This window comes from Marmota monax, unplaced genomic scaffold (assembly GCF_021218885.2).
Source record: "Marmota monax isolate L192 unplaced genomic scaffold, Marmota_monax_Labrador192_F-V1.1 WCK01_AAM20220418_F8-fsc00132, whole genome shotgun sequence".
In the NCBI taxonomy this organism is placed as follows: domain Eukaryota; kingdom Metazoa; phylum Chordata; class Mammalia; order Rodentia; family Sciuridae; genus Marmota; species Marmota monax.
The window spans coordinates 4,454,339-4,562,720 of NW_026695199.1; the positions used below are offsets into that span (position 1 = coordinate 4,454,339).

The 108,382-nt window shown below is 35.2% G+C and overlaps 1 protein-coding gene and 3 pseudogenes across 1 annotated transcript; 1 reads left to right on the forward strand and 3 right to left on the reverse strand.

The window, feature by feature from the left end:
* Positions 1-6,073: 6,073 nt before the first annotated feature.
* Positions 6,074-6,164, forward strand: LOC124082316 (small nucleolar RNA U3; annotated as a pseudogene).
* Positions 6,165-19,789: 13,625 nt separating this feature from the next.
* On the reverse strand, positions 19,790-20,886 carry LOC124082309 (SIN3-HDAC complex-associated factor-like; annotated as a pseudogene).
* A 15,182-nt stretch (positions 20,887-36,068) lies between these two features.
* LOC124082249 (small ribosomal subunit protein eS25-like) lies at positions 36,069-38,130 on the reverse strand (annotated as a pseudogene).
* LOC124082250 (transmembrane protease serine 11E) lies at positions 36,069-84,862 on the reverse strand. The gene is made up of 10 exons (XM_058574047.1): positions 84,765-84,862; positions 69,743-69,867; positions 58,600-58,721; positions 55,824-55,891; positions 52,970-53,133; positions 49,178-49,216; positions 47,407-47,584; positions 46,253-46,512; positions 45,563-45,705; positions 36,069-39,820 (listed from the first exon to the last, which is right to left on the reverse strand). Exons 1-10 carry the CDS (start codon positions 84,770-84,772, stop codon positions 39,659-39,661), a joined length of 1,269 nt encoding a protein of 422 aa, XP_058430030.1. The 5' UTR covers positions 84,773-84,862; the 3' UTR covers positions 36,069-39,658.
* Between the last annotated feature and the right edge of the window lie 23,520 nt (positions 84,863-108,382).

Genomic DNA, 108,382 nt, shown 5'->3' on the forward strand with positions numbered 1-108,382 from the left:
TTTTTTAAAGCTAAGGTCTTCTTTTAGTCCTCTCACATTACAGTCCTTTGTTTCCCTCCATCGTGCAGTGATAGAATGCAGGTGGGAAGGCCAAAAGCTGGGAGGTAGGTGGACCAATGGGGCAGGGAGGAGTAATCTGGGCAGGAAGGGCCTGGGGTGGTTTGATTAGCACCTCCCTGTTTGCTGGGAGCTACTTCATTAACAGTTCTTTAGGATGGGTTCCTGGCCTTAGGGACATTAACATTTCAATTTCCCCAGGTGTTGTTCTGGTTTCCTGGACTCCATTCTCGATAATGGTCTCCATTTTCTTTATCTTACTCAATATTAGACCCAATTTACCTAATGACACTAACTTCCTATCTTTAAATCTGGCATGGTTATGACTTCCTGGTATTTAACATCTCATATTTTCTACAATGCTTTCATGAATATATTATCTTGAATGTTGCAGAACCACTACTACATACATGTTCTCTGTAGAACCAAGAAAATTAATCCATATATATTTACTTGTTCAATGTCCATGAACAAGAATGATATAAAAGTGAACTTTGCATGCTAACAGGAAAGACAGACAAGAACTAACAAAATAGTGAACGTACTGTCAAATGTGAGGTACTTCCACATACTATGAAGAAAATAAAGTAGGATGATTGGGCAGAAAGTGGTTGGGTATGGTGAGGTGGCTTTCTATAGGGTGGTCAGGAAAGGCTTTTTTGAGGAGAAGGCTTTGAGCAGAAAACCTGAATGATTATAGTAATTAGTGTGATTCATCTTCTTAAAATACATTTTCATGACATTTCTCTACTTAAAAAAATCTTTAAAATCCTCACCTGCTTTCCAAATAAAATATAACTTTCTTAGTTTCTATTCTATGTCTTTAGAATGTCATTTCTCTTTATCTACATTGTTCCCTAGCAGTACTGTGTAACAGAAAGAGCATGACCTGCATTTCAATGCCAGGTCTATTGGAAACCATCTGTTTGACATCTTCATTTTCTCATAGGCAAAAATGTGAGATAACAGGACCACACTTGTAAGGCTGTTGTTTGAACTGAGAGTATATAAATCAAGTGCCTGGCTCAATGCCAAGGACATTGTGCTGCCTTGGCAATGACTTTACCTAAAGCTTGACTGAACTTGAACCATTTCTCCCAGTCCTTCATCTTGAATAGCAAGTGCTTTCTTACCTTCAAAATTTAATTTGTGCTCTCTAAGGCTTTCAAGGTCGCCATTTTTACCCATCCAATATTTATTCATGTGTCATGGTCCAACCTGGTTGCCACTTCTGCCATCAAACCCAGAATTTTCTCCTCTTTGAACTCTTTCTTTCCTCTCTCTCTAATCATTTACTCTCATCATTATTCACTTTGGGTTTAATCATCTGCTGTGTTGTTGATTTTAACTTAAATTTGTCCTGTGGATATTACCCCAGGAACAAGTTGTTTGAACTTGAGGGCAAGAAATGTATCATATTTTTGTGTTTTTCATTGTTCATCAAAGCACCCTGGAAGATCCTCAGTGTATTTAAGATATTAAAAGTATATGTATACTTCCTAAAATATTTTATTCACTTTTAGTGAATATTTTATATTTACTAAGTAAATATAGGGGTTTTATTAGGGTATTCATAGGAGAAATACAGACGACCAAGTAACATGAAAAGTGCTTAATCTCTTTATAATTAGTAATTATATAAATATAAAACAAACTAATGATCTCACTACTAAAATTAAAAATAAAAATATTTACTATTTCAAAATTTGGTAAGAATGTGGAAAAATGGACTCTCACACATTGACAGTAATACTTAAAATTAAGGTAACAATTTTAGAGGGTAACTTGGCAGCATCTGTTGAATTTTAAAATTACCCTATAACTATGTGGCTTCGATTCTAAGTATCAATTCTAGCACATGTAGTCAAACAGAAACATATGATGATTTTTTATTACAAAATTTGTAATAGCAAAAAAAGGAGAAACATTATTAACTGACACAGGAATGGTTACATAAACTATATCAATCTATGTAATGTTATACAGGTGTTATAAAATGAGGTTATAGTGTTATGCTCGAATTCAGGACCCCCAAAAGACCACCAGAGACCAAGATTGATGTAAGCAGCAAAGAGGTATTTATTGCAAGCTAGCTCAGTCCTCCGTGTGCACACAACAACTGGTGATGCTGAGAGGCCCCGAGCCCAGGGTTTGCAGCAGTTTTATACACTCTTTGGGGAATGCAGGGACTTCACATATATCATAGCATCTCTTTGCAAATCATCACACACCGTGGGAAAATCATAAGACAACTCTAAAACTTGATTAGCACATTCACTGGCAGGAACAAGTTGGGTAGGGGTGATTGGTTACTACAAGAGGGGGATTTGTTTGAACTGATTGGTTTAAACCATGAGGGGTGTACGTGCTGAACTACATGGTTTCCCAACACGTTATCAACCATCATAAACTACTGGGAGGGTCATCTGGCATCCCAGGTATTTCCCTGTCTCATGCTGATTGGTGGCTGCTAGGGGGTTGCTATGGGTCCTCACCTAGCCTGACTGAGTCAGGGACACCTGGTGCAGCAGATCTCTCCAGTTATTTATAGATAAACAACTCAGCAGGGTGGGTATGTGCCTAGGAGTGCTCTGTGGGTCTTTCCAAAGACAAAGGTCATGTCCCCTTCCTTGGACAGGCTTTGCTCTGAGGTAGAGGCTGGTTTTTCAATAGCAGATATTGTGGATTAATATACTAATCCTCCATGCTGAGGTCACTTTCTATGCAGCAGAAATTGGAAAGCTAAAATCTAGGTCTCCTAGAGTCTGGTAGGGTTAGGATTCTGGATACAGATTAAATTCCACTGTTTAGATGAAACTTGAAATAAAAAAGCAAGTCAAGAGCCTTTCAAGGCAGCAGCGGTGCTCTTAGATTTACTGGAAAAATGTCATTGAGATGTTATATTTTTTACAGCATCATCTGCCTTCTGTTCTCCAAACTCTGGAACTGAGAAACAATTTAGAGTAGAGAGAAATCAGTCCAGCCTACAGATGTCCGGAAGGTGTTAGTATCACTGGTGCTGGATCTTAGCTGTTGAGCTTAGTTCAGTAGATTCTCCTAGACATCAGTTCTCTTTATGAATTATCCTTGAGCTCAGCTTGAAGCCTACACCTTCAGCCCTTACAGCAATTTCCTAAGAATATTTTCAAATTTCTATCTGCTTAACATGTCTTTCCTGCTCTTAACCAGAATGTCAGTTATAGACCTATCTAAATATAGAAAGATTTTAAGAAAAATTGAGTTAAAATAGGAGATGCAGAATGATCATCCAACATTAAACCACTAACACTTAAAAAACAGTAAATAATAGTGAGCTTCTTAAGTGCACTGTATGCAAATATATGTATTGAATTTATATATTTCTATATAAAAATAAATTTATAAAAAGGCCTGAAAGGATTCACAGAACAAAGTCTACTCTAGAGGAGAAGTATATAGACAAGAACTGGAAATGAAAATTAAAGAAACTAGTTTGATTTATAATGGGTTCATTATTTTTTAAGAATAATGTGTTCATAAACTTCTTATGTAATTTTAAAAAATTGTACTTGTTGAGTTGAAATGAAAGCTTATCTTCTATAAGGATTTAAGTAGAGAAAAAAAAGGAGAATTGTCAGTAAAATATATATTCTTGAACAGTCAGGGCCAAATTAATATTAGCTAAAAATAGATTGTATTTGTTAGCTATGTAGAACTTTCTATGATGAGATGGTGGCTTGGTGACAATAGGCACAAAGTTCACGTGAACACAGTGGATTAAAAAAACTCACAAAAAATGTGAATTGATTTTTAAAGCATAGTAGAAGATTATCAGGAAAAAAAAAGTTAGAAAAGGGCATCAAAGATGAGGAGCACAATAACTTGGAAAGATCCAGAATAACATGTTTCAGAAATCTTAGTTGGAATTCAGGTTATAGGCAAGTGCATAACAGGAGATAAAATAGACATGTGTAGCAGCCAGATCTTGACAGTACATTTCCGTTTTATTCAGTTGGATACAACAATTACCTAATTATGCCAACCACAAGTCTAGGAACACAAAGATGCTTGATAATTCAGGGTATAAGAGGAGACACAGATGCATAAACAGTTCATTTTTACATCAGTGTGAAGCTGGGACAGGAGTATTCTCTAGACAAGCTGTAGCACCTCCCTGGGAATGTCAAGAAAGGATTCCTTGTGAAGGTGGCATCTGAACTGAGGTTTTTTTTTTTTTTTTTCCTTAATGCCTTTATTTTATTTTTTTAATTTTATGTGGTGCTGAGGATCAAACCCCATGCCTCACACATGCTAGGCAAGTGCTCTACCACTGAGCTACAATCCCAGACCTGAGCTAAGTTTTAATAATGAGTAGAAAGAGGGAGTCAAGCTCTCTAGGCATACTCAGAGTTTAAATTTTCTTCTCCAAGAATGTTGAGATGGGAGGCAAAGAGGTAGAACAGGATTCTAAGCAGGAAAGAGAGGTGCTCCCAAAGTATGTGATTACTAAGGTGTCTATTCTCTGAACAATGCCATTAGAGTACATTAGGGATAGTAGGAGGACCAACAATTTAGCTGACAATGCCACATTTTCTTTAAAGGGAAGGCAGGTTTATGTAGAATACCTCTCTGGCCCTCAAGTTTTCTGCTCTGATTATGGCTTGGTTTGATCCCCTGTAATACCTTCTCTTCCCCAAATGGCTAAGAAGAATGATGTGAGGACAATCTCTTATTACTTGGTAGCCATTTTTGTTTCATTGATTTTCTTTGATAATATAGGCATAAAAACTTGAGATGTTATTTAGTAGAATTCTTGTATAATATGTATTCCTTTGTTTAGTAAAAATAAAGTTTCGTTTACTCAACCATGAGTGCCTACTGTGACAAATTTTAGATGAAGATTATTTGTAAAGCAATAGTATAACAAAATATGTCATAATCATTATGTTGTCCTAATTAAGCATAATAGTTATGCAGAACAACATATTATCATAACATGATTTTTGGCAATACTTTAATCATATAAGTAGCAAATCTGAAATGTCCTTGAGGTGTTTTAGAAAAATAGAATCTTCCAAAGTTCCTCTTGAGTTAGAATTATTAAAAATTAAAATCAGAAACAAATTGACACTAGAGCACAGAACTTCAGGCACTTAACAGCATATCTGGCACAATGGCCAAAGTGATGTTCTCTATTTGCACCATCTAGTAAAGGTCTCTCTTCTCAAAGCATAAATGAGAACTAGTTACATTCATTGGTGTGCTAGTAAATATTTACAACTAGTTCTTGGAGTCAGTGGGTGAGAGCTAATGTGGAGCATTTATCAATTTCTATAGTATAAATACACCACATCTAATCTCAAGCTCCCCACATGCACATCACTAAAGGTGGATTTTCCAAGTCATGAGCAATAGTGCTCCAGTATAGAATGTCTTCATCATACAGATACTATGGATGTAAATAACCTTAAGATGGTAACTACTGATAGAATATAATAAAAATAAAGATGTGATGAGTTTTGAGTATTTATTACTAACAACTATGATTGTGTTTCACAACTAGTTCATATAATTCCTGAAGTTTTAACATTTAACTCTTGTACATTGATGCAAGCCACCCTCAGCACACCATAGCTGTGCCAACTATCAAGATGTGTAAAGATTTCACAAGTGTGAATATTTGAAAGAACTCCTAAGATTCCACAGGGAAAACTCACATAAAACTTTCATTTAAAAGTAACGGATACTGTGCGGCAAGAGAGCACGCCAGCAAGCACTGGGCTGCCAGAAGAAAGAGAGCAAGCTTTCCATGGTTTATTCACATGCATGTACATGACTCTAGGTTAAACCACAAATACTGGTGTGATAAATATCAATTTTAGGAGAGCCAAAGGCAAAAGTTTGCAGCAAGATCTTAAATTAGTAAACAAACTGACCCAAAGGTTAATAGGAAGGTTTCAGACTGAAACCTCACATAAATCATATAGGCCTTATTTTGGCCATGAGTCAAAGCTGAGTATGCACTAAAGAAAATGCAAAGACTATACTTTCAGGGATCATTTCTATAGTTAGTTACTAGGAAATTCAGTACACAATGGAGTATTATTCATCAATGGGAAAACAATGGGATCCTTTTGTTTTTAGAAAAATGGATGGAACTAGAGAACATTATATTAGGTTAAAAAAGCCGGATATAAAAAGGCAAATATTACATGTTTTCTCTCAAATGAAGAGCTAAAAATGATGACCATAAATAGAAGAGTGATTACTGGAGATTAAGAAGGGTATGTGAGCACTGAGGGAAGGTGGAAAAAAAGCAGGTTGGATTGGATCAAGGCACATTCATACGTGTGTGGAAATATCATACTGAATTAATATGTATGATTAGTATGTATTAACAAAAAATGTTCTAAAGGTAATCATCAAGCACTCCCAGAGATAAGGCTAGTTCAGTTATAAATTAACTCTATCTTATACAAAATCAAATAATGAAAATAATGATGGATCTTTCAAATATCTGTTATCCACAAGGATTATACTTTCACTCTTTTTTAAAATGGGAAAGACTTATGAAAGTAAAAAAAATCTTTTTGACATACTAAAAAAAATTCTCTATTATATTTTTAAAAGGAAACTTTAAATATGTGCAACTAGAAGTCTAGGGAGAGATAAAATCTTTGATTTCTAAAGCTAAAATAATACTACTTGGAAGTTGTCAGCACAGAGCTGGGTTTGGAAGTTGTTTGTGCAGCACTGGACTGCATAAGATCATATAGGGTGTGGGTGTGAGTAGAGAGGAGGAGATATGTGAGCTTGGACCTGGGGTACTCCAGCACTTAGAGTTTGGGAAGATGAAGAAGATCCAGCCAGAGACTGAGAAAGAATTACTAATGACAAAGAAAGCTTTTTAAAAGGTGTTCTTTTTCCTAAATCCAAATGAAGAAAGTGTTTCAGTAGGAAATGAGTAACTGCTAAATATCACATCAAATGAAGAGGTTAAGTAAGAGGAAGATTGAGAATTTATCTTTCCTTTGGCAACATAAAATTCATTAGCCACCTTGAGAGATGTGGCTTTGGAGAAGTGTCTGGGTCAATATGCTGTTAGAAATGAGTTTAGAAAGAGAAGAACAAGAAAAGAAGTGGAGACAACAATGTAAACTAGTTCTGCAAAGAAATATGGCAGAAAGGAGATATTAGTTCTTACTTGGGAGATACTGTGGAAGATTACTGTGTTAATGAAAATGATCCAGTATAGAGTAGTAAAAGTGATGAGATAAAAGGGATAGATGACAGTCATAGAAACAAATTCCTTCAAAGGTGTTTTAGTAAGCTTTGCATTGCTGTGACAAAAACAAACAAACAAACAAACAAACAAAAAAACAACAACAACAACAACAACAAAAAAAAAACCTGACCAGAACAACTTACAGAAGGAAGATTTTATTTGGGGACCCTATTTTTAGAGGTTCAATCCATGGCGGCCCAAGTCCATTTCTCTGAGCCCAAGAAGAGGTCACGTATTATAACTGAAGGGCCCAGTGGAATGGGGAAAGTTTCTGAACTCTTGACTAGGTCAGGAAACAGAGAGAGAAGGAGCTAGAAGGGCAGCTGGAAGGATATACCCTTTAAGAGCATGGCCCCCTGTGACCCACCTCTTCTAGCCATGTCCCACCTGGCTACAGTTACCACCTCCTCAGTCTATCCAAACTAGGATGGACTGATTAGGTTATGGTCTAACAATCCAATCTCTTCACCTCCAAGCATTCCTGTATTAGCACAGGAGCTTTGGGGAGATACCTCATAACCAAACAAAAACAGAGGGTAAGTACAAATAAGGTCTTACAATATCTGGAGAGTTTAGCCTTAGATTGCTGTACAGTTGATTCATTGTAACAAAAGGGAAAATAGATGACAACAATAACTAATACCTATCTTGCGTCATTTGCTATGTATTCTAAGTGCATTATGTTGAACTCCTTAAATACTCCACAACAACACCTGGAAGTAGACATTATTCCTGTTTCATATGGCATCAAGGAACACGAGACATAGTGACGTCAAGTAATTTGCTCAAGTCACACATCTAGGAAGTGGCAAAACCAGGACTTATACTCAGGCTATTCAACTCCATAGTACACTTACCTATGCTGCCCTCTGGGATGCAAGTAGAGTATTACATTCTTAAAATAAGTACCAGGAGAAACCATAATATCATTCATTCCTGTTTCATTTTTTGTTTTTGTTCTTGTTTGGTGAAATAATGAGCGTGGTCGTCAGATGAGTGTATGGAAATGAAAAAGAAAGTATTGGAGTTAAGGAAGGGGAGGAATGAATGAGATTTATCTAGGAGCACAGGGGGTTCTGGCTGTATAAGTATAAAAGGAAACATTAAGTACTTATTTGAGGCTTGTGATCATGATTTTAAAGTACGACAAGTGTTGTTGTGTGTGTTTTTCCACCAGCTGTGGTCAGTCAGCAACTAGCACCCACCCAGCAAAAAGTAGAAAAGTTGGATTTAACCACATTTGTGGTTTTTCCAGGCTGGATAGTGAATGTAAGTCAGGGACTCCCATGAAAAGCAGTTTTCCTTAAGATTAAGAGAGGAAAAATCCTGAGGAGAAATGAAACAGTCTCCAACCCCAAAGAAAGGGCAAATGAATTCCAGGGATCTTAACTTGGAGATTGTTGGCTGTTAAGAGCACCATCTGTGCCTTTTCCTACCTTCTCACTCACTCTTTGTTTCATCAGCCTCAGAAATCAGATGGATCATAGAAGCCAGATTACCCTGACCACAACTTCCCAAGGACAAACCATATGAAGGATAAAAGTGTTGAGGAGTCACAGAAACAGCAAATTCCCAGAACCTTTAACTTGTCATTTGCATGATTTGTGTTTTCTGTTCCACAAACACCACCATCTGTGTGTTCTCTTAACAGCTGCGGTGACTCATCCTTATCACAAGGCAAGATCATGTAGGAAAAGATGTAACCTTGGACTCCAGATTAACCCCGCCTTTAACAAGGTTGAAGTGCTTGCACAGGACCTACAAAGAGAGCACCTTAGAAAATGTGCCCCGAATCAGCTAAAATTCCTAAACTCTAGCCCACCCTTGCAATCTTTACACAGAAATAAATACTGGCTTCCTTCTTCATTCAGGGATCCAGATTAACACTCTCTGGGTCAGAGCTCTGTCTCTTCTGCTCTAGCAATTAGTCCCCCAAAACAGTCCTGTTTCCATCACAGTTGTGCCTCATCTGATTCTTCTGATGGAGGACACAATAACCTACTGAGTCAGTAACAAAGAGAGAAGGGGGCATGAATGAAAGATTCATAAATATCTGACTTCTGAATTAACTATAAGACAAGGAAAATACACAGCCTGAAATCTCTCTTATACCATTTTGTAATGACATCTTTCTTTCTCTTTTCATTTGCGTTCTATAAAGATCCCTGTCAGCTCACAAAGATATGTTCCCAACCCAAGGAAAAAGATGAAGATACATTCATGTCTTACTAGTGAAGTCAGGAAGAAGAGATAAGCCTGGGAAGATAGGAAAACGGGCCCCTGGGTAACTACCTGGGCAACAGAGCACAATCAGCAGCTGCATATTTTTGCTGAGGAACTTGAAAAAATGACTATTTTAAAATCAGGACCTACGTGACCTGACGTCCACAGCCTTCCCAAAGAGGGAAAAATACTCGATCATTATCTTGATTGGACTAAAGGCTGCATGAATACTGAGTGCCTTATGAGGTTTGGGCAGGGGCTGACTTCTTCAACCTGTAGATCCATATAAACCCCTAGATAATCACCATAGGGGAAGGTATCCCTCTCTCGGGACCCCTCCCTCTTCAGGAGCTCTGCTTTCTTTTTTTCTTTCATTCTATTACTCTAATAAATTCTGTTACTTTGCTCTCACCTTTGTGTCCATGGATTCTATTATTCGAATTTATGAGAGAAAGAACCACCTGACATCCACATTCTGTGTTACACAGGGACAGCCTAAACCGGTCTCCCTACTTCTCATAGTGTGCCTCTCAATCTCTACTCCAGCCCACAGTCTTCATCAATGCTAACATAATCTTTGCAAGGTACCTATCAGATCAGTTCACTCTCTTCTCAGCTTAGTAAACTCCAGGTCCTCCACTGAAGTTACAATTAAAATCCAACGTCTTGATTATCACTTACGAAGTCCTGTTTGACTGAATCTCAGCTACCTCTTCCATATTCTCTCATTTGGCCACCAGTCTTTAGTCACACTGGCCCTCTCTCTGCCACAGACATCCACCTCCCTTATGTCCATCTAAAAGCCTCATACTTGTTGCCTTTGAATCTCTCTTAGATATTTTGTATGTGTTGCTTTTTTGTCATGTAGGTCCAGCTTAATTGCTACTCCATCATGGAGGTTATTTAGCCTGCCCAACATAAAGGATCACTCATTTGACCATGATTTTATATCATATTACTTCATATTTCTTTTATAATATTTATCACAATCCAAAATTATCTTATGTATGAGTTTACCGCCTATTTTTATTCACTAAAAGTAGCATCCTTGAATAAATATACTGTGTGTATATCCCTGACAGTACCTGGCTGTACTATACTCAATAAATATTCTTGACAGCCAGAATAAGGAGTGGGGAAAGAAAGACACCATCTTGTCATGTCTAGTTCTGAGCTGGCTTGTGTTCTTATGCGCGCCATTGGTGTCATACTTCAGAATAAAAGAAGCATAAAAGAGTAACACTACAAACAACTGAAAGAAGCATTATTTTTATTTTATGTTATTTAAAGTTTGGAGCCACTTCTTTTAATTTAGGAAATGACATAAGGTAAATTATTTGTGGAGATTACAAAGTCAGCCCTTCATACAGATGCACTTGGACTTGAGGAGAGATGCTATAATAGGTGTTTTGCAGCGCCCTGCCCTTGAGGACTTCACATTGTTTTTGCTGTAAAAGAAGACAAACAAGTGACAAAAGAAGAATTAAAAGAAAAACTATACACAGATTTGCAACTTAAAAAATTATTTTTTAATTCTTGACAAATTTTGTGTCGAAACTTGATGAGGGAAAATTCATCAGTTTATCAGATAATAAATAATGACTTAAATAGTTTCTCTTCTCCAGTGTTCAATTTCTTGATTTATAAATTGAGAGACTTGGTCTCCATGAAATTCTGATATTATTCCATTTCTTCTCCAAGATCAGATGATTTTATGAAGTACACAAACTATCTCATATATAAATAAAAAAATGAATGTATATTATTTGGGCAAAATGCAGACCTAGAATAGTACCTGCTCCAAAATGCAACTGTAATTTATAGAATAAAATGATTTATTTGATAGATCCAGTATATATGTTCTCATATTTACAAAATGTCTGTTTTCTTTTAATTATGAAAAACATATTAAGTTCAATTCTGAACATAATGGTAAAATAAATCAAAACTTAATTACTAATAAAAATAATAGTTTGGCCTTCTTCACTTTCTTTTCTTCCTGTGTTCTATGTTAATTAAGTAAGTTAATATATAAAAAGAGTGTTTTAGAGATAATAAAATATTGACAAAGACATTTGTATTTTGTTATATAAGAAAATGACCAATTTACCATCAATTAAAAGAAAAACGTCTTGAAGCAATAAAGAAGAAGATCCAAAAGTCCCATTTCATACCTTTCTTTCAGAATCCAGTCTTGGAAGCTATCCACCCATGATAAGAAGTTGCTTGAGTATAGACACCTGGCTTATTCTTTTTACCTCATCCATCATTCCAACTTACTATTCCAAAAAGATGCCAGATATTTCTGGAATTAGAGTAAGCCAGTGGTCCATCAGAATCATTCTAAAAGAAGAAGAGAGAAAATGTTGCTTGTCCTGTTAAAGAACTTTCTTGTATCTCTCATTTGAAGTTATCAATAGTCCTTGGGAACTGAAAACAATTCTTCCTCTTTGGGTGTAGACTTAAGGAAACCTTGGGTTTATTCAAAATGTAAGACAACTACAAGCCATGTTATTTTGCCTACACATATCAAATGTTGGATTAGACATATCAGAATTTGAATTTAGAGTCCAGAATTGAATAGAGAGAAGGAAACTTAGCTACAGTGGACATTTTACTGAATTTAAGTATCCATGATGAAGCCTCAACAGAATGGTGGGTGACATGAGCTCAACTTCATGTTCAACATCATGCTCAACTTCCTACCACATCTCTGGAGAAGGAGGCATTATTGTAGGTCTACAGTTTGCCCAGAAAACAGAACTAATTTTACATTACAGATTTCTAAGTATTTTTTTGAGTATACTTTTACACTGAGAACTCCATGAAGGTAGGAATTGTGTTCACCACTTCATCCCCAGCAGTTAGGTTGGTATCTGACACATATAAATAAATAAAATAAAGGTCCATCAACAACTAAAAAAAAAAATTAATCTTCTTTATTTCAAACTGCTTTTTCTCCCTTCTACAGAATACAACTTGTGTTCTTCTACCCCCACTCACTTTGAAGAAAGCTGTTTTCTTTAAACCAGAAATGCATATTATTCTCATCCACCTACGTTATCAAACATTATATCTTTAGGGTTCAGTTAAATCTTATATCTTCATGCTACTGCCAAATATATTCTCTTTCTTCAAATTTACTTGGCACTATTGATTATACATGTGGTATATATCACACTATGTATGCTGCCTTGTACTTTTAATGTGTGACATTTATATTTTTTTCAACTAGTTTGCAAATCCCTAGATGGAAAAACAAACAACGACCTAGTAACTAGAATCAGACATACCTGGATTTGGATTCAATTTCTATTATTTAAGAGCCATATAATTTTGGCCAAGTTAAGTCAACTACCTTTTCTGAGTTTAGTTTCCTCCTTTAAATATGTTCAATTATACCTTCTTTACAAATTATTGTTATGATTAAATAAGATGATGTTAGTAAATCACTTAAGACCAGGCCAAAGGAGCTATTTAGAAAATATTAATTAATTCTGTTCAATTTCCCATTCTTTCCTGAATTTAGATACTTTCTCTGTCCTTCAATTATATAGGTAATAACAAATTTTATGTGTGATTATAAATTTTGTAAATCTTGGTGATCCTTCACACATTAGGTTAACCCCTATAGGCTACCCAAAATACCCTGTACCCCCATAGGCTAACCAAAACAGCAGCCTACATTTATTCAAACTTTTAAACTTATTTAACAAAGCAGTAAACTGCAGATAATAACCATCTGCAGCTGATCAGAGAGCATAGTTGTGTTTCCATCACATGCTGGCCTACCATGGCCATTCCCCTTTCAGAGAAATCGTCCCATTCACAATTTGATTGCCAGCTGTGACACTGTTGGCTAGTTGTCTCCCATAACCTGGAGAAAGGATTTATTTACACAAGAGAAGGTATTTTCAATTATGTTTTATAAGAACTACTACATTAAAACACTCCTTGATGCTCGTCAGTGGTTGTGTAGCATCTCCTGATTGATTTGGGGGTTTTCCTATAATGTGCCATCATTATGGTTCTCTACTCTATCTTAGGTTGGAAGACTCTGACTCATCCTCTTTTCCCATCTCAAACACCTTTCCTTCCACTCTCTTGTTGAAACTCTTCTCTTCCTAAGTAGACTTGAAGGTAGAGTATTTGCTTCATTAATGGCCACATCTTTCATAGCATTGGTAGTGCTGTCTGTAAGGCACCAGATAGAAAGCAGTGCTCTACAAATATCCGTGAGTTCATGAAGGCATCCATGTATCCTGTGGGCAATGAGATACGCTGAAGATAATTTTTTTTTAATTGCAGAACTGGCTTTATTTTGTAAAAAATGTATTTGACACTTTCTAGTTTGTATTTTCTTTTCCTAAACTGTCCCTTTTTCCCTTCAATCTTATTTATTTTAATTATTCACATAAGATCCTTCACTCATTATTGCACTCTTTGGAATCAGATCTTATTTCACTCTTTTGTACAAATGTTAAAATTTATAAACCAGTGTTTTTCAAAAGGAATGTCCTATCTGCTACATTGTCATTTTGAAAGTGCACTATAAATTCCACATGGTGTTTTTCAAGATTTTTTTTTAGGAAAAAAAATGCAGAAATACTTGTGAATGTATTGAATTAATAATAAAGTTTCTTAACTTACAGTTGTAGGTGAGGATTCAAGAAAAGGCTTGCTGATTTCTGGAAATAAAGAAGAAAAAACCCAAACCTATAAAATTGATAAATGCCAAAGAATTAACTGCAACCTAATAACACAAATACAACCTTTTTAGCCCAATTATGCCCCCAATAGGATATTTGGTCTAGTTCACTTGTTATTTCTTTCTCTGTCTTTATTTATTTATTTATTTTGAAGATAGGGAGGTGGGAGGGAGATACCTCCTTCTTTAGCCTTCCAAGCTGCTGGGATTACGAGTGTGCACCACCACCCACTGTCGATGTCGCATGTTATTAACCTCCATAAATTTCATTACATTTTGACTTCTTGCCTCATCTCCACCATGTGCTATCAGGAAAGGGAAACAAGGAACAAAGCTTTCAGGTTTATGATAGTTGTAGTAAATTGGGCTGGAGATATAGCTCAGTTGGTAGAGTACTCGCCTCGCATGCATAAGGCCCTTATTAAATAAGTTTGAAAGTTTGAATATATATATATATATATATATATATGTGTGTGTGTGTGTGTGTGTGTGTGTGTGTGACAGTGGACTGCATTATATTCTTACTTTGCATATAGAGCAAAACTTTTCATATTGCTGATTGCATACAAAGTATATTCACACCAATTAGTGTCTTCATACCTGTACTTTGGATAATAATGATCATCACATTCAACCATCATTTATAACCCCATGCCCCCTCCCTTCCCTTCCAACCCCTCTTCCTATCTAGAGTTCATCTGTTCCTCCCATGCTCCCTCTCCCTATCCCACTATGAATCAGCCTCCTTATATCAAATAAAACATTTGGCATTTGGTTTGAGGAGATTGGATAACTTCACTTAGCATTGTCTTCTCCAACTCCACCCATTTACCTGCAAATGCCATGATTTTATTCTCTCTTATTGCTGAGTAAATTTCCATTGTGTATATATGCCACACCTTTTTTATCCATTCATCTATTGAAGGGCATCTAGGTTGGTTCCACAGTTTAACTATTGTGAACTGTGCTGCTACAAACACTGATGTGGCTGTGTCCCTGTGGTATGCTGTTTTTAAGTCCTTTGGATATAGACCAAGGAGAGGGATAGCTGGCTCAAATGGTGGTTCCATTCCCAATTTTTAAAGGAATCTCCATACTGCTTTCCATATTGGCTGCACCAATTTGCAGTCCCACCAGCAGTGTATGAGTGTACCTTTTTTCCCACATCCTCACCAGCAATTATTGTTGTTTGTCTGTATAATAGCTGCCAATCTGACTGGAGTAAGATGAAATCTTAGAGTGGTTTTGATTTGCATTTGTCCATATGCAACAAAATGAAATTAAACCTCTATCTCTCACCATGCACAAAACTCAACTCAAAATGGATCAAGGACATAGGAATAAACCAGAGACCCTGTGTCTAATAGAAGAAAATGTAGGCCCTAATATCCATTATGTGGGCTTAGGCCCCAACTTCCTTAATAAGACTCCTGTGGCGCAAGAATTAAAATCAAGAATCAATAAATGGGATGAACTCAAACTAAAAAGTTTCTTCTGAGCAAAAGAAACAATCTGTGAGGTAAATAGAGAGCCTACATCTTGGGAGCAAATCTTTACCCCTCACACATCAAATAGAGCACTAATCTGTAGGGTATATAAAGAACTCAAACAGCTAAGCACCAAAAAACAAATAACCCAATCAATAAATAGGCCTAGGAACTGAACAGACACTTCTCAGAAGATGATATACAATCAATAACAAATATATGAAAAAATGTTTATCATCAGTAGCAATTAGACAAATCCTTGTATTTTTTTTTCATGATGATTATCTTTATTCTGAAATACAGAAGGTTGTGTATATTTTAAAGGAAAAGAATCACAAATTTCTAAAACTCTTTATTCCTTTTTTTTTCTAAAAGTTTTTGTTAAATAGTCCAGAAACCTAAGGAACAGAAAGGAAAAAAAGTAGAAATAAGTAAAATACTGGTAAGTTCAATGGACAAGGAACTGAATTCCAGGATGCCATGTTGTCTGCCAGTATCTGCTATAAAACAGCTTTGATTTCAGTCCTCATGCTTTTTGTGGGAGGAAACTTGACCAGCCCAAATTTATCTTATAATTTTATGCAGAGATACAGCTCAGAGGAATAAAAATCATCACAAGGTGTAACGCTATATTTATAATGCTAAGGTCTGGGTTTGGGCTCAGCTATATCATTTAAAATCTTGTACATCAAGCAAGTGCCTTGACTTTTATGAACCTCAGTTCACTGCATGTGAAAATAGGAATAGTAGAAAAACTGGTCCTGACTAGTTCAAAGGATTATTGTGAATGTCAAAGGATTATTGTGAATGGATGTCAAAATTCTGTAAACACATAAAGTTATGTGCTTATTTAAGGGCTTATTTTTCTGAAAGGCAAAAATTAATTGGAAAAATCAACTTTTGGGTGTGTGCTGTTAATAAACGGGTTGAAAATAAGACAATGTATATAGACAATCATGCTTGAATATCTACTATTAAAAGAGTCATTTATGGATTATACATTGCTTACCACCCATCAAATCTTAATAACCAATAGCAAACTTCAGCCAAGAAGAAAAAGAATATATACAGTCAGAAATATATTGACTAAAGAATGTAACAACTCAACAAAAAAACCTACTGTATAAGCTACTTTATTGACAAGGAATATTGACATCAAGTTTTGAGCATTTCAGTCTTGCCAAACCACCATAACTGGTGACATTACTATAAGTAGACATTTGATTTTTAAAAATTATCAAATTTTGTGTCAAAGAAAAATAATTATGATGTTGAAATAAAATATAAGTAAATGAATAAAAATTCCTAGAAGAAATTTAATATTCATGTTTATTGTCAATTTTTTAAACTGAAAAGGATTTAATAGTATAAGTTAAAATTGAAAATGGTCAATATTGACCAACTGCCAGAAAATGAACTAGGAGACTGAAGTTACTCCCAAGGTTGCTATCACTCCAAGAAAAATAAGGATCATCATCCATAGAGGCCAAGTTCATTTCTGGGAAGACATATTGGGTCTATGAAAGAGGAAACAATGTTTCAAGTGAGGTGATAGACATTCCAGATCTACCTGGCTTTTTTTGTCAATTTATATAACACAATTTATAATTTATGCATTAGTTCCTTATGTTAATTTAAATCACAGAAGATTCAAATGTGTCAATAAGGGTAGACCCAAGTACGCATTCGATTAACAAATTATGCTTGAGCATGTCAGTGAGCAAAGCAGACATGGTACCTTGACCTCATATTGCTGTGGAGAAATTGACTTCCCTTTTTTAAAAATATAAAGCAGGTTACAAAACAGATGTGGTGTTAGTATATTTTGTAAACTATAGCCATAGCATGTCAATGAACAAGTAAAGATTTTTTTTACAACTTTTAAAATATTTTTATTGTTCCATTATGGGTATGCATAGTTGTGAGATTCACTGCAACATATTCATACATAATTAGTTTCATTTTGTTTATTTATTTATCTGTTTATTTATTTATTTATTACAATTCACAAAAGCTTAAATGTGGAGCCAATCTAGATGCCCTTCAGTAGATGAATGGATTTAAAAAATGTGGCATATATATACAATGAAATTTTACTCAGCAATAAAAGAGAATAAAATCATGGTGTTTGCAGGTAAATGGATGGAGTTGGAGAAGATAATGCTAAGTGAAGTTAGCCAATACCCCCCCAAAAATGCCCAATGTTTTCTCTGATATAAGGAGGCTGACTCATAGTTGGGTAGGGAAGGGGAGAATGGGAGGAATAGATGAATTCTAGATAGGAAAGAGGGGTGGGAGGGAATAGGAGGGGGTAGGGGATTAGCAGGGATGGTGGAATGTGATGGACATCAGTATCTAAAGTACATGTATGAGGACACGAATTGGGTGTCAACATACTTCATATACAAACAGAGATATAAAAAATTGTGCTCTATATGTGTAATAAGAATTGTAATGCATTCTGCTGTCATGTATTTTAAAAAATAAAATCAATTAAATAAAAAAATGGACAAATAAAGATTTAAAGACCAATTGAATACATATTATAGATTTATAGATTGACAAACAGCCAGGTAGACCATTTATAGATTTAATTATTGTGGAAGAAAACAATGAAGTCAACTTTAGTAATGCCTTTGTTACAAAATTAGGGATAAAATTTTTCTCGACTAGATTTTCTAATTTTTCTACAACACCTGTGGGTTATTTGTGTGACATAAATTGACAGATAAGTTAATTGTTTTATTACCAAACCCAATCAATTAGATGAAAAAGAATCAGAGAATGTAGTGGCTTGGCATCATACAGATAGAGCAGATTAGATTTTGTGGCCACACTAATCTGTGAAGTCTGGATGTGAGTTATTCTTCAGATCTTGAAAGACATGATGTCATGTAATTATATGATGTCATGTAATTATATGATGTCATGTAATTGCTCATTTGGAGGAAGGGCTGAAACACAAATCATGATTTCAAATTTCAAAACAGCCTTAACTGTTTCCTCAATCTTTGTACTCTTCATTACTCTAAATAAACCTGCAAAACAGAAGACATATTTGGCAGATTACATATTCCTTATGAATATGTCAAGGTTGTGTGTGTGCGTGTGTGTGTGTATTTCTCATTCCTTCTAGGAACAATTGACTTTTAGGTAGATATAGTTTTGCTTTGTTTCAGTTTTGTTTTGTTTTGTTTTTTAATGTTATATTACACCACAACTGTGGATCTCCACCTAGTTTTATTTCCTCTTCACTGTTTTCTCTGCTTAATCCTACCTCTTCCTCTTTGTCCATTTTGATGACTTGTTAGTGTTTCCCAGAACCAACATTATTTGTCAAAGTTCTTCAAAGATAGGCACATCCCATGTATGCTTTCATACAGGCATTCTGTTTAATCTCATCCTTGGATAAAAAAGGCTATTCAGTATGTTTCTTCAATAATATTAATAATTTGATTAGTGTTTGATAACATGTTTTTTTTTTCTAATGACTATAATAAGTGCACTGTGAGAGTCTGGTCTCAAATTTCTTTGACCCAGTTTCCTGAGTCTAGTAACCTACTGTTTCTGAGATGTGTGTATTAGTCTGAGGGACTCAAATATGTAGGCTAAAAAGTGATTCTAAAGCAGTGAAATAGTTTCTACACAATAGTCACTACTTGAAAGTCACATTTGAATCTTCTGAAAAATAATAAAGAACACATATTGTTTACTAATGTATAATGGCATTCAGATATTTAAATTACTTCTAAGAAACATTTTAATATTATACATTTTTATTTCAGTTACATTTTTAGAGAACAAAAATAGTGCTGTGCTTTGGGTGGGTTATAAAAGAAATGTTCTGCCTCATTTCCTCAATGTTTCAAGTGAATTATATATTACTATTCCTTCCCAGTAAGCAAAATATTGCTAAATTCTGTTTTTTTAAAAAATAGAGGTCATTCAAATGACTTTTTGTAAAGTATTAATTTTAATATGACTTATTAACAACATTCTGATGCAAATGAAATTCCATTTAATTATGTTCAATATTTGTTTTTTTCCCCTGAAATTCCCCTAATTTAATTCATTAGAAGGGGATTATTAAAAAAAAAAAAAAAAGACTTAAAGAGCACTTTACAGCAGCATTCAGCTTTCCTATGAAATACTCAGCATCTTAAATATTATGTACACTTCTTTTTTCTTTTAGTAAGCTAGACACTGGCTTCAAAGTTTATGGGACTGGAGGAAAAAATAACCCATTCAAAACTATTCTAGAAAATTGTCTTTTGGCAGAACAGCAGGTATCCAAGTTAAAAATAGTAAGGTCAGTTTGTTGCTTTGTGGTCTTTTCAAAATTTAAATCATTTGTTCCCCTTCTACATAAACCTCAGTCACCACTCCTGAGTGGAGATGGGCAGAGGTTCGGGCCCCTGCTCCTCTGGCTTCTCTGCAGCTGTCTTCTTATTGCTGCAGCAAGGCTTGAATAGATGTGTGTCAATGAGGACTTCTCCAAAACGGCCTTTATAGATAATTCCACAACAAATTTTCTGTCTTTTCCAGTAAGTAAGATCTAAAAAGGAAAAAACTAGTGTTCTATTAGAGCCAGAAGCCATTTCTGTATCTGAGCCATCATCTGACTGGTTACTATAACAAGGAGATTGAGCTGGGGAGGCACTTGAGGTGGTACTGTGAGCATCAGAATTGTGACATTTAAATTCCTTCTGCAGTTTACTGATCTGGTTGCTTTTTATCCTGTTTCCAGATAGAGTTTTTACTTTCTTTGGTTTCAAAGTAGTCTTTAGACTAGGTCCTGCCCTTTCGTCTACCACATGATTCCAGTTTTTTTTGTTTTTTTTTTTTTTTTAACCTGCTGGTAACTTCTTCCATCTTTTCACAAGCAGAACACAGGCATTACAGATGTCTCCTGAATGAGTCTCATGCAACCCAAAACAGCTCTGGGAGTCCTTTTCATAACGTTTACTATCAGTGAATCGAGAACTGGAGGACTTAGCTCTGAAAATACAGCAACCTTCTATACTTCGGTACATCTTTGGCTTGTGAAAACCAAACATCTTTTCTTCTGGGAAAAAGCCTTCCCAAAACTGCCGATCCACGCACAATAGCGTCCCCGAGGTGCGGAGTGCACACCAGGCCAACCCCCTCCAAGCGCTTCCTCCTCAACTGCCTTCAATATTTGTATTTTTTTAAATTACCAGAGAGAATAATCATCCTTTCATATACTTGGGAGAACTTTGGATTTCTACTTTGAAGAATCCTATTTCATAAAATCTGTTCTTTATTTCTATTAGGGTATTAGTCTTTTTTCCTTAAGATATATACATGAATGCCATATATAAATTTGTATATATATATACATATTTATATGAAATAGTAATCAATTATGGTTCATTGTTTTGTTAATTTATCTTCTACCTGTGTACAGCTTGACATTTCATTGTTTTAAAAGATCTTTTCATCCACTAGGGACTTTTTTATTCTTAATAGTAAAAGTGTATATATAAATATCAATCATAAAATGTTAAGAAATCTTTCTTACTTTGATTTCTTCAAAGTATTTTTCTGTATTTTCATCTAAATTTTAAGTCTTTTAATGTTCAGATATTTTAAAACTTTAAGAATTATTGTGCTGATATAAAATGATATTGTAATTTTATGATTTTAATTTTTAAATTATTTTTCTAATAGTTGATTTTTCTAGACATTTTATGAGAGATAATACTTTCTCCACTAATATCATGTCTCATGTCATAAACAAAGCAGCCTCCATGTTTCTTATCTCTTTATTCTGTTCTGTTGGTCTATTTGTCTCTTTTTCTATTGATGCTAAATACTTTTAACTGCTGTAGATTAAGAGTTAGCAAATGTTTTCTGTAAAGAGATAAACAATAAAGTCTGAGGCTTAGCCTAGTCTTTTTTGAGGTAATTTCAGAATTTAAGGAAAAAAATAGACACCCCCCAGCCCATATACACACAAAGAGTTAGTCTACATTGTAATTTGTCTATTGCAGCACAAAGACATCCACAAAGAATAAGTAAAAGGTATATAAACGCAACTGTTTTCAAGTAAATATTTATTTATTTTATATAAGCCAGATAGGGCCCATGGTTTTCTGACTCCTGCTTTATATCACAATGTCATGATTTCATGATTTCATATCTTTATCTCGTTAATTGTTTATAAGCATGATTCATCAGTCCATTTATTCCTGTCTTCTATTAAATATTTAAACTTTTGTCCTTTTAATCATAGATCAATATACAACACACATTTTTTCATTTGTTATTGTTAAAGAGTTTTACAGTCGTTAATAATATTTGTTTCTATTTAGTTTTCTATATGATTATTGCTAGTGTGTAGGAATATTATTGAACATAGATGGCAAACTTGTTGAAGCTTTTATTTATGTTAGTATTTATCTTTAGATTCTTTTAAATTTTTTATATAGACTTGTATTTTGTCTGTCAAAATTAGAGTATCATATCTTCTTTTTCAAATATTACATCTCTTTTTTCCTCTTCTTATTACTGCCTGACTAAACCTTGCAGAATGGAATTGAATATTGGTGACATTAGTGGGAATGTCTATCTTGTTCCTAACCTCACTGGAAATGTTTCTAAAATTTACAATAAAATGTATTTTCTTTCAAGGTAGCTTTCATATGGTAACAAAATAATATAATCTTCATTTTTTTTGGTTAAAATATATAAAACATGTAAGCCTCTCTTTTAATAAGAAAATCACTTTAATTACAATAAAAAGATGAAGGAAATCCAGTTAGAATAAAGTATTTTGTTACTATATTCAGTTCTGTTATAAACTAAACTATGCGTCTTTGTGCCTAGAGAAGTAAAAACTACAGAATATTCATTTAACACAAATAGAGAACCTGCCTCTCAAATGACCAAGTTGAGATGAATTATTAACGTATTAACAAACTTATATTGTTTTGATCACTCTTTTAAATGTAAAAAAAATGGTTTTGATATTGAAATTGTCATTAGGAATTTGAATTCATCATTTTTAATTTCTACATGTGTATTAAGGCAAAAACCTAGTCTTTTTTTGAGGTAATTTCAGAGTTTAAGAAAAAAAATAGATCCCCCCCCCCCCACACAGCCCATATACACACAAAGAGTTAGTTAAGAAATACTAGTTCACATTATATCTGTCATTTTTCATATAAAAATATGATCAAGCCAGGCACAATGGTGCCCTCTTGTAATTCAAGTGGTTCAGGAGACTGAGGCAGGAAGATCACAAGTAGGAGGCCAGTCTCAGCAACTGAGCAAGTCCCTAACACAAGTAGGAGGGCAGTCTCAGCAATTGAGCAAGTCCCTAAGCAACTTAGCAAGACGCTGTCTCAAAATGAAAAATAAACAAGGCTGGGAATGTGGTCCAGTGGTTAAGCACCCCTGGGTTAAATCTAAAGTACAAAACAACAACAACAACAAAAAAAAAACAAAAACCCACAATTATTTCTTTTTATTTTGTATTGAAAAATCTATAAAAATCCAGAATTCCTTTTATTTTTGAAAGAACATTTTAATATAATAATAAATATTCATTAAAAGAACATTTTAATATAATAATAAAGATTCATTTTATTTTTGCAAAATTTAAATAAAGTTAAGGGAATTTTTGATAACTTCTAATTCTCTGAATATTTCCAGCATATTATCATACCCCACTATAGTAGAGTATTTGGGATGCAAGAAGTTGTGTATTTTTATCATATCCTACCTTTTCTACAAGTTTTTAAATGTTTTATTACATTTTATGTTCACCTACTTTCATATTTCTTTGTTGTTGTTATTTTACATAAAGTAACATGAGGAATAATTTAACAATCAGTATCTTGACTTTCCTTTGTATATTACTTTTTTATGACTACTCCTAGGTACTTCTACTGTAAGTGAATATTATACCATTTCATGACTGCTCCCCCCACCTCACTTTTCAGCCTTGCTATAGTCCCGAACTTCGTCCTCTAATTCCTAATGCCAATATGACTGTGGCTTTCTGTTTGAATTCTAGCTGCCAATGTCACTGGCCTGGTCAGTACCCTCTGGCAAAAGGCCATGTGTACATGAATTTCATCCAGTGCAGTTTCTTCCTTTCATGGATTCACTTTCCTTCAGGTTCTGCTTGGTTTTGGTCACTCTCCACTGCCTTCAGGTAGTTGGTTTTTATATCTAGGGATGCATATCCTAAATTGAGCATGCTTGGAATTTGCTGCCCCTTAAATGCCTGCCTATATGAATATGTGTAGGCTCCCCACACAAAATCCCCATGCTTCATCCTTTGAGGCAGTATTGCCTTTCAGACAACTCCAGTGCTCTCCATACTCAATGTTGGTCATGCTTAGTAGCTTCTGGTCATGCTTAGTAGCTTCACATTCACCAAGAAGAGAATCCATTGCATTTGGTTAGGATACTGTCTTAAAGACTACTTTCTCAGGGAGACCTTCCCTGCTATTTAAAATGAGATTACATTTCCCACTTAGAGACTCTCTTTGCTCAATACTCTTCAATTATGACTTCAATCATAATTTTATTTCTATGTTGTACTTTTTGCTATGGCTCAAATATATCACCACAAATTCACATTTTGGAAACCTAATTCCCAAATTTATATGTTAATAATAATTGGAGGTGGGTTCTTTGAAAGGTAATTGGGGTCAGATAAGGTCATGAGGTGGGGCCCCATGATGGCACTAATTGGTTTATAAGAAGAGGAAGTAGGCCTGAGCCAACACACTTGCTGTGTCTTGTCGTGAGATACCTTCCACCAGGTTATGATGTTGCAGGAAGCCCACTACCAGATGCTAATACCATTCTCTTGAATTTCTCAGACTCCAGATCCATGAATGAAATAAACCTCTACTCTTTAGAAATTGCCTGTTCTCTTGTATTCAGTTATAGCAATAGGTAATGGGATAAGACACTCAATTACTTGAATATCTCCCCTGCTAAATTGCAAGCAGGGGAGAGAGATATCCATCTTATTGTTCTTTTCTTTAAAGCCAGTAGGTTAGAGCCATGCTCCTAATATCTGTGTGATCAGTATATATTGAATAAATGATGAGATTTCACTTTCTTTTAATCATTAAAGTTTTTCAGTATTTTTAAATTAGATTTTTCTTTCTACTTTCTAATAATCACTCTAACATTATGAGTGATAGGTACTTCCTATCTACTCCCTCCAAATTCACACTTTATAAGCTGTATAACTTAAGAGATTAATAGGCCAATTTATTATTATTTAACTTATTTTTAAGTCTATATTGATGGAATATTTGAATTACTAAATTGTGATCATCTTTTCATGTATCCACAGAGGTGATAGAATATAAAATCTTTGGTTACTCTTCTGTGTGATTATTTTTTACTGCATATACTTTATAGAGAAGATATGAGGGATGGCAGTTCTAGTTATGGCAATAATTTTTGATAAAATCTCCTCAAGTTTATCTTTTAAAAAATATTTTTAGTTGTAGATGAACACAATACCTTTCTTTCTTTCTTTCTTTCTTTCTTTCTTTCTTTCTTTCTTTCTTTCTTTCTTTCTTTTTCTTTCTTCCTTGAGGAATATGAAGTATTTTTCACATTTGCCCACCCCAAATATATTCATTTACAATAAAGTATTAGAGAAAAATTATCATAAGAGATGTCTTACCCATTCTCTTATTTCATTATGGAAGAAAAAAACAATGACCAGAGATAACATCAATTTTAAAACAACTTTTAGAATAGGATGCATTTCTCTACTAATTACCTTTTAAAAAGCAGATTTGACTATCTGCCTATCAATTTCTCTATATATTAGGTAGTCCAGAAGTGTTTGAAATATCAAAACTTTTTTGAGAAAGGATGCTTTTTAATTCTCTAGTCAGAAGAGAAGGTGGCCTATAATATTTTATTCTGGGGAATTATAATTTTTTCAATGACCTACATCTATCTGATCATGTTTTAAATTTTAATTATGACTTTAATCAATAATTTCTAGCTGGATTATATTTTTTAAACACACAATCTTTTTTAATCTGGGGATTAAACAGAGGGGTATTTTGCCGCTGAGCTACATACCCAACCATATATATATATATATATATATATATATATATATATATATATATATATATATTTTTTTTTTTTTTTTTTTTTTGAGACAGGGTCACACAATCTGAGAATTGAGAATATAGTCAGTGCTATGATGTGCTGCTCAGATCTTCAGAATCAAAGCGGCCATTCCCCTAGCTACCAAGAGTTTTGCCTGATGCTGGCTCATAGGAATTGTGCTCAATCAAAAGAAGCAGCCTTCACTTTCTTAATTTCTTTGCTGTGCAGAAGCTTTCTAATTTGATTACATGCCACTTACTGATTCTTGTTTTATTTCTTGAGCTTTAGGTGTCTTGTTGAGGAAGTCAGTACCTATACCAATATGGAGTGTTGACTCTGTGTTTTCTTCTAGCAGTTGCAAGGTTTGTAGTCTGTTTCCTAAGTCTTTGTACCATTTTGATTTGACTTTTGAAAGATAGGGATCTAATTTTTATCTTCTACATATAGTTAACCAATTTTCCCAGCACTATTTGTTTAAAAGCCTGTCTTTTCTCCAACATGTATTTTTGGCATTTTTGTCAAGTATCAGGTGGCTCTACATATGTGGGTTTGTTTCTGTGCATTCTATTCTATTCCATTGGTCTTCATGTCTTCATTGATGCCAATACCATGCTGTTTTTGTTACAATAGTGCCAAAGTATAATTTGAGATCAGGTTTTGTGATGCTTCCTGCTTTGCTTTTCTTACTCAGAATTGTTTTGGGTTTTTTGTCTTATTTTTAATTTTTATTTATTCATTTTTTTAGTTCTGTGAAGAATGTCATTGGTATTTTATGGAGACTGCATTAAGTTTGTATCTTGTTTTTGGCAGGATGGCCATTTTGACAATATTAATTCAGTCTATCCAAGAACATGGGAGGTCTTTCCAACCTCTGAAGTCTTTTAAAAACTTCTTTCTTAAGTGTTCTATAGTTTTCATTGTAGAGTTCTTTTACTTCCTTGGTTAAATTAATTCCTAGGGTTTTTTAAAAAAAGACATTGTAAAGGGAATGGTTTTCCTGATTTCTTTCTCAGCTGAATTGCTGTGGGAGTTCATGAAAGCTATTGATTTATGAGTATTGACCTTATATCCTGCTACTTTTGTGGAATACAGAAGCAGGATATTCGGAGATACAGGGAAAGGTAATGGAAAATAAGGAAATGTAAAGTAATTGGTGGCCTACACTTGGGTAATGAAACTTGTTGGCTCTTCCTAGGACACATATCCAGAAATGGTGATATTAACATGATCTGAGGGTGAAGTTTTTGGCCTTTGATGCCAAAATGTCACCTAACACACACCTACAGAGGCCCAGGAGAAGGGTTTATTTCAACCTGTCTGAAACAAACAAAAGCAGCCTTCAAGTTCCTGAAAAACAACTTGGGCCACTATTAATTAGCATCTTCACTCCTATATTAGAGGTGTCTTCACAGGTGTTACCCATAGCAAAGCTAATGGGAATTTCCTGCTTTAGCTGTGTGACTTCTGAAATTGGTGATGAAAGCAATTAAGTAAAGGTAATTGAAGCCACAGGGTCTAATCAGGTTTTTCTTTGGTTTTACAGCTTCAGTCAGTTTAAATCTAATTATTCTGATAATGAATACTAGTTTGCTGGTGATGCAGGCCTTTTTGCTTACTTTTAATATCTTCGTCATTACCCCTCATTTCCACTAGATGGTGTGCAGAGACTGAGGAAATAAATGAAAAGCAAAGGATTTACTTTTTTGTTGTTGTGTGAGTAAAAATCTGAGAATTTTATTTGGATTTCATTCCTTTTAACACTAATTAATCTAAAGCAACTGAAGAGACCTATAATAAAAAAATATTTATATTTTTTGACCTTGTTTCTAATCAAAACCTCTCCTTTACGGCATTGTCCTATTAATATTCCTTTTCAATTTTGAGTCTTTGAAACATAAATCTCTTTTCTGTCAAAAGGCAAACAGAGAATTAAAATAGACAAGAGAAGGCAGAAGGAAGCCACACTAGAAATGACTGAAATCACCCTCGTGGGCAGAGAGGGAAGAAAATATAGCTGTGTTTTTTGTTTAGCAGCAGCTTCTACAGAGGAATGTCACCCTTGGAGACACACTCAGTTACTCCTGGGACATGGCTCCTTGATGGCAGAGTCTGCCTTAAGTGACATAAGAAATATAAGGGGCAGCTGTGACTGAATAAAAGCCAAAGTGGCTACAGAATGGGAGCAGGGGGAGGAACAATCCTTTCCTGAGCCTTAGAGATGTACTGACATGTGGAAGATTGACAAACAGACATTGCTCAGGGAACTGAATCTGCCAGAGGGAACAATTTTCCATAATGTAACAATGCCTTCCAAAATTTGAGAAATACTGGAATGACCAGTTCTTCCTTTTGACTAGCACATTCCCCAGGCTTGTAAGCTTCACAACCACCTATGTTGTCATTAGTCTCCGACCTCTGGACTTATTTAGAGCCCCAAGCCCACTTTCAGCTGAATGCTAGTTTGGACAAACTGAGCCTGTGTTTCCCAATTTGCAAATCTATCTCCACCCAATATCTTCATTTGATTTTAGCTTCATTTATGACATATTAGTATACAGATCCCAGTCACTTTAACCTCCAAAACTACCAGGATTCAGCTTCCATTAAACAGAGGTAGAATCAATATTGCTGATATTTGCCTTCATGAGAAGTTCTCCCCATTAAAAAAAAAAAGAGATGAATTTTATATAAGGAAAGGTGTGCCTTAAAACATTAAAATGCAATTCAAACTTAAAGATATTAGTTAAAGTAAAATCTATAAAAGGAAAAAAAAGCAAGGTTTCTTGAGAAAATTACAGCATTTACTTGCCACAGCACTTGCTTCTGACAATTGGGTAAAATTAGTAGTGAACTGGTAAATGCTGAACAACCCAACTTTCCCCAGGGGCAGGGTGTGGATTGGAGGCACAGAGGAAGACCTGATTTCTGTTTGCCAATTTCCATTATGTAAATATCCTGACATGCATCATTTCAAGCTACCAACATGAAACTGATGAACTTGGCTTTAGGAGGTGATATGCACAGAGCTGGTTACTAGCACAACATTGGTAATGAATTATCATGGACTCTTCATTATTCCTAGGAACACTGCCTTCTCATTTTTATACATGTTAAGTGTTTGCACATATTTCCTCAGTTATCTTATTTGGTAACCAAAGAAAACAGTTTTTCTAACATCTTAAAAGTGTCAGGACTTTATTATTTTTTTAAACCTAAGGTCAAATACAAAAGCAATGAGCATTTATTACTATATAAGTGTTTAACAAGTACTACTCTCACCACACAACAGCCTTCTAAAGCACATCTTTTCACTCTTCCTCAGTGAAGGCAGGTGTGTGTGCTTGGAATTTTTACTTGGCAAATACCAATTGATCATAAATGGCTCTTGGATTGAATGCTCTAATCCTTTCCTGACAAGTTTTCAGATGTATGACTTTCTACCTTCACCTCAGAGCTGATCCTAAGAGCATTTGGAGTGGGGTTCTCTTCCCTGTCCTATGATTCTGCATTGCCAATGGGATTGATTTCCTGCTCTGAAGACATTTTTAAAGGTTTTGTGGTAATAGGGTTTTTGCATATGGATATCCAGTTAACCAGTTGAAAGATGGTTAATGAAAATCAACTCTTTCAAAACCCATCCAATGTACCAACTGGTTTATGCCAAATCTGCTCTAAGATTATGTTTATCAAAGAAGGTTCTCCAGCAAATGATCATTTAAAGTACAGATTCCTAGACTCCTCCAGACTGACTGTATTGAAATGTAAGAATAGGGTTCAAGAGATTGTATTTTTGGCAGATACTCCTGGTAAATGTGATACATCACAGCTTGAAAACCATTCCTCTCATTGTACTCAGATGAGTTTTAATAATAATAAACTAGAATATCTAAAATATGTCTACTTTTCCTTTAAAAATTTAAAAGATCTTAAACATCAAAGGATGAGATCATGGTTTTGGCATGTATTGAAAATTATGAAAGAAATTATTAGTATTTCCTAAATCACTCATGTGCCGTATTTTTTAAGGAATAAAAATTTCTAATTTTTATTAGAAATTAGGCTAAAATTACTTAATTTCTAATTTTTTCTAAGGTTGATTTTCTTCTCTCAATAACTACTCTATGGTTATGCAAACGTTTGCATTAAAGGAAGAAGTGTGAGGGATGTAAAGAAATTCCTTTTACGATTTTTGCAACTGTGCTGTAAATCTAAAATTAATTCAAAATGAAAGCTGTTTAATGCTACTTACATCTTTTAAAATATGGAAGTAGACTTTATCACAGATATAACAAAATAGCTTAGAATTTTGGGTTACTTGGCTTGTGTTCTAGTTTTAACTATATTACACATCAGCCTTTTTTCTTGTGGCTTAAAACATTGAATTAAACTAGATCTGTTATGAAATTACATCCATCTCTACCATTATGAATCTTACCATTCCAATTTATATATTCTGATTATGATTTCTTTGTTCACAATATTTATTGTACATAAATTTTACCACAGTGAGAAACTATTTTTCATTCTCTTAATGGTATCCTCATGGACAGAAGTTCTTAATTTTGATGATATCCTATTGTCAAATTTTCCTTTATGGTGAGTGCCTTTTTGTGTCCTGTTTAGAAAATATTAACCTAACACAGATTATGAAGACATTTTCTCTTGTTTTTCATCTCATGCTTTATTATTTTGACTTTTACATTGTGATCTTGCCTGAATTACCTTGGAATTACTTATAGTATGTGGTATCAGAAAGGAGTCCTCCCTCCCTCCCTCTCTTCCTTTCTTCCTTCCTTTCTCCTTCCTTCCTTCCTTCTTTCCTTCCCTCCTTCCTTCTTTTTTATTTTTGCATATGGATATCTAGTTAACCCAAAACTACTTCAGGACTGATTTCATTATTAAAGGCGGTGCGGGGGAGGTTGGCACACATTTATGTCATCTCTCTCCTTTTTTTTTTCTTCTTCTCTTGCCCTCTGCCTTCTACCATGGATTGACACAGCAAGAAAATCTTTAGCAAATATTGATCCCCTCGACCATAAACTTTTCAGCCTCCAGAACTGTAAAGCCAATAAATTTCTGCTTATTATACATTATTCAATCTCAGGTATTCTATTATAACAACACAAAATAGGCATAAACATAAGGAAACACAGAATAATCATCTCCTCCAACAAGCTCTGCCCTACACAATTAATCTTAGCTCCATACTCTTCTTCAGACTGCCCAAAGTACCCCACTACATGCCTCTCTGTTACTGTCCCTTCCACTGGAGTGTTGAGAGCCACATTCACCTTGTATTTCATTTACTTTCTATTCCCTTACTAAAATTTACTATTTTATTTATTAAGTGAATGGACTGGGAAATAAAAGTCAAATTGAGTCACAATGTTTGATTGACCTACAAGTACAAGCTTGGGATAGGCACCCTCTAACATAGCCCTCTATGATTCCAACCTCCTGAAATTTACAAGCTTGTGTACTTCAGTTCCCCAAGTTTAGACTGGGTTTAATGATGGTCATGATGATTCTTCTTCAAATTTATAATTTTAGGTGAATGTCAAGTACGTGAAAATTACCTTCATGACAAGTCCTCCTCATGGAAAAAAAAATAGAAGAATTTTATATCAGGAAATATGTACTTCAAAACATTAAAATACAATTAAAACATAAAGATATTAGTAAAAGTAAAATCTATACAAGGAAAAACAAGGCAAAGTTTTCTTCAGAAAATTACAGCATTTACTTGCTTACCAGAGCACATACTTCTCAAATAGAATGTAGCTAAGATGATGGGATGTTGTTCCCAAGATCAGGTTAGTGTCACTTCTAAGGTTACAAAAAGAGCATAACTTCTGTCTTGGACCTTTTACTGGGTTACATAGTGTCCCCAAAACATTCATGTCCAACTGGAGCATCAGAAAGTAATTTTGATTAGAGACAATATCTTTGTAGATATATTTAGTTTAGGTGAGTTTTACTGGATTAAGGTGGATTTTAAGCCAATGACTGGTATTCTCCTAAGAGGCAATACACACAAACACTTAGGTGATACCACCATGTGACAACAGAGGCAGAGATTGAAGTAATGAGGTCATAAACAGAGTGCATGTATGGTGTAGTATCAGAAATGATTACTAAAAAGGAAAATGAGTCACAGCGGCTACTGTGCAAGATAAAATGATCAAACTAAGACTCTCTGAGGAGTTGACAACTGGACAGAGCCTTGAGTGAAAAGAAAGGAAGGGGGAAAGAAATCACATGATATTTATAGAACCAGCTTTCCAGGAAGATAACACAGTCAAAGTAAAAAATGTGGGAGTGGAGGAAGTCATGAGATGCTTGAGGGATAATGAAGTTGCCAAAGTAGTCAGAGTACAGAGAGGCAGAGAAAGAGAGGAAAGAAAATATGTTATTGAAGAAATGAGCAAAGAAAATTTGTTTTTATTGGACCTTGTAGAGTGCAACAAGGACTTTCAGTTTTATTCTAAGTCGGGTAAAAAGCCATTGTAGATTTTTTATGTGGTTGAACTCATGTTTCAAAAGGTATTCTATGACCTTTCTGAGAAGAGAGAAATGGGTGGCAAGCTAAGTAGGAGCAGAAGTCAGGGAATTAAGAGAATGTTGCAGTTATAGAGGTGAGAAAAAAAAAAAGATGGTTATTCAGACTATGAAAATAGTTAGAGAGGTTGAAGTCTTGTATGTTTTGAAGGTAGACCTGGCAGGGATGAATTGAATATGGTGGGGACATTTGGAGCCTGAGAAACTGGATGCATGATGATGTCATGAGTGGGGACACTTAGGGAAAGCAGGGAGTGGAACCTGGGAGATTTCATTTTATAGACATGTTCCAGGTGAAAGGCCTTCTGATATTTATGAGGGGGATCATAACATCCTTGGTAACAGGTGGGCAGGCAGAGTGTGCAGTTACAGCTCTGGTAAGTATGTAGAGATGGTCCAGAGGGTCTGTTCAAAGTTTCTTATGTCCCCTTCAATTTTCAGTGAAGGAGGTAAGAAATAAAATCATCACCAGTTCCCAGAGAATGGGAGAAAATCTTTACCACCTGTACCTCAGATATGGCATTAATTTCCAGGATATACAAAGAACTCAAAAACTCAACACCAAAAAACCCCAAAAAACCTCATCAACAAATGGGCAAAGGAACTGAACAAACACTTAACAAAATAAGAAATATGAATGGTCAAGAAATGTATGAAAAATATTCCATATCTCTAGTAAAAGAAAAGTGGTTCATGACTGACACCGGGGATAAGAAGTATGTTTATTGTCATGTGCCTGACAAGGCTGCTCTGCGTAGAGAGAGGGAGAGCAGCAGCAACTCTCTCTTGAATGTTACCTTTTATAGGCTAGAATCATGGCCGCAGGGTAGGGACGGGTTTAGTCTTGACTGGTATAATAAGCATTCCCTGTTCTTGTGGAAGGCAAGTGTGTTTCTTGGGAACAAAGACAGGCAGTTTTCCTATCTCTCAGAAAAGGGAACAGGGAAACGAGCATGTCTCTTATCTTCTCAAGGAGAGAACAGGGAAACCAGTAAGTCCCCGTCTCAGGGCCCCATAAGTTCTCTTCTATCTCTCAATTAGAGAACAGGGAGACTGGCACATCTCCAGACTGGTAGGGTTTATCTAAGGCTAGTTCTATTTCTTGGGAATAAAAACAGTATTCATAAAGCGGGGGTGAGGGAAAGGAAAATGGCTGCAATTATGCCAACATCTAGCAATTAGAGAAATGCAAATTAAAACTACACTGAGATTCCATCTCACTCCAGTCAGAATGGCAATTATCAAGACTATGAGTAACAATAAATGTTGGCAAGGATGTGGGGAGAAAGGTACTTTCATACATTGTTGGTAGGACTGAAAATTGGTGCAACTACTCTGAAAAGCAGTATGGAGATTCCTTAGAAAAATTGGGATGGAAACAACCATTTGACCCAGTTATGCCACTCCTTAGTCTATACTTAGTGGACTTAAAAATAGCATACTATGATAATGCAGCCACCTCAGCATTTATAGCAGCTCAACTCACAGTAGCTAAGCTATAGAAACAACCTCAAGTGTCCTTCAACGAATGAATGGATAAAGAAAATATGGTTTATATACACAATAGAATATTAGTCTTAAAGAATAATGAAATAATGGCATTTGCCAGTAAATGAGAATATCATGCTAAGTGAAATAAGCTAATCCCAAAAAACCAAAGGTTGAATATTCTCTCTGATTTGTGAATGCTAACCAAAAACAAGGGTGGTTGGGGAGGGGAATAATAGAAATCCATTGAATTAGACAAAGGGAAAGGAAGGAAAGGGAGGAGGGAGAGTATTAGGGAAGACAGTAGAATTAATCAGACATAACTTTCCTAGCTTCATATTTGAATACATGACCAGGGTAACACTGCATCGTGTACAACCACAAGAGTGGGATCCTAAATAGAATGAGTTACACTCTATGTATGTATAATTTGAAAAAATCCATTCTACTGTCTTGTATAATTAAAAAGAACAAATTTTAAAAAATGAAAACGAAACAAAACAAAATCATCACTGGAGAATGAGGATGGGAGGAAGGTGTTCGAGGAGCTGAGAAAAGGAAAATGAGCTGGACAGTGATTGAAGGAGAGAGCCAAAATGCAATCGGGGGAGCACTGCGTGTGCTGGAGGTGTGACCGTGGACCTGAAGCTAGAACAGTCAGGAGGGTTGGGAGTTCTTCTCCAAATATGTTTGAGAACAAGGTGTAGGGAAAGAGTAGGGAGAGCAGGATTTTAACAGGGTGTGGTAAAAAATGAGTGTCACAGAGTGACAAAGCAAGAGAGAAGCAAAGGAATAAAAGTACATGGAAAGCAGTGAGCATAGAGATTGACTATGAAGTTTAAGAGAGAAAGCTATGCCAAAGTGGAGACTATTGATGAATCTGTGTTAACTAAAGGAGATCTTCTGCTTGCATTTCTCAGGGTGTTTTTCACTCCACCTTGAGAGTTGTATAAGAAAAAATTATGTTAATACAAATGACAGGGTTGTGGCTATAACAATTAATACCAAAATATTTATTGAATATAAACCTACATTGAAATTTCTTCTACGGTGCAGAAGATGATACACGTGTCAGAAAACCAGGAGATGTGTGTGTTGCTGGGGATCAAACCCAGGGCCTTGTGCACACTAGATAAGTCCTTTACTGCTGAGCTACACACACAGCCCTTAATAAATCTTTATTGCACACCAGTCATAAATAATGTATTTTTGTACTATTAAGAACATAAAAATGAATCACACATGGTCCCTATCCATATGGAGCTTATAGTCCAGTCATTACAGTCACTTCTGTCCACACATGTACAGAGTGTAAGTACTGAGAGATAAAAAGTGATAAGGAACTATCTGAAAAATATATGACAGTTTCTTGCAAAAACTAAGCATATACTTAATAATATAACTTAGCAATTGAACTCTAGGCCATTAATCCCAGAGGAGTGAAATTTATGCTCATACAAAAACTTATACATGAATGTTCTAAGAAATTTTATTCGTAATGGCACCAAAACTGAAAACAACTGAAATGTCCTTCGATGGGTAAATGGTTAAACAAACTCTCAAATATTCATAGCATGAAATACTTCTCAGCAATAAAAAAGAATAAGCTATTTATACACAAAAACTTGCATAGATCTCAAAGGAATTGTGCTGAATGAAAAAGCCAACCTGAAAAGGTTATATACTATATCGTTCTATTTATGTATACTTGATATGGTAAAATTATACAGATGGAAATCAGATGATTGCTTGCCAAAGACTTGGTCAGGGGATAGGGTCAGGGACGGATCCAGGTAGCAGTAGATAGGTAGAATCTTGTGGTCAAGCATCTTGACTATAGGGATGATCACACAAATCTATATAGGTGATACAATTACATAGAACTAAGCACATTCTCATGCAAACACACATTGTTATATTTTTAAAACTGGTGAAATCTGAATAACATTGATAGTTGGTCTTCATGTCAACTTTCTGGTTATGATATTGTACAATAGTTAAGAAAGCTGCTACCATTGCCAGAAACCGAGTAAAAGAATTTTTCTGTATTGTATCTTATAATTGAATGCAAATCTATTCAATAATCACCTAAAATAGTAAAGAATTTCATAAAGGAGGAAGTTACATATTTGGGGAATCAATCGTGGAGGAGGCAATATTGGAAGTATGCTGTAGATTTTATTATAATCTGGGAAATGCATCATTAGGCTGTTTTGTAAGTGAACAAACATCAAAGCATATACTTACACAAACTTAGATGGTACACATCAGTCATTTGACCCAAAGTGGATAAGGTGACCACTGGCAAAACATGTCATAACGTTTTACAATATTTTTTACAGGGAAAAGGACTATACTCTAAAATAGCAATTAAAAGTACAGTTTAGTAAATATATTAACCATTAATTTAGTTGCTTATTATCATTATTTACTGATGTAGTTGCATGTGCTATACTTCTATATAACTGGCAGTGGAGTAGGTTTTTTTTTTTTTTTTTTTTACCAGCATCACCACAAATGCATTGCACTTCAACATTGTGAATGGTGCAATAAAACAAGATGATAGGAATTTTTAAATTCTATTATAATCTTATGAATGCATCGTCTTAGATTGTAATCTGTCATTGACTGAAATGTTATTATGTGGCACATGACTATAATAAAGCATGATGCAAAAATAAAATATCCATTCAACAACATTAATTGAAAGATTATCATACAGAGAAAACTTTAGTGTGTACTATGGGAAGAGATAAAAGATACTGAAGAGAAACCTCCTGGATTCTCTTTATAAATTTTTGTATTTGCTCATTTTAGATATACATGACAGTAGAATGTATTTGGACATATTATACACACATGGAGTAGAACTTTCCATTCTTGTAGTTGTACGTTATATGGAGTTACACTGGTCATGTATTCATATATGAACATAGGAAAGTTATGCCCAATTCATTCTACTGTTCTCCTAAACTCTTGTACAATTAATAAACATTAAAATCACAACTTCTTAACCTCTAAAGCCATGGTTAATACATAGTCAAGAATACCAAAACTCACTATCAGTTACTTTCGGAAAAAAAAGCTACTGTTTGATTTATTGATTTAATAAAGTTTTATTTATACAAATGTGCAATTGGTTGGACCTGTTCATTGCATTTTCACCAGCAGCTGGGGCATCTCCATCCTTGGTATTTCTGGTATAAATTTCTTGAGCTCTGTGCTTTGAGACCAGTTTGAGAAGTCCTTTACTGAGGAGCTCCTGAAGGGCTTCAGTCTCTCAGAGACAACAGCTGGAATTTGGGACCTTCCTTACAGAGTTTGACAGAAGTAGCTTTGTCTAAAAGACTGGTTGATGAGCTTGTTCCGACTTTGCCTTTGAACCACTTTTTTTTGGCTTAGCCCCAGATTTGGTCACTGGGTCTGTCTTTTGGGGCCAATTTTCCCTCATCTTTTTTTTTCCTTGTCCTTAGGAAGCATTGTGAAGTACAGAGAGCAGTGGCTGCTACTGGAGCCTCACCACAATGTTACACAAAAAGGCAAATCTACTATTCTAAAAATATGGTACTGCATTATCTATTTCTCTATGCACATGAAGTTTGAACTATTGCTCATATTTTCACTGAGATCCAAAACCCTATTTCTCAAATCTCTTGCAAAAGGAAATACCAAAAATATTTTTCTAAGGAATTTAATTCACTTATAAAATTAAACTTCTAAACTTTCTCTTTAATTTAAACCCCTTCAAGTTTGTTTGCAGAGGGAGTTTTTCAAATCATGTATCATATATTTTACTTTAGTTTGGAATCTAACCCCTAGAAATATAGAAAATACTAATAATGATGTCAATTTAAATGAGATATTCATAAATTCACTTGCAAAGATGAGTTCTATTATTTGTTTTTGCAAGGCCCTTATATGGAATATTGACTACGGTTTTCATTATTACTTGAAAGTACAGACATCCTTAAATCCAGATATCCTTTTACACTAATATTCTCATAGCTTGAGTGTGCCACTTAGTGGCCCAACTTCAGAATATACTTGGAGAATCAATTTTTAAGGGACCACTGTAGGTAATTTAGTTTGAAATATATTTATATCTTTGTATGATAGTCATCATTTCCCTCAAATTTCCCCCCAAATATTATATGAACAAGATAGTTTATGCAAAATATTTAACACTTATGTCAGCTTTCATACCTTATTTCATATCTCATTTTAGACAAGTTCCCAAATTTTATCATTTTATATGACAATGTTATTTGGGTTGATAAAAATCAAATTTTTTCTGCTGCTATTCTTTTTCAAAGTGGCTATTGTATAATACAGAACATGCATGTTCTGTATACATAGAGGAAAGGGTAACCAAAGACTCAGCACAATCTCATCATTAACAAATCACATGTCCTAATTTCAATATGGTCTAGATCATTTGAATGTTGTGTCTTTAAAGACTCAGTAAACAATTACCAAAATTATTACTGTGAAGGTGGCCAACATTAGGCTTTTACTCTTCAGTCTTATATCTAGGCAACTAGAATTCAGTGCTGCATTAGATGTAGGAGGAAGGCAACTTCAGAACGTATTCCCTATCATATCCTCCCATCTCAGTGCAGATGAGTTTAGCAGGGCCACTAGTCAAACCAAGACTGGAAACAACAGCAGAGAAAGCATATTTGCAATCATCTCAAAGTGGAGGCCTGAGCCCCAGCTTCAGGTGCATGACTACAGCTACACAGTAATGCCCAAGCCTTATTCCCTTCAAGGTTTTGCAGTTTGAGAAAGCTTTAGATGCACAAGCAGGCACTTATTGATCCCATTCAGTCAAGGCCATTTCAGTCAATAGTTTAGACAGATTCTTTCTCCATTACCTCCTGTTCAACCACATAATTATTTTAGTACATAAGGTATGCCAGTTGTTCTCAAATAAATTTTCATTCTAGTCTCAAATTTTTAAAGAATTTTCAGTGAGTTTACTAATAATATGTTCCCCATCTTCCATTTCTTCATGGATTATTATATTATACTGTCAAGCAAATAGGTGATTCACTTATTTCACTATTATCGTCTTGAAACCTTCAACAGTGCAATATTAAATAACTATGATTCACTTTAACTTGTCCAGAACATTAGAGAAAGTTTGTGTAATTACTGTAGTCACAAAAAAAAGATCATTTTCATTTTTATCTTTGAGGTTGTTTAAAAATAAAAATAAAGCTCTTTTGGTTTCTCTCTGTATTTCTAACTTAGTTTCCTTTCTTTCTCCATCTTTAAATGTTGGATAGTCTGCTGTTTCTGTTAGATTGATCTTCCTTAATGAATATGAACATTTACCACATTCCACAAAAAAAAAAAAACTTTTTTTGCATACATAATTTTTTTCTTTTTTATATTTTCTTCCATTCCTTGTCATATACAATGAAAGTGGGAATTTCTTGCAATGAGAGAAGTTGAGGAAATGAACAGGATTATTTCAAATTGTGTATATGCACAAGGGATTTATAGTAATAAATCAAATTTTTTATGACAGAAACCTAGAAAACAAATGAATGCAGGTTGAGCAGAGTCCATCTGGTAGAATTCAAGATGCTCAGGTGTAGAGCAGAGGTAGGAAGGAAATATATGCATCAAACAGTTCAGTGAGACAGATCAGATCCTGGGAATTTGTAAGGCTTCCATAATTCTATTTCTGTAAGAATGGTCTATACACCAAAACTATATTTCATTCCACTGGACTTTTCTCTGTTAGATACCAGTTTTGGAAGCAATCCAGTCCCGGAAGGCAGTAACTCTAGTATAAACACCAGGTTTATTGGGTTGTCCACATTCGTCTCCCCAGCTTACTATTCCAGCCAGGTACCAGATATCTCTAGCATCTGAACTTACCAATGGTCCTCCAGAGTCACCCTAAAGGAAAAGAGAGAGATTAGCATTTCATAACCCAGTTCATTAGAGAGGAATTTATTATCTTTCTAAGTTTAGAATGTACAAAAGTGACGATTTGCAAAGGTCTTCAGTGTGCTCTAATAGAGGTGACACCCTATGTCAGGTATTCACACAGAGGAAGAATCCCAATACCTGGGAAATTGACTTAACCTGGAGATGCAGTACATTGAGACTGAGATTTTCCATCTTTCAAGAATAGTACTTTTAACATCTGACAAAATAACTCCCTCTACAAGTTGGCTATGTATTCATAATGGCTTAACTCCCCACAAAAGGGAGAAGAGAGTTAATTACTGATTAGGAGAGCAGATATTAGTCAGATACTTGAATTCCAATTGCAAATTTGGGCTTTCCAAGCTGGCTTAGACCTCTGATTTACTTATTATTTATTATTTATTTATTAAAATATTATTTATGCTACATTGTTATTATTTATTATTTATGAAAATTAAGTAAGGCAGTGAATGTAAAATATTTAGCCCCAGCACAAAGAAGAACTTAGGAAACACGTATATAAAACCACAAATACCAATTGATTCTATCTTACAAACCCAGGAAGTCTGTTTCTTTACATAGGTCATAAAAACAAGGTATTGGCTGATTATTTTTCAAGATCCTGGGCCTCCAGGTATTGCCCACTCATAAAGTTAGGACTGTATGAAACTCTTAAATAATTAATCATTATTTCATCACTTTGTGTAATACTTGCAACAAAGCATAGAGTTACTTTCCATTTTCTTCAGTTAAGCAATAAAGAAAATGAAGCACAGAAAAATTTAGTATTTGCTGAGATCAAAGGTAAAAAGTGTAAATTTCTCAACTTGAACTGGAGCACAGTGATCTAACTCATCTAACATGCTTCCCCACTACGTTATACTAACTTCCTTGTGACTTTCCTTTTATCCTTTAAAAATTCTAGCATTAATAATAGCTAAAATAATAAAAATATTTGAATTAGTGTGTTTGTAATTTTAAATCAATTTTTAAATCAATTAGCCAATAAGTATTTTCTGATACCCTCATATGCGGTAAGAAATATAAAGAGTATAAACACATGGTCTTTGCCTTCAAGGATCCTGGAATATGCTTCTGGAAATTAAGATTACCACATCAAGCTACTTAAAATACATAATTTTAGCAAGGCACAGTGGCACATGCCTGTAATTCTAGTGGCTCAGGAGGATCTTGAGCTCAAAATCAACCTCAGCAATTTAACAAGGCCCTAAACAATTTGGGGAGATCCTTTCTCAAAATAAAAAATTTTAAAAAGGGTTGTGGATGTGGCTCAGTGGTTAAGCCTCCCTGGGTTCAGTCCCTGGTTTCAATAAACACATAAATAATTTTAATAATTGAAACTAAAACCTATATACAGGCAGAAAAGATTGGGAGGAAGAAATACAATACGCCAGAGACAAAATCAGTTTAAGAAATAGAAATAAGCCGGGTGTGGTGGCACATGACTGTAATCCCTGTGGCTCAGGAGGCTGAGGCAGGAAGATCATGATTTTAAAACCAGTCTCAGCAAAAGTGAGGTGCTAAGCAACTTGGTGAGACCCTGTCTCTAAATAAATTACAAAATAGGGCTGGGGATGTGGGTCAGTGGTCAAGTGCCCCTGAGTTCAATCCCTGGTACCAAAAATAAATAAATAAATAAAATAAAGGAATAAAGGGGTCTGAAAATGGAGTAATTTTAAAGAAAGGAGCTATGTATTTAAAAATATTACAAGCTGATGAATAAGGTAAATTCTGCTTGTATCACAGAAAGAGAGAGTCTGTTCTATTAACACTAGTTAGCTGACATGTGACTAGGGAATAGAGGAGTTATATTCAGATAAGATGAAAGTTGTGATTGTTTATGTTTTCTCCTTAGACAGAGGAGCTAGAATAATCAAAGTAATAGTAAAATGTTCAGAAGAAAAGGAAAAAGTTCTCAGATTGGCTAAGACACAGACATAAGCCTTAGGAGCTCTCTTTTAAGAAAATATAGAGTACGTGTACCCAGTGTACCTTACCCAAAGAGATACACTCCAGATTAGTGTGGTTCTTGTGTCCTAGTAGCCTGCTGTGCTTAGGACTACAGTTCCATATTCAGTGCCTCAGGACCAGTAAGCCAGTATTTCCACTGAATTGTTTCTGTATATTTTTAACATCTCTGCTCAACCATCAGCCCCTAGTCATTCTGTCAACAATGTCCAAGTTACTTTTCAAGGTATCAATTATTAGTTTTTTTTAATTCTCCAGTTACAAAAATGCAAAGTCTTTGAAGGATCTATCTCTAGTCCTTTTTTTTCTCACAAACTTTATCTGTCCTATAAATTCTGTCATTTTTTAGTAAAAAGTTAAGTAAGAAACAGAATAGGGAGTATATTAAGGAAGGTACATATTATAACAAAAACTTATAAAGAAGTCAACCACTGTCAGGGTCAGTGTTGTACTGAAGAACTTTTGAGAATGTTGTGAATACTCTATATCTCACTTGTAAAGTTGGTTACATAAGTATACATTTATCAAAACTGATCTGATTGTACACTTAAAATAGGTACTTTTATTGTAAGAACATCATAATTCCATTAACATTGATTTTAAAGATAGCCAGATACAGTCTTATCCTGCAATAAAACTATTACAATACTTTTTTTTAAAAAAAAAAGTTAAACTAGGAGGTAATTGTAGTATTGAGATGAGATGTGAAATAATGAAGAAATAGAATAGATTGTTAATAGAAGGAAAAGAGATGAAAGAAATAAACTATATTATAAAGTGGAAAAATATTCTAGAACTTAAGCATAAAAGAGCAAAAGAAGACTCTAAGACTAGTGACCCATAATGAAAAAGTGAGAAACTTAAAAATGAAAAATTGGTTATATGATGCCTCTTGAATTTGAGCTGGCACACATACAAATTTTCACCTAATACTAACAACTTAAAACATGTAAATGGAAATGGCTTTGGACTAGGTGGAAATGTGAGACTAAATTTGGACAACAGTTAAATGCTGACAATGTGGATTTGGAAATCACTAAAGGGGCCACTGAGTTCAAAGAAAAGATGACTTCTTTGGGTGCAAATAAAAAAAAAGATTTAAAAATATATTTTAATCTGAGACCTGAATCTTGAAGGATAGTTAGGCTTACAGAGAGGGAATAAAGATGGACCAAAAGATGGAACCAAAGACGACATATGCTGATTTCTTTCCTCTCCTATAACTATAGGAGAGGAAAGAAATCAGCATATTTCAGGATCATGAGCCTAAAGGATCATGCCTTAATAAAGAAGGGTAGCCAAACACCACTAAGATGAGGAAGAGCAGACTCAAGTAAAGATATTGATGATTTTTGAGTTATATAAATATTCAGAACAGGCAAGTGGGAAAAATTGTGAATACTAGACATAAAAATGAAAGAAAAAAATAGAATGTTGTTTTCTTCAGCCATAGGAAAATAGGATATTATAATCACAAGGCTAACTTTGGTTCTTCTTTTTTACTTAGCAAAATTTTGGAAAGGACATTCAATTTTAACACCATTATCAAAATGACATTTTAGACTAGAAGACATTTTAGATGTAATTGTGTGATATATGTGATTTACTTCAAAATAGATTTAGAATTTTTGGGAGGTGAGAGGATTGTTTTAGAGTAGGTATGGATGAAATAATTTGACCATGAGTGATGGGTACATAGGGTTCATTAACCTGTTATTTTGATTTTTGTGTACATTTAAAATTTTCATAATAAAAATTATAGAAAACTGAAAAGACACGCATATATTCTAAAATTTTTTGGAAGTTACTATAAATGGAGACTGAGAAAATTGAATGATGATCATAAATGTGAATTACAAGATATTTTCAGTAGTAGTTCTAATAAAATTGGAAGCAAATAGGATAAAGATCATTAAGAGAAAAGCAGGTGTAGAATAATATCTGAACAATATTCTATGGCAGATAAAAAAGACAATAAAATACAGGTAATTCTCATTATTCATAGTAGTTGTATTCTATCAAGTCATCACAGCCTATGAATTATTGACTATTGATCATTGCTAATAGAGGAAATCTAGTTAGTTTTCCAGGAACTTATAGTCACATGTTTGTCCACTGATCAATATATAACCATGTTTTGTATGCATTTTGTTTAAAGATACCTTATTTGTATATAATGCTGATTCATTAACACTGAATGCATAGTCAATAGTACTGTAAGTCATGCCTACACAGAGCTTACCTAAAATCTGTATTTTCTCTACATGGCACATTAGAATCTTCATATACTACATTTTAGTACTAAACTTCAAGGCTACTTTAAACAGAAAAATCACCAGAAAAAAAGTGCAAATATAAAAAATGTGGCACTGAACAGACCATGAAAAGGACACCTCTTTACAGAATGAAAGATGAAACAAAAAGGCACAGTTTCACCTTTGTTGACTTTGGTGGAAGCACACGTATTGGGTATTCAAATATTTACTACTCTATTCATACTCATGAATGATCATAAAAGTGCCTTAAGTATTGAGTTTGGGTTAAAACATTTTAATGAGTAGGTGCATTTGCAAATATGGAATCCACAAATAATTAAGACTGAGTGCATTTTCAAATGACTCTTTCATTATTTGATCCCAAATTCTGTATCTGGAAAAATTGTGCTTAAGAAATGAAGGGGAAATGAAGACTTGCAAAGAAAGAAAATCTAAGAGAATTGGTCATAGCAGACCTATAATAAAATAATAGCTAAAGGGGGCTTTTAACAGAGTGATTAAAAAGAAAATAAGGGCGACTCAGAGGCTGAAAAACAGGAGGATTGCAAGTTTGGGGTCAGCCTTGGCAATTCAGTGAGACCCTTTCTCAAAAATTGAAAGAGTCTGGGATGTAGCTCAGTGATAAGGAGCTCTTTTGTTTGACCCCCAGTACCAAAAACAAACAAACAAACAAACAAAAAACAAAATTAAAAAGCCAGGACTCTTAGCAAGTCAGGGAAGAGGAAAAAACAAAAACTATGAGTAGACATTCCTTCTCCTCTTGAGTTTTTCATATTTTAGTAATTGAAGCAAAATGTTCTCTGATGTGTTTCTCAATACAGAGAGGAAATTTTAATGTTTATACATAATAATATTTAATGTTATAATTAGAGAAAGGTAAAGAGACTTAAGGGGAAAATATGTTTTCTATTCTATACTCCACTAAACTAATTAGATGTCAATAGTAGTACATTGTGATAAGCTACACATGTAAACACATAATTTAGAAGAACTACTAAAAATTTTCCAGATAGTCAAAATTATTAAGAGACAAATCAAAATGAAAATCCAGAAAAAGTAACCGTATGATTTTATTTACATAACATTCTTGGAAATTACAAATTTATAGAGATACAGGATAAATTAAAAATTGCCAGATGTTAGGGGAGGCAGAGTTATTCTTAAGGTGGATCTTTATGCTGATAAAATAGATCCTGTCTTAACTGTTAGACAAATCTCTACATGTGCCACGATGCCACAGACATAGACACACCCTTTGTTCTAGTTTGATTTCCTTAGTTTTATGCTGTACTCTAGTTAGGTGAAATGTAACCATTGGGGAAAGCTGGGTGAAGGAGGCATGTGACTCCTCTGCAATATCTTTGCAACTTCCTGAAAATCCATGGCAATTTCAAAAAAGGTGAACAAATAATTATGCAGCATACTAATAGGTAAAATCACTTACCTGACATGCATCTCTTTTTCCTTTTAAGGAGCCAGCACATAACATTGTAGAAGTTATGACACCATTGTAAACCTGAGGTTTATTGCAGATTTTTGAGTCTATGAGATTGACCTGTACTTGCCGAAGATGATTTTGAGTGTATCCTAAAGGGAAAAACATATTTGTAGATATACAATGATTTGATAAACCTAAAGAAAGTTTTTCATAATTATTAGATAAGATGGTAATATGGAATCTTAGGATATATATGTTTTAGATGCACTAATATTTGGGAACAGAATTTTTTCCAAACTAGTTTAAATGAAAATTTAGGTACCACTCCATTGTTATGATTAGAAAAAAATTTCATTTGGGGAATATAGTGTCTTTATGATTCTCTGATCTTCACAATTGGGTATATTTATGATCTTAAATCTCTTAAGTGGTTAATTCTCTAGTAAAACACTTAGGGGCTAGGAGATATACTTGATCTTTCAGACACCTTACTGGCATCATTACTGTAGCAGTAGTGAGGCAATTAATAGTAACCTAAGGCAGAAAGGATTTATGCATCTTGGAAATGCCAGAGTCTGGCTCAGTCCAGGTTTGTATGAGTGATGAACCTACTTTTGGCATAAAAACGCTGCTCTTTAAATGCCTTTGAAAGCCAAATTAGGTTAATCATAATTAAGCTTCAGTTCAGATGCCCACCATCAGTTTGCAGTACTCCAAATCCTGTCACAAACATCTCATCCCCTGGGTGGAACTCATGGGTTGCATCAGGGAGACAAATTCTATGTACTGCATTTGTGTAGGGAACAGGACTAGAAAGCTCTGCCAGTGAAATATCATATTCATGTGACGGGTATTTGTATTTTTCATGGACAATTATTCTCCGGAGGCCTTTTTTCATTTTTGGAGGTTGTATTGTTACTCCAAATGAAGCAGTCCATCTGGATGGGTCTTTATACCTAGGGAGAAAAGAAAGAAATGAGAGACTCCAGTTTACTATACTACCTATCTAATAATTTAACCAGCAAGTTTCAATATGAGTCTTGTTTTTTAAAATAATAGCTTCTGTCTACAGATATAAACTTTTTCCAATCTGAGAATAAGACTGAGGGGTCAGATAATGTGGAGACCAACATGGCACATTTCCTAGGTTATATAACAAGTCACCCACTTCAGATCCTTGGGCCTCTTGATGTTTCGGGGCATTTATGACTCCAAAGAACATCTGAAGAGAAATCTTGTACAGAATAGGAGAACTAAATGTATTCCTATGCCTCCTGTCCCCTGCCCACAAACATACAGGTTTCTTTGAAAACCATGAAGGCCACACTATAATTTAATGAAACATTACTATTTTATATACTGTAAACATTTTGACACTGGATTGAAAAGTCTTCCATTCCTTGTAATATAACTACTCAATGTGTTCAATTGTCTAGTTTACTACTTTCAAATTGAACAATCCTAATTATCTTTCTTTCTCCATGGAATTTTTCCACTGAGGTTAAATCTACAATCTTCTCAGCTCCATCTCTAACCAAGTTACTCAGTGAGTATTCAGCTTTTATACTTTAACTTCAAGTTCAAAGAACATAGATGATTTTAAAGTTCTTGCTTTCTTTGACCAACTATCATATATTTATTGATGGATAATTTACCTACAATAATTTATAGACCATAAAACCTTTAACTAAATTTTGTGATATTCTTACAGCATTTTGTGATGAACATGTTTTCTTTTAATTTATACTAAACTCATCTCTCTCAAAATTCATGAGCTATTTCACAAATAAAAAGTGCAAAACCCAATGCCCTTTGTTCACCCCCAATCATTTTCAGTGTTCAGGACTTACATTCGAAAGCAGTGAGCAGCACTCACAAGCCATGTACTATTGATTAAAGTTGCTCCACAGCGATGGGTCCCATCCCACTGTAGGCTGGCTTGCCACGGCCATTCTCCCTCCTCTACCTCTGTCCCACCAACAATCCTGAGACTTTCTGTTGAAGATTTATTCCTTCGTGTCCCACAGCCTGCCAAAAGGAGATAATGAACTAATTAGAGTTGTTCTAAGCATCAAATTGTATTACTACATCCCAAATTGTTGTACTTAGCGTTCTGATGGTATCAAATATTTTCTGATGTTCTTATCTTTCTGTAAACTCTAATAAACTCCTATTCATCTTGTAAGATTTAAATTAGCCATAATCTCTCCTAAGATAATTATTAATTTCCATGCCTCCAAACTGGACTAGTTATAACTTCTTTGATGCTTCCTTAATTAAAAATAACAAAAACAACAATGACACACTATGTGTGTGCTTATCATGTATTTATATGTGTGTATGCATGTACTTATGTTTTTATATATTTTATTCCTCAACATTGTTTATTACAGAGTTTCTCAACCATTGACATTTTGAACCATATAATTCTTTGTTGTGGGTATTTGTCCTGTGCATCACAGAATGTTTAGTAGGATCCCTGGCCTATACATCATAGATGTCAGCAGCACTCTGCATATTTGGGGGTAGGGGACAGCAGTGACTCCAAGGAACATATGTAAAGATGAACTTGTATAGAATGCGTCAGCATTTTCAAAATATGGGTAAAAATGTCACAATGAGGCATGATATCTAGAGCAACAAAATTGTTGAATACTGTTATTTTAGAATCATGTACTCATGCATCAGGCTCAGGCATCTATCTACACCCATTAGAGTGTGAGCTGCTTTAGGCAGAGGTTTTATCTTATCCATTTTGTATCCCTATGTTTAACAGTACCAGCACATAGTAGGCTACTAAAAAATATTGATGGCAAGAATATATATTCCACTTAGATGAGAAAATTATATTTTGGCTCCATGTTTAATTAACTTTAGAAATTAAGCAACATTCTGAGCTAGTGAGTAGCACATTTCCTTTCATTTTTTGAAGAAAAACATAGTACATGCTAATTTTGTAACTAGTAAATATCTTCTCTGAATTATGGTGGGGTTCTCTTCTATAGGGAAGGACTAGAAGTAGAGTAGGCATTTTAAAAATATGGGTAAAGATATTGTCTGGGTTATCTGTAATTTAATCAAAATAAACCTCAACCCTGTAAATTGCCTGCAATTTCCATATTATAAAATTAATAATATCAAGGAAATTTTATTCAGGGTATAGTGGTGATCAGTCTCTGCCTCTAGCTGAAAAATATACAGATCACTTTTATATAATCTTTAGAAAATTTTTGTGAGAGGAAATTATAGATATCTGCAAATAGAACATTGATAAGCAAACATTTTTTGCCTCTTCCTTAATAGTTGCAGAACTCACTTCCACTATACATGGCCACAGGCCACAGGCACCTATAAATCCTCTCCAGAGTGATCCCAATTTTGCTATTCTTTTGTGCCCCTGAGAGGTAAGATAAAGCAGTCTGAGCTGTGCTCAAATCAGTCAAACTTTATTCTGTCCCTACAATAGCAACACAAAGTGAGAGTAAAGGTTAAAGAATGTTAATTTTTGACATTAAGTGATGTGATCAAACATTCTGAACTAGTTGCATAGCTATATGTATTTATATTATTTATATATTAAATAATTTAAATTTATATATACTATTTATATATTAAACTTACAATTGTTCAGATAGTGGTCTGTTTCTGTCTTGTTGATTTCTGAAATACACAAAAATGGTGAATAAAAGAAGGTTAGCACATCAGAACTGCACTGTGCCTCTGAGCATTTCAAATACTAAAAGGCTGATAAATTTCATTATAGATAGTGTCTCTGGGTGATAATAAAAGCAGCATAGTTAGTGTTTTATTTGTTTGTTTGTTTGTTTTTTGCTTTGGATATTAGAAGCAAGACAAGCAGTGTGTTTTAAACTTTATTTTGGATAACAATCACATAGGGAGCATATTTATAACATAGATTCCTGTTTTTCTTCCCAGTAATTCTGTTTTAGTAGTTTTGTGGTGAAGTCTTAAAACATGAATTTTTGTGTCAGAAGATAAGATCCAGGTAGTTCACAGCCCCTGTTTGGAAAATACAAATCTAAACCATAGTACTGAGTCCCTGAATGAAATAACAGTTTTACTAACCATTATTTCAAATTATTTTACTAAACTCAAAAGCATAGTCCACTTATATAATACATCAAGTGGCATCTTCATGAATTACCCATAATCACATTTAAGAATGTTATCCTTTTCTAAGTCTCTTTCTTCAGAAGTTTTAGAAAGATAGTCTGCCCTCAAATTGTCATTCAATTCAAGCCAATGACTTCATACCTTGTTGACCTCTCAGCGGTCAGGACCTAACCCTACGCAAATGCTAACCCAACCAACTGAAGCAGGCCAGAGTCCCCCACCCAGAAGAACCCTGCCATAACTAAGCTTCTCCAAAGACCCTCAAAAAATTCTGTTTAGCATAATTGTTCTTAGACTATCAGCAAGAATTTCTACAACAGAGTTTTCAGTTGGAGGGTATGTTTGTAGAGCCAGAGTGTGATAAGGGACTCAAGGCCTGCAGCCTGGGTCTGGAGCCTTTACAGAGGCTTTTGTCTCTCAAAGGACTATGATCAGGTCCTGCAGAGACAGCTGGTGGGAAGAGAGGGGAGGAGGACTCTCCCTTTCCCAGACACTGATTTTCACAGAGAGTGCCTTTGGCCTGAATTGGATGCCCAGAACAGTGAAAAAGCTGCTTTTATGTATACTTGTACAGATTGTGAGCCTCTGAGTCCCTCCCCTTAAACACTGGGTATAAAGTTCTAAAACTTTCTAAACTTGGGGTTCAGAGGAATAATTTGATGAAGGCAGAAAGCTCCCCTTTTGAGCCTGACTTCAGCCAATGAACCTGCTTCCTTCTATCCCTTGGTGTCCTGCCTCATCTGTCCTACATCACAACAAATACATAATACTCTAAATTTCACATTTCCTGACTTAGTAAATTTCCAATAACCAAAACTATTCTCTGTGAACATGGCAGGATGGGATATTCTAAATGCAAATATATTAACCTATTCATTTTTCTTTTAGTCTTGGTTATTATTGTTTTTTTGGAAATTTGTATTCTAGAAAGCCTTCTCTCTGACTTTCTCCATTTAGTTATATGTAGAGAAAATGATGAATATAAGAAAAAATTGACCATTTAGCCTCAGTTATTATTAAGGGAGCCATCTCTGATCTCTCATTCAGATAACCTGTTCTTCTCCATCCCAAGCTCCTCTGAGGGAAATCTCTGTCTGGCTTTGTATATTGCTACTGCTGACGAGGCAGGTCTCAGAGATGGGTGACTTGTGCTGCTGCACTGTATCCCGCCCTCAGCTTGGTTCTTGGTTTAATGCTTTGCTGTTGCTGACCTGAAATTCTTACTAATTTTTCCTGCAACTGTGATTTGAAAATGAAGTCAAACAGGATAACGGAGCATATTGTGGGAAGAGGAGATACACACAATTTGTGTGTCCATGGATTCTTGCCACTCCACTTGCGTATATTATTCACAATGCCCTATGAAATCAGAACTCTGGTGGGGCCATGATGGGTGGGAGTTCAGCAAGACTCAAAGCAGTTATATACAAGATAAGTGTATCATGAATATCACTAAGAACTGGGACACTGACAGTCTTGGGAAACTGCCTTCAGCTTGCTAATGGATGAGGAAGGACTAAAGAGAAGAGGAACTCCAGATTTTCTTTTCTTTTCCTTTCTATTCACATCATTATTTTCACAAAAGCCATTGACTCACACACAAAAGTAACAGGAGCCTAAAAGGATATTCCAAGCATTTCCAAACCTAATGAGGTTGTTTAAATCTATGGATATGAATCCTGTAGATGTGGAGGGCTGAATATACTTGCATGAATGAATCATGAAATGTAGTTCCTTCTATATCTATAAGGAATTAGTTCTAAGTCACCCCTGCAGGTATCAAAATTCACTGATGCTCAAGTTTCTTATATAAAATACACACACACCCTCTTATATACTTAAATCTTCTCTAGGGTATTTACAATACCTAATATAAAAACTACATGAATAATTGTTATACTGTGCTGTTCAGGGAATAATAACAAAACAGTCAGTAAGTGTTCGGTACAGACACAAGTTTTTCCAAATATTATGTTTATAAATACATTGTGGTTTTTGACTCTACAGATATGAAATAAAGCTTCATAATTCTGATGATTCTACATACATGCTAAAATATGAAGTCTAAATTAAAATGTGATTATGAGTATAAATGTGCTTACAATTACATTTAAAATCAACATTGCACAGGGCTCGGTGGTGCACACCTGTAACTCCAGCCTCTCTAGAGGCTGAAAAAGCAAATTCAAAGCCAGCGGTGGCAACTTACTGAGAACCTCAGCAACTTAGCAAGACTTTGCCTCAAAATAAAAATTTAAAAGGACTTGGGATGTAGGTCAGTAATGAAGTTACCCCTGGGTTCAATCCCCTCTACCAAAAAATAAAATTGGCATTACATTATATAAAGATGAAGGGTAAAATTCATACTTGCAATTTAAAAATTTATTTTTTTCATTTAGAATAATATTAATTATTAGTAAGTAAAAAATACTATAAAAAATAAAGAGAGAGGCCATAGCTATAAGAAAAGTCTTATATTTTATTATATTAACAGCACTTTTGTTGCTTTTTGAAAAAAGGCCTGGCATTTTTATTTTGCACTGGAACACACAAATTATGTAGCTCATCCTACTACAGCTGTGCCTCCTTTCTAAGCTACTAGGGTGACTTAAATCTATCAGCTTTTATGTTAGCACTCTGTATTCATTCTCTCTACTTGTTCCCTATTCTCTAGTCTCAAGTGCTACCATGTTCATTACTATATCCACAAACCACATGTGACCAGTGAGTTCCTGAAATATGAAGTCTAAATTAAAATGTTTGATCAACATAAAATGCACAGTAGGTTTCAAAGTCTTAATTGTAAGATATAGCAAAATTAAGCATGGAGTTATAATTTTTCATTGTTAGTGTCTAAGGAAAGAAGCTATAAGATGGTATATTAATAACGTTTGAAAGAAAATATATAAATGGCATGAACCTTTCCAAACACTACTCCAGAACATAAAATGGATAAAAGAGGAAAAAAGAAAAGGGATATACAAAGCCACTATTTATAATCAGACTCTATAACCAAAGTATAAGGCCCAATATAGAAGAAACTGCCTAAGATTTAAGGACCAGCTTTCATGGAAACCATACATTTAGCATGCTTTTAAAATATTAAAATATGTTATTAGGACTAATATAGTTTAAAAGCAATATCCTGTTGGTAGCAAGACCCTACCATGTTTTTTTAGGACATCTAAAAAAAAAAAAAACAACCTAAAAATGAGTGCTCAAGTCTAACATGGAATTGTTATATGTAACAAATAAACAAAATAATAGAAATCAACTTACTTTTAATTTCAACTGATTCAGGGTCGACATTAGGGGGTCCTGCAACATTTTGCAGCTTTTCGTGTAGAACATTTTCAATAATATTATTTATGGTTTCAGGATCCTCAGTAGAGGGAAATCTAAAAATCAGCAGCATATGGGCCAAAACTCCATCTGACTCTTGACTGTGGACCAAAAATATAAAGAAAGGAAGAAAATAACAGAAGGAAGAGAGGGACGGACGGAGGGAGGGAGGGAAAGAGAGAGTGATTGATTTATGATACTATCACAACCAGCTTTCCTCATCATTCAGTTGAAACACATACACACACATACACATACACACACACACATACACACACACACATACACACACACATACACATACACAAATGCAGTCCATAAATATTTCTTTCTATATTTCTGTTGTTTATTTTGTATAGAACCCATTTCAGCCACCCTGATGGTAAGGTAGTATGCTCATGGTATCCCTTACGACCAAAGGGTCTAGTTAAATACACATCTATTAACATAAAAAGACATGTATCTCATCAACCATTCAAAATTACCAAATGGAATGTGTGGTAAATATGAAATCAGCTGTATTGTTGGCTTTCAGATTTAATTCCTGTGACTTAAATCCGTCCATCTTTCCTAAGCAAACTCAGGCTCTCCTACACAACTCTGAATCCTAAGTCTTTTGGAAAGCTTCACCATGCTGTATGGCTTCATGTGACCGTATTTTCAAGAGTGTATTAACTAATTCACCTTGACACTGCTTATACAAGTGACCACCTCTTGATAATTCTGCCAGCCACCTGACCTGTCCTTTTCACAGTTTCCAAAGAATCTTACTCCTCTCTACACACTGCATCGACTCTTAATTTCATAAACTGCAAATGGGAATATAAGTATAAATGAGAATCCTATTCTAGAAGTCATTTTTGTTTAATATATTTTTGAATATGTTAAAATGACAGCATTTGCCTCTTTTGGAAGTTAAATATTCAAATATACTATTCATGTGCAAGACTATGAGTATAAATGTATTCATTATAATCTTGTTTTTAAAACAAAAATAAGTAACAAATGTCCATAAATAGGGCATTGGCTAAATTAACACTGTCCTACACTTGAGTGAAATATTATATGGTCAGTTAAAGAATAAAAAGATTTATATACAGTCATTGGAATGATGTTGGCAATAAATTGCTGAACATGTGTTATTTCTGGGAGTGGACTTGTTGGACAAGAGGCTGTCATTTTCTATTAAAATACTGTGCTGTTTGGATTTTATATAATTTCATATTACTTTTGTAGTCTGAAAGAATATAGGATTCATAAGCCCTTTCTGCCTCACCAACCCTATTCTTTCTTTTTCTTAAACTAATACTGTTCTGGCTGGGTGATAAGAAAAACAAACAAACAAACAAAATCCTTCCTGCCTGTTATTCAGTTTATCTCTCACCTGTTTTATCACAGCACACTTTTAAAAGTCTGCTTCTTGCCCTCATTTCCACTGAACTGTTTTTCTATTGGAACACTAATGTCTTCCTAATAGACACCTCCAGCAGATTCTTTTCAACATGTATATTTTTTTGTCTCGGGAGTATTTGTTGAAGTCCACCATTCTCCTCTTGAAGCTTTTTATCTTTAGTACCAGTGGAACCTCTTTCAGAATTTTTCTTTTTTCCTGGTTCTTCCCATTTTTCTTCCATTCCCATAAATATCGTATCTTTCAAGTTTTCTTCATCATTCCTGTTTTTCCTAACAAATTTACACACAGGATTTCCAATATTTTGAATTTATAATAAGCAAATTTATATCTTTGGCTTAGATTCCTTTCCTTCCCCAGGTCAGACTATTTTTCAGGCTCATATGTTGCTTTTGAATCTTAACTCCACATCTCTAAAACTGAATGTGCATGCACAGGCAGTAGTTAAGTGAGAAAGTGGTTCTGAATGGAGATAGAAACTTGGATTCCAACAGTATATGCAGCCATGTGGGTGAATGAGGTTTCTTTGAGTCCGTAAAAATTTAAGGATCAGAGAAGTAGAGGCAGATCCAACAACAGATACTATCTGAACACCAGAAAGTAGAGGATTTTCAAGAAGAAGTGGTCAGAGTAGTACCTGAGAGATGTGAGCTAGGAAGTAACTCTTAGAGTTTTGTTGCTGGCATAATACTACAAATAGTTCTCTTTTTTAATATTTATTTTTTAGTTGTAGTTGAACACAATACCTTTATCTTATTTATTTTCATGTAGTGTTGAGGATTGAACCCAGGTCCTTGCACGTGCTAGGCAAGTGTTTTACCACTGAGCCACAACCCCAGCCCTGCAAATAGTTCTTATTCTATTTTTTGAAAATTACAAATAATTTGTATTGAGAGAATACATTATTTAAAGTCCTCATATAGCAATACATTGTTTAAAATGTTATGTTCTGAACTTTATTGATAGTAGATTAGCTAACTACTTGAAGCATACAGAGGTAGAATACAAGAAAATAAATAAAATTGATAAGGAAGAGAATCAAGAGCTGAAGACAAATCTTATTTACCACACTGTTCACATAGAACACTACTGTTAAACCAAAGCATGTGTGTTAGGTTCCCAATTGTGCTAGTTTCCAAGAAAACAAGTTTGGAGCAGAGGCATGGATGACAACTCTGTCCCTTTGTAAGCATTTTGCAAATGCTAGCTTTTAGATACAGAGAATGAGTAAGGGGCATTATAAACCATGACTCACACAGAATAGGTGCCAAAAAGTGTTTGCTAAATGCAATTACATCATACCATTAATACTTTAAAACATATTTATTGCAGACCCGGCTAACAGTTTCAGCTTTAAATTAAATTCAGAAGTCAGCATACCTGAACTTGATAATGTGAGACTTGATAAGTTCTCCCCTTAATGGAGATTGATAAAATGCATTTTTGACCTGTTCAAAAAATATTTAAAATGTGTTAGCAAGTATAATTTTTTTAAAATTCCACAACTTAATTCAAAGCTCTAGGGAACATTTAAAAAAAAAATGTAAAATGAAAGACAGTGACTGACATTTTGCAATGAGCTGAACTTGAGGAACCTTTCTTGGTATTCATCCCAGAGATTTCAACTGAACTCTGCTTTGAGAATGATAGGAGGTGGGGAACCAGTGAGGTCACAAGTGACATCTGCTGTAGTATTCAGAAAGACATCATAAAAAATGGACATTTTTTTTCATGAAAAGTGAAAGTATGTATACTCTGATATAAGAACTGCTGTAGGTCTACAAAGGAAATGAAATAATTCTGTCAACTTTTTCAACCTAGTGAAAAAGTTGCTAAGTATCCTGGCATAATGTGAGACCAGCTCAAGCATTTAAAATGCTCTGGAAAAGGCCCATTGAACTAGAATGTATAACACACACACACATCTGTGATCTGAGAAGCTTATTTTAATAAGATGAAAGAATTTATTGTGGCGATGTTTGTTACTAACTACAAACAAATAAGAATTCTAGAGACTTTTTTTTTTTAATCGCAGTACTGGAGGTTGAACCCAGGGCCTTGCACATGCTAAGCAGGTGCTCTACCACTGAGCTAAATACCTAGCCCTTTTTACATTTCCAAAAAATATTTATTTTGAGTCAGGGTCTTGCTTACTTGCTAAGGTGTCCTTGAATTTGTGATGTTCCTGTTTCAATCTTCCAAGGCACTGGAGATTACAGGCTCATGTCACCACACTTAACTTTAATTTTTTTAATTTGGACTATATGCAGGTAAGTAATTCAAATGTTTCTTGTTTCCATTGTGTGTATATTTACTAGATACAGATGCTCCAAGCTGGTGATTAATTGACAGAACAATGAGCCTTTTTATTCTTTCTTATATTTCATAGAATCCTAAATAGGACAGTTTCTACAGTTATGAGACAAATCAGTACAAATAAGTTCTGTGAATATTTTATTTACTTATATTTATCAAATAATTTCAAAGCTATTATTAGTTTTGAAGATATTAGAGTCCTGCCTATATTCCTTTAGATTTATATATCAATTTGGATCTGGATTTTGGCAAATGACACAGAGAACAGGGAAATAGTTACTTCTTTTCTTGACTTCTTAAGTTCCATTTACTTTTATATCTGTAATTGGCCTTAGAGAAGAACTTTATACATTCCTCTAATTGACTGTTTGCGAATGTAACCAGGATTGACCCCCTTCTCAGCAAGGTGTCCAAATGCTCTGGCTTCCAGTCTGCTATAGTTTCTAGGGATAGGAAGAGTGTGTGGTCCAGCTATGATGTGGATATGATTTGAGTGTCTTCCTGATTTGAAATTTAATCCCCATTGTGAAGCATTACAGGAGTGGAAATTCAAGCTCACTCTGACATTTAGCAGTGAGCATTCGGGAGGCAATTAGGATTAGATAAAGTCATTTTTGTGGAGACCCATGATGGAATCCTGGTGACTACAGAAGAAGAGAGAAAAGGTACAGCGAGGTATGCCTGTAATCCCAGATACACAGGAAGGCTGATATAGGAGGATCATAAGTTCAAGAGCAGCCTGGGCAATTTAGTGAGCTGCTGTCTCAAAATAAAAAATAAAAAGGGTTGGGAATATAGTCCAGTGGCAGAGTACCCCTAGCTTCAATCCCCAGTACTTCAGGGGGGGGGGCTGAAAACTCACATACACATGCATGCTCCCTATCTCTTGCTATATGATACCCTGGGCTACCTTAGGACTCCATCAACAAGAAAGCTGGACTTTACACCTCCAGAATTGTGAACCAAAATAATCCTCTTTTCTTTATGAAGTAACTTGTCTTGGGTATTTCATTATAGCAAAGAAAACAGACTAATACAGATCACTTCCATTCTGTTCTTATTCAGGATATTGGAAATGGAAGACAATTTGGAAATTATGTAATTTAACACTGTAATTTTCATATAAAGAAGTTTATCCAGAAAGATAAAGTGATATTCCAAATGACACTTCACAGATGGTATTAGAATTAGATGTCCCAATTCCTAATTCAGGATGTTTTTTCCATCACATCATACCTCACAGACTATCAAGAAAAATCCAAATTATTCTTTAAGTTATCTGATAGTGATGAGAATTCATCACTCAGGCCTTTGTTCTTTTAGCCCATTCTGCAAAATTTTCTAGTTTCTTAAATATTTGATTAAGCCCTCAAAATAATGTTGATACCTTACAGACAGAGATCAGTATTTGTGGATTTCCTGTAAATTTGTGTGCCAAAAGCAAGTTCAAGGTTAGGTAGTTTTAAAAGCTAAACTGCTATTCATGTATGCAGCCAAATAGTTCCAATCTTGGCAATCTTTGCCCAAGGTCTCTTCTTTAGGAAATCTAGAGTGCAACAAAGCATTTGAATCACCTTCACAGTCCCAGAGTTTCTGGACTCTGTTGAAGGAGAATATTACACTGATTAAGGAACGGTGAGTAGGAAGGACACATGAATGGCTGATGTTCACTTGGTTCAGCTTTTGAAGACATACTCTTCTAACTGAGGGTTTCTGCCTCTTACCATTTTGAAAGGTATGCAAGAAGCAATTGAATGGATATTTTAGAAGGTAGGATACTAAAATGTACAATAAAGAGTGATAGCAAATGTCCTAAAAGTAGAGGAAAAAAATTGCTTACCATTGATTCAATTCTTTGACTCATTTCTGTGAAATTTTTAGAAGCTTCTCTTCCAAACTCATTATACAGTTTGTCACTGGTGAATGGCAATATGCTATAGTAATTGTAGGTCTTCCTTTGATCTACAAAGAAAGAGACAGAAGTCCATCATAATTTTTTATCAGATGTGTGTTTAAACACCATTATTATCCCATTTGGTGGTTGCTAGAAAGACTAAGACAGGGAGGAATGCTCTTACCCAGGTCATCCTCTTCATCATCCTGCCCCGGGCTTATCTCAGAAGATGAGAACATTTGTCAACATATGAGTTAGAGTGCAAAAGCTGTAAGGAACACCTGGTGTTCCTGGAGCATTTTAGCAATACCACATTGGCCTTATGGGCTGATTACTCATGTATTCTCCATTCCTGAATAGGCCACCTGAGCACACAAACAAGCATAGATTCAGAAGCTTCCCAAGATTGAATGCCTTTCTATATTCCAAAAGTAGACTACCCCCCCCCCCCAGTAAACTACAGTAAACTACACATCAATTCTGGACGCTGTGTGAGAAAATTTATTTTTAGCTAAAAGGCAAAATGAGGATAGGAATTAAAGTGCTAGGGATTCACTTTAGGGAGCTAGAACTGCCAACTTTCATAACATTCCGAAGACAATATTTAGTTTCACCTGGGACCCTTGTCCCTCCATTTATTTTCTCCACCACCTGCAGATGTCTTGTCATCTTAGCTACTGTCTCCATTTTTGAATCCAATTTAAGCAGCCCACACTTTTGACCTACTGAAGGGTTAATGCGGTATAGCTTTTTCTCTACCCTCCTAAACGTGAAGCAAGCACAGAGCCTTCAGTAACTCATCCACTCGTTTGATGAATATATATGCCAACTGCTTTTCTGTGAGAGACACTGTTCTAAACATCAGGAATACAGTAATGAGCAAGAGAGTTGTGTATGCTCATTATAAGAGACTGTACCTCATCCACTTTCAGTCTCTCTCCTCTTCTAGGTTCTTTCCCATTCTTTTCCTCTTTATTTAAACCCCAGAGGAAGAGCACACAAACCAGTGGCTCAGGCATCTTCATATATCACATTTAATTTACAATAACACCCTCATGGGGAAGCAGAATTAACAACACTTAGAGGGTTCCAGTCTGAGAAATATAAATAATTTGCCCAACCCCAATGTGACACAGCCAGAAAAGACAATTGAATTTCTTTTTTGTATTTTTTTTTAATTTTTTATTGTTGGTTGTTCAAAACATTACAAATTTCTTGACATATCATATTCCACACTTTGATTCAAGTGGGTTATGAACTCCCACCTTCACCCCATACACAGATTGCAGAATCACATCAGTTACACATCCATTGATTTACATATTGCCATACTAGTGTCTGTTGTGCTCCGCTGCCTTTCCCATCCTCCACCCTCCCCCCTCCCCACCTCTCCCCTCCCCTCCCCTCCTCTCTCTCTACCCCCTCCACTGTATAACCCTGAGGGTCTCCTTCCATTTCCATGCAATTTCCCTTCTCTCTCCCTTTCCCTCCCACCTCTCATCCCTGTTAAATGTTAATCTTCGTCTCCTGCTCTTCGTCCCTACTCTGATCTTAGTTACTCTCCTTATATCAAAGAAGACATTTGGCATTTGTTTTTTAGGGATTGGCTAGCTTCACTTAGCATAATCTGCTCTAATACCATCCATTTCCCTGCAAATTCTATGATTTTGTCATTTTTTAATGCAGAGTAATACTCCATTGTGTATAAATGCCACATTTATTTTATCCATTCGTCTATTGAAGGGCATCTAGGTTGGTTCCACAGTCTTGCTATTGTGAACTGTGCTGCTATGAACATCGATGTAGCAGTGTCCCTGTAGCATGCTCTTTTTAGGTCTTTAGGGAATAGACCAAGAAGGGGAATAGCTGGGTCAAATGGTGGCTCCATTCCCAGCTTTCCAAGAAATCTCCATACTGCTTTCCAAATTGGCTGCACCAATCTGCAGTCCCACCAGCAATGTACAAGTGTACCCTTTTCCCCACATCCTCGCCAGCACTTGTTGTTGTTTGACTTCCTAATGGCTGCCAATCTTACTGGAGTGAGATGGTATCTTAGGGTGGTTTTGATTTGCATTTCTCTGACAGCTAGAGATGTTGAGCATTTTTTCATGTACTTGTTGATTGACTGTATGTCCTCCTCTGAGAAGTGTCTGTTCAGGTCCTTGGCCCATTTGTTGATTGGGTTGTTTGTTCTCTTATTGTCTAATTTTTTGAGTTCTTTGTATACTCTGGATATTAGGGCTCTATCTGAAGTGTGAGGAGTAAAGATTTGTTCCCAGGGTGTAGGCTCCCTATTTACCTCTCTTATTGTTTCTTTTGCTGAGAAAAAACTTTTTAGTATGAATAAGTCCCATTTGTTGATTCTAGTTATTAACTTTTGTGCTATGGGTGTCCTATTGAGGAATTTGGAGCCCGACCCCACCGACTGTAGATCGTAGCCAACTTTTTCTTCTATCAGACGGCGTGTCTCTGATTTGATATCAAGCTCCTTGATCCATTTTGAATTCACTTTTGTGCATGGCGAGAGAAAGGGATTCAGTTTCATTTTGTTGCATATGGATTTCCAGTTTTCCCAGCACCATTTGTTGAAGATGCTATCCTTCCTCCATTGCATGCTTTTAGCCCCTTTATCAAATATAAGATAGTTGTAGTTTTGTGGATTGGTTTCTGTGTCCTCTATTCTGTACCATTGGTCCACCCGCCTGTTTTGGTACCAGTACCATGCTGTTTTTGTTACTATTGCTCTGTAGTATAGTTTGAAGTCTGGTATCGCTATACCGCCTGATTCACACTTCCTGCTTAGCATTGTTTTTGCTATTCTGGGTCTTTTATTTTTCCATATGAATTTCATGATTGCTTTCTCTATTTCTACAAGAAATGCCGTTGGGATTTTGATTGGCATTGCATTAAACCTATAGAGAACTTTTGGTAATATCGCCATTTTGATGATGTTAGTTCTGCCTATCCATGAACAGGGTATATTTTTCCATCTTCTAAGATCTTCTTCTATTTCTCTCTTTAGGGTTCTGTAGTTTTCATTGTTTAAGTCTTTTACCTCTTTTGTTAGGTTGATTCCCAAGTATTTTATTTTTTTTGAAGATATTGTGAATGGAGTGGTTGTCCTCATTTCCATTTTAGAGGATTTGTCGCTGATATACAGGAATGCCTTTGATTTATGTGTGTTGATTTTATATCCTGCCACTTTGCTGAATTCATTTATTAGCTCTAATAGTTTCTTTGTAGAGCCTTTTGGGTCTGCTAGGTATAGAATCATATCATCTGCAAATAGTGATAATTTAAGTTCTTCTTTTCCTATTTTTATGCCTTTAATTTCTTTCGTCTAATTGCTCTGGCCAGTGTTTCAAGAACTATGTTGAACAGAAGTGGAGAAAGAGGGCATCCCTGACTTGTTCCAGATTTTAGAGGGAATGCCTTCAGTTTTTCTCCATTCAGAATGATGCTAGCCTGAGGCTTAGCATAGATTGCTTTTACAATATTGTGGTATGTTCCTGTTATCCCTAGTTTTTCTAGAGTTTTGAACATAAAGGGATGCTGTACTTTGTCGAATGCTTTTTTCCGCATCTATGGAGATGATCATATGGTTCTTATTTTTAAGTCTATTGATGTGGTGAATAACATTTATTGATTTCCGTATATTGAACCAGCCTTGCATCCCAGGGATGAATCCTACTTGATCATGGTGCACAATTTTTTTGATATGTTTTTGTATCCGAGTGGCCAGAATTTTATTGAGGATTTTTGCATCTAGGTTCATTAGAGATATTGGTCTGTAGTTTTCTTTCTTTGAAGTGTCTTTGTCTGGTTTAGGTATCAGGGTGATGTTGGCCTCATAGAATGAATTTGGAAGTTCTCCCTCCTTTTCTATTTCCTGAAGTAGCTTGAAAAGTATTGGTATTAGTTCTTCTTTAAAAGTTTTGTAAAATTCTGCTGTATACCCATCCGGTCCTGGGCTTTTCTTAGTTGGTAGTCTTTTGATGGTTTCTTCTATTTCCTCAATTGATATTGGTCTGTTTAGGTTGTCTATATCCTCCTGACTCAATCTGGGCAGATCATATGACTTAAGAAATTTATCTATGCCTTCACTGTCTTCTAATTTATTGGAGTATAAGGATTCAAAATAGTTTTTGATTATCTTCTGTATTTCTGAAGTGTCTGTTGTGATATTGCCTTTTTCATCCCGATGCTAGTAATTTGAGTTCTCTCTCTTCTTCTCTTCGCTAGCATCGCTAAGGGTCTGTCGATTTTGTTTATTTTTTCAAAGAACCAACTTTTAGTTTTGTCAATTTTTTCAATTGTTTCTTTTGTTTCAATTTCATTAATTTCAGCTCTGATTTTAATTATTTCTTGCCTTCTACTTCTTTTGCTGTTGTTTTGCTCTTCTGTTTCAAGGATTTTGAGATGAAGTATGAGATCATTTATTTGTTGGTTTTTTCTTTTTCTAAGGAATGAACTCCACGCAATGAATTTTCCTCTTAGAACTGCTTTCAATGTGTCCCATAGATTCCGATATGTTGTGTCTGTGTTTTCATTTATCTCTAAGAATTTTTTAATTTCCTCCTTGATGTCTTCTATAACCCATTGATCATTCAGTAACCTATTGTTCATTCTCCAAGTGATGTATGCTTTTTCCTTCCTTCTTTTATCGTTGATTTTCAGTTTCATTCCATTATGATCAGATAAGATGCATGGTATTATCTCTACTCCTTTATATTGTCTAAGAGTTGCCCTGTGACATAATATATGATCTATTTTTGAGAAGGATCCATGTGCTGCTGAGAAAAAAGTATAACTGCTTGATGTTGGGTGGTATACTCTATATATGTCAATTAAGTCTAGGTTATTAATTGTGTTATTGAGTTCTATAGTTTCCTTATTCAACTTTTGTTTGGAAGATCTGTCCAGTGGCGAGAGAGGTGTGTTGAAGTCTCCCATGATTATGGTATGGTGGTCTATTAGACTCTTGAACTTGAGAAGAGTTTGTTTGACGAACATAGCTGCACCATTGTTTGGGGCATAAATATTTATGATTGTTATGTCTTGTTGGTGTATGGTTCCCTTAAGCAGTATGTAGTGTCCCTCTTTATCCCTTTTGATTAACTTTGGCTTGAAATCTATTTTATTTGATATGAGTATGGACACTCCTGCTTGTTTCCGAAGTCCATATGAGTGATATGATTTTTCCCAACCTTTCACCTTCAGCCTATGTATGTCTTTTCCTATCAAATGCGTCTCCTGTAGGCAGCATATTGTTGGGTCTTGTTTTGTGATCCATTCTACTAGCCTGTGTCTCTTAATTGGTGAGTTTAAGCCATTAACATTTAGGGTTATTATTGAGATATGGGTTGTTCTTCCAGCCATATTTGTTTATTTCTGTTACTAAACATGGTTTGTTTTCCTCTTTGATTATTTTCCCCCTCTTTACTGTCCTACCTCCCACTGTTGGTTTTCATTGTTATTTTCCATTTCCTCTTCCTGTAATGTTTTGCCGAGGATGTTTTGAAGAGATGGTTTTCTAGCTGCGAATTCTTTTAACTTTTGTTTATCGTGGAAGGTTTTAATTTCATCTTCCATCCTGAAGCTTAATTTCGCTGGATACACAATTCTTGGTTGGAACCCATTTTCTTTCAGTGTTTGAAATATGTTATTCCAGGATCTTCTAGCTTTCAGAGTCTGTGTTGAAAGATCAGCTGTTATCCTGATTGGCTTACCCCTAAATGTAATCTGCTTCCTTTCTCTTGTAGCTTTTAAAATTCTCTCCTTATTCTGTATGTTGGGCATCTTCATTATAATGTGTCTAGCTGTGGATCTCTTATGATTTTGCACATTCGGCGTCCTGTAGGCTTCTAGGATTTGGGATTCTGTCTCATTCTTCAAGTCTGGGAAGTTTTCTCGTATTATTTCATTGAATAGACTGCTCATTCCTTTGGTTTGGAGCTCTGTACCTTCCTGTATCCCAATGACTCTTAAGTTTGGTCTCTTAATGTTATTCCATATTTCTTGGATGTTCTGCTCATGGTTTCTTAACAGTCTTGCTGAGCTGTCTATGTTCTTTTCCAGTTGAAATACTTTGTCTTCATTGTCTGATGTTCTATCTTCTAAGTGTTCTACTCTGCTGGTAGTATTCTCCATTGAGTTTTTAAGTTGGTTTATTGCTTCCTGCATTTCTAGGATTTCTGTTTGTTTGTTTTTTATAACCTCTATCTCCCTGTATAGTTGATCCTTTGCTTCCTGGATTTGTTTGCGTAATTCATTGTCGAAGTGATCTTTCATTGTCTGATTTTGCTGTCTAATGTCTTCCTTGATACTCCAGATCATCTGAAGCATGTATATCCTGAATTCTTTATCTGACATTCCATCTGCTGCAGCTGTTACCTCTTCTAAAGTTGCGTTGACCTGCATTGCTTGTGGTCCTTTCTTTCTTTGTCTTTTCATACTGCTTGCGTATCTTTCCTGCAGGCGCGGGCGGCGGCTCTGCTCTCTCCTTATTCCAATTGGGGTGTCGTGGCTACCACGCCGGCAGGTCACTGGGCCTGTTCTGGGTGCTGGCGGCAGCTCTGTTCTGCCCCTACTCCAATTGGGGTGACGAGTGTACCACATCGGCAGGCCACCGGGCCTGATCTGCTGGTCGGTTGCAGGTTTGCCTACCCTGCAGGCACGGGCGGCGGCTCTACTCTGCCCCTACTCCAAATGGGGTGACGTGTCTGTCGTACCGGCAGGCCACTGGGCCTGTCCCGCTGGTCGGTCGCAGATCTGCCCACCTTTCGGGCACGGGTGGCGGCTCTGCTCTGCCCCTACTCCAATTGGGGTGTCGTGACTACCCCGCCTGCAGGACGCTGGGCCTGTTCCTGGCACGGGAGGCGACTCTGCTCTGCCCCTACTCCAATTAGGGTGGTGTGTGTACCACGCCGGCAGGCTCCTGGGCCTGATCCGCCGGTCTGTCGCAGGTCTGCCTACCTTGGAGGCGCGGGCAGCGGATCTGCCCTGCCCCTCCTACCACGCCTGCGGACCCCTGGGCCTGATCTGCAGGTTGGTCACAGGTCTGCTCACCCTGAGGGCACGGGTGGCGGTTCCGCTCCGCCCCCACTCCAATTGGGGTCACGTGGCCACCACACCGGCAGGGCCTGATCCGGGCGTGGGAGAAGGATCTGCTCTGCCCCTACTCCAGTTGGGGTGACGTGTGTACCACACTGGCAGGCCACTGGGCCTGACCCGCCAGTCTGTGACAGGTCTGTTTACCTTGCAAGCGCTGGCAGCGGCTCTGCCCTGCCCCTCCTACCACGCCCATGTACCACTGGGTCGCGGGTCTGCCCACCTTGCGGGTGGCGGCTCCGCTCTGCCCCCTCTCCAATTGGGGTCATGCGGTCACCACGCTGGCGAGCCCCTGGGCCTGCTCCGGGCGCTGGTGGCGGCCCAGCTCCTCCCCTCTGGCTCGACCACAAATTGAGGAGACTTGGGTGTCTGTGCCTCACCCCCCCTACCAGGAGACCAACTGTTTCTGTCGCCGCTGGTATTGATGAAGTTCTCTCCTCCGCCGCTTTCTAATGTCATGAGATCTCTGCCATGTTGGTATCCTATGCGAATGGCAGCATTTCATTCCCCTTGCCGGGCAACCAAAGCAACGGGTGAGTCCTGACCGGCCCTCAGCAGGACCCGGACCGAGAAGCAGTTTCTGGCCTGGGCCAGGGCAGTTCCGGGAGCCGGAACTCGGCCGCTCCGTGCTCGGTGTAAGCTCCGATAAGAGTAGGCTCCAAGAAGCAGTCCCCGCGGGCTCAGTTCCGGGAGCCGGAATTCGGCCGCTTAGTGCTTGGTGTATGCTCTGATAGGAGCAGGGTCCAAGAAGCAGCCTCCGCAGGCTCCCCAGCCCTGGGCCAGGGCGGTTCCGGGAGCCGGAACTCGGCCGCCCTGCGCTCGGTGTTCCCTCCGATAAGATCAGGTTCTAAGAAGCCCCCAGGCACTGAACCCTAGCAATCTGTCTGCAAGCCGCAGGCAAATGGCAGCCTGAAATTACCTGTTCTATGGCTGAATGAGCTGCGGTCAGTCGAAAACAGAAGACAATTGAATTTCAAGCCAAAACTTAGCTCCTAAAGCACAGATTTTTTTTTGCAATACTGCTTCTTGAAGTGGGAAAAAAACAACAACAAAAAAACATTGTCTTTCATGGAAACTATGGGTTTTTAATTGTAACTTTCATTCAAAAAACTATTGGTAAATTTGTTAAATTTCAAAAGAATCCCAGGACCATTCAAAGGATTTGGTAGGTTTGAGAAGGAAGTTGTTTGTCAGACTCTGTCAAGGCCTGGAGAATAGCTGGAGATGTAAGGATGAGGGTGGGAGGTTGGAGATATCCAAGTTCAAGGTCTCCTGAGCACCAGCAACCTACATGAGGAAGGAGGGAGTTTTTGCCCTTCCTTATCCTTCCTCTCTTCCCTCTCCCTGAATAACTTTGAAGGGCCAGTGTGGCATGAAATGTAGGCAGGTCCCCGGCAATATATATATACATTTCAAATAAAGTTTATAATTTAATGAAAATAGTATGTGTTTTATTATATTTGCATTTTTTACATCTGTCTCATGGTTAGCCATAACTTTCTGTGTAACTACATTCATTGTTCTAGAATGTTGCTTCTCAAACTATAATGTAAAAATGGACCACCTGGGGATTCTGGCACATTAGGTCTAACATTGGACACAGATTTTATATTTTTTAGCATGCTCCCAGGTGATGCCAATGCAGTTAGAACTTAATTACACATTAAATAGTAAGGTTCCAGAGCAGAAGCTAATAGACCTTATCCTTAGACCTAATCTATATCCTTAGACCTGGATTCTTTGAATTGTTTGGTTGAATCCTTTGAAATTGTCATTTGCATAGCAAATATCAGTAATTTTGTATGCTTCAATCACAGCCACATGAACAACTTATCTATAACAAATATTTTACTTTGCTTTGTAAACAGGCCAGTAAGTTTTAAAACATATTTACAGTTTTCAGAATTATATGGTTTATCTAGTTATTTAAAAGTATGATTTGGACTATTAACAGGAAAGTAAGAAAAATTGGGACAAATGTTGAGTTTGTTGATAATTTTCTAATAGGTTTGTGATTCAATAATTTTCAGGGATGTCACTCATTGACAGATTCACCATCTGACATTCAAATCATGAAGGTAGGGCTGGGGATATAGCTCTCACAAGCACAAGGTTGTGGGTTCAATCCCCAGCACCACACACAGACACACACACACACACAAAAAAAATAAAAATCAAAAAGGTGCAGAAATGGAAACCCTAAGGCCCTGGACACCGACCACACACACAAATCTAAGATATCCTGAACTTTGTGAAGTAAGGGTCAAAATGATACTTTTCCTAATCTGATTACCTTTATCAATATCTATTTCTGCAACAGATGTTTTTTATTTGGTCGCTTATATTTACTTTGTTGTCAGTTTATATCTGCCAAGAGGGCAGGGCACAAAGACGGCAGTTACACACCTCATAATAATCATTGTTTATTCAGGTGTACCGTGTGGGCTGTGGAAGCTGTGTGTTCCATATTTCCGAACTGCTCATCTCAACAATGGGATTCAGGAATTGGTAACTAGAAGAATAGTGCCAGTTCTTCACAGTATGTATATGAATAAGACATACAATATTATAAAACTTGGCTTGGGAACAGGCAAAGGAGAAGTAGCAAATAACATTTTCTCTCATGAAAGTGATCAGGCCCCTGGCATTACTAGGAACTTCATGTGAAGTCAGAGAATCCCCGCCCCCCCAAAAAAATCATAGATATGATTCATTAATTTTCACCACTCAATATTCAAATTAGTTATAAAGTAACTAATAGGTGCTGAAATTCTGTGAAGTTCTGGAAACATAAAAGTGAATAAGTCATAGTCTTAGGCATCCATGGGAAGAAGTCACAATCCTCACGACATAATGGGACTTGATAAATTCATAACAGAACTAAAGAATTGTAATCAGTAACACATTTTTATTAAAAGCATTTACCAGAGAAATCTCTGTTCTCAAATGAAAATACCCTGAATTTAAAGACTTGCATTTGGGCAAATTCTAATACACACACACACACACACATACACACACACACACACAGAGTTTTAAATATTTTTTTCTTAAACTGCCCAGAATTAGTCTACTTCGCTTTGGAAGATGAGATTGATCATGTGTGGATAATGGAGGAAGATGACCAGATTACGTATCATTCTATTTCTTTATAGGAAACCACCTTTAACAAATTCCCAATGAAATTAGAATCAAGTGATTAACTTTCATGATTTCAAGGCCTTGAATATCAAAGAATAATCTAATCACAGAGGGAGATATTAAACTAAGAGGTCATAGTTGAGTCAACTAATTAAAACCCAAGACATGATAGAAGGAAACTTCAGAAGGGTTGTTAGACCCTGGAAGAATTGTTCTACAGTACCCTGGAGACCTTTCTAATAACATAGCAACTAGCAGTTCATCTGGCAGTGAGATATCTGATAACCGCAGAGTGAACCTCTTAAAATTAACCTCAGCATATCCTGTCTTCTTTAATCACACTATAGCTGAGGATAAGATTTTAAATAAAAGAAATAGGCACTTATTCAACATCATACAGCTATGGGGATCTTTCCAATTTGTTAGTACAGAATAGAGCCTATTTCTCTATAAAGATTATCTTTATTGTATAATTAATTTATAGGGATGTCAAGACTTCAGTTAAAAATTATTTTAAGTTACTTTTCTCAAACAAGTTAAGACAGTAAATCGAGCTAACCTGTGGTTTTTCTCTTTAAGACTTGATTATCACTTATTAATTAATATGAAAACTAGCATGCTAGTCCCATCAGGGAGTATTGCTATATCAAAGAGAGAAAGAAAACCCCTCCTTGGCTCGTGGATTGAAGTGAAAGACAAAGAAGCAGGTAAAGATGTGTCTGGGTTATGCAAATGAGTCACAGCAATGAATGAACAAGCCCCAGGCAAAACAAAACAGGAAGGTACATGAGGAAATGCTTGGGGTAAATCACATGATTCTAGGGCAGCTCATACTTACTGTATCTCACATAATGAACAGTGAGTCCAATGCACACTGCTAGGATAATCAGGGATAAAAAGGTGATGAGGCCAACAACCCAGGGCTCCACGCGCCGTCCTTTCCTGGCCCTCGCCACGGGTGGCCTGAGGAAGAAAGTAAATGATGGATTACAGACGGTACAAGGAAGCCCACATACACTCCTTAGGCAGAACAGATATATCTGAGGAATAAAGGACATTCAGGTGGCAGTGTAGGGTTTAGAACAAACCCTGGTCCCAGATGCTGAAGCCAGTCTTGGCTCTGACAGCCTGGCCCTATGCAAGTAATTTGACTTCTCTGTGCCTCAGTTTCTTCTTCCATAAAATGAAGACCATAGTAACAGTACCTACTTCATAGGATTATGATAAGAATTAGATGAAGGTACTGTATATATGAGGTGTCTATGATAGTTTCTGGCCTGTAGAAAGTGTTATGTGATAGCTAATACTTGTAAAGCTAGCTATGGACTAGCTATGGACAAGCTATGGAGCTAAATTCTATAGGAACTACGTCTTTTAAGCCTATTTCTAGCACTCTAGAATGACAAATAGCCTGTGAGATACATTGCAGTTCAAATCACACAAGTTCTAGATAGAGTTTCTAATTCCATTCTCCTTATAATTTTCTGTTTAATTCAAAATCCAAACTCTTAGGATACACATAAGAGATTGCCCTCTTCAAAACCTCCTGAGTTTTTGAGTTAATATTTATCTCCAAGCCTCTCCCATTTATTCTGCCTCTGAAACATGTTATTGAAACATGTTGAGTAACCTGGTTTATTTGTTTTTGTGAATGATGAAGTTGCTGTTCCCTTGGATTATAATAGTTGGTAAGCAAACTCAACAGCAGAGAAAAAATAATAAATCAGAGCTGACTAAGGAGTTTGGCTATAATAGTGTTATTTTAAAATTTCCTGAGGTGTTTTGCATGTGCTTTTTTTTTCTTTTTTTCTTTTTTTTAAGTTTGTTACCTGTCTGGTTCCTGGGGACTAAAGGGAAATATATTGTTCTCCTGGAGGAGTATTGGGTGTTGAACCAGAACAAAGAAGGCTGTTAAGTCCAGCCCTTCCATTACCAACTCTGTGACTTGGATAGATCATTTAAGTTCTGAGCTAGGTTTCTCCACCTATAAGGCGCAGGATTATGTTTAAAACATGGTGGGGCTGGGGGTTGTGGCTCAGTGGTGGAGCGCTTGCCTCACATATGTGAGGCATTGGGTTCATTCCTCAGCACCACATAAAATAAATGAATAAAGTAAAGGTATTGTGTCCATCTATAAGTAAAAATAATATAAAACAAAGAAACACACACACAGTGGGACCTCAAAATGAGCTCATGAATGTGTAAACTTCTTGCAGACTACAAAGCATTTCACAAGAGATAATTTTTGCTTACCGATATCAAGAAGATTCTTGGGTTATAATAGTTGGTTTATCATCAAACTCTTTATATGCTGATATAAAACCAGGAATGATGATATTATAATACTGGTGTCATTACATCCTGGCTGTGTCTGAACATTGAATAGTGAACGTTGTCACATAAGCTAATGGTGTCATCATCTCTGTAGGACTCTGTCCCTGCTGAAGGCACTGGGGGGTAGCAGTAGGCTCCAGGGACTCTACTTGATCACCTCCCTTGTTCCTGTGATTGTCCCATGGGGCTGTAGCCAGGGAAACTTCATCTTCCCCTCTTCTACTTCTATCAGCTCCAGTTCTCCCTTGAGTGGGGCTCCAAACACCTGTTCCTAGAATGGCAATTACTGTAATATAAAAATACTTCTCCATAAGGAGTTTATTCTTTTCTGCACAATTGTGCTTAAGAAGCTCCCAAACTGATTCCTGTCTCTTCTTCTCTGAATGCTTGCTGTTCATCTGTTGCAGAAGAAAGGAGATGCATATAACAGACGTAAGCAAAATTTTGGAGGGATTAGAGGGAGGAAAGTGCTTCTCCACTAATGTCAGTGCATGCCAGATGAGGAGTGTGAATTTATGCTTGTAGGAAATATGATAAAATTACTAAAAATACATGATTGTTACGTAGAATTGTATAGTATAAGCAAGTTTAATTTGTTCCATAATAACTTTTAATCAAGACAGAAAGGTAAACAGTGTGGTCATTAAATTGATGAGGGTAAATCTGCATGTGTTAACATAAAAGGACAATGGTACATTTAGTGAAAAATATGGCAGAACTTATGTTATTCTACATCCCAGTCTTTATAAATAATAAAACTATATAGGTGTATACAGCAAAATATGTAGAAGAAAACATAAAATTATTAACAGTAAGATATGGAATAAAAAATTTGATTGTAATTTATGTATTTTTTCATTTTAGTAGATTTTTTTCAAGAAAGAGTGAGACAGAGTGAGAAAGAGTGAGAGAGGGAGATAGAGAGAGAATTTTAATATTTATTTTTTAGTATTTGGCAGACACAACATCTTTGTCTGTATGTGGTGCTGAGGATCGAACCCGGGCCGCACGCATGCCAAGCGAGCGCGCTACCGCTTGAGCCACATCCCCAGCCCCCGTTTTGGTAGATTTTTTTAACAATAAACATTATGACTTTTGAATTAAATGAGAGAGAGAGAGAGAGACAGAGACAGAGATACAGAGATATCTTTAAAAGAAAAAAAATGACCAAGGACAATTATACATGCTTTTTAATGAAGTTCACATCATTATTGAGTCTAAGATACCACTGTTATGTCCTTTCCTGACCCCCACCTCCCATAATGATTTAAGTGACATGCTGTCTTTGGTGGTTTAGAAGGAGCCAAGAGGGACATTATGGAACAAAAACAACAGAGAAACCAGAAAAAATACTTTGAGTAAACAATTAAAAGAGTGTATTTCTGAGCCCTTCTATCAACTTATTTATCATATAGTCTTGTAATAGCAGACTCAATTCTATCTGTTATGTTATTTGAGGATTATAATTCCAAACTCCTCTTAACATGACAAGCTATGTGAAGGTAAAAAATGATAAAGTATTTTAGTACTTCAAGCTTCCAAGTTTTAAAAAATTATTGTACAAATATCAAGAATGATTATAATTACTTTGTTAGTAATAATGACAATTAACATATTACCAAGATGTTTGTCATTAGAAACATTATCATTTTCTTTCTGAATCTTATGGTATTGCTTTTCAAACAGATTCACCCTACTTCTTTTTTTCCTACTTACCATTATTGAGGCATAATTTATCCTGTGTCTTAATCACTTTTTTTCCCCTCAGAAAGCAATTCGGTACTAAGTTGCTCCAAATTAGGTATGATTACAAAGTGTGCTCAAAAATAAGAAAAATGAAAAAAATAGCTGTTGAACATATCAACAAGCACTTGTGTAATTAGTCTCCCACGGCACATAAACAAGACACTTGTCCCTTCGTTATTTGTGCTTGCTGAAACAACTGCGCTTCCTCACCTAAATTCACCTTCAGATAAAATTGTTGAATTCTAATACTTTCAGTGGTATTAAATTGCTTTCTTATGATGATTTTATTTTTTTAGTTTGGGGAAAAAGAAGTTGTAGCTAGTGCAAGACTGGTGAATGTAGCAGCTAGAGGAGAGGTACATTTTGTCAGCTTCATATTGCCAGAAGCCAATCCGTCCACCACTACACTGACACTTCTTACTGTGTCAAATTTTAAAAATACTGCTAAAAAAGAAAAGCAGCAAGAACAAAAAGGCAAGGGAGGGAGGAAAGGGTACTATTGCAAATAAACCTCATATGTGTTAATAAAGTTTCATTTCTGTAGACTGAAACTGAAATTTCTTATCATTTTCACCTGTCATAAATTACTGTTCTTCTTTAGAAGTACCAAGGCTGCAGTTTCTCGCAGGCTGGCTTAAGTGATAGATTGCAAGTCAATGCTAATTGTGTTTGGAAGCTATCATGATCTTTCATGTTCTCGTCTTACTCATACCTAAATATAATATAGTCTTTCTGCAGTCTCTTTTTGATGCTGAATTTGTTCTGGCAGTTCTCACTAAAACTTGTCATATAGCTAGATGATGACCAGCTTCTCTTCTGGTTCCCCAGTCACTGATTCCCCATTATAGTAAGCCGTCTTTCTAGAAGTGATACGAAAAATGGCTTGGACTATTTTAAACCCAGGTTGCCTCCCTTGGCCTAGCATTTCCCCTTTCCAGTAAGCTCTTAGTTTTGCTTCTGCTGTCTTCTATGTGGAGTCACTCTGATTCTATTCTTTGCCTGCATCATAAAAGTCTTATGCATAGTTAAGGGCCAACTGAAAAGTCCCCTCCTCTCTGGTCAATGTATTCACTCCGGAGTATTACTTTGAAATATGCATTTCAAGCTACTTGGGGACAGGGCCTGAGCCTTATTTCTTTGTATGTCTCTCACTACATACCCAAGAAATTGCTCACAGAGGAACTGAATTGAAGTTGCCTCACAAATAGAATCAGTACTACAACATGGCATTTGATCTCTTTCAAAGTACTTGGAGTCTGCCCTAGTTCTAGAAAAGAACTTGGAAGATTACACATAAGAGAAGATAAGACAGACATTATAAAGAATAATTGTTCTTTAAGTAAAGCCTAATTGCAATAAGACACTCCATGCCCTGATCAAGATTTGTGGTTAATATTTGTATTTAACCTGCATTTAAAATACATGATTTCCCAACTGTGTATTCTATCTACTGTAAAACAGTTATCATAATATAGAAAGTGGCAAATGCAAATAAGGAGACATTAATTTCAGGAGACATATTATTTGTGGTCATTGAATGTCTGTGTTACAGTATCAAAACAAAAGCAAAAGCAAGATACCACAAATAGTAACAGCATAGTGCCTTATGACACTGTGAATTCCCTAATAAGTGCTTAAGATAAAAAATGCCAATTCATAAGTATTTATTCAGTATTTATTATGTACTGGCTTAGTTCATACAATTGTGCAGGCTTAGCTTCTCTGTAGAAATACTTCAGCTGCATTTTATATTAGGGAGAACTCCTACTAGCATGTCTTGAAGAGATCTTTACTCTTTCTTATGTTTCTATAACAAAGCTATAAAAATATTCAAGGTAGAGGGGCCAAGGATGTAACTCAGTGGTACAGCTTTGCCTAGCATGTGTACGAATCTTGGGTTCTCTTGGCACTAGGGAATAGCAAAAAAAAAAAAAAAACAAAAAAACAAAAAGACAAAATAAAAAATAAGATTTTGTGAATGTGTTTATGGATCATATGTTTTTATTTCTGTTTCTTAAAAGAAGAAATACAATAAAATTACTCCTTATAAAATTGAAGTAATATATTTCTGTTCTACCACTATTAAATAGAACATATCTATTAAGTATCTAATAGTCTCCATCAAGTCCTTGTATTAAATTATAATATGTGCAGTCCCTGTAATGATAACTATGAATAATTCTTTTAAGGAAGTTATAATAAGGTAGTAGATTAATTTCCAAACAATTACTTCCATTTTTATTTTATGACACTAATACAATTGGAGGAAAATTTATTGTTTTATCATAGATGCTCTTTTTTATACCTCTCCTTGTACCAGACTGATTTAAGGTGGCTTATAAAGATATGCATACCACACATCTATATCTATATATACATACATATGGGTATATGTACATATGTGTTTAGTGGGGGTGTTCCTTAATTAAATTGGGAATATAAGAATATATGTGAAACATAAAATAGAAATAGTACTAAGACTATGTAGGTAACATAATTTGCATGTAGTTATTTCTTAAATCAGGCCACAAAATTTGTAGCTTTCTAGTAGCCAGTTCAAAAACTAAATAAACTAAAAGCAAGCAAATCCTGCTGGAGGACATTCTTTATGGACCCCATAAGACAAAACAGAGCAATTAATTGTTCAGCAACAATACAATTCTTGGGTCCTCATTAAAAAAAAATTGTGATGCGGTGAACTATAGTCTCTACTATTCTTAATATAGACATAAAAATTAGCTTTATAATGTCCCTCAATTCCAATAAATGGCATTAATTAGTATTCAGTAAAAGCAATTTGATGTCAAGGTGAAGAAAGGTGTCTGTGTGAAATCACTCAGATACCAAGTACTATGATAATTTTTAAAAATATCTAACATTTCCATAATTATTATGGAAATGATTCTAGAAGATATTAACACATTATAAAATATCTAAAGATTATTAAAATGGTGGGCATAAAGCTGGATGTTTGAAAATAAAGTATTTTAGCCCAGCACAGAAATCCCAGTGACTGGGGAGGCTAAGGCAGGAGGCTTGCAAGTGTGAGGCCAACTGAGCTACTTAGCAAGATCCTGCCTCAAAATAAAATAAAAAGAACTGGATATGTAGCTCAGTAGTAGAGTTTCCCTGAGTTCAACCCCCTCTCCCTAGTAACACACACACAAAAAATACATAAATATAGACTTGTTTAGTATAGCAGTTAAATTCTTATTAAATATTGTAAGAGAAAATCATGTTGCATACTAAGTGTAAGTTGTGTAAAATTCATAATTTAGCCATTCCTCTATTTAACCAACCAAAAAACTCAAGCAATGTTATCCTTCCTCCAACCACTTTAAAAGAAGGTTGTGAAGACTGCATATGATAGATTTTCTTAGATAGGTGTATTATACAAAGAGTGGTGGTAACTCAGCACTAAGGAATGCCTTTGATCTTTGCTGTTATCATCAGGGTCTTTATTAAAGTTCCCAGCCAGATATTGTGTGGCATAGTTTACTCCAAACTAGTATTCAGGTTGACACTTTGCCTGACCTCCAGAAATTTATAATTATAGATAGATGGGGTACAAAAATATAAAGTTTTAATTCCACTAGCATATTTGCTTTTCTTTCCTCAAACTCTTTCCAATTATAAGTTGGCATGATCTAAATAAGCAACTTTAAAAGAAAGAGTTTCCCACAGCAAACTAAACAAAGGATGACCCTGCAGCTGGCTGCAGAGAACTGAAGATGGGGAAGAAGCCTAAGAATTAACAGGCAGTGTGCAGATGTGTCATGGAGGAATATCAGAAGAAAATGGTTGAGTGAGCTAGGGACACTCTTGGCTGCTCATAGAGAGCTTCAGCTTTCAGAGCCCTTTTGTAATATTAGCTGTCTTCCTACCAAATCTTCCTCAAGACTTTTGTCTAGAGATGTCCTATGAGAGTTGAATAGCTCTGAACTGAAAGTCCAGTGACCTGTGTCTTTCCTTAGTTGTAACAGATGAGAAATCTTAGATAAAGTTCAACATCACACAGGTTCCAGCATTCTCTGCCCTCCAATTTGTGAAGTTGATCATTATATACTCACCCCAAATTAATCATACTATAATATATTGGCATTTTAACAATAACATATATAGTAAAATATGCTAGGATTCATGTTAGAATAAGGTAAAAAAATTATGGAAATAATGCCATAAAAATTATAAGTATTATTTTATTCAAAAGAACCAAATACTTTGTTACCAGTGTCCATAGTTGATAAACTCACAACTTCTAAATCTATAACTACAGCTCAGCTAACTTGTTTAAACTTCAGACCCATACATTCACCTGACTTATGTGCTTATCTCAAATATTTATTCTTTTTAATAATTAAATCTTTGATATTTGGTTAAGGATATAGCTATGTGGAAAACAGAACAGTATTCCTTGTTCATAGGGGTCACCATATTAACAGGTTCTGATCAATGGAGTTTCTATTCTAATGGCTAGAATCTTCTAGTATATTTTATAACTAAAACACATATACATTAGTTGAGCTCAGACATCCTTATTAGGTCACAATTTGGAAGACACATGCAGTTTTGGTAGGACAACATGACACTGGGAGCCTACATTCCTAATTTCTTTGTGAACTTGCCTGCTAGCTCATACCTGATTACCTCCAGGCTTGCTTTACATTAAACAGAATGAAATTCCATCTTGTGTAATCTACTATTGTTCTTAGTTTCCTGTCACTCAAGACTAAATCTGACACTATTACAATATGCAAAACAGATTAGTTGCAATCAGAGTAAATTACCATTTTCATGTAATTATCTTTGGAAAAGGAGGACATCAAGATACATGATTACTAATTTTCTTGCAAATTTTCTGTATAAGAAGATAATAAAATATTTGTACTTAATTTCTTCTGATAACAGTGTGACTTAGAAATACAAATAATAAATCTTATAGTAATATACGAGGAGGCCAAGGTTCCATTTGAGAATTTCACTGCAACAAGTTTTATGACTTTAAGCAAATGAATTGCATTTTCTTACTTAGTACATAAAGACCTAGGCTTCAGTGACAAACATCTTAGCCTTAGTCCTGACTCTGCCTCTCATTAGCTAGGTGATTCTATGAAAGTTACTCACCCTTCCCAAGTCTACATTTTCCCCCCTACATCAGGAGATTTTAGTAGAACCCAATTCAGAAGATTCTTCCAAGATTTAAATGCATAATTATTGGCACCTCACCAGGCACAGAGCAAATACTTAAGTATTAGCTGTTTTCATTATTTCCTTCTTCCTAATTAGAAATTAATTTGCCTTTAAAGTGGACTGGGAAAAACAACAAAACTAATCCTCAAGAAGCATCTTATGTATATGAGCAGATAAGAAGGCAGAGCAAAACAGGCTCCCAGCCTCAGTCCTGCTCCACTACAGCAACTCTGCTCCAGACATCAGGAATCTTCTTTAGTCCTCTGTACAAAGACAAATTTGACTGGAAAGGAAACTATAGAAAAGCACTAATCTTTGGACACATGGAGTGTTAAGTCAGGAGCTGCCTCTTGTCAGCCATGGTGTAGACAACTCAAGTCAAGGATCTAGAACTCTGTGAAGCCCAAACCTTGCTTTGTTGTCGAGCCCAGTAACATGCTCAAGTGCTTGATAATGGCTTGAATGTACTATATAATTTGAAAGACTGGTTTGAAGTATCTCACATATATTCATTATTATTTTTTATATTTTCTTGACTAGAGACATTGAAATGTTAAGATTAAGTGAACTGAAGGGCAAAGACAACTGGCTTGGCTTAAACAAGGGAGCATCTGTGATTCCAGGGGTAATAACATGATAGAGACAGAAAAGAGAGCTAGAAAGCAAAGAGGTGAAGTTGGAAGATGTGTGCTCAAACCTCAGCTCCAGCAACCACTCTCCTGGGAAAGACTCAGTCTTCCTAAACAATTGCTTCCCTCCTTTGTATGGAAATAGTAATGTTATTGTCATGGTAATAGTAAAATTATTGGCCTGGTGGGGTTTTTGACAACTACCAAATGAGAAAATATATGTTAGAATTGTATATATATCAGGGAATATTTTTATTCCTACTATACGTACTCTGAATTTTTTCATATGTGACTTGACAAGCTTTTAAGGTGCCAAATCTATTTTTGAAAGGCAAAATTTCAGTTAGCTCCAAGGAATAAATTCAAGAGACCTATTGTGGGGCTGGGGATGTGGCTCAAGCGGTAGCGCGCTCGCCCGGCATGCGTGCGGCCCGGGTTCGATCCTCAGCCCCACATACCAACAAAGATGTTGTGTCCACCTAGAATTGAAAAATAAATATTAAGAAAATTCTCTCTCTCTCTTTAAAAAAAAAGAAAAAAGAAAAAAAGAGACCTATTGTGCAACATAGTGATGAAATTAATTAGAATATATGGTATTTTTTAAAATGCTGTAAGGGTGAATTTTAAGTGTTCTCATCATAAAAATCTATGTGAGGTGAGGCATACGTATTTTAATTAACTCAATTTAGCCATTCTACAATGTATAACTATTTCAAAGCAACACACTCTATATGATTAATTAATTTTTGTCAATTAAAAGGACTATATTTTATACAAATACAAATGGTATAAGTAATAATAATAACAATACTTTTTGGATCAGGTAGTAAACCTTTTATATCATATAGTCATCTTTACTGATTAATTCTTCTACATGACTATATAAAACTCAGTATATAGGTGCACCAAGAGGACAGATTCTATCTCTAGTATTGACTAACACATTCCTGTGGTCACACGTCAGTTGTCTGATCTTGGAGTGTTTTATTCCTTGTAGAATACAGATAGCAATTCTTCCTGTCCAATAGCCTCAGAGGTCAATTTCAAAGATTATTTTTTGAAAAATAATATTGTTCTTTGAAAACATAAGTTTGAGCTGGGTGTGGTGGTGCTCAAGAAGGAGGATCACAAGTTTGAGGTCAGCCTCAGCAACTCAGCAAGGCCTAAGGAAATTAGTGAGACCTTGTCTCAAAATAAAAAGTAAAAGGGACTGGGTATGTAGTTCAGTGGTAAAGCACACCTTGGTTCAATCCTGAGTACCAAAAAAAAAAGTATAAATTTGATATCTTTTAACACTATAAGACAGTTAACCCAGAGTAGTATAAGAACCACCTATGTAAACAAAGGAGAGATTGTGAGATTGGTACAGCATTGTGATTAAGAATATATGTGTCAGATAGGCCTGGGTTAATTCTTAGTTCTGCCATTTATTATCCCCGAGCAAAAATGGTATTTGGCTGAGCCTCAGTTTCCTAATCTGTTGAATAGGTATAATAATATACCCATAGGTTGTTATAAAGATTAAACACACATGATGATCTAGGACAGTAGTTGACCCATAGTATGTTTGAAACAAAAGATAGCAATTATTATTATTACATGGTCCTGCACTGACTCACATTTCAACTTAAAGTGCTAAATCCTTCTGTGTTAGTGTTTGAAGCTTCAAAAAAGAGATATCATCTGACAGCTTCAGATGAAAGGTTGCAAGATAGAATTTAATGATGCCTGTATGGTACTTTGAATTCTTCTAAGACTAGCTTTAATTTTAGAATTACCACTCTAAAAAAAAATCTCAGAAATCACTCACTCATCCATCCACATATGTACCTGTAAGAAGGTTGGGTTTGCAGGTTTTGGCATGAGGTATTGGCTCTCTCTGCAGCCTGTTCCTCCTTCTTCACCTCTTAAATCCCTCTCATCCTCTCATCCACAGATCTCAAACCTATTAAATCATGCCCGAATCTGTGAGAACTTTCTTTACAGTTCTCATCTAGTATCTTCAATAAGAGTAGGTCCAAGGGAGTGTGCTTCAATAACTTCTTAACACAATTCCTCCAGACTCTAACCCTGATAGAGTCATGAAGTCAGGGACTCAGTTTTCCACAAACTGTCTCAGACAACCTGCCCCACAACTGCTCAACCCACCTCCTTCTTGAACCTGTTGTCATCAAGAGTGCTTACTGAGCTCCTGCTTCACTAGCCTTGTTCTGTACTTAGGATATATCCAGCTTATTCTTGCCTTAGCACTTTCGTTACTCTGACCGGAATCTTCTGCTTTTTTTTTTTCTTGACCTAATATACTCTATTTTTAACATTCGACATTCAGGTTTGAGTATGAGCTCAACTTTACCTTCTAAGGGTGAGTTCTTTAATATTGTATGTTGATCATCCCTTTTTGTTATTCATTATACTAGTACCTTGTTTTATATTTTAAACCAATCATACTAATGTCTAGAACCATTATTTATAACTGCCTATTTATCACTCACCTCCTCCATCTCTCCAACAAATAAAATTTCAAAAATTACTGAGGAAAAAAAAATCTCAGAGCTGATTTTTAGGCATATACTGTGCTATTTTTCTTGAGTATGTCTATTTATCTCCTCTGTACATTGAAGCAAGAATACATTTTTTTAGGAAAATAACAATGAAAGAATAACACAGGTCTGTTAGTCACAGTCACTACTGACCAATGAATTCATTCTAAGAAATGCTACACTAAGATGAACTCAGTTTCCACAATATAGCCAATGTTGAAATCCTTTTTTAGAAAACACTAATCAAAGTGCTTACTCTCAGTCATCTTTTAGATAGAATGGAAGAATTAGGTCCCATCTTATTTAATAAATAAAACAAAGACAGTTTTAAGAAAATTAACTAAGGCAGTCAAAGCATTCTTAAAAACCTATAAAAGGAAGCAAAATTATATCCCACCCTCCTGCCCCCCAGCATATATGTGAACAATCACATATTAGTCTTTATATCTACTGCTTTGCTTATGCAGTCACATTTTCTCCATGCATATGTGTGTTTACATGGTCCATTTCTCTCTTCTAGTATACATTTTCAAGAGGCCCTACTTTTGGTTTCCTGCACATGGTAGACAATGCTACAGGGATAAGAGCCTAGACTTTAAAACCACAAAGACCGGGTCACGTTCTGAATCCAACACTTACTCAGCCTGTACAATTGGAGCCACAGTCACTTCATCTTTTAATAAAGAGTGATAACAATAACCATGCCTGAAATAGTACTTCACGAAATCCACAATGGAAGTCCACGCAGAACTTAGTCCACAATGAGAACTCACTAAAAGTTGTTATCTGAATCAGCACTGATCTTAGTTGAAAGAGAAATGAGTTTGGGCTCAATATTTGAAACTAAATCAGGAAGCAACTCTGGGTCTGTCTGTTAACAGAGAGTCCCTTCAGCACCACCCTGATTAGTTCAGGGGGTAATACTGACATATTCGTTTTACACTGAAGTTTTTCCTGTAAACATACAGATTTTAAAATACAAATAAGATCAGCCTCCCTTTTTGACTCAACTACTCAAATAATATCCGTGTCCTCCCTTCAGTTTCTGTGCCTTCTGCAATAACCCTCATCTCCTTAATCATCACTATGTTGCATAAACGAATGCTCTTCTCCCTCAGAGGGAAAGCTGACTAGGGAGAGAGCTTCTCCCATTAAGATATAATTATGGCAATTGAAATAAAACAAAGGGAAGCCTCATTTAACCACTGAGCTATTTCATTTCTTTTTAAATTTCTTTCAACCTTACAAGTTTCTTCCTTTTTATATCTACACCATACCTGTTCTTCTCAAACTTTAGGTCAACTAGGAATTACCTAGTGCAAATTATTAAAATATGATTCCCATGCCACAACTAGAGAGTAATTAGAATTTTTGGAATGGGAGCTGGGCATCACTATTTTTAATAAGCACTCGTTGTGTTGAACGTGGGGGTACTTAAGCCAGCCTTTGCTAATTCTTAAGAAAAATGAAAGTATATTTTGTTTCATTTGAATAGTCCTCATTTCACCTTCATCTACTTAAATATACATAGATGTTATCCCTGTACATTTGATCTGCTTATCTTCATCTTGTTTTGGGGTTATAGGTGAACATACTTAGCATACACATCCATTACAAGTAAATATATTTAAGAAATATATTCAGTAAATATGTTCTTTTTCTCATAAACCTCTTCACTATAAGATTATTCCCAGTAAAGTTTTCTTCAGCCTTCTGGTGTGTGTGTGTGTGTGTGACTGTGTGTGTGTGTGTGCACATACACATATGCATATATGTTTATAAAGTTCATATGTTGATTGGTTCATGCCCAAACAATAGCATAAAATAAGTGTTTGGGGAAAGTAGCAACATAAGATGAATGTTTACCTGCTCTAATGTTTTTTTTTTCTTACCCTTAAATTCTTAAAAATATGATTCTCATTTAGGTGAAATAGGGGAAGAGGCTATCAAAATTTTACTTAAGAGAAAAGATTGTGCTATTTAATACAATTCCCTGCCTTTTTCTGATATGCTTTCCAGATATGACCCAAAGTCCTTAAATAGAAAATGTCTAATTGCATTTCAATTATATCTCTTTCTTCAGAGAATTCCTGTTGGCACATTTAGTCCAACAAATGTGTATAATAAACTTGATCCCTTTTCACTCTAGCTCATTCCCTAAATGCTTCATCTCTTGTAGGCACACTCAAACAGACATGCTTTATTTTTCTTACAAAAACATCAGATCAGGAAGACATTTTTGGCTTTTGTTTTGTTAGCTGTTTTTGGTCTTTTTTCCTTGAGAGATAACTTCTATCTACTGTGAAGAGGGACTTTAAAAAGTAAGCATATGCTTTATGTCAAATTAGAGACTACTCTTAGAAAAATTCACTCCCATACCCCTTTATTATGGCTTCTCTAAACATTTAGAATCAAATCCAGACTCACTCAAAGCTGACTTAGATGAGGCCTAGATCTGTTTAGTATGTTGAGCTTGGTAGAGGCTTTCCTGTTTTATATGATAAAAATTTTAAAGATAATGAGGGAAAGAAGGTAGGATACAAAAGTATTATAGAATCTGGAGAAATAATTGCAAAAAGCAGGGAGCCTTGAGAAATCTGAGTACTTTTGTAATATCTATAGCTCTTAGTTGCTTCATTGACAGGTATGAAAGAGAATTAAACATCTCATACAAAGTATGTTGAAATTCTCTCTCCCAATGTCAGGCCCTGTTTTCCCCATTTAATGAAGATTACAGATTCCAAATGGAGGTTTTATATTTTTCAAATGGTTTTCTTCTCAAAGTAAATCAAAAGTTGTATGTCAGAAAAAAGAAAATTGAATCTGAATATGAGATATTTTTAGCCCAAATTGGTATACTCAAACCTTGTTGCTAACTCTGAGAGAAAACAATAGAGAAGTTAATTATAGTCAAGCACATTGTTGGATTTATTTATAAAATCTGACTATAATAATTTAGTCATGTAATCATCTTATAAATTTCAAAAATTTATAATTTTTATATTTTGAACTACTTACTTAAAGAAATTAGCATAATTTTGGTTTTCATGTCTTTACATTTATATTTTTCTAATGCATTCCTTCTGAAATAAGAGTATTTTCTCAGTATGATAAATAAAGTTCAAATCAAAGCACATGCTACTCTTCTTAGAACAAAGTGAAAGACAACTGTCAAATATCATATACCTTTACATTTTGTAGAGTCCTTCTGAGAGTAAACAGAAAACACTGTGATAGGATATGAGAGGATCAGGTATGCTAATCAAGAGAGAATTGACATTTATTTCTTGACTTATGTAAAAATCTCAAAAATATTTTACATTTTATATACGTTACAGATAATAAATTAGAGATCTATACCTTCCTTGATATAGTTTATACCATTTTTCCTTCCTTAAGACAAGAAGAAAAGGGAACTCACCTATACATTGCTGACCAGCAAGGAGACTCCCACAGAGACCAGTCTACAATCAAATGTGTGCATCCAGCTCTATCAGTGACTTTGTAAGCTAGATTGAGGTGAAGAAAGAAGTCACTGATGATCCAAACAGAACCAGTCTGACAAGTCTTGGCCAGTGTGGCAGAGATGGTTTGTGTGATGAGTAACAAAAAAAAAATTTGTAGGAAGTAAGAACAAGAATAATTTATAAACACTTTCTAGGAGCAAGAATTTAAAAACTATTGTCTTAAGATAATTTAAATTTTAGCATAGACCTAAATATTTAGAAAAGTCAGATGATAAAATTTTTTTAAACAATTTTACTCAGCATCATCATGTTTCCAGGAAAGAAACTGAGGTTTAATTATATCAAATGTCTTAGTCAAAACCACATAGTTAATGAACTGCCAAACTAGAACTAATGCCAATAACTTTTAAACTAATCTGACATGTTCTCTACTCTGTCATGCAGGTAATGAAAGTTTTCCTTTGGTATTAACTATAAGTCAGCTGTTGAAAGCGCATTAGAGGTTAGAAACACATTAACAGCTTTAAATTATGTGGTATCCTTTTTCTAGAGAAGTCAGTTATTCACAAATATTAACCCCTAAGTTAGTGTTTTTCTTTCATCATACTGCAGACAGGCATATCAGATAACTCACTACTATCTTATTTTTGGAAATTATACATATGTATGTATGCATATATATAAATTTTATATATATCATATACATGTGTATACATGTATGCAACTGTCTATGTGTTTATGTTAAGTATGATCTTTAAATTGTCTTCTTTAATCCCCATAAACCATATTAGGTTCTTCTGCTTTATGTTCTCATGTATACTAATATTTACTCATTGTACTAGAATTTTTATTTGTTTCTCAATTCGAAAAGATAGTGAATTGTTAACAGATAAGAACCCTGTTACTAGAATATATGGGCTCTCAAATATTTGTGTAGAAAGAAAAGAGGGAAGCATGTGTGTGTTTGGTGAGGTCTAAAAATCAACATAAAGAAACAAATAAATACTGTTTAATTCCACTCTACACCCATTTAACAAATGGCTCACCTGGACAGGTGCAAGAGTTGGAATTCCTGATAAAGTGTGGAACCATGCTGCCAAGAACTGGAATCACTCTTTACCAGTATAACCCAAGAAACTTCTATGTTAGACATACTGAATTTGGGATGGAGAGATAGACCCTTTATGTTCAGGACAATAGATCCCTTAACACTAGTAAACAGCATGCATATTTATTTACTTGAAGTTATTCAATAAAGTAGTATCAGATTCTTGTTTTATTCACTTGGACAATACAACTTAGTCAAAAATAAAAATATAATAACAGTGAAAACTTCTAGATTTTGAGATTAAGTTGTTCTTACACAGCCTTTAAAAATTAAATTTCTTCCAATGAAATGTTAATATGGATTAATAATACTATCTTTTATTTTATATTCATATTTTATTAAAATATTGATTAAGTTCTTACTTTCAAAGGAAAACAGATTCTTCTTTAGTATAACTTTGAACATAGACTTGTGGTATCCTTCTTCTAGGATAAGATCTTCTATCCCTTTCAATCCTAGCCCATTACTTTTTCTCCTTTCACAAAATGCAAATTCTCAATTCAAATAAATTTCTGTATGTCCCCAAGGTCTTTTATTTTATGTGTAAGTTTATGTATACCTAGTAATGTAAATACAGAAAATGAGAGGGTTTTTGTTTGTATTTTTTTTAATATCCTGTGAGTATAAGTCACAACTTCAAGAAATTCAGAAAACCAGAGATGAAAAGTATGTAAACAGAGGGTAAGAGGATATCCATTTAAAGATACAAAAAGATAATCAATAGTATGTCTGTCCTTCCTATTCTAATGGCCTCTGTTCAGGCCACTCAAGTAGTCATTACAGTGTACATCATCAGATTTCATGGTAGCTTACATTTTAGTAGAAAATTGAAAAATGTCATGGAAAGAAGAAGGAATAAAACATTAGATTCTGAATTATTCACTGAGTGGAACATTTTACATATTTAGGTATTCCTTGATAGTCATTCTTGGAGTTATAAGATACAAAAGCAAAGTGAGTCATTTCAAAATAATTGGTGTCTAAGAGGGGGAAAAAAGGCCTTAGAGTAAAATTTTGTCTTTCATTAAATTTTTTATTTCATTTTTATGAAATCATTCCACAATCCTTTTGTCTTAAACCATGGAATGAAGGAAATGTTTTCAAAAAGTTGTCCTTCTCTCTGAGCATGACTCAGTTGTGATTGTGCCATTCCGTCAACAATGAAAAAATAATTGAGAATATATTTGTAGATATGTCTCTTGGAAACCCACAATAGATATGTTACATTTCATGACAATTAAAATAACCACTGACCACAAGCATTTTTATCTGCCAACAAATTATTACATAGTCCTGCCTACACTTTGCAATTTATAGCAATGAACATCTGATGGCCGTAAGCTACAGAAGTATAGTGCCAATGTGGCTACTCATGGATGATATTTATCATTGTTTAAATATCCCCTAGCCTGTACCAAGTTCTCTTATGCTTGTGTGGATGTCTGTAATAATCTGATTAATTTAATGGAAGCCCTTAAAGTTATACCTAGGTTATGTCTTCATAATACTAAGGTACAATATAGATTGGCCAACATTTTTAAACTAGAAAATGAACCAGATGCCTGGGTAAACACAGCTGTTGTCATTTTTGGATCATCCTTTCCTACTGTGTATAGTTCTGATGGTACCCATCCACCTTCATTTGCTTAAGCTGAGAAAACAAAGAGTATAAATACCATTAGTTAACCTCTATCTCAGCAGGAAGAGATCATGTAAAACTTGCTGGACAATCATATGTGGTGGCACAGGCCCATATCCCTGCTACTCAGGAGGCTGAGGCAGGATGATAGCAAATTTGAGGCCAGCCTGGACAAGTTAGTGAGATCCTGTCAAAAAATTAAAAATAAAAAGGGCCATGGATGTAGCTCAGGGGTAAAATGTTACCTAGCATATGTGAGGTCCTATTCAAACCTCAGTACTAATAGGAAAAAAACCAAAAAAACAAAAAAACTGCTGCTGGAGAGCCAGCTTGTCACTACTCTGTCATTGACTTCCCCCACCTTTTTTTGGGTATTCATAGTTAAAATGGGATTTGTAGGGGCTGGGAATATAGCTCAGTTAGTAGAGTGCTTGCCTCTCAAGAACAAGGCCCTGGGTTCAATCACCAGCACACAAAAATAAATAGATAGATAGATAAAATAAAATGGGATTTGTTTTCTAAGTTCTTCCAAAAGATATTTCTGCAACTGCTATAACTGTCTTCATAATGCTAGGGATAATTTTTCTGGGCATTGCGTCTCTCTTTACAGACTCCTCCAAAATATACAATAAATTGATAAAGTAGTTTCAAAATGAAATTCAATAAAAAGTATAAATGCAAATATGTTCTACATCTTGAGACACTGATACAGCTACAATTTTGGCTTTGAGCTTGCAGGCAGCAAGGATTACAAAAGAAACAAAGATAGTTATACAATTCTCATTATTGAGAAGAAAGGAACACAGGAAAATTTTTCCTGTCACTAAGTTGAAAAAGACATTTCTTATATGAGGGTCACACTGATCAATACATTCCAATATGTCAGTGATATTTTTACCAATAAATGTATAAAAATTTAGTATAATAATTTTTATAACAAATTCAAAGAGACCTGAGAATACAACTAAGAAGTTGATACAGATTTTTAAAGAAGACATATTTATATTGTCAAATATGCATATTTCCCAAGCGTCTAACTTGGTTCAAAGATAGAACTCATGGGGCATAACGTTTCTTCGATGAAATTTTTTAAAATATTGCTTCTCTCAGAAGAACTTTCCAGAAACATAATAGGAGATAACCTGAGTTTATATTCTTCCGAGGGCTAGGTAAGTTCATATTGTAGATTGCAAACTGAGAGAAGACAACATTACTTTGTTAAAGCAAAGAGGAAGATGAAAGAATGCAGTTTCTCTAAACAGAGGACCTAGGTGAAATTTTACATTTAAATAAAGTAAAAGCCCATGAAGTTTTGCTTTTAGGTTAGTGCTGACTCCTTAGTATATGTGGTATGGCATGTAATTCATATTTCATCGCTTGTTTTCTTGTTCACAACATCTCAACAGGAGCATGTGCAGGAAATAGTTTATTTTTCATTTTAAATAAGGCTTCCAGCCATGACATGTTAAAGCTCATTCTTGTATTTAATGGAATTTGGAACATGTCATAACTTTCTACTTTTTTTGGTTATTGAAAATTCACTTGTCCAATTTAAAACTTTGAATACAAAGCTGGACATTAATACAATCAACTTGTCTTCCTCTAATAGATTGTGATGCTGGCTGTGTAGGGTAGAGAAGTTGATATGAGTTCTGGCTCTGAGACATTCCTCCTCCTTCCCCACTGCTTAACTCCTTGAGCTTTGGGCTCAGAGAGGAGAGACAAGGGTGACAGAGATCTTAACATAATTAGATATGTATCTATGTGGGTGTGTAAACTGGGTCTTTCTCTTGCCCTGTCCAGTTTTGTCAACTAACAGACTCTGCTATTGAGAGCTATTGCTAATGATATGCTTGGTTTCCTTTTTTGGAGGGGTGGGTACTGTAGATTGAACAAAGAGGTGCTTTACCATTTAGCTACATCCCCAGTCCTTTTTATTGTTTATTTTGAGACAGGGTCTCACTAAGATGCTTAAGTTCTCACTAAATTACTGAGGCTGGCCTCAAATTTGTGATCCTCCTGCCTCAGCCTCTGAAGCCACTGAGAGTACTACGGACAGTGTTCATCATTACACTAGCCACCTCACTCACAGAGGAACAATTCTGGAAAAAGCAACCATATCCACTTTGAGCCCTGATGCCAGTCCATGTCCTTAACTCCCTCTCCCGCTGGAGCATCCCCTCACTTACAGCTCTCATGCCCCCTTTCTTTACCTCCAAGATGCTTTGATGCAGCCAAATTTGCAAGCACTGAGATAATTTTCTGAGCCCTCCAGGAGTCACAAAGCATCAGGATCCAGTAAAAAAGGGGAATTTATTCTTTCTCAGAAACAAACTCTAGACTATGGTCCTTTCCTATATCTATTATTAACCCCCAATTATTTGACTACTTCTACCTCATCTCTAAATAATAGGTCTCACTTCATTGTACCCCATGGCTCTTCTATTTGTTCCTGAACCCCTGAACCTAGTTCGGTCTCATAGCTTTTATTCACCTCCTAGAACTCTTTCCTGGTATTCATTAATCTCACTTCATTTATGCCTACACTCAAATAGTATTTCCTCAAGACAGTCTTAAAACAACCTGTTCTAATATTTCAGACAATTCTCTATTTACAATGGATTGACTTACTGGTTTTTCTACTTTAGAATGGTGTGAAAGTTAAATGCATTAAATAGTAACCATACTTGGACTTTTAAATTTTGATATTTTCTTAGGCATAATGATTTGTGGTACAATATTCTCTTGACATGCTGGGCAGTTGTGGCAAGTCACAGCTCCCAATCAAACAAGGCAATCACAAGGATAAACAACCTATACTCTGGAGCATATTGAATTGCTAAACTGTGATGTTGAGTGGGTTGGTTGTACTAGATGCATTTTCAAACTATGATACTTCCAACTTAAAATGGTTTTATAGAAATGTAACGCCACCCTAAGTCAAGGAGGATCTGGATCCATCATTACTCTCCATGATTTAGCCTACTTTATTTATCTTTGAGATATTTATTGATATTTAAAATTATTTATTTATGTACTTCTTTCTCTTTTTTTCTACTGTCAGTTTATTTCATTGTACTTAAATGCTCTCAAACACAAAACTATATCTTCTCTTCCTTGGTTTTATCCCCATGATCTTGATAGCCTCTGACACAAAGGCACTTGTAAATACTTGTTGAGAGCTGGAGGTATAGCTCAATGGAGAAACATTTGCCTGGCATGTGCAAGGTCCTGGGTTCAATCCCCATCACCACAAATAAGTGAATTATTTATTTATCATTTCTTTGACATAATCTCTTTGGGTTGCAGTACAAGATTAATGGTGTAATTGGAGAGTAAGTCCCCACATTCAAGTAAAAACAGAAATAAGTAACACTTATGGAATATTTACCTTTATCACATCCTCTTCCAAGCACTTCATATATATTGATTGATTGAATCTTTATACAACCTTATTGAGTAGGCATAATCACTTTTATTATCTCCATTTTGCAGATAAAGGAACTGAGATACAAGAACTGATATAACTTCACCTAGGTCACACACTGGTAGGTAGATAAGCTGGGACTTGAGCCAAGTCAAACTAGAGTATAGGTTAGGTGTTAACAACCATATCTTAGCACAGCATTTCTAATTTTTAGGCTGGAGTCTTCCAGTCTTGAGGTATTTCTAGTAAGTCACTCAAGACCTAAAAGACGGCTCCTTTTCTAATGAATAAGACTAACCAGCAGTAGAATACATGCAAATTGTCACCTAAAATTCAAAGATGTCACCCTTGCTTTCTTTTGAAAATTTTTGTACCCAAAGTTTTCTGTAATACCTCATCCTGAAAATAAATAAGTAGATTTTTCAAAATATTAATGACTTAATAGATGAGATAGCATTAGAGCTATTTTCTAACTGTAGATATGTCCAAATTAAATCAAGCTGTATGGCATTAAATTCACTGAACTTGAAGAGTAGAACCTAGTAATGGTTATTTAAACAAGTTCTAACAAGTTGTATGTGACATATATGACTCTCTGTTTGGATGTTATAAAAAGATTTGATTGTAATAAAGTGGAAGATTAATAGTGATTAAGAAAATAAATTTGCTTTTATTTATATATTTTTTCCTCATAGCATCTAGTACAGTGTCTACTATAACAAAGGCACTCAAAAGCATTCATAGGGTTACCAGAAATGTTTCTGTAAAATATGTTGTTGTGCTGGTTTAAAACAGGACCTAAGTGAATGCCTTTTGGGTTTTCCTCTAAGATCACAAACAAGTCTATTTTGACTTCTGGGTGTCATAACTTCCCGTCAATACTCCAAACCCACTTTACTATAGTAACGATTCTGTACCCATTAGTGCCCCTTGTTTTGTTTAGGCCAAACAAGGATGTAATGAAATAAAAAAGTGATAATGAGACCTGTCCTGTGAACAGAATGTATAAGATATAAATTGTCAAAAATAGAGCCCTATCCAGGGGCAGGTGTGTACACCTATAATCTCAGGTTAAAGCAAAAGGTTCACAGTCAGGCCAGCCTGAGTAATTTAGTGAGAACCTATCTCAAAATATAATAATAACAACAACAACAACAACAACTATGTTGTATCTCAGTGGTAAAACACCCCTGATTTCAATTTGCAGTATTAAAAAAAAGATTATTGAATGGTTATACTATTTATTTATCCTCTGAAAAGATTTAAAGGAGAATGTTCCAAATGAGGGACCACCTTACCATTTTTGTACCTAATATACATATTTGAAAGTTGGAAAAGAAAAAATATAGACCAAAGAAACAGTTTTTTGTTTGTTTGTTTATTTTGTTTTGTTTTTACTTGATCTAAAGTGCAGGACTATCCATTCAGAGAGAGCATGGTGAAGGTGGCACTGGCCTTTCCTGGTCTGTTGTTCCGTTCCTCTGCATTACTCAGCACTCATTAACCATGTGCCTTCTATCTCCACCTTAGAGGAGTTCACCAATGGTTGGGTGTGTCTGTTTCTGAATCACTCAAAGAGAAATGAGTCTCATATCACATTTCACCTTTCAGAACAAATGCTACCACCACCACTATCCCTGCTTGTATTGAGAAATAGGGCAGAAAAAATAAACCCAAACTTTCTGAATACTGAGATAGCATAGTCATTTAATGATAATGAAAAGAATCAGTTAAATTTGAAAATAAAACTGTTAAAATCAGTGTAATCCATATATTTACAAAAGTATCTACTATGTTTACATACTATATAGAGTTCTGAGGTTAGAAGGTGGAATGATTAATTTTTTATTCCAACAGGAAGGCATAGAAAGGGCTGAGGAAATTGAGACAAAGGAGCAATTCATTCTGCCTGTCAGATACTACATTCTGTGAGGGAAAAACAGTTATTTCTAATCCATATTTCAAAGATTCAAACTCTTCATGCTGGTCTCTTTTAGATATATCAAAGTAAGGAATTTCCATATAAAATGCTATTTTGGCAATCCCTTCCCTTCTAAGAAACCAAACTTCATGGTTAAGCAAGAGAAAGTTTTTATATTCAAATGTGTAAAATTGCCATCCCTTACTTCTCTCTCTCCTCTCATTATGTACATCATATTCTTGGAAGACTTCCTTGATCCTCTTAAGGGACTCTGCTTTATGGTTCATAGAACATAGTACTTTCCGCCAGTCGTGGTGGTGCAAAACTGTAATACCAGGGATTTGAGAGGCTGAGGCAGGATGATCGCCAAGTTCAAAGTCAGCCTCAGCAACTTAGCAAGGACCCGAGCAATTTAGTGAGACTCTATCTCAAAATTTTTAAAAAGTGGTTGGGGATGGGACTCAGTGGCAAAATGTCTTTAGGTTCAATCACCAGTAAGAACACAGTACTTTCAACCAATGTAGCATTTACTACTCCATTTTGAAATTCCATTAACATTTTATTTGTGCCAGTCATGACAGTATAGTCTCCTTAAAGACTATAAACACAATCCGGGGATTGTGTTCTTTCTAAGCACAGTGTCCTCAAGACATAGGTGAGTGTCAGAAGCATTGTTGACAGCCAATAATAATTTATTAAATGAATGAGTACCTTAACACTCAAAGTTTAGGGATCCAAGATCTTCTTGCTGGCCACTAAGCCTAGCAGCCAGGACAAATTTCTATATGGGTGAAAAATGATGAATATTTCTACAGTGGGGAATATTACCTGAGGAAGTCTAGAGTGGAAAAAATGGGAGGACTGAATTCTAGCCACAGTTCTCAAAGGGAATGGAGTTTCACAGTCAAGAAAACAAAGCCAAAGGGCATGAGTAGGGGCTTAAATGGGGAGAAAAGTCTAGGTTGTGCCTCTTAAACTGGGGACCTTGTGTTCACAGGGGTATTTGTCAGGGTGCCTCAGAGGACAGGAAGCCATAAGACCAACATGGACCATCTTCCTACTGTGTCAGAGTTATTCAATGGTGAGTAATTCAAAACATTCTATTTCTGTTAAATGCAAGGGGATGTAGTAAAATTTAATTCACAGATTTTTAAAAAAATAAGTCTATGTTTTCAGCAAGCCACTTCATTTCTTATATACAAACTCCTAAGGTGATCTGCTTCACCTTCATCTAACCCCCATGTAAGGAGTGCTCAAATACAAATATTTGAGAAGTGTAGGAAGAGAAATAAACTGAGCAAAACCAAACTCTTAAAGAAATATATACATCAGGTAAAATTCAAGAAGGGTCTTGGGCAACTGAGAGAAAGAATATTAGCTATCTTTAACTAAATTTTACTGATTTGCTTATGGTATATTCTATAGACAAGATAAAATGTTAACTACTTCTTTAAGAATAAGACTAGATCTTCTTTGAGCTAAAATAAAATTTTTCCCTCTTACAAAACAACTCATAAAATAAGGTTTGCGACAAGTTGATAATTATTGATTCTGGGTTAGGGTTCATTATATTATTATCTTTATTTTTGTATTTATTTAAAAATGTCCATACCAAAGGTTAAAAACAAAACAAAAACAATTCATGCTTATGTACAGAATAATATTCAATACAGGTAAGCAAAAGAAAAGTAAAAAGAAATGTAATTCATTGTCTACATGCTACCATATTGTATTAATTTTCTAGACTATAAAAAGGTAAAAAGATGGATAGAGAATGGATGGATGGGTAAATAGAGATTTTTTTCAAAACTATAAGAAATGTAATTTGATACACTCAATTTTCTAGAGTATCTGGTGATAAAGATTAGGCAGAGATATTTTTTAAAATTATATTTGTTTCCCCAAATGCATCCCATCCTATTCTTCATGGAATGGTAATACCCTGATTTTGGAAATTGATCTTAGCTTAATGGGGAGCCTGAAGGGTCTAAATATAAGAACAGTCCCTTTGTCAACTATCAAGTTAGAATTATCTCCATTTTCCACATAAATAAGAAAGCAAATAGTTATACCAATTTGCCCTCGGAATCAATCTTATAATTATTTTGGGAACCAGCTTTAAGGATAAAGCAGATATTTGGTATAATAGCAGAGAGATAAAGAACCTGATTTTTTGATAACATTCTTGGGTCACTGAAACAATCAGTCCTTATGCTTGCCTTACCTCTACGTAAGATTAATTAGATTAGAAACTTGATAATTATAAGTATAAAAGTAAATGTCTCTTTCTTTCATTTATTTTGAGCTGGATGCTCTTTTGCTTATTGCCCAAACTATCCTGACACCATTATAGTTTACATTACAGTTGACTCCTTTTATTTAATGATGTGTCAAAGGACTGAGTATGTAGCACTGTGGTACAGCACTTACCTAGTAGGTGTGAGGCCCTTGGTATGATCTCCAGTAGTACAAAAAAAGAAAAAAAAGTACACCATGAACATCTTTCCATATCCATAAGTTAAATTTTACAGCCTAATTTTCATTGTTTATGTAGTATTTAGTTGTGTACCTATATTTTCCAACATCTCTTATGTTTATTGCTGTGCAATCTTGTACATAATTGTATGTAGCTTGCTTTTATTCAACAGACAGTGCAATATATTTGATTATACCAACATCACCACAAACACATGAGTAAGACATTGCACTATAATGTTACTATGGCTATGATATCGTGATAGTACAAGTCACTATGCAAGAACTCCTTCAAGTCCATTATAGTCTTAGTGGCCATTGTCATATATGCGGTAAATCATTGACTGAATCATCACACATTGCATAAGTATGCTCTTTCTGAAGGCAGAACTGCCACTTCAATGAGTAATCACTATAAGATAAAAACTAGATGCTTAAAATTATTTTATCTTTGTTCTGGACCTGACACCAAGACAGCACTTTATTCTTACAAATCCATTGAAAGTCTTACATAGTATTTTCTTCTTGTTCAATCCTAATTATAAACTAAAACTAAAACAATTTTGCCACCTCATGTAGGATGCTATGTAAATTTCCTCTTCACCAAGCTCCAAGCAAAGGTCAAGCTCAGTAGCAAGAGATTGTTCTGTGATTATTTTCCTGGCATATTCATGTATCACTCAGAATGGTCACAAACTAATGATTCCTAAAGAAACTACTGATGTTGTAGGAAAAGGCAGATCCTTTTATAAGTATAAAAGATCACTTACAGATTTTTAAGATAATTGTTAACTAATTATTCTTTGATTTGTTGCAATCTTATCAAAAAGAATATTGTATGACCAGATTAAGATTAGATTTGTCTAAAGAGAATAGACATTAATTTCTCTTTCAGCTATAACATTTCTACCTGTTATTGAGAATTTCCAATATGGTTATAGTAAATGTGAAAAAGGTCAATAGTTTGTATGTGTTAAGTCACCTCAGTAAATACCATATAAAATATCATGTCATAATAAAAAGAACATGATTTCTCCATAACTATTTCAAGTATGAGTGTTCTACAAAATTTGACTGTGACTGTATGACTTCTTCAATTATTGTCTTTTCTTATGGTGAATATTTTGTCAACATCTTAAATACATGTATTGTTTTAAATTTCATGCAAAAGCAAGTGAACTTATATTCCATTATATATTCCATTATCATGATGAGACAATGATGCCCAATTGGTAAGGGTTCTAATATAAATTGTTTTACGAATAGAAAATTAAAAGAAAAATTATTAGTGTAAAATAGAACTTCAGTGGGTATTCAGTGCAATTTACTCCTCAACTGCTTAACATATATCCGGTGAAATGCATACATTCTAAAAATGCGCCCACCAGTCATAATCTACATGCAACCATAAGCACCTTCTTCCTCCCCAACAGGAAATTACACAAAAGCATATCTATTAACCTTCACAGACAATGTCAAGAGGTCAGTTGGTCTTCTCCAAGATTTCTGTAGGATGTGCAATCTCCTTTAATGCAACTGAGTCAGACTCTAATATGAAGTTTTCAAGTACCACAGTCTGGATTAAATGATGTGTTTCACTGCTCTATCAATCAATCAGGATCACAAGAAGATGGTACAACTGAATAGGAAATTTCAATGAGGGTTATTTTTGAAGTTGCTAAGGTATGGATGTAGGGAAATTTCAAATTATAATTTAAAAACCCAGAGTTTTATAACACTTGAGCTCTTGCCCCTATGCCAGAAGTTACCAAAAAAAAAGGGAGTCTCACATACAGTCATCTGACTTGAGATAATCTATGACCCTCAGTTGATGGATACAGGAAATGACTTTATAGGAGAGTAGCCTTAAGATAAATGCCCTGATCTTATGACTCCTTTGATATACTGTTGTGCCTTCTCATTGGACAAACCCCACTGGAAGTCAGAGGTCATAAGAATCCATTAATGTTGTTCACATAGCCTCCCAGACAGAGCAGGGGAGAAGGGTGGAGGGTGAAGAATGGATTCATGGGGGTAAATAAAGGCATACCACAAGCAGAATAACTATGATAAGTCATCTCATTAAGAAAGAAAATACCTTGTTAGAAGCATGTACTATAAAATGCTATTGACTTGTTTTCTTGAAAGTAGAAAAAGTATCTGGGAATGGTGGCTCATTCCTGTAAATTCCAGCAATTCAAGAAGCAGCGGTAGGAAGATCCCAGGTGTGGGGTCAATATGGAAAACTTAATGAGATCTTGTCTCAAAATAAAAAGGGCTGGGGAAGTAGGTCAGTGTTAAAGTGACCCAGGGTTCAATTCCCAGTACGGGGGCCAGAGGGAAAGGGGGATGAGTAGAGCTAATATCCTTAGTATCCTTGAGGTATGAACTGTGCCTTAAGCTCTGCTCCCTTGAAAGATTTCTTTTGTTTTTCAATTTTTAGAGCTGCCTCTGAGAAATGTACTGGGGGTATTCTCCTTAGGTAACTATACTACCTTTGCAATCCAAATTATTCCTTATAGATAAAGATATTTTTTGCCTGATGATTGTATTATAAAATTAGCAATCTGTGTTCCCAGAATTAGGGCTTCCCCACCCTCACTGAAAATTCAATTAATTTAAAAATCTTTGCTGGCTTTAAGTCAGATTTAATTTGAGAGACTACTGATTAATTACTAAAACTGGAAGTATTGTGAGTCATGCCCCATTAAGCCTTTGTTTATTAAAGAAAGGGACAGAGTATGCCATCTCTATCATGTCTGGAAGCTATGCCTTTCCTTGTAACTCTCTATGTAGAGGCTTTTGTGTATTATTGTATGACAAGAAAGAGCTGAAGTATTGAGGGGGAGGATGATGGCAGCCTTTCCTCCCTGCTGTTTTATAGAGAAATGTGATTTATGATAGAATTCAGTATTTCTTTAGTCCAGCTAGGCAAGAGCTGTCAGAGATGCTTTTAAAAAGTGTTCTTTTTAAAATTTGTTCTACTTAGTTATACATGATAGTAGAATGCACTTTGACACTTTATACATAAATGGAATATAATTTCTCATTCTTCTTGTTGTACATGATGTAGAATCACACCGGTCATGCAGTCATATACGTAAATAGGGTAATAATGTCTAATTCATTCTACTATCTTTCCTACCCCTATATCTCCTCCTCTCTCTTCACTCCCTTCTACCTAATCTAAAGTAACTCTATTTTTCCACAGCTGTGCCCACCCCCCACTTATTGTGAATTAATATCTGCATATTAGAGAAAACATTTGTCCTTTGGGTTTTGGGGATTTACTTTTTTTTGCTTAGCATGATATTCTCCAGTTCCTTCCATTTACTGGCAAATGTCATAATTTAATTCTTCTTTAAGGCTGATTAATATTCCATTGTGTATATATAACTCATTTTCTTTATCCATTCATCTGTTGAAGAACACCTAGGTTAGATCCATAGTTTAGCTATTGTGAGTTGAGCTGCTACCAAGATTGATGTGGCTGTGTCACTGTATCATGCTGATCAAAGACTTAGGCACTAGAACAGAGACCCTGTTCTTAACAGAAGAAAAAGTTGGCCCAAATCTTCACAATGTTGGTCTAGGATCTTACTTTCTTAACAAGACTCCTAATGCACAAGAAGTAAAATCCAGAATTGATTAACTAGGATGGATTCAAACTAAAAAGCTTCTTCTCAGCAAAGGAAACAATCAATAATGTGAAGAGAGAGCCTACAGAATGGGAGAAAATCTGTACTACATGCACTTCAGATAGAATATTAACCTCCAGGATATATACAAAACTCAAAAAAACTTAACACCCCCCCAAAATAATCCAATCAATAAATGGGCAAAGGAACTAAAGAGGCACTTCACAGAAAAAATACAATCAATCAATAAATATATGAAAAAATGTTGAACATCTTTAACAATGAGAGAAATGCAAATCAAAACTACTCTAAGATTTCATCTCCCTTCAGTCAGAATGGCAATTACCAAGAATACAAGCAAAAATAAATGTTGGTGAGGATGTCGGGGGGAAAAGGTACACTTACCCATTGCCAGTGGGACTGCAAATTAATTTAACCATTATGGAAAATGGTATGGAGATTCCTCAGAAACCTTGGAATGGAATCACTATTTGACCCAGCTACCCCATTCCTTAGTTTACACCCCAAGGACTTAAAAACCAGCAGACTACAGTGATACACCCACATCAATGTTTAAAAAGTATTCTTAATTCTTCTGGCTTCCCCTTGATGCCCCATTCCATTTGCAAGAATCTTTCAAGTTTCTAATTTTGCAAAAACTCTAGAAAGTAACCCACACATTTGAAGGTCCTGATAGCTGGCTTTTATAGACACAAGTTCTTTGGCCTCAGCATGAAGAGTTATTTACTCAACAGATATTTCTTGCATGGCTCCCTTATATCTGGCACTCATGGAGCTATTGAATAATTAACAGCACAGGAAGGTCCCTGTTGGACGGATCTTTTACTGTAGGTTAGTGGATCAATATTCTAAAATCTAAGAGACAAGAGGTGATGGTTTATACCTCCATCTTCGCTGGGTGTCAAGGATGGTGCCTTCCCAGTCATGAACTAATGGATCCTTACCCCCCCTCAACTTCTTCATCTCAGTTTACTTGCTTTCACATTTAGTTTCTGTAATTTATAAATTTCTAATTTTTTTATCTGTTAGTATTCATTTGGTTGCAATATGGCAGAGTTGCCTGGGTAAGGAATTCAATTTATTTTAATAATTCAAAGTTTTATAACAGAAATGGAATAGTTTTTGCTTTTTACTTTTTTTTTCTACTAAGATCTTTGGATTTGTTCCTCCAGAGTTCTTTGGGTTCATCCTCAAAAGTGACTTGCACAGCCTAAAAATCAATCAGGATGGGACTTCAGCATCTCAACATTCTTCAACAATGAGCTGAGTTCCTTGCCAAGAGTGGTGATCATTAAGCAGCTGGAAAGGACCTCCATCTTTCCCCTTGCGTGCCCCACCACACACATTTTCTCACACGTTGAAATTTTTTATCCCACCTTTATGGGATTCTCTAGAAGCCTTTTTCATGTACTTGGGACTTCAGAAAAACTACCTTGACAGCGTAGTGCTCCCAAGACAGATATTTAAATGTGTATTCCTGCAATGGGACTATGATAGCAGATGCTATAGCAGGTGATGTTAGGTTTTCATCACTGGGGCCAAAATACCTGAAAAAAAGTTTTAGAGGAGGAAAAGTTTATTTTGGTTATGGTTTTATTAGTTCAGTACATGGACAGTCAACTCAATTGATCTAGGCCCAAAATGAGCTGGAGCATCATGGCAGGAGGGCATGGTGAAGGAAAGCTTCTCACTTTATGGTGATAGGACAAAGAGAGATAGCAGGAGCCAGGGGGACAAGATGTGTAATCCCCAAGGCATGCCTCCAGTGACCCTCTTCCGTCCTACCTGCCTACAGTTAACATCCAGCTATCCATTCAAATTATTAATCCAGCAAATGGGTTAATCCACTGATTAGGTTACAGCTCTCATAATTGAATCATTTCACTTCATATATTCCTGCATTAACACAGGAACTTTGGGGGGATGCCTCATATCTAAACCAGAACACAATGGCAATAGAAAAGGTGGGAAGAATTATTTAAGATGTGTCTTGTGGGCGGGAAGAAAACAAGCAAAAGAGGATTACAAAAAGCTGAAAGGTGGAAAACACCCTTTCTCATGGGCTTATTTAGTTACCTCTTTGTAGAAAGTCAGATAGGTCTCACTTGGGTAAACTGATTTCATTTTGAGATTCCCTGAGTTTGGGAGCTAGTTCTCTGCATAGTCTTAGTGCTAATTTTTCTATAGATAGTGGAACTAGAACTCACAAAAATGAGGTCAGAGTGCAAGATAGGAATTATTACAGTATATTCATTGAGATGAGAATGGAAAGGGTAAAAGTAGGATATGAAGAGAATGTGGAAATAAAAATAAGATGCAGGTCTAGGATGGAACTTAAATTTCCTGAGTAAACAGGACATTTTAAAAAGTACAATGGTTCCCACCTTTTACTGCACATGAGATTAATTTGAGGCACTTTAAAAAATTCTGATGCCCAGATTTTTTTTAAGAGAGAGTGAGAGAGAGAGAGAGAGAATTTTTAATATTTATTTTTTAGTTTTCGGCAGACACAATATCTTTGGGTTTTTTTTTTTTTTGTATGCGGTGCTGAGGATCAAACCTGGGCCGCACACACGCCAGGCGAGCGTGCTACCGCTTGAGCCACATCCCAGGCCCCTGATGCCAGATTGTACCACATATCAATAAAATCTATATGTCTGACGGTGGGAGACAGGCATAAGGATATTTAAATATCTCCAGGTGACTGCAGTGTACCACACTGAATTAATGAAGAAGAGTGTATTAGTTGCTGAACTCATAAAAAGGACCTCAAGAAGCAAGTTGTGAAAGCTAGAGGAAAAGAGTATAAAAAAGAACTCATCATGATTATCAAAGGCATTAAAATGTGAATTTTCTTTTCCAGTTTCAGGAATTCAATCTAGTAAAGAAGAAAGTTCCCAGAATTTTGCCTATAAGGGTATTCGTTCTGACATTGTTTTAAATAGTCTTCCCCCAAATCCAAAAATACAAAAGAAAATCATTCCCTCATAAAAAAATAACATTAACAAATTGATTTATGAACATGGAATGATTACCATGCATTGTTAAGAGGAAAGCAAATTATAAAACAATTAAGTAGAATATAATTTATTTAATAATTATATGAATGTACAATATATTTATGTTCATGTAAAAAATCTAGAAGTATATACATATAAAGTATTAACTTTCCTTAGAGATCGAGATAATCTCTAATTTTGTTGACAGTCTTCTTATTCATATGTATTTTCAAATTCTAGTAAGATAACACATGTATAAGATATATGTATATTATGTACATATGTATAATGTGTGTATAATATATGTACATTGTATATTTTTTCACATATTTTAGAAAATTCTTTAACTTATAAAAATATTAAAATTATAAATAGTTATCATGTGATTTTTCAATATATGTATACATCATATAATATTTAAATCAAGTTAAACATATTTTTCTCCTCATTTAAAACTTTTTTATTATAAAAATACTTTAAATATTTTCTTTTAGTTTTTTTTTTTAAACTTACAATACATTATTATTTTCTATAGTCACCTTTATGGAATACTATTGAACTATAGGGAAAAAAATCCTGTTTTTTGTGTCAATATTAATGGAACCAGAAATCATTATGTTACATGAAATAAACCAAGCACAGAAAGGCAGATACTTCATGATCTCATTACATGTGAAATATAAAAAGTTGATGTCATAGATGTTGAGAATAAAATGGTGATTACCAGAGACTGGGGAGAGTGGGGAGTAAAGAGGAATGGGAAGAGATTTGATTGAACAGTAGTAAGTTAGAGTTCATTAATGTACTACATTTTAAACTTTGAAAAAATAGCAGTGGCCCTCTTTCTTGTTCACCACTGTGCCTTCAACACATTGCCCAATAGTTGTTACATCCTAATCATTTGGTACTATTACTGTATAAATAAATCAAATACCCAGCTGGTCTTTCTGCTTCAAGTCTTGCTCTCATCCAGTACATTATCCCCTCTCTTCCTGGAATGTTCATTTTGAAATATCAATCTCATAAAGTCTTTATTTTACTAAAAATATTTCAATTACTATTTATTACTTCAAGATAAATTATTAATTTATTAGCATACTATCCAAATACCCTCCCATCTACCTCTTCAGCCACACCCCTGGTTATGGTATATACTTTATTCCCTGAGCTGTCTTCTATTTTACATACCTGTCTTTGTAAATTGACTTCCTTTGATTCAAAAATTCCACTCCCTCTCTTTCAGTCTGATTAAACTACTCATCTATCAGCCCCTAAACATCTTCACATTCTCTAGGTAGCTATTATCCTTTAGTCTAGATTAGGTATCCTTCCTAATCTGAACTTTTCTTATTATTATTATTACATTAGAGTTTTAAATACTGTTTTATTGGTTTTTATTAAAAATTATATTTGTCCATGTTGACAATTTTTTTTTAAAATATAGGGGAAAAGTCTCAAAATAAAGTTAACTAATGTTTTACAGATATTTATTTTATGCCAACAGTGAACACAATTTACTGTACATCCTCCTCATTTTTTATGTGCATTTGTGAACATACAACCCATTCATCCCCCCAAATGCAAAGTAATCATGTTTTTAAGTGTTTTATTTTCAGTTTTTTAATTGACACAAAATAATTATAAATATTTATGGAATACCATGTGATGTTTTAATATTTGTATACATTATATAGTGTTTAAATCAAGATAAACACATATCCTTAAATGCTCATCATTTCTTTGTGGTAAGAATGTTCAAATTATTTTCTTCTAGGTCTTTTGAAATATATGGTATATTATTGTTGTCTATAGTGACCCCACTGTGGAACACCAAAATTGATTTCACCTAATTGTAACTTAGTACCCATTAACAACTTTTGCCCATTCCTTCTTTCCCCTCGCCCCAGCCTCTAGTAAACACCATTCTACTAACTTATATGACACCAACTTTTTTATTTTCCACATGAGTCACATCATGCAATATTTTTTATTCTGTGCCTGACTTATTTCACATAACACAATGATTTCCGTTTCTACCCATGTTGCCACAAATGACAAGAATCCATTTATTATGGCTGAATAGTATTCAATCGTATATGCATATACATATAATTCAAACACACACACATGCATATTCTTGGCCATTGAAATATATTGGCAGATGTCTCTTTAACATACAGAGTTCATTTCCTTTCAACATATGCTTAGTGTTAATCAGCTTACCATTGCTGTAACAAAATACCCATGATAATAACCTTAAAAAGAGGAAACTTTATTTTGAAGGTTTTGGGCTACATTGAGACAGTACATCTTGGTAGGAATGTGTGGTAGAGGAAGCTGCCTATCTCATAGCAGCCAGGAAGCAAAGACTTAAGTAAATACTGGGGTTCTACAACCCTCTTAAAGGTTCTACAACCCTCTTAAAGAGGGTTTAGTATTAGTTTGCTACCCAGTATTAGTTTGCTACCAATATTTTAAAACTGAAGGGAACTTAGAAATATGAGATCACTTAGAAAATCAGGTCACTTCTCAATGACCTAATTTTCTCCCACTAGGTGGCACCTTTCAAAGGACCCATCTCTTCCCAAAGCTCCATAGGCTGGGGACCAAGCCTTTAAGACATGTACCTTCTGGGAACACTTATCCAAAATATATCAACCTAATAATGGGATTTCTGAATTACAGATTATCTCTATTTTTAATTTTTTGAGGAAACTTCATACCATTTTACATAATGGCTATACTAATTTACATTTCTACCAACAGTGTGTAAGATTTCCCTTTTCTTTATGTCCTGGCCAGCACTTGTTATCTTTTGTCTTTTTGATAATAAAAAGCCACTTTAACTGGAGTGAGGTGAAATCTCATTGTGGTTTTAGTTGGCAATTCCACAATGATTACCATGTTGAACATTTTTTATATATCTGTTGGCCATTTGTGTGTCTTCTTTGGAGAAATGTCCATGCAAGTCTTTTAATTAGGTTATTTGTTTTCTTACTGTTAAATTGTTTGAGCTTATTACATATTGTGAATATTAAAGGCTTATCAGATGAATAGTTTTCAGATATTCTTATCCCATTCTCCTGTTTGTCTCTTCCTCTGATGATTGTTTCCTTTGCTGTGTAGAAGTTTTTGGTTTGATATACTCTTACTTGTCAGTTTTTCTTTTTTTTTTTTCTGTGCATTTGGGGTCTTATCCAAAAATCTTTGCCCATTTTAATGTCATAAACCTTTCCCCTTATACTTTATTCTAATAGTTTCATTGTGTCAAATCTTACATTTAATACTTTAATCCTTCTTGACTTGATTTTTGCATATTGTAAAATACAAGCATCTAACATCATACTTCTGTGTATAAATATCTAATTTCCCCAGCACTATTTATATTAAAAAGACTTTTCTTTCCCAATGAATATTCTAGCACTTTCATCAAAAATCGTAGATATGTTTATTTCTAGGCTCCCTTTTCTGTTCCATTGTCCTATCTGTTTTTATGCCCAGAATGATTTTTTTAAACTACAGATATAGAGATACCCTTTTGAGTTATATTTAAATTTCCTGTTGACCTTAGGAAAAGATTTTCATCTTTACTATAACTTCTATGTCCAGGGAGGATCTGATTTCTACCAACCTTTCCATAACTTATCACATACTACTTTCCCATCACTCCCTCCACACTGTCACACTGGAGTTCTCATCTCTATACTTAACAATAATTCTTTCCCTACCACAAAGGGAACGCTCTTGGTATGTTCTCTATTATTCCATTTTGAAAACAAAATGTAAATGATACTTCATTCATCAGTGTTCCACAGACATGACCAAAATTTTTCTCAATTTTAATGTCTTACCTATAACATGTTTCTTGTCTTTATCAGTAGTCATTTTATTCAAGCTCGGATATACTTAAAGACTTAAGATAGTTTATCAAATAATAAAAGTTTTTATTGTTCATTATTTCAAGAGATTGAAAGAAAGGAACCATAGCAAAGTGCTTACTGGAATTCTGAGCTTTAGCTATAATGGTGCTATACAACAATATGGACACTACTTATTTTTTTCAAAGTCTGTCCCAGTCAAACACACATGCAAAAGCTCATAATATGTACATATACAGATTCTATTTCTAATTTGCTGCTAATATTTTAAAACTGAAGGGAACTTAGAAATATGGTTGCAAAAATGCAAGAGCAAGTCAATAGAGGTGAACACAGTTAAACTCTCCATGTCAGGTATCTATAGTTTAAAAAAAAAATGTGTTTCAATGACCAGTTCATTCTATAAATGACTTTAAAAATAATATTTTGAAAACAAGAAAAGGTTTTGCTCTCAGGACTGTTATTTTTGGCTGAAGAAATTTATTTTTTTCTAACCCTAAAATACGAACACTAGGAACCAAAAGAATATTATCAAGTTATACATAAATAACTTAAAATGTAAATGATACTTCATTCATCAGTGTTCCATAGACATGACCAAAAATGCTACAGATTATTAATTGTATTAACAATATTTCATGACTATACCTTCCCACATTGCTTTTATTGTTTCTTCATTATCATTTAATGAATGTTCTCAAACTATAGTTAAATCTGCCTATATATCTATATGCTTATCAGAGTGAATAATGTGTATATGCTTTGGAAGAAAATGATCAGAGCCAAGGGGAATGAGTGAGGTCAGTTTAAGAGAGTAAACGTGAATACTACAATATCTACAATGAGAAACCAACCACCACCATCACCCTCACCAACCCACAAAAAGGAGAAGCGCAACAACAACTTATGTAACTATGGGGAAAAAATTATTAGTCTTTGAACAACAGGAGCAGATGAGAAGTCAGAGTCCATCATTCTGTTGAGGAATTCCAACCTAAAAGATAAGATCAAGGTCACAAATGCTCCATGCCTGAGGCGATAGATCCATAAGCAGACAGGGGACCCAGAAGCCACTGGCAGGATGATTAGTTGGACTACCACAAAGGGAGAAGCCAGGTAGGCCCATCTCTGAATCTCTTTCTCTCTCCTTCCTTTCTGCCAGACAAGTGTAAGTGTGCATCTTCACACAGGAAAGATGAATATGGCACTTATTACAAGAAATAAGGCATATAGCAGGGGGCTAGAGATGTTACAAAAGATGGGGAGCACTCATACCCTGAAGGTCAGTCATCAGGTCACTTCATGAGGCATAAAATTCTTAAATGTTTAGAGAGGCTGTAGTGGAAAAATATTTCAGGAGGTAACAGCCTAGAATTTTCCTAACTGCATAAAAACATGAAACATCAAAAAGAGCCAGTGAATTACACATTACTAAAAACATGAATACAAGACAGTACAATCTTAGAATAGCAAGTATAAAAGGGAAAATCTTGATACCACTACAGAGAAAAGGCAGATTGCTTACAGGAAAATAATAACAAGATTGACAATGGACTTTTTATCAGCACAACTGCTTGCAGTGAAAAAACTGAGCAGAATGGCTAGGAGAAAAAAATTCTTTGAATCTTGATTTCTATACATACTCAAATTATCAAGTAAGCAAAGTCATTTTCAGAGATAACAATAACAGAGGAGTTGATAGTCGTGTTTTCTAGTTCTTTATGAGCTTAATATTATTTAAAATATTTAATTGAATTTTAGCCATATTTCAGATATGATGCATAGATGCTCCTATCCTTGGGCCTCCTATAAATTGCCTCCCATGTTTGAATGTGATCATTGATTTTTCTGCCACTGAAGAGATTCTTTGGGAACTACACTTAGGTCACTCCTTTTATTAATGTTTACTTTTTTATTGATATGTTACTTTTTATCCCCAATACTCTACAAAGAATGATCTCCTCTCTTTTAAGCTCGTTTGAATCCTTACGTCTCTGGCCTGATTCCAGTCACAAAAACCCATCCCTCTATTAACCCTGGATATCTGCCACACTTGAGTCTTGGCCTTTCCCAATCTGGCTCATTCAAATACCAGTTACGCCAGTTACGCCTTAGGACAGATTAAAATTTTTAGTAGCACACCAGATTATATATTCTTTTAGAGTTTAAGGCTACATTGTACCCATAAGAAATCAGAAGGAATATGAATTAAATCTTAGCATTGAAATTTACTAGCTGTGTGACTCAAGGCAGGGTCTACTAAACATCTAAATCTTTTTTTTTTTTTTTTTTTTTTTTGGGGGAGTGATGCTTGGGATTGAACCCAGGGCCTTTTGCATGCTAGGCAAGCATTCAACCAACTGAGCTATATCCCCAGCGTCTCCCCACACAACACCAAATCTATTTTTGTGACACAGAGAGACTTTTTTTTTCTCTTTAGGGTTATCATTCATATATTTAAAGGGC

Excerpts from the sequence above, each read along its gene's own strand:
- LOC124082250 (XM_058574047.1), bottom strand. Across the intron at positions 47,585-49,177 it reads AGACCACTATCTGAACAATT|GCTGTGGGACACGAAGGAAT; the intron begins GTAAGTTTAATA and ends TCCTTTTGGCAG. Across the intron at positions 45,706-46,252 it reads TGGAGTACTGCAAACTGATG|GATACACTCAAAATCATCTT; the intron begins GTGGGCATCTGA and ends TTTTCCCTTTAG.